General features: G+C 40.4%; 2 protein-coding genes across 3 annotated transcripts; one reads left to right on the forward strand and one right to left on the reverse strand.

The window, feature by feature from the left end:
• Positions 1-1,788: 1,788 nt before the first annotated feature.
• On the reverse strand, positions 1,789-14,600 carry LOC309641912 (uncharacterized protein; the record flags this gene model as incomplete). The annotated part of the gene is made up of 2 exons (XM_082422653.1): positions 1,789-13,102; positions 13,876-14,600. 2 exons carry the CDS (start codon positions 14,598-14,600, stop codon positions 12,970-12,972), a joined length of 858 nt encoding a protein of 285 aa, XP_082278779.1. The 3' UTR covers positions 1,789-12,969.
• On the forward strand, positions 14,053-83,474 carry SLC38A1 (solute carrier family 38 member 1). Of its 2 annotated transcripts, XM_082422592.1 has the most exons (17): positions 14,536-14,676; positions 26,516-26,630; positions 30,998-31,203; positions 41,252-41,327; positions 41,619-41,734; positions 62,958-63,031; positions 64,471-64,563; positions 64,870-64,951; positions 65,934-66,016; positions 67,403-67,461; positions 67,583-67,699; positions 68,946-69,025; positions 72,134-72,234; positions 74,719-74,837; positions 75,360-75,501; positions 75,604-75,701; positions 77,487-83,474. In XM_082422592.1, exons 3-17 carry the CDS (start codon positions 31,082-31,084, stop codon positions 77,586-77,588), a joined length of 1,464 nt encoding a protein of 487 aa, XP_082278718.1. In that variant the 5' UTR covers positions 14,536-14,676; positions 26,516-26,630; positions 30,998-31,081; the 3' UTR covers positions 77,589-83,474. The 2 variants fall into 2 exon arrangements, with proteins under 2 accessions (XP_082278719.1, XP_082278718.1); XM_082422593.1 differs by lacking the exon at positions 26,516-26,630 and having other exon boundaries at positions 14,053-14,676.
• Positions 83,475-144,179: the final 60,705 nt, after the last annotated feature.

A 144,179-nucleotide genomic window follows, 5' to 3' on the forward strand; every position in this document is an offset into this window, starting at 1 on the left:
ACTAAGTTTACCCCCTCTCTGCCCTTCACATCCTCTGAAAACTGGGGCTAATAGTGTCTACCTCAAATGTTGTTGTGAAGGCAAAACAGACAACATGCAAGCATGTGACTTAGAGGTGGGCACAAGTAGGGGTTTGGTCATTTTTCCTTCTGTTCCCTCCCCTGCAATCGTCCTCGGTCGGCACCTCTGCAACCCTCCCATTCTCCCCTGCATCTCTACCTGTCCCCTCATCCCCCAACCCCACTTCATAAAGGTCAGAAAAATGAGCTATCTTTCTTAATATGAATAGATTACTATCAACATTCCCTGTTCAAGAATATATGTGAACCTTGATCCCTTACTATTTCTCCCTGGCTTCTTTTTACTTTGCTGCTTCACTAAAGAAGACAATGAAAAGCAAAGGGAATGGAAAGCAAAATCCAAACTCTTCCATTATAGTTTTTCATGCCCAAGAGTCAGACAAGAGGACCTTAGAACCCTTTCTTTTTCTTCATTTTAAGAGTTTTTTTCTTTTTTGATGTAGACCATTTTTAAGTCTTTATTGAATTTGTTACAATATTGCTTCTGTTTTATGTTTTGTTTTTTTGGCCACGAGGCATGTGGGATCTTAGCACCCTGACCAGGGATTAAACCTGCACCCCCTGCATTGGAAGGCGAAGTCTTAACCACTGCACCGCCAGAGAAGTCCCTCTTTTCTATTTCTTATCTGTTTATGACATGGAGTACACTAGGCTGTGTGTTTTAAAAAATAATTCTCTCAAGAATTGTTTTCTACTGTTACAAATCTTATTGAATAGACATTGATAATTGATACACGATGTGGAAATGATGAGGACTACTTTAAGTTTATGCTACAGGGGACACCATAGGACACTGTCCCTCTCCCCCTTTAGGACTGCTGCTGTCAGAAGCCCTCACTTATCTGCCCTCTTGCAGAAGTATCTCCGTGAAAGAAAGCTGATTCGCCCGAGGTCACACTCTTTTCCCAAGGCAGCCTGCATCCCATGACTGGTCAATATGGAGGTAAATATATTCGGGCCCTGACCCTAACTCAAGACAACTCCGAAGGGCCACCACAGCCTTGAGCTCCCTGTGGGGTTGGCTGAGGCTTTCGCTGAGACTGTGTCATAGCCCAACTCCTCTCTTTTCCCTAATCTTACTTCCTTTCCTTCCCTTCCTCAAGTGTGGATCCCAAGAGCATCCCTAATAAACCTTATGCTCGTTAACCTCAGTCTCACACTGTTTCCCAGGGAACCCAACCTATAACAGATGTCTAATTGGTTGATTTTCAAACATTCTTGGTGACTTAGACCAAGATGCTATTTTACTCCATGTAACAAACACGAGTTGTGTCTACCATGTTTACCTATAGAATAAGAATGTCAACCAATATATTGTGGATGGCTAGAAACCGAGTACATGAAAAGTTCCTATTTATGCTTATCTGACAAAGAAATGTAATTTACTTGAAAATGGTGTCTTAGCTGTGCATGGTTAAGACAATTCATATTTCTTAAAATAAACTTATTTATTTACATATTTATTTTATTTATTTGGCTGCGTTGGGTCTTCATTGGTGCACGTGGGCTTTCTCTAGTTGCAGGGAGTGGGGGCTACTCTTCGTTGCGGTGCGTAGGTTTCTCATTGCAGTGGCTTCTCTTGTTGCAGAGCATGGGCTCTAGATGCACGGGCTTCAGTAGTTGTGGCTCGCTAGCTTAGTTGCTCCACGGCATGTGGGATCATCGCAGACCAGGGCTCGAACCCGTGTCCCCGGCATTGGCAGGCAGATTCTTTTTTTTTTTTTTTTGAAGGCTGCTGAGTTTTCCACTGTGCAGACATAATTGCTTTCACTAGCCCCCTCCGAATGAACATTTCGGATGTTTCTTTATCTTTCTGTAACCAGCAAGCCTTTTTTTTTGTTTTTTGTGGGTTTTTTTGCTCATTGCGTTGTGCTCAGAAAAGATGCTTGATATGATTTCAATTTTCTTAAATTTACTGAGGCTTGGTTTGTGATCCAAGATGTGATCTAGCCTGGAGAATGTTCAGCGTGCACTTGAGAAGAAAGTGTTAACCTGCTGTTCTTGGATGGAATGTCCTATAAATATCCATTAAATCTATCTGGTCTATTGTGCCATTGAAAGCTTGTGTTTCATTACTAATTTTCTGTTTGGATGATCTGTCCATTGGTGTAAGTGAGGTGTTAAAGTCCCCCGCTATTATTGTGTTACTGTTGATTTCCTCTTTTATAGCTGTTAGCAGTTGCCTTATGTATTGAGGTGCTCCTATGTTGGGTGCATATAAATTTATAATTGTTATATCTTCCTCTTGGATTGATCCCTTGATCGTTATGTAGTGTCCTTCCTTGTCTCTTGTAACATTCTTTATTTTAAAGTCTATTTTATCTGATATGAGTATAGCTACTCCAGCTTTCTTTTGATTTCCATTTGCATGGAATATCTTTTTCCATCCCCTCACTTTCAGTCTGTATGTGTCCCTAGGTCTGAAGTGGGTCTCTTGTAGACAGCATATATATGGGTCTTGTTTTTGTATCCATTCAGCGAGCCTGTGTCTTTTGGTTGGAGCATTTAATCCATTCACGTTTAAGGTAATTATCAATATGTATGTTCCTATGACCATTTTCTTAATTGTTATGGGTTTGTTTTTGTAGGTCCTTTTCTTCTCTTGTGTTTCCCACTTAGAGACGTTCCTTTAGCATTTGTTGTAGAGCTGGTTTGGTGATGCTGAATTCTCTTAGCTTTTGCTTGTCTGTAAAGCTTTTGATTTCTCCATCGAATCTGAATGAGATCCTTGCTGGGTAGAGTAATCTTGGTTGTAGGTTCTTCCCTTTCATCACTTTAAATATGTCATGCCACTCCCTTCTGGCTTGTAGAGTTTCTGCTGAGAAATCAGCTGTTAACCTTGTGGGAGTTCCCTTGTATGTTATTTGTCATTTTTCCCTTGCTGCTTTCAGTAATTTTTCTTTGTCTTTAATTTTTGTCAGTTTGATTACTATGTGTCTCGGCATGTTTCTCCTTGGGTTTATCCTGACTGAGACTCTCTGCGCTTCCTGGACTTGAGTCACTATTTCCTTTCCCATGTTAGAGAAGTTTTCGACTATAATCTCTTCAAATATTTTCTCGGGTCCTTTCTCTCTCTCTTCTCCTTCTGGGACCCCTATAATGCGAATGTTGTTGCGTTTAATGTTGTCCCAGTGGTCTCTTAGGCTGTCTTCATTTCTTTTCATTCTTTTTTCTTTATTCTGTTCCATGGTAGTGAATTCCACCATTCTGTCTTCCAAGTCATTTATCCGTTCTTCTGTCTAAGTTATTCTGCTATTGATTCCTTCTAGTGTATTTTTCATTTCAGTTATTGTATTGTTCATCTCTGTTTCTTTGTTCTTTAATTCTTCTAGGTCTTTGTTAACCATTTCTTGCATCTTCTCGATCTTTGCCTCCATTCTTTTTCCGAGGTCCTGGATCATCTTCACTATCATTAGTCTGAATTCTTTTTCTGGAAGGTTGCCTATCTCCACTTCACTTGGTTGTTTTTCTGGGGTTTTATCTTGTTCCTTCATCTGGTACATAGCCCTCTGCCTTTTCATCTTGTCTATCTTTCTGTGAATGTGGTTTTTGTTCCACAGGCTGCAGGATTGTACTTCTTCTTGCTTCTGCTGCCTGCCCTCTGGCGGACAATTCATATTTTTATTTTAAAAAATAAGATTTGATTGGCAAATTTCCTATTCTATAAATTAATTTAGGAAAAATTGCTATCTTCAGGCTGTTCAGGAGTGTGGTATATTTCTCATTGTACTCAGATCTTTATTTATACATTAGCAAAATTTTATACTTTGAAAAATATAAAAAGATAGCCTATACATTTTGTGTTAAGAGAATCCTTGGGTATTTTAGGTTTTCATTGTAAATATTTTATGTGTGTGTTTAAATTGAATTATAGGTGTGACAAAAGTTTAATTGTTTTCTTTTATTGACTTATTAATAATCCTAAATTCATCTGGAATAATAAACAGTAATAAATAATAGCATCTGATAAAAGAGACACCACAACTGAGGAGAGAAGAGAAGGCATTTTCACAACGGATAGTGGAATAATTGGTTAGTGATTTGGAACAAATCAGTTTAGATTCTTAACTCTCCCTAGATGGATTAAAGAATTAAATGGGTGGAAAAATATCTAAGTCATAAGAACTAAAGCCAAGTTCTGGTGTATATTATCTTCTCTCTGTATAAGAAATGAATTTGTAGGTCTAAGAAAAAAAACCTCAACAGTTCATTGACATAAAAATTTTGACGTCTGAACATAAAAAAAAATAAAAGGCAGACAAAAATGGAGAAACTGTAGCTACAATTATGACTTTTAAAATATAAAAAGCTTACACAAATGGATTTAAAAACACTAAAATATTAGGAGAAAATGAGTAAAGCACATGATACACAATTCAGAGAAGAAATAAAAGGTCTAATAAGCACATTTAAAACGTTCAATAAAACTGGTAACAAAAGAAATGCAAATTAAACCCAGAAACTCTTGTTCACTTACTAAATTAATTAAAGTGAGTAAAATTATAATACCCAAGAATGCTGAAGATTCAATGCCATGAGCAGTTTCATATACTATTGTTTTGATGCATACTTTCTTTCTAGAAAGTGATTTTAAATTTGTAGCAAGTATTTTAAAACATAGATACATTTTAACCCTGGAAATCCACTTCTAGAAATTTATCTATGGAAATAATCAGAGATGAGGGAAAAGTTTTATACACTTATATAAAAAAGTAAAAATCTGAAATCAATGAGAATGATTGCAAAACCGTATGAGGGAATACTTTGTAGTCTAAAAATTTTATGTTTTTGAAGAATTTTTAATGACATAGTAAAATGATCAAAATTTAATGTCACCAAAATACAAAAGTGGACATGATTCTGATTGTAATAATGGTATGCACATATACAAAATGAAGTAAATGTCAATAGTGGTTATCTAGAGTCTGTAAGCTTATGAATGATTTGGGTTTTCTTCTTTACATTTGACTGCATTTTCCAACTTTTCCACAGTGAGAATAAATTTTATAATTGTGTGTATGTGTGTGTGTGTGTGTGTATTTAAAAAGTAAATGGGAGGTAAAGAATTGGAAACATATTGTTAACTGTTCGAATCTTGGCCCTTAAATGGAAGAAAGACGAGAGCTATAGCCAGAGAGAAATGTAAAATCAAAGGAAATTTCCTCCCTCCACGCCACCACCACCCCACTTCTCCTCCATCCTCTCTTTCTTTATTTTTCATGATGGGAGAGGCTTGAATACTTTACAGGCAGTAGAGCAGAGGATGAAAATACCATAGTAGAAAAATAAATGCAGGAGTAAGTTTCCAAAGGAGAACAGAAAATCAGATAAAGAACACTGCCAAAGGAATTAACTTTGAACACATTTGTTGAACAAATGAATGAATGAACGAATGAACAAATGCCAAGCAATAAGACAATTTTCTTTCATTCTGTTCCTTTTCAAAATTTAAAAGGAAAGATCAGTGCATTTTTTTGATCAAAGTTACAATATTGAATATAGAGAAAGAACTATTGAATTCATTATAAAATTGATATTGCTAAGTGCTTTGTATCTTAACTATAGGATGATGTCTAAATACTAACTGTTATAAGAAGAACAAGGATGAACAACAGGACAATTAACTTATAACTGTTTTTCTAATTCACAAAATTTAATTAGACTCCATTTACAAATGTTAATTTCATACAGCAAATGTGACTTAGAGAATGCTGGCACTTATCCAGGTAAGTCTGGAAGTAAAAACCACACTTGCTATTAAGGAATGATCATTTTTAGGTGGTTGGGGCTCTGAATTTTCCAGATAATTCCCATAAACTAGAACCCTGTTAAACTAAATACATTACTTAAAAGTTTTTTGTAATTTTTAAAATTTTTATTTCTTCTTGAAGTATAGTTGATTTACAATGTTTCAGGTGTATAGCAAAGTGATTCAGGGATATATATATATATATATATATATATATATATATATATATATATATATATATATATATACATATATATATACACATATATATTCCTTTTCAGATTCTTTTCCATTATAGGTTAATACATTACTTTACTTTTTAAACACAGGTTGACGTTCCTTTTTTCCTTTTCCTTTGTCATTCAATAGACATTTACCCTTGATGTTTTAAAATGGTAATTTATTCATCACAAGATTCCAAAAATGGCTATTCATTTGATTTGTATATATAGGCTCTCAGACTTTAAAAACTTAGCTAAATGTACATTTGATAAATATTTTATATATATATTTTTAATATTCCTTGTCATTTTAAGGACCTGAAATTTAAATTCAATAGAAAAGAATTAGAGCTACTTAACTGTAAAGATATTCTATTTATTCATTCATACATTCATTAATTGGACAAATATTTATTGAGCTTCTATTATGTCTGAGGTGCTTGGAAACAGTTAAAAACATGTCATCTTCCTTTATGAAGCTTGCAGACTGGTGGGGAAGATAGTCTCTGAATAAATCATTTCAATGGGTTTCAGAAACTGCCAACTCAGGCAAGTGACTTCTAAACTGTTGTGGAGAGATTATGTGGCCAAGAGTGGCTGGAGGGAGACCAGCTAGGAGGCTCTTGTGGAAGGCTAAGGCGGGGTAACAAAGTGGGCTGCAGGGAGAAAATATTTTACCTCCTATGTAGATGAATAGATCAATGATGGCTCTCCCTCAGCCCACACATTAGATGGCCCCCGTCAACTGTAGCATCCCAGGTATCTTGGGGAAGGAGCACAGAAGGTGAGAGTGGTGCCTTAGTTAATTCGTCCCCTTTCAGTATATTGCAATGTATTGCATTTCTGTATGCTTGCTTGAGTGAATTTACAAATTATATTTTCTGTTTTATCTACTTTAACGTGTCCTCCAAAAATGGACAAAGTAGATTTAAAAGATTCCTCTAAAGAAACTTCAGATGAAAAATAATAATAATACAAGCATAAGGAAATAAGAAAAAGTAGAGCTGACACTTTCACTCCTAGAGAGAGCTCTTTGGTCAGCCACATTGCAAGGTAAAGCAATGACCAGCTAATCAAATGTGATAAGAAGTCCATCAAGACAAATTCAGAATTATCAAGTAGGGCCCATGGCTCACTTCCATAACCATGAATGATGACCTCCATCTAAGTGTACCTTTGTAGAGTAACAGTGAAAAAATAAATCTTTGTCAATTAGTGGATAGGATTAAGAACTGAACAGCTTGATTTGATAAGTACAGCCAACAGTACACTGCCTCCATTGGGTCCCCGTGTCTCTGTGAGGTCCTTTTTCCCTTAAATTCAAGAGTCAAAATTAACCAAATTTGGAACCAGACTCGTGAATTGCTGTATGACAGAGTGTTAAACTAAGATTTTAAAAATAAAGTATATTGAATTAAACTTATCTCACTAAAATGTTAATATTTTAATAATAATTAGAACTATATTTTAGTAATAAAAAATATTAACAAATAAGTGTAAAATCCTGCTATTTAATTTTAAGTTTTGTGAATGTTTTTAATGTACATAATAAACAGGACAGTAATACACGTGTATTACTGACAAGTATATACAAGTACATATTATGTTGCAGAAGTAAAATCAAGATGTTTTTAAGGATGAGGTACGTTATCAATGCCTTTTGAAGAGAACTTTTCCCAGAAGTGTGTTACTAGAGGCTCATACTAGTTATGGCTGTAAGGAGTTAGGAAAAGGAACAAATGCTAGGAGTATTTAGAAGGTGGAGTGATTATTCCTGGTGATTATTCCTTTGAAAATGCTCACTGGATCATGTCCATCACCCCCTCCCTATTAAAACCCTCAGCATAAAGAGGATAGAATCCAAGCAAGGCTCATGTCTTCTGAGAAGCCTCCTCTGATTCCCAGCCCAGTGCATGTGCCTCTGTTACCCTAGAGAGCCATACTGAGTCCTTTTCCTCACAGCACTTCTCTCCATCTATAAATCGTACATTCAATGGCGAGATCATTTGTGGAATGTTGATCTTTCCAAGCTCCATGAAAGACTAGCAGAATGCTTGGCACTTAGTAAATGTTTTTCAAAGAATGCATCAATTGGATGTGAAGGGTGAAGGAGACACTAAGATACTCCCCTACCTCTCGCCTGAGCAGTTGTGACCACGATGGTACGGTTTCCCAAGATGGGTTCTATGGGGGAGAGGAGAGTTTGGGTTGGGGGAAGAAAGGATGGGTTCAGTTTTGGACATGTCACATCTGAATCAAAAACCTTGAGTATTTTATCTTAGAAGTACATATATGTGTGTGTGTGTATAGTTAACTATAAATATATCAATAAATCTCTTATTAAAATTACCCCATTTGTGATTATGAATTAGCATTGGATGTCTAAAATACAACTGAATAAATAGTCCTTCAAAATCAAGCACACTGAAAATTACTGGGTTTTTCCTATTTTAAGAACAATTACTTTGAAAAGAAACATTTTAGTAAAGCGTGTTACTCTACTCAAGTAATGAATAGAGTTCTTCCCCTTTTATTGCTTCCCAGAAGGAATAGAAAAAACGAAGACAAAAACCAACCCTTCCTCCCCAAAGCTACCTTTTCAGCAGAGAAGACAAAAATTATATTTCTGACCAGCAAGATTTTAGCATCAAATAGCCCCCCTCCAACTTCCTGAGATGACCCTGCCCTCGTACTGGCCTGAACTAGCTCACGCTATGCATCTGTGGCTTGTTTCAGATTTTCCTGCCTTCTGATCTTGTCATTCACTTTCTCATTTTCTCATCTATATCCCCACTTCCCTTGATGCCTTTCATCACTTCCCTGCTATCGCTTTGATTTCTCTCACTCTTGGATGAAGATCTTTTCTCCGGCTATATTGCCTTCGGACACCCAAACTAGTAAGAAACTAAAAATAACCACATCGGATCAGGACTAAGGAACAGTCAGCCCTGTATTCTGTTTCCCAAAGTATCTCTAAGGGTTTACAGAGGGTTTATAGGTCTCCCCTAGCCTAGCCACCTGAGTATTTAATTTTGATCTGTCATTTATGAATTTATGTTATCCTTGCTTTGAATGAATACTCTCAAACATGCTTTTTACCTTTACTTGCCTGATTCCAAAGCCTGTGCCCTTACCTTCTGTGCTATTTGTGAACATCTCTGTGCATTATTTTTAGGATGCAGACTCCCAGAAGTGACACCAATGGGATCTAAGTTCTTCCTATTTATTGTCAAATTATTTTCTGGTAATTAGTATTATTATTTATTAAATACCTAAGATAAGTTGTGACTTATTTTAAGTGTTTACACATATTAACAAACATACGTCATATTAACTGTATAAGGTAGGTATTATTGTTTATTTCCATTTTAAAGATGAGGAAACTGAGGCACAGAGAAGTTAAGCAACTCACCAAAGGCCACAGACCTAGTAGGCTGTGGAGCCAGAATTAGAACTCAGAAAATTTGGCTTCAGAGCCCACATTCTTAATCACTAAATTGCTACCTCACATAAAGTTGTGCTAACTTACACTGGCACCATTAAAAAGTATAGATGTGATACTCGATTTGGGAACACTTCTACTTTTTAATTAATACATTCTTATGTAGAGCCTAAACTGCGCTTCCTCACTTTAACAGTAAGGTTTGGAGTTAACCTGAAGGACTAACTATTCTCTAATAAATACCTTGTCTCCTTAGTCCCGTAGTGGGAAGAATGGGAGTAGAGGTGTGGGCTTGACAGCTGTTTCAGTATGGAGTGAGCATTAGAGAATACTTTGTGCCTATAAACTTGGGCTTTGAATATTCATTGTCTTGTGCTTATTTCTGCAAAGTGTGCAGAATAGTAACAGATACCATTTACTGTGCACTTATTACATGCCAAGCACTGTGGTGAATACTCTGGAGACACAGAGTCATTCGATCATCAGATGGGTCTCATTACCTCATCTGGTAACATGCTAGGGAGATCCACTCAAGTTGAGCTGCATAACAATGCAAACATGTCGGGTAAATTAGACATTAAACTTCTGGGACAGATCACTGGCCCTGGTTCTCTAGTTGAGCTTAAATGAATGAAACTGTATTGCCATATAGTCGCAATACCTAACAAACCCTAGTCCCTGCTTCCCTAACTGTGACCCTACAAAGCTGACCTGGGCTGAAATCAGAAACAGTAGACATTTTTTAAGAAGCCTGCTCTGGGATTTTAATTTAAATTCAGTTTAGAATCAGTGGGAGCTGTTGACCTCCTGCCAGAGCCAGTTACAAATCTGATGAGGTAGAACGTCCATCGCAATGCTGGAAGAGGTGACAGCAGGCCCTGTCACAGTGCTACCAAGGGGGTAGGAAACATGGCACCACGTATCTGCAGAAGGATAGGCCAGACAACTGGGGGCTCTTTTAGTTGCAAATTTACTTTTTGCTGTGGCTGCTTTAACTAACTCTTATTGTCAAAATATTGTCATCTATGGATGAGATCCAAGGAACATCAAAGTTGGTAAAAAGGGTTAATCAGGCAAAGAAATGTGATTACATCAGTCAAAAGAAACACTAATAATTTTAAAGACCATCTGTTGTTTTAGGGCAGATCCTATCAATAGGACTGAAAGACTGATTTCAAAATAAATAACTTAGTTTCTAATGAGGTAAGATTTTTTTCAGATGGCTGTACTACTTCTGTTACAAATAGGAACTGCTCAGGACACTTATTCTGCAATAACCGCACCAATTGACATTTCTATTTTTCATCATTGTCAAAATTCAGACTGTCCTATAACCAATTGAAAAGGAAAAACAGCTATACATCTTCAGAAGGTAGTTTTGGTACTATTTCAAAATTCATGCACAAGAAGTCTACTGGTATCAGACCAGATACATTTGGACAGCTTTGAAAACCCATGGAGGAAAGCACCTTTTCTCTGTAAGCTCACAGCTGTCCTATTGGGCAACCCAGATGGAGAAGAGGTACAACCGGGTGAGTACAGGGTGAAGCTGGGATGAGAGCAGATGTGGCTCAAGTTCAGGCTGAATCTGCTTTGGGAAGTGATTGATCTTTCTTCACAAAGCTGCCCCTCCTTCCTGGAACCATCCAGAAAGGGCCTATGGAGCTACTAGAAAACTCCCAGGTGACCTGAGGTGATTCAGTTCTCCTTTCACACTAGAGCTTCCTGCTCCCACCTCACTTTCAGATACAGAATTTTTCTTTTCTCAGTTCCATAGGGCAGTCCACAGTAAAACCCATTAATGTGTCCTGACTACCTGAATATCTTTTGGGGAAATCTACTCAGTTGTAAAGGTCCACAGTAACATTAGATACGAACGACGATGCTCTTGGGGCTCAGAAACCTATTACAGAGCAAACTGACTCCTGAGCTCTCTGGCAATAGGGAAGTGGTCCCCATGTGAAGGCAGAGGGGCCTGGGACTTGTCCTACCTCTTGGTCCTCCAAAGGCGGCTGTTCCAGCCGCGGGGAACATTTTAGAGCCAGGCATAGAAAACTGGCTTTGGTGTCAGCTCTGGATGTAAGACTAGATATGCCAATCAGAGCTGGGTGGACTTGGCATAAATTTCTTAACCTCTGAATCAGGGGTTAGGATGGTCTGCAACCTCTTAGGAATGATGTGGGGATTAAACGAGAGACCGTCTGTAAGGTGCTTATCCTGTTGCTTGTCTCTCGGGAAGCACACAGTGAATAGCAGTCATCATCACGACATCCCTTTCCCCCATTTGAGACCACAGCAATTGGGTTTAACTGCTGGGCTACTGAAAGGACTGCTGAAAGGAAGTGTCACCTACCAGCAGTTTTGGAAGAAAGCCGCACTGCGATGACCAGGCACTCGTCCTGCCAACACCACCCACACTCTCCTTCCCCCCAATCCTCCCCACAGCAGCTTCTTCACTTCAGCCTCCATGTTGATGTCTACACTTCAGTTCCAGGTTGTCAGCTAAAATCCAGATAAGGGGTGAAGATCTTTGCGCACTCAAGGCCCAAGAGTGTCTATTTGCAAGTGGTCATAGCATCACGGTTAAGCCTGAGGGTGGACTTTGAATTCAGGCCTGAATGGGAACCACTTCCCTCACGTCCCCTTTCACCACTTACTGTCTTAAGTGAACGTGGCCAACTTAGCCTCTTCAAACCTGCTTTTTTGTTTATACAAACAGGATAATACCGAATTGAGTAGTTGAAAGGATTACATGTAATAATATTTATATGTAAAGTGCTTAGCACACTAGTTGGCAAGGAGTGAGGCCCAACTCATCACTATTGAATCCAGTTTTTAAAATGTTGTTTAACTGCAGTTTTTGGTGCACAGAAACTAGCAAATAAGTTAAAACTGTAATCAAAAGATAAGCTTTCGATCAGATGCTCTCCAAACACTGGTGAATACACATGATGATAAAAAAGGTAAACATTTCAACTGGCTTATGGAGCTATGCTCACAATCTACCTACTTTGCCTGTTCAGATTTCCTACCTTATTCATAAGAATTATCTCTGCCAGGCAAGGTGCACACTACTTATAATTAGTAATCTCATCCTAAATTAGCTTCCTCTAGGAAGGAAGGGGGAGAAGAACCAACTTTCTGGTGACCTGTAGAATATTACTATGACATGGGTCCTACTAACACTCTTTTTTACAAATCGGGAAACATGACTAAAGACAAAAGTTAAGCAGGGGAGGGATGCAGTGTTTGCGGCAGAATTTGATGGCAGGTCTGTCTGAACGAGGCTGCCCATTATCTTCCCTTCTGTTTGCACTGCCTTTCAGTTTCTCAGGTTTATTCAAGAGCTGGCCTTCAGAGTAGAGTTCTCAGATAGCCATTGTTGAACTAACGAAGACCGTTTTCTGCCACTGGACGGAACGAGGATTTTAGTCAGTTACGAGGAGTTTGGTTGTATTCTCGCGTTTCCAGCGGTGACTAAAAAGCCATAGCCACTCGGTGACAGAGGCTACTCGGTCTGCCCGCTTGAAATGCTCCAGGTAGATTAATTTTTGAAAGATGATTCACCTTCCCTTTCCTGTTTTGATGGAACACGGAGACGGAACCGTTCCTGTCAATAAAAGGCTCGAGTTTCCACCTCGCAAATTCGCGCTGTGCTGACAGTGTAATTGGCTGACGCGCAGGTGGGATTTCCTGTCGCCATTTTAAGGAAACACACTCCCCTGCAAGGAAGTGCCCAGTCAGTTCAAGGGGGCTGTGCCTGGAACAAAGAGTGAGCAAAAGAAAGGGAAACGGGCCCAGCTGTCCCAGGCCCCTCCGTCCTGCGCCCTCGCTCCCCGCTGGCCCCCGACTTGGAGCGCCGGGCTCCCTGAACCCCGACGCGCCGAGCCCGGAGCGGAATCACGTGGGGTCTCCCCGCCGGGCCAGAGTGCGCCCGCAGTTCAGCAAAACCACCCAACGCCCCAAACAGAGCCCCCCAGAACAGATCTCGGGGAGGGCTGGCGAGGTCTGCGGGTGCTGGATCCGGAAGAGAGGAGGTGCTTCCCACTGGGGGTTGCGGACAAAGGGTTTCCAGAGGTGCCGCGTTCCCCGCTGCCCCGGCCGCTTCGGCTCCCTCCCCGCCGACCCCAGCCATTTCGGCGCCGTCCCGGGGGGAGCCGACACGCTGCTCCCTAGATACCCGCGGCTCCCGCGCCGCTAGCGGCTCGCGGGGCTGCGCGCGGACCAGCCACTCCCACGGCCATCCTCACGCGGCGCCCTTCCCACAATGCAACTCCCCTCGCTCCCGCGCCCCGGCCCTGGCGCTGACCCCAAAAGCGCCCCCCCAGCCCCGCAGGCCGCAGCCCTCCTCTCCTCCTTCCGCGCCCTCCAAGCCGCCCCCACCTCCTCCATCCCCGAGGGCTCTCCAGCCGCCGCCGCAGCTGGGCTCTGGGCTCGCTGCCAGGCCCCAGGGGGGCGTGGGGCAGGTGTCCAGGCTGCGCGCAGCCCCTGCTCCCGGTGCCGCTGCCGGCGCGCCCCGCACACGCACGCCCCGCAACCCCTCCCTCACGCCTCCCTTCTTCCCGGATGCTCAGTCTCCGCCGGCCGCGGTCGCTGCATCCTCGGCGGGCGGCGACAAGGAGGCAGCAAGGGGCGGCCGCCGGCAGAGGCACCATGTGACGGGCACCGCTGAGTGACACGCAGCTTCGGTTACAGAGCGGGCGTGCAGGAGGGGAGGCGACGGCACGCTGGACGCGGAGGAATAGCCTGACTTTCCCAGCTAAACCGTCACGAGCCATGGATGCACAGGGGCGACGCGCCCCCCAATAGGAGAATGACTGCGATTCGAGACCCTCGGCGGCCGAGCATGTGGCTGTAAGTGCGACGCTGGCGAGCACCTTGTGGGTGGGGGTTGGTGGTGGGGGGAGATTCTGATGCAATCGGCCCCGAAAGGAGGAGGAGAGACAGGAGAGCGCGGGCTGGGGCAGCCACGCCGCTCCGCCTGAAGGTCGCCGCCCTTCACCTTCCTCGGAAATCCGCCACGCCACGCTGAGCCTCCCCGCCCAGCCCTCACTGACGGAGGCCACCTTTCCTCCGCTGAGGCAGCCAGACCTTGACACAAAGGACATCGCACGGCCGGGGGAAAATCCCGGAAGGGCGGATACCTTGACGTCTCCTTTTGCCGCTTTTCCTTTATGGCCCGAGGTAAGGTGATTTCGCGTTCCCGGGGAGAGCTGAGGGAGCGGCGGCGGGGAGGAAAGGGATATTTTAGATGGGAGAGGAGGCGGTAACGCAGAAGTCATCCATGCGGCGTGAAAGGAAGGAGTGCGCGGCTGTGCCGGATGCGTTCGGATTTTGCTTTTAGGAAAAGTCCAGATCCCCGGTTCTCCTGACCGCCCACGACAGTGTAAGGAGGTGCCGGAGCCCCTTATCTCACCTTTGCATGGGCTCTGGCTTACTTTTGGCGTCTGTTTTCTTAGTGGCAGCTTGTGGCACCTGATCTGGTTCAATCACACGAGGGTTAGGGACCACGAGGGTCTGGAGAGCCCAGCCGAGGTGAGGGCGCGACTGCATACCCGAGGAGTGTTTGAATGCCGGGCAGTTGTGGGGAATTTCCTGTGTCCGCAGGTCCCCGAGGAGGGCATGTGATGTCCTCGGGACTGTGTGTGCGGCCGGCTGGGTCTCGGGAACTGGCCGCGGGCCGGGGATGGGAGGCGCGGAGCCCGAGTAAACGAGAGCACGCTTGCCGGCCCTTCTCGAGCTCTGCCCCGCTCTCAGTATGAATAGGAGTGGGAGGATGCGGGCCGTGGGGTGGAGGTGGTGGTGGGGTGATTGCTAAAGGATGCTGGCAGTGACTCACTGCCCTTTCCCGCCCCAGAGAGGTTCTTTCCCAAATGAAGAAGGAGAGAAAGAGAGAAGTGCCGCTCGGAGAGCTGGGATCCGCTGGAGCTGGCGAACAAAAGGCCACCGCTTGCGCGGGGCGCGGGCGCGGAAGGTCCTCGCCTGCACTCCCACCTCCTCCCTCCACCCCCGCATCTCGCTCGCTTCCCTAAACGTTGCCACAAAAGGCCTTTAACCTCGCCGCGGCCGTGCCCGGAGGAAAGTGCTCCGTCGCCCTGGTGCGCGCCCCCGCCCCCCACCGTAATCCGCCTCCCGGAGCATCGGGCTCCTCAGCACCCACTGGGACCTCCAGGTTACAGGGCTGCCTGGGCGCCGCTTCCCTGCGGAATCGCCCGACCCTGGGTTTGGGCTGAACTGTAGTCAGAGAAGGTACAAGTGCATATGGCGGCAAAAGGAATTTCGCGGTAACCGCGTCACGGAGTTTCGGGTGCCTTTCACAGGCTGTCTTCGCCTTAGGAAGGTGGTGCTACAATTTTGAGAGTCCTTTGTGTCTCACTCTGCGGCGCGGACCCGGTTTTTATTGCACTGGTTCTACGGTGAAAAACTCACTGCCACCAGGATCACATACTTTCGCATACGAATCCCTGGTGATGTATTTCATGAGTGAAAAAAGACCCGAGAACTAGGAAACAGGATTTATTTGCATTTGGAAAGGAATCTGACATCTCTGCCGTGGGTTTAAAATTTTTTAATATAAGGGGGAGGAGAGAATAAATCTATGGTTTGCAGACTGCTGGGCCCAACAAGGCTGTAATTTGTCACCTTGATAGAAGAAACTGTGCAGCAACTCGTGCTTCTTCTGACGTCAGAAGGACAACTGAAAACCTGAGCCAGGCGGCTGGCTGGCCTCCTTGTTAAATATCTCTCGCTGGGTGGGTATTCCTGAAATCTATGCGAAACAGCCAAGTCAGGGCTCTGATCCATGGTGGGCCCCCTGGATTTCGGTTTGGACCCCAATCTCAAAATGGCTTTACTTTTCAGAGTTACTTCAGTTCTCAGTATGTCGCCTTAGGCATCGAGAAACTCACCTAGTTAGGCTCGAGGTCTTAACCTTGATGACGTTTATTCACTTTCTTTTTTCCCTCCAATATATGCAATGAGTTTTTCCTACTGAGGGTTTATGTGGCAGTTAGCAACTAACAAGGTAAAGTTCCTGCTTCTGTGAGACTTCCATTCTCCTGGGGGAAACAGACAATAAAGGTACCTATAAATGAATTTTGGAGATTTGTTCCAGCAATGAAGAAATAAAACAGGATCATGTGATGGGGGAGGGTGCTTGAGACAGATGACCCTCTAGGAGGGCCTGTGTGAGAGGGGACATTTGTCCTGAGACTAAGAGGCCAGGAACCTGGTTATTGCTAGGCTGTCTTTTCCTCCCTCTGGGTGATACTTGAGGGCAAAGACCAGTCTAATTCATTATTGTTCCCCTAATGCTCAGCACAGAGTAACTGCTTAATAAATGCCTTTTGGATTGAGACCTTGGCCAAAACATCTTGTTCAGCACTTTGTGCTACTGTTGACCATCCCTTGCTTTCTGTATCTCATTATTTGTTCCCCTGTTAAGTTGAAACGTCAGAGTCTTTTCCTACTCTGCTTCTCCTTCTCTCTTACCTTCTCTCCGCTTCTGAGCAGTTACCAGGTGCCTGCAAATGCTCCACAAATCTGTTTTTTCATCTGCATTCCCACTGCCCGGGTTCAGGTCTCTGTTATCTAACCTAGACAGGGCAATTGCAGCGGTCGGTTGGGATACAAGAACGGTGAAACGGACATGGAGGTGCCCCGAAGAAACCAGCGCTCAGGGGAGCAGATGCAAGCACAGCACAGCGTGGTAAAGAGTGAAGTAGCCGGCAAAGGAGGTGTGATGGGCTTCTAGTTGATCTCCTCCGTACCAAGCTCTGCTCCCCTAATTCAATCTCGACACTTCCATGTGATCTACATTTTTAAAACTTATTTTTAAAACTCATCTTGCTTCTGAAAACCTTCAGTGGGTTCCAGTTGCCTACAATTAAAGTCTAAATTCCTTAGCTGGGCGCTCGGGACCCTCCACAAGCCTCACCTCTTTCTCCCAGTTCACCCTATACCCTTCCTTTCACTTTTCTGCCTCAATATTGATGTTGATTCCAAACTGTAATGCCTACTGAAATGCTATATATTTGTGAAGGCTTAGCCCAAATGCCACTTTTCTACCTCATCAAATGTGTCCACTGACCACCTCACCTTTTCATAAAGATTTATCTTTCACTTTTTGCACCATCGTCAGTCCAGGTGATGGAAGGTGGAAGATAAGGACATACGCTTTGAATCAGTGCCGGGTCTCAACTTACCAGCCTGGGGACCTTGAGCAAGTTTTTTTTTTTTTTAGCATTTCTGAGCCTCATTTTTTTCCCCCCATTTGTTAAACGTGGTGGTAGTGGTATGGTGAGTTATTCAGAAGGTTTAATGAGGATAATGGATGTGCAGTGCTTGGCACAGTGTTAGTGGTCCGTATATATTGAATTAAAAGGGACTTCAGGTTTCTCATCTATCAGAGGAGATGGGGGAAGCTGATCAGGAAAGTTCCCCTTACCTCTAATATTCAATGAATATTTAATCATTTGAAAATACTTTTCTGAAAATAATACGTTAATGGAAACTACCTGAATGTTCTTAGTCCCTGGGAGAATGTGCATCTGTGAAAGGTGGTGTGCACGTTCGTGGAAGGAAGCACATTCCAAATAGCATCATAGACTTCAGAGAAGGACACCTTAGAACACTTACCCTAAATCGAGTCTTTTAAAAACACGGAGGCAGATGGACCTAGAGTCTGTCATACAGAGTGAAGTAAGTCAGAAAGAGAAAAACAAATACCGTATGCTAACACATATATATGGAATCTAAAAGAAAAAAAAAAGGTTCTGATGAACCTAGGGGCAGGACAGGAATAAAGACACAGACATAGAGAATGGACTTGAGGGCACAGGGAGGGGGAAGGGTAAGCTGGGACGAAGTGAAAGAGTGGCATGGACATATATACACTACCAAATGTAAAATAGATAGCTAGTAGGAAGCAGCTGCATAGCACAGGGAGATCAGCTCGGTGCTTTGTGACCACCTAGAGGGGTGGGATAGGGAGGGTGGGAGGGAGGCGCAAGAGGGAGGGGATATGGGAATATATGTATGCATATAGCTGATTCATTTTGTTATACAGCAAAAACTAACACAACACTGTAAAGCAATTATACTCCAATAAAGATGTTAAAAATAAATAAATAAATAAAATAAGGGAAGGGTTAAGTATGATAAGGAAAATAAAAACATTGTTACACTTACTTCTGGAAGTTGATCGCATTTTATTCATTGGTTTTTCTACTCACCTCCTGTGTGTTAGGGTTACTACTAAGCATAAAGGAATTCAGTGATAGGAAAGCACCATGGTTTGGGGAAACTTTGCAAGCAGCCACGTTGCAATCAAGGAACTCTGCCTCAGGTGAAGCTACAGGGTGTCTTTGCCAATAACTAGCTGGGTCCACTGGGGCAACTCAGTTAACATTTTTAATGTCTCGTTTTCTCATCTGTCCAATGCTAACGATAGTGTCCAAGCTGCCAAACTCACAGAGTTGTGAAGGTACAATGAGAACAGAGGTGAGAACATCCTTGAACACGTTAAAAGAACTCAAGATGATAGTCATCTGGAGTTAAACACACTGCTAATCTGCAGTTTTAGGAGATGGGTAGAGATTAACGATTCTCAACGTGAGCTTCACATCAGGCTCACCTAGAGTCTTTTAAAAGCTACCAATGCCCAGACTCCATTTCCAGAGATTCAGATTTAGTCATCCTGCGGCGGAGCCCAGACATAGGAATTAAAAAAAAAAAAAACAAAACCAAAAAAACAACACCAGGGATAATTCTCATACGCAGTGGTTTAGATTTAAAAACAAGCAAAACAAAAGCAGAAATTAAATGAAGACTTCCATAGATTGTTTGATAAAGTCTTGGTAATGTGAAATTATGAGCTTGACTGGCTTTTCCCCTGACTTGACAAAGCTCACCAGTTGTTGACATCTTGGAGTCACAGCCTCAGGTTACAATTTATAACCTGAATTTTCCCAGGCATAGAAGCCCATCCAGTGATGCAGCCAGGGCCAAATAAAGATTTAATGTGTAGGTCTCAGTTTCCATCTCTTAGGAGTGACGAAGATGATTGGAAAAGAAAGAGACAATGGAAAGGAAAAGGAAAGGGAAAGGTTATGGCCCAAGGTCTGGGAGTGGGAGGCTCTGAGTGGGAGAGCAGCAGGACAGAGCACAGAGGAAAAGCTGGGCTTGGTTTATTGAACCGGTTTTGTTTATGTTGCAAACTGGTGGCTATAGAACCAAATGAAACCTGTGGGTATATTTTGTGGGCCCTCCATGTTCTCTTAAAATTGTTTGGAATTAGTTGTCAACATTTAAGTACAGTATCAGAATTTCACTTAAAACCTGGATTTCTGGCATTTCTTGAAAAGAAATCAAAAGATCTGTCTTACTTTTACTGAAATAGATGAGACACATGTTCTGCAGTTTCTTGTGCCCAATCTGCTTTGCTCATTCAGCTTACCAACTTGGGCTCCTGCTGCATTTGTTTTTAACCCTTAGTGTTGGGCTGGCCAAAAAGTTCGTTCGGGTTTTCCCATACCATCTTACGGAAAAACCTGAATGAATTTTTTGGCCGACCCAATGTAATCTGTAGATCTTAATGTTGGCAGCACATTAGAATCCCTTACAGAGCATTTAAAATATCCATGCTTAGATTCCATCCTAGACCAATTGAATCAGAAACTGGTGTGCGTTAGGGGGGCAGATTATCACTGTTGTTTTTCTAAAGCTCCCAAGGTGATTCCTATGTGTAGTCAGAACTGAGTACTCCTAGTCTAAAAGTCACCTATTCAAAAGACTTGTCCACAAGCCCATCTTCTTATCTCTGAAATGAAAGTGATTCATTAAGAAACAGTCTACAGAATCATAAATTCAGGGGATTTTAGAACTGGGAGAGATCTTTGAGAGTGCATCAGTTAATCTGAACTTCAGATTCTGTCTAAGACAAAGGTCCAAAGAGAAGAAAAAACTTGTTCAAGGACTATAACGTCATTTGGTATTTAGTTATAGTGTGTTTTATTATACTTTCTCTTTTCAAATAAAGGCATATTTTTTAATGTTTATATTTATAAATGAACCTCCTTACATGCAGTTTGAAAGCACTTTGTGGTGCTTTCAAATTGCCATTATTTCTGTTTTTCCTAGAGTATTTTGTTGGGAGTTAGCTGTCATAACAGCTAGGGCTTAAAAAAAAAAACTCCTGTTCATTGTTTTTAGTTCAATAGTAATCCTTGATCAGAGATATTACTATAGCAAAAACATACATGTGCAAAGAAAAAGAATTTCTCAAAGGCTATCATATGCCAAGCTGTTTTTAAACTCTGTATGTAATTATTTAAATCCATGAATTTTCAGTTGATGAGAAAGATTTTTACTTTTGTGGTATTCACACTGCTCAAAGACACTCACTGTTTTAATTAAATTAAACTTTAGTTTTTGTAATGTAATATACAGTCAGTCCTCTTATATCCAGAGTTACAGATTAACTTCATTAACTTCTAGAGTTTATTAATATTTTCTGACTTTGAGAAATCAGAATAGTTTCAAAACATCTGAATATGGGTAGGTTAACTCCCCAACATCATAGGCTGGGCATGTTGATAACAGGCATTTAAAAGATAATCTGGGTGAGTCAAAGATTTTAATGTAAAAAATAAAACTGTAAAAGTTATAGAAGAAAACATGGGAGGGAACTTCTTGGGGGATAAGGAGTGAAGGAGGCTTTTTTCACTGTAGACTATTTCGTACTTTATGAATGTTGTACTATGTACATGTATTACCTAGTCAGATATTTTCCAATAAAATGAAATCGTTAAATAAAAAAATAAAAATTAAGAAAATAAAAGATCATCTGGGAAGCTGAACAGCGTTGTGGGGTGGTAGGAGCAGGTGCTGGGATACTGTAAACAAGATAGGACGCAGGGGGCAGTCTGTCCAAGGAAGTGAGCAGCTCACCTCTGCCCCATGCAGAAGTGCTCATTCGTTATCCTCTGGTGAGCTTCCTTTAACATGGGACTTCTCACCCTCGGCACTCTGGGCATTTGGGGCCAGATAAGGCTTTGTTGGGGACAGCCACCCTGTGTATGGTGTTTAGCAGCACCTCTCTCCACTAGAAGCCTGCGACACCCTCTCACTTGTGACAACGAAAAATGTCTCCAGGCATGGTCAGATGTCCCTTGGGGGGCGGGGGGCGCCAAAATGGTCCCCAGTTGAGAACCACTGCTCTAATACAACCCTTTCTCTGAACTTGTAGAAATCATGCCAAGAGTTCTCAAACATTCCAGGCATAGTGGCCAGGATGTTCATGATAAATACCTTCCATTCATATAGTCCTTTACAGTTTTAAATGCACTTTCACGTAATTCTCACATGCCCGGATCAAATGTAAAAGAAATTAAGTGGCAGACTTAATGAAAACTGTGCTGTGGGGCTGCATGTGTCGCTTCCTTTAACTTCCCATTTTTGTTATGTTTTCCTGTGAAATTGTGCTTGTGAGGATTGCTGCTGTATTGTCTATAGACAGATTATCATAGCTTGCTTTTTCAATCGAGTCATCACCATTATTGTTCACATATTTACTATCACCGTGTGCTAGGGCGCTAAGAGGGCTGTGGTCCCTGTCCTCGAGAAGTTGAAAATGTATAATAATTAGGGAACTGGCTAACTCCATAAGGAGATCATGAAAATATATAAGAACCCTTGCTATAAGCCAATGAGTAATCTATACAAAAGCGCCGTAAGAATTCATCACAGGTAAATAATCAATCACGAGCTGGTCATTGGAGGAAGACCTCACAGAGAAGGTTGGCTTGAAATTAAAAAAAAAAAAGCACGCAAGCCAGCAAGATGGGCTTTGAAAGAAATGTTGTACTTAAATGAGCATGAGCTTGATGGGAAAGGGGTTTGTGGGAAGTATGTTAGGACCAAGATGGTGGAAGCAAAGCAGGAAACTACTTATAAGTAGATCCATCGCAGGAATGCAAGGTTCAGAAGGAACATCGTGGGAGAGAAGTTTAAAGAGAGAGTTAAGAGCAATCTGGGCCTTGAATTTGAGGTTCCAGGGATTCAGCTATTAGGAACAGTTATGATTGGCAAGGGGGGGAAGAGGAATGTGCAAGACATGGATTTTCAGGAAGAACCTGCATCTTCCTGAAGTGGGTAGGGCTCAGGAGGCAGCACGGGGGGAAGCGACTGGCCAGGCTAGGACTGTGGAGCCGGGAGGAATGAGAGGAAGGAAGGGACGGTATGAAAGAATGTTGACAGGACCTGGGGACTGATTAGATATCCGGGTTCCATGTCTGAGTGAGGAGGGGAACGAACATTATCGTGAACAGAAATAGAAAAGCTGATGTGTGAGGTCGGGTGATGTGTTCAGTGAGGCACGTGGAGTTGGAGGTCATGGCAAACATCCACGTGGAGAGGTCCGGCGGGCAGCTGGGGTCTGAAAAGAATTTGTGGAAATTTTTCTGAGCAGGAGGGAACCTGAGAGATTGCCTCTCCCCTGCAGCCTTCTCAGTTTACAGATGAAGAAACACGTGCCGTGTTAAGTGACGTGATCATTAGCAAGTAGTATTTATGAGGAAGATCCTATTTCAAAACGCAGAGGATTTCTAGTTTTGTAAAATGAAAAGGCCTGGGGGGGAAAAAGATATGAAAGATGCCCTTGTGGGGGTGAAGCCTGACACTTCAGGCTTGAAACTTACAAAGGAAAGAGTTTGGAGTGTGCAGAGGGAAGAGTGGAGGGAGAAGGGCTGCCCTCACACTGAGGGTGGGAGGCAGGAAGCAGCGTGTAGGAGGGTGCGGTGAGGAGCAAGCCGGTGGAGGTCGGGAAACCGTGACCCTCCTGTGCAGGGAAGTGAAGGGATGAGGACGGAGAAAAGGCCACTTGCCTTGATTAGGAAGAGGTAGCAATAGTAGCAGCGACAGTCACCCTCGCTTACCAGAATCGGGCCGAGCATGGACCCAATCGTGGAATCTTTATAAGGACTCTGTAAGGTGGGTACCACTTTATCTCCATTTTACAGATGAGGACGCTGAGGTAAAGAGAAGTTAACCTACTTGCCCAGGGTCAACACAGCTCCTGAAGGGTGAAGCCCGGGTTTGCCAGTGGATCCTGGGTTCAGGGGAGTGATGAGGACAGGGGCAAGTTGTTCAGACTGTTGGCAGTAAAGACAGGAGGGAGGGGTGATAGTTCAAGGTTACTTTCCAGATATGAAGCTGAGCGTGATTGACAGAAGTCGGGGAAGCCAGTAGAGAGAAAGTGGGAGGCCAAGCCCTAGCAGAGCTGAGACATGAATGCTGGATAAGTCATGAGTTTTGAGTAAGAAGAGAGAAAACACCTTTTCTTCTGAGAATGCTTACTGGGTCCCAGCCTTTCACTACTGAAGGCCATTCCCCACCTCCCGAGGACCCCAGGTTTTCAAACACTATCAATTTTAAGCTTTTATTTTAGTTGAAGTATAACTGATATGGAATGCAACATCTGGTTCTTAAGTATACTGTTTAGTGAGTTTTGACTACAACTTGAAAATATTAATTCACTTCCCGCTTTTTTTACTCAAAGATATATAACATTGCCAGTCAGAATCTAGGATTATCACATCAAGTTAAGGCAATCTTGCCAAAAGCAAGGACTCTTGACATTTTAGTTAACCTGTTTAGCCTGTTTGAGGCCCTTTGAAATACAGTGAACAGCCCGGTGAGTCAAGGACCTCAAGTGTGTAAATAGGCTCAGTTGGTTATGGGAAGAGATGGCAGGAAGACCAGGACCGTCATTGGCCTTATGCCTAACACATTCTCAAAACCACTGACCTAGCTGTCATAATTGATCTTCAGGAGCTGAGCTGGGAGAGGTGTGATCTTATTCTTCAGAATAAAAAAAATAATAGTGATTCATAACAATTTTGAAATTAAGTGTATGTGACTGGATATTTAATGTCATAAAGGAATTCTTGTTACATTTTAGGTGTGATCATGATATGGTGATATTGTTTTAAAAATAGATCTGACCTTTTAGAGATATGTGCTGAAATAGTTACAAATGATAGGATATCTGGGATCTTTTGTTAAATAATTCTATGTGATGGTGGGGGTAAAACTTCAACAAGACTGGCCTGAAATGATCCTTGTTGAAGTTGCTACATGGATGTTCATTATTCTATTCTGTCCACTTTTATATATGTTTAAAATTTTCATAATAAAATATTTCAGAGGGAGGAAAAAATAAAATTAAGAATATCAGTCAGGGTTTAGCTGCATATTAACAGAGATCCTTCCATGTATGTTAAGCAAAAGGGATTGAATATGGGGAATTAAGGCCTGTAAAACTGTTAGGAAAGATGGCAGACCAGGCTTTAGGCTGGGTCTTCTAGGAAGAATCACCAGAACACCACCACTCAGCTGGCTTTAGGGGCTGCTTTTGTGCCTTGCATCAGGAAGCCAGGAAGCCAGTTTCTCATTGTTTGAACATATGCTCCAGGAGCACGTCACTTAGGCCAAATCTGATGATCGGGAATTCATAGCCACAGTTGTTGGCTCCAGTGCTGTGGCATCTGCTAGAATTGTACCAGCAAAATGGGTGCCTGGGCCCCACCACTTTGCTCTCTGATTGGTGGAATCTAAATCTTCTCTAGACCCCTAGCTGCAAAGGAATGTGGGAAATGTAGTTTTCAACTCTCCATCCTCTAGATGCAGAACTGGACTAGAAAGAAGTGGGAACAAATATTGAGTGGGCCAATCCATCACACAGTGTCTTAGCGATTGAAATTGTATTTTTGTTTATTTATCCCCAAAAGTAATTTTGGACAATGTTTGAGTTATAGTATATTTTTTGGTTTGGTTTTCTCTCTACAATTTTTTAATCAGCTTTTGCTAAACCAATATAACCTCTTATTGCTCAAGAACATGTACCTTGCTCCCTCTGCTGTAGCTAGATTCATCTGAGTGGGTGTTCTCTGCACATCTGGCCTCCATGTCTTTGCCTGTGCCGTTTCCAGTGCAAGGAATGCCTTCCCTACCCCAGTCTAAATCCTGCCTATTTTTAGACATAGTTCAACATAGTTCATAGTTCTTTGTAAAACCTTACCTGATTTCTCCAGGCTCCAATTTCCTTCCTCCCTCCCCCCACCCGCCTCCTTCCCTCCCTCCCTCCCTTCTTTCCTTCCCTCCTTCCTTCCTGTATGTACCTATGTATGTATGCATGTCTCTGAAATCTTTCTGGACTTATTCTTTGTTCTACTGTACAGTTTGGTCTCTATCATGCAAATGTTTTATGATATACTGTCACTTTATATGGGAAGGTCTTTCTTGTTTCAGTAGGTTGTAAGCAACGTAAGACCAACGTAAGACCAAACAAGATTTCTTTAACTATCCTCTCCTTTGATGCATATCACCATGAAGAGTAGAGAAGAAGTTTCTGTATTTTACATTGGTACTATTAGTAAAACGTACCAATAAGCATGGCAAGATAATAATGCATCTTAAGAATACCTCACAAGATTGCAGTAAAGGATCAGAAATATTCTGTGCTGAGTAAACCGTCATTTGTAACCTATTATAAATGTTGGGAGATAGTAATTGTGGTTGGGTTAATGTCAAGATGGTCACATGATGACCCCATTCGGTCTTTTAATTAACTGTATAGTCAGATAATTGCTTCAGTCTTTCAGTGAAACTATAATTCTTTTGTTTCTTAAACTCAACCTGCACTTCCTGTGTCTTTGTCGTTGGCCGTGTTCTCCTTCATTGAAAAGTCTCAGCTCAGGGCCCATCTCCACCTGTCAGTCTCCTGTCCACCAGGCAGTGTGACTGTGTAGCAGTAGTAGGTTGGATGTCAATTTATGGCACAGTCAAGCGGTAAGGAGCATTTGCCGTAATGGTGTAGACCCGTGTTTACGGACATAACTCAGGATAGGAGACCATATCTTGTTAAGTGAAAAAATATGTTTTAAAAACTCTATAGTATGATTTCCATTTTTGTAAATGTATACATATTTTTTAAAAATTTGTACTCATTCTTTTCATTTAACAGATATTTATCGAGTGCCTACTGTGTGTCAGGCACTATATCTATGTGCGTAGAAAAACCCTTGAAGGTTATACTCCAGTATATATACAGTGATCATCTCTGCTTGCTGAGATAACAGGTGACTTTTTTCTTTTTATTTGTTCTTTCTTTCATTTGCAAGCTTGTATTTTCTAATTTTTCTACAAAGACCTGTATTATTTATTAATAAGGAACTAATGTATTTTTAAAAAACACTTCTGTTCTTCAAAATTCATACTATGTAATATTACATGAAAAACAATAGACTGAAAACAGTCAGAATTTCCAATGTTAAATAAAAAAGAGAGAGGAGAGAGAGCTAGAGAGGAAGAAAGAAAGGAAAAGAAAAAAAGAAGAAAAGAAGGGAGGAAGCACATGAAACTCTAACAGTGGCCCATTTTGAGTGGTGGGGTTTCTTGTACAATGTTTGCTCTAAAGATTCTACAGTGGGCATATATTAGCTTTAGAACCAGAAAAATTTTTTTTTCTTTTTCAAGAGCCAGTTCAAATGTGATTTTTCTGTGAAACTGCCTCAGATCCTTTTCAGACTTTTAAAATCCTTTCGTCACCTAGCACTCAATAAATATATAATAAATTGAATGGATAGTACTTCCTAAGTGTGGCCTCAACCTTAGTGACAGATGTCACTAACTTTGTTAATTTTCCCCATTTTTCCAGTTTTTATTTTCAAGAATAAGTTAGATTTCAGATAGGTTATTTCACAACAATAAAAATTTATCCTAAATTAAAAAAAAAAAGAAAAGAAAAGGAGGTTACAATACAGAGAACATGCAGAGATACGAAAGACCATATGAGGACAGAGCAAGAAGACAGCTATCTGTAAGCCAAGGAGAGAGGCCTCAGAAGAAATAAAACTTGCCATTACCTTAATCTTGGACTTCTGGAACTGCGAAAAAAATAAATTTCTCTTTAAGCCAAAGGCAAAAATGTATCCTATGTGATTAACTTAGTACTGGCATTTGCCTAATACTGACATAATTTTAGTGGCCAGAACTTACTCTATTCTTTTTATTCTTTTCCTTTTTTGTCCATTGCACATGTGTGTGTGTGTGTGTGTGTGTAGTATATATTTGTATTCACACACATATATTGATATGAAAGTTTACATTCAAACAGTAGATTCCAGATCTGTTGTTAGTCAACTTTTCCTCTCCTCAGAAATTTTTTGTCTAGTGCCCTGTTTCCTACAAGTTTGTAGAGAGAAAAGGACTCCTTAACCCAGATTGGAAACGCCATCCACTGAGTGAACTTTTTTTTTAAGATTTATTTTATTATTTATTAATTTATTTAATTTATTTCTTTGGCTGTGTCAGATCTTAATTGCGGCACGCAGGATCTTTGTTGAGGCATGCAGGACTCTTCGTTGTGGTGCGCGGGCTTCTCTCTAGTTGTGGCGTGCAGGCTTTCTCTTCTCTAGTTGTGGAGCGCGGGTTCTAGAGCACGTGGGCTCTGTAGTTTGCGGCACGCAGGCTCTAGTTGAGGCACGCAAGCTCAGTAGTTGTGGCGTGCAGGCTTAGTTGCCCCGTGGCATGTGGGATCTTAGTTCCCTGACCAGGGATCGAACCCCCATCCCCTGCATTGTAAGGCGTATTCTTTACCACTGGACCACCAGGGAAGTCCCCACTGAGTGAGCTTTCTAGCAGCCCTACAGTATCACTTTAGTAGCCTCTGAGGGAGTCATACAGGCAAGAGCCGGTGTGGCAAGACTCCTAGGGGTTACCCAGCCCAGTCCATTTGTGCAGCTTTCTTCAGAGGTGGCCGAGGGGTGACAAGGGGGTTTAACCTTTCTAATGCACTTCCAACTTTTGCAAAGTAAAGACAGGCTGTAAATGCTGCTGCTGTGTGAAGACACTAAAAGCAATTAGTTATGGCCCAGGCTCCAGCACTACCACCCTAGCTGGAAGAATCAGCCCTGAGCTGCCAGGGTAGCCTTAGACCAGGAGTTCAGGGAGCTCCAATCTCCCATCCTGGCTTCCTGCTTTCCAGGAGAAGCCCTGCCCTGCAGGAAGGGTGAGGCTCCTGGAATCTGAGGTATTAGACAGTATTTATCTTGTGGAAGCTGTAAAGGATCCTGGAACCAGGGAAGATTCATTCTAGACAAGAGATGGTGTGAATGGAAAGGAGTAAGGTGGGACCTGGCTGTGGGGAAGAGAAGAAGGAAATTCTTTTTTGTTTTTTAACATCTTTATTGGAGTGTAATTGCTTTACAATGGTGTGTTAGTTTCTGCTGTATAACAAAGTGAATCAGCTATACGTATACATATATCCCCATATCCCCTCCCTCTTGCGCCTCCCTCCCACCCTCCCTATCCCACCTCTCTAGGTGGTCACAAAGCACTGAGCTGATCTCCCTGTGCTATACAGCTGCTTCCCACTAGCTATCTATTTTACATTTTGTAGTGTATATATGTCCATGCCACTCTCTCACTTCGTCCCAGCTTACCCTTCCCCCTCCCCATGTCCTCAAGTCCATTCTCTACATCTGCATCTTTATTCCCGTCTTGCCCCTAGGTTGAGAAGAAGGAAATTCTTAAAGAAGTGTCATTCTAGGGTACTTTCTAGGGGTCCTGAAAATATTATCAGTTAGCAAAATGCTTCTTCGGATATACTAGGATGCTTAGATGGGCACATTGGAGCTTTGACTGTTAACTAGGTTACAGTTATCTTATGGAATTCAGGATCAGACAAAATATCAAAACATCATCCAAGGCGGATCATCCATTGGAGGTAAAAAAAAAAAATCTCGCTGACATTCTGCTTCATTCCATGATCCCCGTCGCCTCACCGAGATTATTTTAGTGAGGCCCCTATACCTTTACAGGCCTTACTTTTGAAGTTTCATTTACCTCTTAAAAGGGTTCCTGGACCCATTTCCAAGGGGTGTATGTGTGTGTGTGTGTGTGTGTGTGTGTGTGTGTGTGTAGGCTTCCCCACACCATCAATTGTCAACTCAATTCTGACACTATCCACCGGTAGATAGAATGAGATTCTACGGGTCAAGGGCTCCATGCCACAAGCCCGCCCTTCACTTCAGACACCAGTCACAAGCCCAGGTTATTGCCTGTGCTCCTGACCGACTGGCCATAAATCAGAGGTTTCCATGACCCCCTCCTTGGGTTCCATTAATTTGCCAGAAGAGCTCACAGAACTCAGGAAAACCCGTTTGCTCACTAGGTTACCAGTTTATTCCAAAAGATATCAGAGGATACAAATCAACAGCCTTATGTAGAGATACATAGGACGAGGTCCTCAACATAGGCGCTTCTGTCCTTGTGGAGCTTGGTGCCCAGTACGTGGTGTTCTGGGTCCCTAGTATGGATATGCTTTGAATCTCCTCCTTTTTTTGCTTTTTATGGAGGCTTCATTACATAGGCATGATTGATGAACTCATTGGCCATTAGTGATTGATTCAAGCTCTGGCCTGTCTCCTCTCCCCGGAAATCACGGGCTGGGGCTGAAAATTCCAACCCTCTAATCACACGTTTGGCTCCACTGGCAGCCAGCCCCCATCCTTAGGTGCTTTCCCAAAGTCACCTCATTAATATACCAAAAGACATTTGTCACTCTCAACACTTAGGAAATTCTAAGGGTTTGGGGAGCTGTGAACCAGAAATAGGAACGAAGACCAAATATGTATTCTTTATAATAAATCACAGTACCACACCTCTGTTGCCACCTGCTTTTTGGTTTGTGATGCTGTGTGTCTGAAACTCTTTATCCCCTTATATATTATTGGTGACCACTCAGAAATTTAAATCACAGTCATCTATGTGGGAGAAAATGTGAACTCGGGAAGTCTTTCATTTCTGTGAGGAAATACAGTTTCAGGTGGATTAACCTAAATCCCCTGAGTATGAGTTTTTAATTCCCTAACTCCCTGACATGGAGTGATTTCATTGAAGAGACTGATTTAATCTCTTGCAGTTGATGGATAAACTGTTTGCTAAATTTCAAAACACAGATTTGTCCTTTGCTGCTTGACCTCCAGGTTGGGTGGTTGATCCTGCATGATGCCGTTGATTGAGGATTTGCATTTTTATTAAACTGGGATTGCTAAATCAGAGGTGCTTTTGTGTCTGTTCAGTCTGTACCCAGCTATATGTGTGCCCTGTGGTCTGACGCATTAAAATAACCTATTCGCTTTCCTTTTAAACGCACTGCTTCATAAAAGGGCATCTCTACTGCCTACAGATCACATGGTATTCCTATGAACGTGAGCATAAAGATTATGGGACATGACTCATTTTATAGTTAAAAATGCAGGAAGATTTATGAAAGACAGAAAATGTACAGCCTCTATAACTTGATGTACCAAGATTGCCTTAATGCTTTGAATAGCAAAATGTAAAAGTTATGTTATCAGCAAATCATTTGTGGGTAATAGCTTATGTGTAATCAGTGGTGATATTCATATGTTTAATTATTCTTCCTTGTCTTGTATTTTAGGGGTGTGAACCTTATATTTTTGCTGCTATCCATTTGTAAATACACTCAGAAAAGGAGGATTTGGACGACAGGTACTTTCTAAACATGATGCATTTCAAAAGTGGACTCGAATTAACTGAATTGCAAAACATGACAGTGCCCGAAGATGATAACATTAGCAATGATTCCAATGATTTCACCGAGGTAGAAAATGGTCAGATAAATAGGTGAGTATTTTTCCACGAACAGTTTCTCTCCAATGAAAGAAATGTCTCTAAAATATCATTCTGGTTTTCAGTTATTCTCTTGAATTATTCATTACTAAAGTTATGCTCCATTTGAAGATGTAATTTGAATTTCATATGTGACATCTGTTGGGCATCGTCTGCAATAGCAGATGAAGCAAATAGGAAAGTAATTTATTCATCCTTTCAAATCTTTCAATTGAGTCTAATAAAAATGTATAAATACATTGGACCCCAACCAGCCTTAACTTTTCAAAAGCTCTGTGTTTATGAATCAGACCAACTGTTGGAATTTCACCGCGTGCCATATCTGAATGTGTACTACAGTCATCTGGCCTTGCCCACATGTTAATCAAGGAATGGTCAAAGTCGCATTTGCCAACGTTCCCATGTTAAAACGACAAATACGTCACTACAAGCATCGTTTGTAACATGGATTTTAAGTAATAATAACACAGAGCCAAATGGCTCTATGAGAAATAGTAGATGAAAGAGTACATGAAATGGAGAAATAGTACATGAAACGGAGAAATAGTACATGAAAGAGAAAGAAAAGAAGAGATACAGTGAGTGAGGGAAGGTAGGGGGCGGGTAGGAAGAATGCTGGCCTGGCAGCTCTCACCCTTAGCATTCTCTGACCTTCTGATTTTATTTTTTTATTATTTTTAAAAATGTATTTTATTGAAATATAGTTGACTTACATTGTCATGTTATTTTCTGGTGTACAGCAAAGTGATTCAGTTATACATATATATATATTCTTTTTCATATTCTTTTCCATTATGGTTTATCACAGGATATATATATATATATATATTTTTTTAATAAATTTATTTATTTTATTTATTTTCATTTTTGGCTGCGTTGGGTCTTCGTTGCTGCGCGCGGGCTTTCTCTAGTTGCGGCGAGCGGGGGCTACTCTTTGTTGCGGTGCACGGGCTTCTCATTGCGGTGACTTCTCTTGCTGCCGAGCACGGGCTCTAGGTGTGCGGGATTCAGTAGCTGTGGCACGCGGGCTTCAGTAGTTGTGGCTCGCGGGCTCTAGAGTGCAGGCTCAGTAGTTGTGGCGCACGGGCTTAGTTGTTGCGCGGCATGTGGGATCTTCCCAGACCAGGGCTGGAACCCGTGTCCCCTGCATTGGCAGGTGGACTCCCAACCACTGCACCACCAGGGAAGCCCTATCACAGGATATTGAATATAGTTCCCTGTGCTATACAGTAGGACCTTGTTGTTTATCCATTCTATATATAATAGTTTGCATCTGCTAACCCCAAACTCCCAATCCATCCCTCCCAGACCCCCTTCCCACTGGCAACCACAAGTCTTTTCTGTGTGTCTGTAAGTCTGTTTCTGTTTCGTAGATAAGTTCATTTGTGTCATATTTTAGATTCCACATATAAGTGATATCTTATGGAATTTATCCTTCTCTTTCTGACTTACTTCACTTAGTGTGATAATCTCTCTAGGTCCATCCATGTTGCTGCAAATTCTGACCTTCTGATTTTACAGCCAGCTTATATGGATCCCTTAGCAGGAAGCTCTCCAGCTTGGGAGTTAGTGGTGAGGTTTGTTTGAAGCCCGAGGCCTCCTAAAAGGCTGGGAGGAGAGAGTGGACTCTACGGGGACTACTTACTAGAACACCAACCTACACTTGCGGGAGTGGGGGTCGAAAGGAAATTGGGAGGAAGATGAAAACATTATGTCAGCTAACCAGGCATCTTCACCGAAATCATTTCTGATAATCTGCTCTGCATTCTGATACAATGTGTAATTGACTGGGCTGCCATCATTTACAGACACTCAGAAGTTCCAGCCCCGCCTCTCCTCCTTGTTCTCTTCCTTACACATTCTCAGAGGTTAAGTCTCCAGCCCAAATACTTCCTCATTGCCATCCAAGTATCATTCACCATGTGATATTTCTTATTGTTGAACTCAAGTTTGCTTCTTTCACCTTTTCTGTGTAATTATTAAGAATAACTACCATTTCTTGAGTGCCAGGTGTGATTACATGTATTACCACTTATCCTTATAACATCATTCAATGTATTCTTTTGCAAATAAGGAAAATTTAAAAATTCAGTGTACCCTAAGAAAATGGAGGCTCAGAGAAATAAAATAACTTGCTCAAGGGCACACACAGGTCTGTCTGAAATCCCTATCTTTCCTCTGTGTCCTGCTGCCTCTGATTAAAATGCTCGGGCGTGAATGAAAAAGATAGTCTCTACTATCAATTAAACTCTGCTAAACTCTACCGGTGCTATTTTCTGCTCTGGGCCCCTGGGGTGTTCTGTAGTCACTGCTGACCTCCAGTTAACGGTGGTAGATGGGATTCCAGCTATTTCACAAGTAGCACATTTTAGGTTTATAACAAAGCTTCATTCCCAAAGCAGTGTAAACCTTGAGGACCTTAAAATGAGAGTCTTTTATAATATTCAGCTTAGGATCTGAACTTCATATTTAAAAGTTTTACTAAGAAAAAGTATTGTTTGGGAGGTGATAACCTCTTGGGGTAGGAAGAGGCACCCCTTCTCGCCCCTTGGGGTGCCTGCCAGGGGAGCTCACTTCCCCAGAGACCATGACTAAGACGTGGGCTGTACAGCCTCTTGTTTTTTGGAATTTGGTTCCACTGTCGCAAGTGTGATGTGATGCATTTATTGCTTTATTTTATCTCCTCTCTTTCATTGACATGGTTTATGAATTTTGCTTCATTTCTGGCTCTAGAACAATGAAAATTAAAAACAACATATTACAGCATGAAGCCAAAAAGGTAAATAAAAATAAAAAAAGACACACCCCCACCCCCCCTCCCCCCCCATGATTTCTGCAAAGCTACACCTAATATTTCTACCGATATAATTTTTTTAATTTTTATTTATTTATTTATTTTTATTTTTGACTGTGTTGGGTCTTCGTTTTCTGTGCGAGGGCTTTCTCTAGCTGCGGCAAGCGGGGGCCACTCTTCATCGCGGTGCGCGGACCTCTCACTGTCGTGGCCTCTCTTGTTGCGGAGCACAGGCTCCAGACGCGCAGGCTCAGTAGTTGTGGCTCACGGGCCTAGTTGCTCCGCAGCATGTGGGATCTTCCCAGACCAGGGCTCGAACCCGTGTCCCCTGCATTGGCAGGCAGATTCTCAACCACTGCGCCACCAGGGAAGCCCTACACCTAATATTTCTGACTCTTCTGTTAGCTTTTTCACATTGGTGGGAGGAAGGTAGGCCCAATTATATGAATCTAGGAGAACCATCTCCCAAAACAGTGAACTTCTAGGTAACAGTGCCTTTTTTTAGGAAGCTAGAGAAAATGTTGAAAACAAATGTTGACTTCTCATTAGCTGGCGTGTAACTGATAGCTTTGCCTGGAAACTCCCTTCTAGGATACCTTAAGAATCATTTTATTAAGTTTAGTTAAAAATAGAGTAGAGCCATTTGGGCATTAGGACACCTGCTCTTATTCCAGTTCAGTTGTTTTATTTCATGCCCTAATTCGTGGGTTATAGTCATAGAAACCTATACCTGGAACAGCAAAGCCTTTTTTTTTTTTTTTTAACATCTTTATTGGAGTATAATTGCTTTACAAAGCAAAGGTTTTGAAATGTCCACTGGACCAGTACTGCTGACATTTTAATGTGCATATGAAACACCTGGAAACCTTGTTAATGTGCAGATTCTGATTCAGTAACTCTGGTACTGGGCCTGAGATTCTAGTTTCTTACAAGCTTCCAGGTGATGCCCTTACAGCTGGTCCATGGACCACACTTTGAGTAATGAGCTCTAGACATTCCTCTAGATGTGAGCTTCTTGAGAGAAGGACCCATCTTAATCATTTTTATATCTCTTGTACCTTGTAATGATATGATAATAGTGCCTGGAACAGGGCAGACATTACAAAGTATTTGTTAAACGAAAGAGAGAGACAGAGACAGAGAGAGCAGTTAAGTGCGTGGTTTGGATTTCAACTTAAATTGAATCCTGGCTCCATCCATAGGTCTTGTGTGATCTTGTACTTTAAGCCTTAGTTCCATCCCTGTAACACAGGGATAAAAATAATACCTGACCTCCTGGGATTGTTGGGGAATATTAAATGCAATGCTGTTTGTAGGTTAAGGACTCAGGCTGTACCATCAGCCCGCTTAGGTTCAAATCATGGCTCAGCGGTTTAGGTATAATGTAACTTTGGTCAAGTTACTTAATTTCTCCAAAATGGAGCTAAAAATAGTACTGACCACATGCAATTATTGTGAAAAGAGATGAGAAAACTCATGTAAAGCACTTGACACGGTGTCTGGCAAGAGTAGGTCTTTTAGTACGAGGAAAGTCTCTAACAGTAAAAGTGCAACCCTCTTTCTTTGGCAAGCGCTTCTTTCTTCTCCACCCAAGGACTAATAATAACTGTTTTAGGTTTGGGATGATTGTTGGTTGTTGTTATCTTAAAGTCGTTGAAATAGTAATAGATTATCCTAACTGTAGCCAGGCAAATATTCACATATTTTAATATTTATCTACTGTTGCTCTAATCTCCATGAATAGTTACTGTTGTTATGACCCAGGAAGCTTCTAACAAAATTTGAGAGTCTTTCATTAAGGTATTTCTTAATGAGGAACTCTTGTCACTACACCTTACATCAGCCTTTTTTTCTCTTGGTCCCTGTATGTCTTCCGGAGTTCATGAACTACATTTGTATCATTGGGAGGACCCTTGAGAAGTTACCCCTTCTCTTCTTCTAATGTTTTCTCTATACCTTAGGGAAGAAGATACCATAACTTCTTCCCATATTCAGTTTTCATGTCAGAAAATTCTTCCCTGGCTTTAATGGCTCCCGCTACAACGAAGATCTGTTTTCTCCTATTTTGGGTAGAGTTTATCCACCAGATAAGGCCTTTCTCACCTCTCAGTCTTCTCTTTAAATGCCTGCTATTTCTTTAATTCTTTCATGCTTTCCAGTCTCTCGGTTACATGCTTCTTTCCTCCTTTTCTCTTTTCCTTTTTTATAGACTGTTAGACTTTCAGGGAAAGAGCTAGGAAAGGTCATTTAAGTTCAACCACTCATCTCTTTTGTGTTATAAATCCTCCAGTGAAACACTGTAATCTAGTAAGAACCTGATTGGTAGAGATTAAAATAGGAAGATTATCTTCCCCTTGTACAACCCATCCTTAACTGGGTTGTTGTTGTTGATTTACTTTTGGCTTTAAATAACTGCTGTATATTGCTTGTCTCCCTTCACACCACCTCAGTATAATGCCTACATCCTTTTTAAGGCTTTGTCTGTTGAAGGTCAGCATGACAGCCACTGTAGATTTTTGTTTTGTTTTGTTCACAGAACAATTGGCTACCTAAGAGTTGATCAGATTCTGCTTTATGGGTACAGAACGACCCACTGAAAAATGCTTTTTTAATAATACTTTTATCATTCCCAAGACCGCGTGTCAAAGGCACCTTCTCCAATAGCTCATTTTTAAGTCAATAAAGAGGTCTTTGCCAGAGGTCAGTGCTTTTTAACATGAAATTGCATTTTTAAAATGGTGAGATAACAGAAACTTGTGATAAGCTGCTTGACCTAGTTGTTATAAATGGACTTTTCCATTACAAAAAGCAAAGGTTGGTTTTATTTTGTTTTTTAAAAAAAAGTTTGCAGAAATACAAAGCGAGCGAGATTTCCCTGCAGCCTAAGCTACTCCCTGGTTCCTCAATGGAAGAGGCACATTTGGTTTATGGAGGGTTCCTCTGAGTTGCTAACACATGGGCAGGTACATAGAAGGAGGAGCTAAGGCAGTGAGAACATGACACCGCCACTCTGGGTGCAAGATGAGCTTAGTGCCACAGTCGGTGCTACAGAAAAATCGTAAATAGGTCAGAGTCAGAAAACTATGTTCAAACCAGAACATCAGCAGACTCATGGAGGATGAGGGTTGTGAACGGGCAGGAAGGCATTGGCAGAGAGGAGGACGGAGGGTCTCTTGAGGGGAGAGTGGATTCCTAGCGGTACTTGTTTTTCAGTCTCTATTCTCAGAATGCCCTGGTCTTATCTTGATCCTCCCTGCCTCTTGGGAAGACCATTTGGAAAAGCAGGGGGAGCTAAGATTGAACAGTGAGGCAAAATCAAATTCAGCATTACCTGGAATTTGCAGGGCGAGCAGTTTGGACTCGAAACTTTTTCAGTGGGAGCACCAGTGAAGATTTTTGGGAAAACCTGTCAAGTCTTGCTGTAGAAAGTAGACAGAAAGAGGCAGAATCGAGAAGCACTCAAAGCACAATGTGTTTTTTTGTTTGTTTGTTTTTTTAACATCTTTATTGGGGTATAATTGCTTTACAATGGTGTGTTAGTTTCTGCTTTATAACAAAGTGAATCAGTTATACATATACATATGTTCCCATATCTCTTCCCTCTTGCGTCTCCCTCCCTCCCACCCTCCCTATCCCACCTCTCTAGGTGGTCACAAAACACAGAGCTGAGCTCCCTGTGCTATGCGGTTGCTTCCCACTAGCTATCTATTTTACATTTGGTAGTGTCTATATGTCCATGCCACTCTCTCACTTTGTCACATCTTACCCTTCCCCCTCCCCATATCCTCAAGTCCATTCTCTAGTAGGTCTGTGTCTTTATTCCTGTTTTGCCACTAGGTTCTTCATGACCTTTTTTTTTTTTCCCTTAGATTCCATATATACGTGTTAGCATACTGTATTTGTTTTTCTCTTTCTGACTTACTTCACTCTGTATGACAGACTCTAACTCCATCCACCTCACTACAAATAACTCCATTTCGTTTCTTTTTATGGCTGAGTAATATTCCATTGTATATATGTGCCACATCTTCTTTATCCATTCATCCGATGATAAACAAGACCAAAAGACAACCCTCAGAATGGGAGAAAATATTTGCAAATGAAGCAACTGACAAAGGATTAATCTCCAAAATTTACAAGCAGCTCATTCAGCTCAATAACAAAAAAACAAACTACCCAAAGCACAATGTGTTTTAATGTGCTTTTTCATGGTTACTCATCACAACAGCTCTGCAAGTCACTTGCATTATTCTCATCCCGCAGAAGCGCTGCAGCAGAGAGCTGGAAAGCATGCAGGGGCCTCTTCTTCCTCCCCTTCCGTTGCAGTGTTTGACCCTGTTGAATGCCCCTGCATCCAGGTGCCTTGATCCGGTTCTTCTCTGTCCGTCTTCTGCCACAAGTCTGGGGAGCATTGGCAGGCCAGGAACTTAGATCTGCCATAATAGGAGGTTTACTGGTGTTTGGTTTAGTTTATTTGAAAATCTTCGGGCTTTCCCCTTAGTTTAAAAATAATGGAGATTCTCTTTGAAAAGCAAGTCTCTCTTTAAGAAAGGCAAACGGGACCTTCTGGGTAATGATTTGGTAGACTTGAGTTGATTGTTAAAATTAGCCTGATTACATACAGTCTTTCATTTAACAGCCACACTAAATATGAGTCGATTTCAGTTTGGAAAGTCCAGCACTCCCATTTCCGTGGGCCGCCTGGGTGAAAAGGAAGGCTGCTCTCCTGGTCCCTCTCCAGCCAGATCTGTAAACCTCAGTTCTTTGGAAAGATTTAAAATGTTAAGGGCAAAAGAAGAGCCAAGGCTAGAGAACTGCCAGATGGGTCTCCAAAGACACAGCTTTCATTGTGTCATTCTCTTGCGAAGACCCTGCAATGCTGTTTCTCAAGCCTCGGCCTTTTCGTTTCCTCTGGCTAATCCCACCCAATCATGGTTTTTCCTTCTCTGGCTTCCTTATCTCATCTCCATTTTGCATGGCCTGATGTTCCTATTCCGGTGTTAGCCGGTCTGGTCTCTCCTCAGCTGGAATGTCAGCTCCTGGGTTTCAGGAGACCAAGGTTTTCTTCACTTCCTTTTCATCTCTGACAGTCGCTGGACAGGTCCTAGGCAAAGGCAGATGCTGAAGGAAATAAACCGCAGGCTGTGCTGCTCGTACCAGGTGGAGGCCTCAGGGGAAGTTCATAGTGTCTATGTTGCCTGCCTTTGGTTTCTCCTGGCGAAATAATGCAAACCTGAAGAATATGGATTAAAGATGAAAACGGTAGACAAATAAAACCAACATTAATGATATATATCTTTCATTAAAACATGGTTTATGGTGAAATATAGCCTCATTAAAAAAAGCATATGAAAATATAATGTGGAGTTTAAAGATATATGCCTCTTTAAGATAGTCCAATTCAAGTGGCTTTATATTTATTAGTGGAAAACACACTGATTTTTTTTTTTTAAAGGAACTCCTTTATTTATTTATTTATGTATTTTTGGCTGTGTTGGGTCTTTGTTTCTGTGCGAGGGCTTTCTCTAGTTGCGGCAAGCGGGGGCCACTCTTCATCGCGGTGCGCGGGCCTCTCACTATCACGGCCTCTCTTGTTGCGGAGCACAGGCTCCAGACGCGCAGGCTCAGTAGTTGTGGCTCACGGGCCTAGTTGCTCCGCGGCATGTGGGATCTTCCCAGACCAGGACTCGAACCCGTGTCCCCTGCATCGGCAGGCAGATTCTCAACCACTGCGCCACCAGGGAAGCCCCACACTGATTATTTCTTACTTAGACCAGATAATAAAATTTCCAGAAGGAGAGCCAAAAAGCACCCCTAACATGTCTTAACTAATACATGTAGCAGTTTGCTTATGAATAGACTTTTCTTTGACAATAGCACTTAAAGTTCTGATATTAATCCCGAATATATTTGCTGGTTCTTAGAGCATTCTGAATTCCTCCTGTATATTTGTACATACTTTACTCCACTCACCCTGTCTGAATCTTTCCCATGTGTTGCTCTTACTCTGTGTCTGGAGCTGTACTGATGTTTTACATGTGCTCTCATTTAATTCTCCCAGTAACACTCTGAGATAATGTAATAGTGTCGTTCCCATTTCACAGATCAGGAAACTAGGGTAGCATACTCAGGCCTCAGAGCAAGTGAGAATTTGAACTCACGTTCTGAATCCCATGCTTGCTTTAAGCCCTACTAGCTCTGCCCCTAACCATGGACCATATGCCCTGCTTCCTCCACCATAATTTCCTGTGGGCCACTGCCGCATCACTTATTACACACCCCCATATCTCCCACATTGCCTGGTCTAGTGACTTGCATATAAGCAGGTGCTGAAAGAATGTGTGATGGGAAAAGAGTTGTTTTCCTTTTTGCCGGGGGGAGGGAATTCCTATGTAATAACTTTGTGCTCCAGGAATGTGAGCTCAGAAGGAATCCTGCCTCCAATATTCTTTTCAATGCCAGCTTTCTAGTATTCTTGACATTATCTCATTTTCCATTAGAGAACAATCTATGTAAAAGTTAACTTGCATTGCATATAGTGTTTTAATTTATTAGTATTAAAATGATTCAAAATCTATAGCTGTTTTTGACTTACGGTTGTCTTTCATTTCCTCTCAAGATGAGCACCTGCCATCTGCATTGTTTTGTGCTAAGTAGAGTGAGGGATATGAAAAGGAATGAGGCAAAGTGTCTGCCCTTGGAGCACGTTTAGTTTATTTGGTAAAACAAGAATGTGGACAACTAAAACTGGCAAAAAAAAACCCAAAACAAAACAAAAACGAGGTAGGGAGAGTGGTTGAATACGACTATAAACTCCTAAGTAGGGCTTCCCTGGTGGCGCAGTGGTTGAGAGTCTGCCTGCCAATGCAGGGGACACGAGTTCGAGCCCTGGTCTGGGAAGATCCCACATGCCGCGGAGCAACTAGGCCCGTGAGCCACAACTACTGAGCCTGCGCGTCTGGAGCCTGTGCTCCGCAACAAGAGAGGCCGCGATAGTGAGAGGCCCGCGCACCGCGATGAAGAGTGGCCCCCGCTTGCCGCAACTAGAGAAAGCCCTCGCACAGAAACAAAGACCCAACACAGCCAAAAATACATAAATAAATAATTAAAAAAAAAAAAACAAACTCCTAAGTAACTGGTTGATAACTTTTCATGCGTGATGTTTTGGTAAGTTAATAAATCATTTAGTCATGATGTTAAGTTTCAAGCCATTACCATGAAATTTAATCATGATACGTCTCTTTACAGCAAGTTTATTTCTGATCGTGAAAGTAGAAGGAGTCTCACGAACAGCCATTTGGAAAAAAAGAAATGTGATGACTATGTAAGTGCCGTCATAATAAAGTTTGCTTATGTTTTTAAATGACATAAATTGTGACAGATGTTTAATTCATCCAGCATAGCACCAAAAACATAGCTATTTATTCACCAGGTTATTCCTCGGAGCCTATGTATTTTCTCCTGAAACCCATTTAAACAAAAATAACTAGACCACTAAGAAAGGATTCCTTGAATTTCATTTCCCTGTTGGTTCCTGTTAGTGCTTTCTTTAAAGGCTTTGACGTGATGATCTGTCTTGAGGACTCTTTTGCTTAGTGTCACTGTCTCTGTTCAGATTCCAGGAACAACCTCCTTGGGCATGTCTGTTTTTAACCTAAGCAACGCCATTATGGGCAGTGGGATTTTGGGACTCGCCTTCGCCCTGGCAAATACCGGAATCCTACTTTTTCTGTGAGTGGTGACACTGCCGTACTTTTCATTTAAAAACCGTATTTTCTGTATGTTTCTGTTCATACACAGAGGACATTGGAAATATTTCGAAATAGTTCTTATTTCTTTTAATGTTTTACTAACTTGGCTAAGTTACAGTGCATCCTTTTATATTGTTTGTTTGAATGATTTTCCAAGAAGCACCTCATGTTTATAAGAAAGTGAAAGGAGAAAATCTTTTTATTAATCAAAAATACCAAAATAAGCTCTTGCAGAAAGGATAAACGATTTGAAAATAGCACTTTTTGTATTTTTGGACTCTTGACTTGTCACTTTAAATCTCAGCTATCAATAAATGGTGAAAATATTGAGGTGTTTAATCCATCCAGTCACCACTTTGGTATTGGATTGCTGTGGAACATGTACTATATCCAAAGGTAACTGCAGATTTGTTTGTAAGAAATATTCAAGAAACATAGAAGTTTTCAGTGTTTTAAAGATGAGAAATTATTCTGTACTTTCCCCCTGAGATGCAGTGAAAAGAAAATGGGCAATTTTCTTTTGAAATAAGTTCATCTCAAACTGTTGAATGAGACTTTCTGCAGATGTACAGAGGGCTTCATTTCAGTCGGAATGAGATGAAGACAGATCATACAATTTATACCAGGAAAATTCCCACCCAGCCTGATTTCTCTCTCAGACCTCAAAGGAGTACCAGTGGTGCTTTTCCTGATGAGACTAGGAGGAAATTCTCTTCTCCTGGGATCTTGCCTTTTCACCCCTGACGACACTCACACTCTTCATTGGGCTTGCGCAGTAGACCTCATTGCCAGATCCATCATTTCCTTGGAAGCAGTGACCAGAATGTCTACTAATCCTGCAAATTGTGTTTATTCCTTTAGAAGGACTTAGAAGACTGCGATAGAAGTGCATTGCTACCCATTCCACTACTCAGGCATCAGAAATGCCCAACCAGGCTGCACCATATTGGTCCACAGCACTAGAGATTAATATTCATACTTTTGTGTGTCAACCCACTAGAGGTATCCTTCCTAGAATCAAAACAACTCTGTGCCGGACAGTGAATCTAATACAGTACCTTCCCCTTGTCAACCTAACCGGTAAACCCAACTGTAGCCTCCTTGCTTTATTGCCCCAGCTGGATCTTTCTAGGTCGTCTTTCTATTTACGTATATCATGAGCCAAGTGGCAGGTTTTAGGGTAAAATGACAGGAGTTGGATAAAATATTTCTGTGGTGATACTTTTTTGTATGTGTGAAATTCTGACCCTGTGACGATACCATAGATGGAGTTTGAGTAGCTACCCTTGTGATTTTCAGTGCATTGACATGAAACGCCTGACTGCTGGTCTCAACTCCTCTTCTGAATGGTTGTATAGTCCAGCAAGTTACTTAGCAACTCTGAGCTTCAATTCCCTACCCTCTGAAACAAGGAAATTGCACTAGAAAAATCTCAGAACCCTGTTAACCTCCAAAACCCTATGGTTCTGTGACAATTTTCAGTCATTCCAAAGCTGGAAATATGTTTGGTTCGGACATGTGTTTTACACTGATTTCTTTCTTTTTAGTCATTGTGATATATCAAGTAGTTATATGTTAACGTAGGATAAAGAGTCATTTCTTTGATGATGGTAACGAGAACAACTCTTGTGGCTCTCACTGTATGACAGAAACTGCTCAGAGTGTTTTGTGCTGAATCCTGATAAGTCTATGAGGCAGGTACTACTGTCAGTTCTCAGTTCCCGTTTAAGGGAACTGAGGCAAGGAGAGTAAACTTTTATTCTGGAATCTCTCTTTGTCACCATCCTATGAATCCCCTCCACCTCTCTTCTCTGCTAGATCCCTTGTTCCCTGTATTTCATTTCTTCCTCTTTCTGGATTTACTTCCTTGCTTTTGCTGTTGAGAAAGGGTAAATAGAAATAAAATTTTTGAGGCCTTCATGGCTGGAGAATATTTTTATTTTACCTTCACCATTGATTGGTAGTTTGGCTGGATATAGAACTCTGTGTTGGCAATCATTTTCCTTCAGAATTTTGAAGGCATTGCTTCACTGCTTTCTAGTTGTTTCTGTTGTGAAGTCCCAAATGCTTCTGATTCCTCATCTTTTATATGTAGCCAGGGCTTTTTTGTTTTTATTTTGTCTTTTCTGGACACTTGCCAAATCTCTTTGTTCCCGATGTTTCACAATGCTGTGTCTTGCTGTGTGTCTTTTTTCATCCATTGTGTCAGGCAGCTGGTACATCTTTTCTTTTAGAAATTCATGGTCTTCAGTTCTGGGACATTTTCTTGCATTGTTGTGTTGATGTATTCCTTCCTTCTCTTTCTCTTTTCTCTCTTTCTGGAACTGTTACCAAGATTCTGGACCTTCTGGACTAGCCCTCTAACTTTTTTTTCTTTTCTTTATTTTCATTTCTAAAGTTTTTCACTGTACTCTCTGGAATATGCCATCGATTTTTTTCCAACTCTTTACTGAATGTTTTATTTCTCATTATTTTTTTATTTACAGGGGCTTTTAAACTTTCTTTGAATGTTCTCTTTTTATATTATTTTGTTTCTGTTTTACAATTTCATTGTTTTCTCTGAGGATTCTAATGATGGTTTTTCTCTGTTATGGAAAATTTCAAACATCAAGTAGAGAGTCTAAAAGATCCCTGTATTCCCTTCATCTCATGACCATGCTTGTTTAGTCAGCCCCTCACCCAGTTTGTCTTGAAGCAAATCCCAGCCATCATATCGTTTCATCCATAAATATTTCAGTGTATTTCTCTAATATATAAGGACTGTAAAAACATAACCATAATATGCCATACCCAAAAAATTAACCACAGTTCCTTATATCATCAAATACCCAAACAATATTTAAATTGCTCTGTTTACCTTATTTTTAAAAAGCAATTGGGTTGTTTAAATCAGTACTCAAATAAGGTCCATATACTACAATTGGTTGTTATGTGGTTTAAGTCTCTTTCACTCTGTAGGTTCCCCCATTTTCTTCTGTTCTTTTCTGCGCAATTTATTTGTTGAAGAAACTGGACCATTTGTCCTATAGTGTTTCCCATAATCTGAGTTCTGCTGATTGTATCCCTGTGATGCAAGTTGATTTTTCTGTTTGTTTTGGACTCTTTGATTTTAGAATCTTTCCTTAGATGTCAGGTTGTGCTTCTCTGTCTGCTGTATTCAAGAATTGCAGGGTGTGGACTGAAACAAAGCTAATTGGAGCCTGGTACACGTGAGTGGGGTTTGTTGGAAATAGCTTCACTAGAGGTGCTGTCAGTAGCCCTTTCCCCTTTCCTTGGGGAACCAGCCTTGTCAGTTTCTTCTTGGCTGTTCAGATCACCCAGAGAAGATCTTCCAGTCACCTGCCTGTAGGGTCTGGGCACTGCTGCCATCTTTCTGGGGACCAGGTTGGGGGAAAGGGCTTGGGTGAATATCTCTGTGCATGTGTCCACCCAATCCTAGTTTTCATTACAGAACCCCTCCCTCACAAGTTGTGCCGAGTCCCTCACTCGGAGACTTACATTTTATACTTTGCAGAGAATATATTTTCTGTATATTTGTGTATCTTTTGCCACAATGGGAGAGGAGCAGTCACCCTGCTTTACAGAGTAGGTGCCTGGTCTGGGGAATCTAGCTATTTCTTGAAAGAAGTTCAACAGATCCTCTTTATTTTAGCTCATCCTATCCATTGTTCCCTACTTCCAGTAATGCCACCAGGGCCTTTTGGGAATTCTGTGGTGTAAATTGGATTGGTCTTGGCTTTCTCCACTGCCAATTTAAGATTCAGCTCTGTCCACTTTCCAGCTTCTGAATTTTTTTTTTTTTTTTTAACTTTTTGTTAACTTTATTTTTTACACAGCAGGTTCTTATTAGTTATCTATTTTATACATATTAGTGCATATATGTCAATCCCAATCTCCCAATTCATCCCACCACCATCACTCCCCTGCTCTCGCTTTCCCCCATTGGTGTCCATATATTTGCTCTCTACATCTGTGTCTCTATTTCTGCCTTGCAAACCAGTTCATCTGTATCATTTTTCTAGATTCCATGTATATGCCAGCTTCTGAATTTTTGTTACTGTTGTCTCTTCTCTCCTGTTCTTACTATCCTAGCAGTTTTATGCCTTAAGAAATCCCTTTACTGGATTATTGGGGCGAGGGGAGCAGGAGTCAATTCTTGTATTAAACCGACCATTCCTGGAATTTAGTTGATTTTTAGTTATACTGGTTCAGGGATAAGTGATCTCTTATCTCATGACCCTTCAGTTTCTGATTGAGACAAAGAATTGGATAAAGGTGACTTTTATAGTTGCAGGAAGATTTCCTCTGGATAAAACTCTCATAGGTTGTTTGGTTCTTTGCAAGACGCATGAATAGCAAGCACAACACACCAGACCTTCAGGTTAAAGCTCATGAAGGTAGCTGTATAGAGACCCAAACTTACAAGTTTTTCACAGAATGCAGAACTCTCCTACCTCAGAACAGGGACTCACTCTGTGTTATAAAACCAGCTGCTCCCACAACTGCTCAAGCCAAGAAGCAGTTGGCAGGATGAAGAGAATTCCTCTGGTACAGGGCCCCGTTCCAGACTCATATTGGCCAACGCAGAGAAAGAGCCCAAGGCTGTCCAGGCTTCTTTAGAAAAGCAGCTGGGAAGGCTCCTCTGTGTCTCACTGAGGCTGGGTGCTGGGCTGTTGATTGGAGTCATCTGGAAACTTGCTGGGGTGATTTCTTTTTGCTGGATGAGTTTGGGGCTCATTTTTTGGACCTGACTATAGTGGCTGTCATTCCTGTTTAACACACATCTGATTCAGTTCGATTCAGTGAATTCAGCCCTATGATAAGAATGCTGTGAGGTTTTGTGTTATCCTAAATCCTGAGGATAATTTTATAATTGCATCTGAGGAACCGGAAGTATGCTAGTGGTGAATCTCAGTGTACAATTGTTCTGAAGGTATATGTTCTCTGTTGGAAGTAAAATGGGGCTGTTCCCTGAGGCAGCAGTTTGGGGATGTGCTGAGGCACAGGTAAGGGTAAAATGCACCTATTGAATTGAGTTTTCCTGAGTGGGATCCAAGGGAAAGGCAAAGAGTGCTGAAGAAATCTCTTTTCCACTGCATCCTCCTCTTCTATTGCTACTCTTTTTTCCAGATTCCCCATAACTCCATCATAGCAAAAGTAGGAATTAATAGTAAATATTAGCACAGAAGAATGACGGCTTTTGTTTTGTTTGTTATTTCACATTACCATCTCCCCAAATAGGAAAGTTACATTTTCTAAAGATTTCTATTAAACGCATACATTTTATAGAGAATTAATCTCTGAAGGGCATGTGATCTCCTCACTGTGCTAGGTAAATGAGAGGTTTATTACACTGTATGGAATCTGATAAAGTAACAAATGCTTTATATTTTCCCATAACTTCTTAGCATGTATCGTTATTATTTATTATTATTTTAATCATGTAACCTTTAAGTTTAAAACCGTGAAAAATGAGAATGTAATTCATGACATTGCTGGGAGCTCAAAGAGATGTCATAGTTTATCATAAACACTGAGTTTGTAAACAATCTGTTTGAAATGATAATTGTGAAACAACGTTACAGTCTGAATGAAACAATAGTTTAAATTTTATTTTGGTTGATTATAATTCCTGCCTTTTTTTGGTGTTTTCCATTTTCTTTCTCACTGCGGTAGTGGTTGTGAGAATAAAAAAGATAATGTATCTAAAAGCACACTTTGAAAAGTGGCACGCAAGAAGACATTTACTAGTTAGTACAACCCTGTAGGGCTGCTATAAAAAACTAATGAGTGAGCATGTGTATGTGTGTGTGTGTGTGTGTGTGTGTGTGTGTGAGAGAGAGAGAGAGACGGAGAGAGAGAGAGAGAGAGAGACGGAGATGGAGAGAGTACCAACAGTGCCTGGTACATAGTAACACTATGTACTAAGTGTTTGTTAAAGTATTAATTAGGTAGTTACCAAATAATAGTTAACATTTATTGAATGGTAACTATATATATCATGTTATCTCATCTAATCCCCACCAACAACATTATGAAGTAAATATTAGCCCCATTTTACAGATGAAGTAACTGAGGCTTAATAACAACTTAGAAAATAGGGGAGCCAGGGTTCCATGTTCCATCCAGGATTTCTTGAGTCTAGAACCTAAGTGATCTAAAACACTATACTGCCTTTTAGTGATGCCTTCAGAAGCCAAACTTACATTATTAATGTACTTCTTGAGACAAATTTTATTCTTATCAGTGGATACTTGCAAGTTAGTCCTTTAGCTCTTTAAAATCACCTTGTAAAATCAGTCAGTGTTCCTGAACTATTTTACTACTGTTCCACCAAGAACCGTCACCTTTATTGTAATGAAAATAGTTCAGCAATACCAAGGGTACGAAATTGTGTATCAGGGGTGGTCAAGTTCCTGGTCGCAGCAAGTACAATACATGCCTCAAGTATATTGTAAAACCAGTAAACTTTTTGAACTGCTTCATATTTGTCATATCTGTGCCTGACTTTGCCTCCTGTGCTATTTAAGATTTCCCGCTGCCCTTGAACTTAATTCCTTCCAGGGCTTTAACAAAACTTTTTGTAATTAAGAATTGAAAACCAAGAAATAGCAAAGTCAAATAACACCAAGTTCGTTATTAGGAAATTGGTTAAATAACCATAGTAGTTCCATAAAATGGAATATTAGACTACTATTTAAAGGAGTAAAATAGACTTACATGTACTGGTATTGAAAAATTAAAAACAAACAATATTGGGTGGAAGTGAGGATGGGGGTAGATTGCGTATATGTGCATATATTACACAGACTGTTTGGGAGGGTAAACAAGAAAACTGTTGACAGTGGCTACTTCTGGATGGTGACACAGGGTCTGGGGGTGGAGTGGGAGTAGAAAGTTTATACTCTTTAAAGTATCTTTTTACCATGTGCTTTAGGGGAAGACACTAGTTGAGAAAACTGTTTTTTAGAGAACTTAAAACCACTGTGATTAGATTTTTCCTCTTTCTCTTTCCTGCAGAAAAGTTGAGAAAAAAATATTTTCGGTGTCACTATTTAGACCACAAGAGCTAGAGTGAGCAATCAGTACAGTGCCGCCTGCTCCAAACTGCATTTTCACCACACCTCCCTGCAGACTGCCTCTGAATCAGCTACACCAGCCTCCCTCTCTTCTGTAGGGGCCGCCGGCACCGTGCCCATCACCTCGGCCTTTCTGCCACCCCCCTCCCGTGCTGTCCCCGTGCTTCTGAATCCTGACGGTCCCGTAAGACCCAGGTCAGATGCCATCTCCAAAAGTGTTTCTCCGATCCTCCCAGGTGGAAGGAAAGATCTCCCTTCCTTCTCTTTTTGGTGTAGCCTTTATCTTTCTAATAGCAAGTATTACTTCCATTATTTAGGTGTATATATTTTGTTTCCTGTTGAACACTGAGCCCTACAAGGGCAGGATTAATGTCTTCCTTGTCTCTCTCCCCACGACAGGATCTAGAACAGTGCTTGCCTATAGCTGATTCTCAATAAAGTTTCCCTGAAATGAAAGAATATGTAAAAATTAGCATAGTCGTCTTACAAGGCTTTAGGGCAAACAATGGCTCTCATAATTTTGCACAATTATCAGAGGGAAAACATCAACTATGAGGTTTAGTTCACCCTCAGATTTAAAGTAGGCTCTGGAGATGTAATGAAAATTATAGAAGTTTAGGAAGGGACTCGCCACCCATTGGTTACTTTCCTGGGAATGCCTCCTTCATTTGAAAATTCAAAATAGTTAGAGAATGTTAAGGAATACTGTACTACGAGGTTAGCACTGCATTGCTAAAAGGGTGTTTGTTGCTAAATTGCTGTTTGCAAAAAGGACAGTAATTGTCATTGTCAGTTTACAGCAATTACCTTCACTTTGTGGTGGATTGTTTGTTCCAATTGTAGGTGAATTCTTCTCTCTCTCTCAATATTTACCTTTGTGGACCATTATCACTTATCATTATCCTACCACCAAAAAGATGCAACATTGTGTTGTCCATAATCACAGTGTTTACAAACAAATCAGTAAATAGCCATGCCGGTAAAGATAAATCTATAAAATGAAGACTCTATAAACAAAGATCAGACTACCAGGTGCCTTCTCTCTTTAAATTCGGTGTTTTACAATTCAGCCTGCATAAGGGGTAGGCAGATATGGAATTAGAACAACAGAGCCATCAACACATTGCCCTAAGTCCTGTTCAGATATTATAGTTATTTGATCGTTACTGTCGTGTCACAAAAATGGGCTTCTTGTTCTTTCAAGAGGTTTGCAGTCTCAGATAACTGCCTCAGCATAGCTCTCTGGAGTTTCTAAATCATTTTCAGCAAATTCTACCAAATTGGAGTGAGATTGCAGTGTACCTTTGCAAATACTCTGCATGTTCTTGAACTGTCATTGCTCTGTTACTTTCCATATATTCCCAAAAGTTTGAATCACACCCACCAAGGTGATAATTTTGCTTTTAGCAGTAACAAAGATGGTTTGTGTGATATCTATCAAGTCATTCCTGGTAAATGTTAAGTTGTCTTCTCTGTGGGCTCCTAAGCAGGCAATTCTTTGCCTCCTAAGGAAAGACCAAATTGGATTTTGTGATACCAAAACAGGGCGATGAAGAGGAAGTCAATAGGAAACGCTGCCCTTCTGATGATCCGAGGAGGTCCCTGGGTAGAGGCGCACTCGTCTTACGTCTTATGTCGGTCACTTACTTGTTTTCAAAATTCTCTGAGTTATAGTCTCCGTTCCTTAGAAATGCTTTGAAGAGAAAATTGTTGTCCTTCAGCTGGCAGCAAAAATCATTGGCATCAGAGCCTCTTGTTTGGGAATAATAATACTGGAAGGGGAGCAATGGCACATTCAGGCTTGCCAGCATTAGAAATACATGTAGAAAGGACAGCGGCAGTGCCGTTGAACTCTATTGAAATTCACTGGATGAAGAACTTTTCAGAAATGGGCAAATAGGAAAGGGGGAAGGGGTGTTGTGCTAAAAAATGAGTGCCTGTTTTGTAAACAGAGTTGGCAAGTGTAGGCGATGGGTCCCACCCACTGTTTTTAAAAGTTGAGCAGTTATGCTTAGTTGATGAGTCATCTGATATGTGTCTGATAAGGGGGTTCCAAGAAATCGATTCTCTTGGCCCCAGAGACGTAGGAGTGTGGGGGGTGTGTGTGTGTGTGTACGAATGTGCAAGAGCGTGTCCACTGAGCTCACTCAGTCCTGCCTGTGCTGTGTTGCATCGGGTGCCCCGGTACTACCCAAGGACAGCAGCGTGGCCCCCGTTTTGGAGCCCCGTGTTTTTCTTAGTCTGCAAGAGGCAACTTAACTAAACTGTCTAAGGTTTTAACAGTACTGTTCACGGCCGTGATGTGTAGAATACCTTTAACATTTACTCTTCTGGGTTACGGTAGGACAGATGTGTATCTGCACAGTAGATCCAAATAGTCCAGAAATTTGGATTTTCAAGAGTAGCTCGAACTTTTCTTACTCATAGAGTGGTAGTTGGTTTAGTAGAGTAGAAAACTGCCCTGATGTGGGCCAATTAGTTTTTTTTTGGTTGTTGTTTTTTGTTTTTTTTTTAAATTATTTAATTATTTATTTATTTTTGGCTGTGCTGGGTCTTAGTTTCTGTGCGAGGGCTTTCTCTAGTTGTGGCTAGCGGGGGCCACTCTTCGTCGCGGTGCGCGGGCCTCTCACTGTCGCGGCCTCTCTTGTTGCGGAGCACAGGCTCCAGACGCGCAGGCTCAGTAGTTGTGGCGCATGTGCTTAGCTGCTCCACGGCATGTGGGATCTTCCCAGACCAGGGCTCGAACCCGTGTCCCCTGCATTGGCAGGCGGATTCTCAACCACTGCACCACCAGGGAAGCCCGGCCAGTTAGTTTTGCTCTGTTCTATGGCCACACGCTTCACCTTTCATCAGGCACATGGTATTAATGATCTACATCTGTATCAGGGTCGGCAGACTATAGCCCAAAAACCAAAGCCACTTGCAGTCTCTGTTTGTATGGCTTTTACTTTTTTAAAGGGTTAAAAAAAGAAGGTAGTTATAAAGTATACATTGTTTCATGGAATCTTTATAACAACCCTATTTATCATCCCCATTTTACAGATAAAGAAGCTATGATTCACAGAGGCTGAGTAACTTGCCCAGGTTGACACCAGTTGGGGGTGGGATGGGGGAAGGGAGGGCAACGAAGGTGTATTCCTCTTAACTCTCCCATCTCTCCTTAAATGTGCGTTGTTACCATGGAAACAGAGTTGGAAAGTGTGAATGGAGCCCGTAATCCATCATTCCTACTGGAATGGAAGTCCAAAATGCCCACCAAGTACAGCATGTTCCTTTACCTAATGGTTATATGGAATTCTTGTCACTCAGGAGTCACATCTTTAGAGTGTGATAAAGGGGGCATCGTTTTGAAAGGTAAGGATCTAGGTTTGAGGAGAAGGGAAACCAGTGATCCTTGTAGAATGGAAGAAGAGGAAGGAAGCCATGTCTAGAGTTATAAATGGAGTGCCCACAAAACCCACAGCCTTCTACCAAGGGCTGTAGGCAAAAACAGGAAGTGGTGGTGGCATCTGGCTTTCTTTCCTGCTGGTACAGCTTCCTCATTTAAACTCAGCCCTCCTCCTAACTTTCTTAACTTCTCAAGGCATCAACTAAACGTATAAATTCGATTTCTCTCCGCAAATCTCTTTTAAACACTTCTTTCTCTTTAGGATTATATTAGATATTATTTGGTTTGGTCACCAGCGATGCGTATTCCTTTCCTCAGACAAAACAAAATATCTAATCAATAGTGAGGCTAGTTCAAGAGAAACTTTGCAGCACAGAAGTTCCATTTGCCTACAAGGAAAGAAATGGAATTGTATACAAATAATTGATCCTCACCTGTTCCCTGCCCAGCCTTTAAAAACCATCCCTTTCATTCTCTAGTTCAATTTGTAAATATTACAAATAATCACATGCTACTAGATCCTAGTGTGCTGGTCCTCTGACCCTCAGAATGTTGAAATTTAATTAGGGTGTAGTGACTAAGAAGTCCGCTTTGGATCTGAATAATTAGATGTTTCTGCTCCTTTCCATAAGCATTTCTTGAGCTCCTTAAATGAAATAGGGACTATATTGATGAGCTTGGGGCTTAAACAAACGCACACACCCCAAAAAGGGTTTGGAATAATAATACTTTTCATTTGAAAGGTTCCTTTATTTTTCATTTTAATAGTGTTACTGTAAAAGTAAGATAATCATTAAAGACCGTTTTGAAAATGCATAAAATAAAGTATAAAGAAATCACCCAAAGTCTTACTGTTAAAACAAGCTCTGTTAACATTTTGATATATTTTACTCTAAGTTTTTTGTCTTCTGCTTGGGTGTTGCTTTTTACACTGGCATTCTCCCGTGGACATTTGACTTTGGCAGACAATAGAGCATGGTGGGTAAGGACTCGAGTCAGACTACCAGGGTTTGAGGGCTCTGATGCCCACTTTTTGACCTTGGACAAAATACTCAACCTCTCTGAACTTCAGTTTCCTTATCTGTAAGGTAGGTAGTAATAGTACTACTCATGAGTAAAATATTGTAAAAAGTGCTTAGTGTGGGCCCAACATAGTGAATACGCTTAAATTTATTATTAGTGGTGATCAATAAAGTGTTTTATTAATTGTACTGAATTCTCATTGAAGTAAATGAAAGCTCTAGGAGTACATTTGTATGTAAAAGATAATTTTGAATCTGTCAAAATATTTATAATTTCCCCCATGAATTAGAGTCTCAGAACAGCTTGTCCCCCTCTCCTAATTTTCAGGCACGTCTTCTTCCATCTAAGCTCTTGTTAAATGAACTTCCTCTGTGTGCCCTTTCCTCTCCACGTAAGCCTCTCCCACTGGCACCCCCCAGGAACAAGGCTGCACCACCTACCCGCACGTACCCTCCAAACACCCCGCTTCTGACTGCAGTCTCCTCTGCTTCCCTCCAAGGGCTCCCCCTTGGATACTCCCTCCTCGCCTGGCCTTAAATGTCACTGAGGACCTCTGTGCTTCCTCCCCTGTCCAGCTTAGATGCCACGGTCCTTCCCTTAAACCCCTTCAGGTCTTCCCCACACCTGAAATTCCCTTCCTCTACTGGTGCTCTGTCGCACGAGCCCGGAAAAGCCCTGAATCTGCGCTCTCTCATCATACAGATGGGTGACACTTTAACTTCATCCTCAGTGAGCTCTCCAGCCCTTCCTTCATCCCCCGCTGGCACTCTCTTCAGCAGTGTTTTTAAGTCTTTATTCGCTTCATAGAGATATTTCTCATAGGAAGAATAGGGGTGCAGTGGAAGAGCAGGAGGGTGAGTGGAGATAAGAGGTGAATGAGAAAGTGGGGAGGAAAGTGCAGGAGGGCAGAGACAGCCTGGAAATGTGGAAGAAAGGGAGGAGGAGAAGAGAGCTTGGGAGAGACCAGCACCCCCGGGAAGGACTGGAGAAAGATGATTGGCCGGAAAACAGAATGTTTCCTACCATTTGTCCAATTGCCTTGTCCTGGGGTTTTACATTTCCTTGCAGATGATGAGCATCTATGTCTGTGAGTTTGGGAGTGAGGGGCTGTGGTTTGGTGGGAGATGACGTTAGATAAAAGCAGGACGAGCAACAAAGACCACTTTTCCTCCAGCAAGGTAGTTTTTATGTGGGCTCTTCTAATCATGAGGATGGTAAAAGTTTTATATTTTTTAATCAAATAATTCATTCATTCATCAAATATTTATTGGTACATTTTATGTGCCAGACACTCTCCCAGGCACTGAGGATATCAAAGAATATAGAAACAAAGGTACTTGCATGATTAAATAGCATTAGAACGTTAGGATGCTTTTCAATTCAAGAAGGATTTTGCGGGCACTAAGGGGCGGAGCATGGGTGCTCTGGCCCTGCCTCGGGTGCCAGCACGCATCTGCAGAGCGCTATGGCTCAGAGACACCCGTGAGCGCAGGCTGAGCGCCGTGGGAGCCGTGGCCACGTGAAGCCTCGGTGTAGAGATGCTGCTGAGACCAGCCTTTCCTAAATGACTTGGTCTGTCTTGGTCTCAGAGAAAAACACCAGCTTGTCAGTCGGTTCTTGGGCAGGGGATCTCCAGAACTCAAAGGAAGCTTGTGTAATTTTCTGGTGAGAAAAAGAAGAGGAACTACGGTAATGATTCACGTAGTAATTGCTTACTTGGATGGAGTGCCTCCCATGTGATAAGAAAGAGTTGCTCATCCCTCCCTTCTAGCTCTTTCTTCTTTAATCTTTTCTTTTTAATTAATTTATTTATTTATGGCTGAGTTGGGTCTTTGTTGCTGCTGTGGGCTTTCTCTAATTGCGGTGAGTGGGGGCTACTCTTCGTTGCGGTGCGCAGGCTTCTTATTGCGGTGGCTTCTCTTGATTCGGAACACGGGCTCTAGGTGCGCGGGCTTCAGTAGTTGTGGCACATGGGCTCAGTAGTTGTGGCTCACAGGCTCTAGAGCGCAGGCTCAGTAGTTGTGGCGCACGGGCTTCGTTGCTCCGCGGCATGTGGGATCTTCCCGGACCAGGGCTCGAACCCGTGTCCCCTGCATTGGTAGGCAGATTCTTAACCACTGCGCCACCAGGGAAGCCCTCTTCTTTGATCTTGACCCTCTCCCAGTTTCTGCCTTCTCAGATGAACAGCCCCTACTAGCTTGGAATGTTATTAATGAATTCTTCCCCTTGGACCTTCTCCCAGGAGGATGCAGTGGCCCTGTGTTCCTAGAGGAGCACGCCTCACCAGCGTAGACCTGACTCACCCCTGCTGTGGGCTCCGGGGCCACTGGAGCTCTGCTGAGATGCCTGCGCCCACCCTTGGTTACCGATGTTCCATTTTCTTCTCAAAGCAGAACTAAAAAGAGACAAGAAATTACCAGAAGCCTAGCTTTTTCCTAAGAACCTGCAGAAAGAGCTGTGCCCTAAGGTTGGGAGTGCAGGTGGAGGACAGATCAGCTAAAAGTAGGCCCCAGATCCACTTTGCTAGGCCCAGCTCAGCTCCTTGTTTGGGCTGAACTGACCACAGAAAGGAAGATTATAGCTGTGCTCTTAGGATTTGGGATGGAGGGCTTGGCCTAGGGATTCACAGGGTTTCAGCCTATCTCAACCAGGTGTCAGGGTCTCCCAAACGATCTCAGGCCTTGCCCTTGGCTCCACTCACGGCACCCTGTCAACCAAGACCATTTATTTGGAAAACCCAGCCCCTCCCAGTTAGACGTTGACCCCATTGCTCCTTGCTGAGCTGTATTGTTGATTTGTAGTTCAGAGGTACAAAATTAGTTGATAATTAGACTGTTACTTGATGTCACCAGCCTGAAATGCAATCACCTGGTAAGAAATAAAACAAGCATCTCTGGACATTATTAAAAAAAAAAAACTTTTATACTTTCAACCAGGTTTAGAAGATGAAGGATTATATAGTGTGGTGAGCCTTTGGTCCCTTTTGGAAGGAAAGACATGGCGGTGTGGGGAAGGGTGTGGAGTTGAAAATAATTTAAAAATATATATCCTGGTGAGGTAAGTAATGCTCTACTACCCTTAGGAAGCAGACAGGACTCGCTCTCACACTGAGAGCCGGTCAGGGACTCACAGGAATGGTAATGGTTCAGCTGTAAATGCTTCCCTTCAGTGCAGTCTCACCTGGACAGCGGTGGGATCCATGTCGCAGGTATTCACGCTGAATACCTGCAGGCGGCTGGCAGGCGATGTGGTGGCGCTGGTTCGGAGGTTGTGAGAAACAGAAACACTGAGATGGATATGCCAGGGGACCAGAGCTGGCAGCTTCACATCCTGCCTGCTCCAGGTGCCGTCCATGTACCAGCAGCATCAGTACTACCTTCGAGCTTGGGAGGAATACAGAACCTCAGGTCCCATCCCAGACCTACGGGATGAGAATCTTCATTTTAACAAGATCCTAAGGAGATACGTATATACACGTTGAAATTTGAGAATAGCTGCTTTAAACTCTGGCAAAGGAGAGGACGGGGAGAGTCATGCTGGGAGGGTTGGTAAGGGTTCTCTCTTTTTTGAGAGGAGTGGGTCCTGGAAGAGTTGAAAGCCCTCACCTGCGTGGCAGCCTTGAACACCCCCATCTGAGCTATTTCTGGATCCGCAGCGGTGACGGCTGCTTCATCTTCATCTCTTTCAAGGGCTCTGACGCTCGGTTGAAGGATGTCGTGTGATTTCTCGTTATATAGCTGGGCTGTTAAAAGATAGTCTCATCTCCCTTACAGTGCTGTGAGGTTGGGTTTTTTTCTTTTTTCTTTTTTTTTTTTTGAGACATAATTTATAAAATTTCCCAATTTAAAGGATAGGATTTGATGAGTTTACCCAAATAGAGTTGTGGAATCACCACCACAACCATGGTATAGAACATTGCAATCACCTTAAGTGTGTTGGTTCCATTTATTGTCACAGCTTTCCATTTCATTAGCATAAAATACTTCAAAAAATGAAATTTTTTATAACATTATCCATATAATCTTTGGGTAAATTATAGAAGAACAAGAATCATAGTCCTATCAGTATGATTCAAAGCAATGACAGATAAATGTTTTTAAGATAGATGTTTAGATGTTCATTGTTTTTATGTGTGAGTCAAAATTTTCTTGCAGCAAATAGAGTAAAAATATCTAGGAATATTTAAGAAATCATGGAGGGACTTCCCTGGTGGTGCAGTGGTTGAGAATCTGCCTGCCAATGCAGGGGACACGGGTTCGAGCCCTGGTCCGGGAAGATCCCACATGCCGCGGAGCAACTAAGCCCGTGTGCTACAACTACTGAAGCCCGCGCGCCTAGAGCCCATGCTCCACAACAGGAGAAGCCACTGCAGTGAGAAACCCGCGCGTGGCAATGAAGACCCAAACGCAGCCAAAAGTAAATAAATAAATAATTTTTTTAAAATATGAATTAAAAAAAAAATCATGGAGTATTGCCAGAGGACTGGAAATGGGCAAATTTCATCCCAGCTTTCAAAAGTAGTAAAAAGTATATCCCAAGCATTATTCTAGAGCAGATTATTAAATAGCTTATTTACATGAAATTACTGCAGAAAATACTGCTCCATGGGGGCAAATAAGGTTTTCCTAAATAGTCGTGCTAACCTAACTTCATCTCTTGAGATAAGAGTGAACTGGTATAATAAGAACCTGCTGTATAAATAAATAAATTAAATTTAATTTAAAACTTCAAGAAAAATAAAAATAAAAATAAATTTTTTTCAGAAAAAAAAAAAAAAAGAGTGAACTGGTAGGTCACCAAACTGGCTTAAGCAGAGTGTACCTTGATTTTAGCAAGATATTTGGCAGTCTCACGTGGCTTACAAATGAGATTCTAATCTTTGTAAATTCACTTATACTTAGCTAAGAGTCCACTATGTGCTGTGTTTGGTATTGGAAGTAAACAGGTAAGTAGGACAGGCCATGACGGTGAATTAAACCATCGTGGCCTGTCCTACAGTCTAGTGGTGAAGAAACATAATAAAGTAATAGAACAAAAAGATACCTCTGGCTGCTGGATAGAGGATGGATGAGAGTGGTCAAGAAAAGGGAAACAGGTTATCACAGTTGCCCAGAAATTAAAGATGACAGTGGCTTGGATTAGAGTAGTGGCTGTGGAGATGGAAAAAAAAGAAGCGTATGGATTTGGGATATACTTTAGAGGCAGAAATGATAGGACACTTGCCAGTGAATTAGAGATGAGTGATGAGTGAGTAGATGAGAAGTCAGGGATGACCTCCAGGTGTCTGGCCGGAGCAGTTGGCTGGACAGTGGGCCATTTTCCAGATGATCTTGTTCCATTCAAAAAGAACCAGTGACTTGGATGAAGGCAGACTCAAGATAGGAAGCTGGATGAGGTAGTTGATACATAAGTAAAAAGGATCAACAATTTAAAAAATATCGCAAGACTGGAAAGATAAAAGGTAATGAAAATAAGTGCAGAGCCTTATACTTGGCTTAAAAAAAAAAAGAAGTACACAGGATGGAACCAGGAAGACTGACCTAACAGCAGTTCCCCCAGAAGCTCAACAAGAATGAAAAGTGTGACTTGCTTCCATAAAAATGAAAACCAAAATAGTTTGCCTTAAAAGAAGCAGGATGACTACTGGGCATATACCCAGAGAAAACCGTAATTCCAAAAGACACATGCGGGCTTCCCTGGTGGCGCAGTGGTTGAGAATCTGCCTGCCAATGCAGGGGACATGGGTTCGAGCCCTGGTCTGGGAGGATCCCACATGCCGCGGAGCAACTAGGCCCGTGAGCCACAACTACTGAGCCTGCGCATCTGGAGCTTGTGCTCCGCAACAAGAGAGGCCGTGATAGTGAGAGGCCCGGGCACCGCGATGAAGAGTGGCCCCCGCTCACCGTAACTAGAGAAAGCCCTCGCACAGAAACGAAGACCCAACACAGCCATAAATAAATAAATAAATAAATATTAAAAAAAAAAAAAACTAATGTGAGAGCATCGTGCTTTTCTTGGCACCCAGCCGTTAAAAAGGATGGTTGAGAAACTGGACCACGACTGAGCTGTAAACAGCTGAACACTCCATCACAGGATGAACAGCTGAAAGTACTGGGGAAGTTTAAGTTAAAGAGCACCATCTTAAAATGAGCACCATCAGATGGACCTTTAGGTGGAAGAGGGGTTAGATTTCAAGTAGATTCAAGTAGGTCCAGAGGGTAAAATAAGGACCCAAGATAAACATAGCAGCAGTAGTTTCAGCTCAGCCTCAGTTCCAGTGCACAGCACTTTCCAGAAGCAGGATGGGTTGCACATGTGCCCCCTGACAGAAGACTTTGCAGACCTGGATGCCTGTGTGTTGGCACAGAGCATAGAGGTTTCCCATCCTGCCTGAAAAGCTGGCCAGGGTAGTCTCTGAAGGTCTCTCCCCAGTCCAGGAGTCTAGAATTCTGTTTCCTAACCAGCCTCTTTCTTCTCAGGGGACACAAAATCTACTGGAATGTCCCTGCACCACGTTTTTCAAAGTATCGCTGACACATGAGGGTTCTCAGAATCCCTGAACACATTCTTTGCGAGACTAACTCTCCCGCCACTGCTTCCCCAGGGCCCGTGTTCAGTCATATGTTCTAGGTCCCCTTCTCTTCAAGGCTGAACATCAGTCTGAACTATTAATACCTTGACAACTCGGTTGCCTGTTGTTGAGGTTTGGTTCCCGTTGAAACATGCCTTTTTCAGTGAGCAGCTTTTGCCCCAACCATATGAAAACTTTTGGTCAATGGTTAGCAGTGTGAAAGCTTACGTGATACCCAGATGAAATGAAAAAAATGAATCACTTCTGTTCCTCTTAGCATAGGAATACCAGCTTATGTTTCTCCTCCAGGAAACCAAACTATATGTACAAATATTTACTTGGGTAAATAGGGGCACAGTCATGCTCAGAATAGAAGAAATGTTCAAATAAGTCCTTAGTCTCACGAGTCATTCTCCCTGCTCTTTCTTTTAGATGTCAGCTCCGACTGGATCCTCTTAAACTATTCTAGGATCTGTGATAACCAATTCGATATTTTATTGCTTCTTTCTAAGAATCTAAATAGGGAGATATACTTTTCTAAATTTCAATTCCATTAATGCTAGATTCTGTTATAGGCTAAAGCAGTCATAGAATTTTACATACAGAAGTTGCCTTTTAGTGACCTGATAGAAAAAGGTTTTTGCTTTATATTAGTTTTCAGTCTTGGAAGGGAAGGTCTGTATGTTGGGAGGGATGGAGAAAAGGGTCTTCAGGGATTGGCTGTCAGACTTACTATGGGTCGTTTGGCCGGGGGTGCGGCGTGATGTCTTTCAGACGTGGGAGCAAGGGGCTTGTTGTCATCTCTGTGGAAGGATCTCATTCTGCTGTTGTTAAGTGTGGGGAAGGAGATAGGTGAGCTCCCTGCTAAAATCTTCCCTGATCAACACTTTTCTCCCACTTGGAAAAGAAAAAGAGGTGAGACGAGTTTATGAAGAAATCCTTTCTCTTTTGCCAAGGGCCACAGGCCAGCTGAGTATCATCTACAGAGAAGCCCACCCAAAAGAATGGCTCAGAGCCGCTACGTGCAAGAACATGTGGTCCCAGGGCTACTAGCTGGGGGAACAGATGTTTCCATAGAATGTTTCTTTTGCTGCTGAGGACCCAGTTCTCCCGGGCTGAGGGCCTTTGGTTGCCCATTAGGTAGATGTTAGTAATTATCCCTCCTACAACGTACATATTTCGAAAGGTCATACTCTTCACTCATTAGCCTGGGGCCCAGTGGTGATATGTCCTCTCCTCCCCAGGTCAGTCCCAGGAGAGTCAATTCAACAGAGGACAGGGTCACTTCAGAAGAGCCCATGGCTAATCCTCTAATTGCATCCATTCTATCCCCAGTTGGTAGCCCAGGATCTTCTGTGCCACAGAAATCCCCTGTGGCCTGTCACAGGCACATGTGGAAGTTGCCACTTAGGGTTCAGTATCAACATGAGTGAACTCTGAGTGAAACTCAAGGCTTGCTTCCTTAACATAAATATTATAAGATGAAGGAAAAATCATACCACAGATGTGTCCTGTCTCTTACTCTCTGGCAGAGCATAGCAAATCATGTTCCATTACAGATCTCAAAACTGCTGGATTGCTTAGTAAATGCTGGCTCTCAGTTTTTCGTGTCCCTTAACCAGAATAGGTAATAAGGGACTTACCCTCTTATTCGCCCTCTTACTCAGGGATCTGAGTCAATATATGTCCGAATGTACTTCCTTACAATCATATCTTAACCTAAATTCCCCTTTATTAGCTGGTCAGTTGGACCTTCACCTGAAGAGTTAGATTTTCCATTCTTTCTCCCAGTGTTTGTTTTACCTCTGCCGAGCCCTGTCACTCTTATGGTTTCTGGCCAGTCTCTGGCGGTCTGTCTGCTCTGCCCTTGGCTGTCTGTACTCCCCCGTTTATTTCCCCATGGTTGAAACAGAGGAGAAACAAAATGCCGCGAGACAAGAGAAAGCTAAGAAGCAGTGTTTCTGCCTGGGTCAAGGGAAGGTACCTGAGGAGGTGACATCTGAGCAGTGGCTCAGCAGGTGTGCGGAGTGGGGGAAGGGCTGGGAAGAGGCCCATGCAGAGAGGATTGCACAAGGCGCCAAGCACCGCTCAGCAGTACTTGCTAGAAAAATAATTGCCTTAATTACTCAAACATGGAATCAATTGCAGTAATGCATTGTTCCTGGGACATATTTCCCTACATCAGGAAGTGAGCGGTCTCATCTAGGGGACTGGAATTTAGTTCTTTAAATAAATAAGCTTTATTTGCAATTCTTAAGTCTGTTTTAACCAAATGATTCAGAAATAATCTATGCCATCTCCCACATCATTTTAACTGTGCTTTTTCTCGAGGAAGGTTTGATAATGAGCCAGATGTACTAAAACAAAAACATGAGTTCGTGGTTCAACAAAGTCTTTTCATTCCGCTTGATTGTCAAACTTTTCCCATCCGTTAAGAGAGGGAAACTTATTATTATTTTAAGAGGAACCGGGTGCAAAAAAAAGTGAATTATCTCAGTGGTCTAATGTATAGATTCAAAGATAGCCATAGAGTAATTAGGTGGAAAGAACCTAGACACCGTTTGGCCTTCTGTTATAGGCGAGGGATGGGAGACATCAAGCAAGGTGCCCACAGTCACGTGGTCCTGGACCTAAGGGTCACTGCACACCTTTCCCTCAACATCCCCACTCACCCCACTCCCACCCTCACCCCCCCTTTCTCACACTTCCTCACGGGGGTGTCACAGCAAGTGTACCATAGACCACAAAAGCTTTCTTTCACAATGTTGTTTTAAAGTCACCTCAACTGAAATGATCCCAGAGAGCTATTTCTGTTTACGCTTAGGATTATGTAAAGCATTTGAATTCTTGGAGTTACATTCTAATGAGCACTTCTTTACTTGGTAGAACGTTTTTATTGAGGATGTTAAGGAGGGTGTGACTAATAGGTTCCAGTATCTGGATCCTGTCAATGAATAGTGTTAACCGTATAACATATAAATCAGCCTTGGCCTTTCTGTTGGTTTGGCCAAAAAGTTTATTTGGGTTTTTCCGTAACGTGTTAACACAAAACCTGAACGAACTTTTTGGCCAGCCCAATGCAACGTAAGGTCAGAGTCTGTGTTCTTTATAGTTATCACAAGACTTATTTTCTTTGCTTTAGGGTACTTTTGACTTCAGTAACACTGCTGTCTATATACTCAATCAACCTTCTGTTGATCTGTTCAAAGGAAACAGGTAAGCTGATAGCACGTGTAGTTTTGTAAAGCCAGGGTAGTTGATTCTCATGGTGATATTGTGAACAAATGATACTCTCCCTCTTCAGCAACTTGATTATTAAAGAAAAACAGTACTTTGACCTGTGGTCACTGGAAGACCTATAGCGGAATTTACCTAGAGAAATAGATAGAGCGACATATAAGTTAACTTGTTACGAACAATGAGCAAATAACGTTGCCATTTAAAGAGAACCCTCAATTATACCTGCTTTTCTAGTTTAAGATGACTTCATTTTAAAGGCCTCGGCTTTTTCCTTAGGTCTTTATAAAATCAGATCCCATGTTTTTATATTATAGCCTCCAAGGTTTCAAAAGTAAACAGAGCTTTCATTCTCTTTCGTGCATATTCCAAGGAGAAAATGTGATTCCCAATGCAATGTGGGAGTGAGTGTGCTGTGAAAAGACTTCAGGTTCTCTGGGCAGTGTAATACCTGAAGTGTTTATTTTCTGTTCCTGGGACACTGGATTACGTTTGTAATACTTTGACTTTTACTTTAGCTAAAACCACATTGGCCGACTATTATTGTATGTAGATGACTCCATTTAACTGGAACATTTTGTAATAAACTGCAGATCTAACCATTGTCTAGTTTAAACACCAGTCTTATGAGAGAATAAACAAAAGTTTAATTATAGTCTGACCCATATTGCTTCCTGTGAACCTTTTGAAAAACGTGAGCTGAACTGTTACAAAGAAATATAAACCCATTTTCTTAAATGAATGGTTTAACATTTTAGTATTTATTGACATGAGCCGGCTGAACACTGTAGAATTTTGCTATGGCCAAATTATTCTCTTGACAGAGTTACCTGCTTCCCTCTTTTGTGAGTTGCAAATCTCTGAACTAAATTTTATCAAAGGTCAGAATTCTGATGTCGTGGTTATTACATGTTTCTAAGCTTGTTACTATATTTAGGACCCATGAGGCATTGTTGGAATATTACTAAGATAATTCCTTGTTAGCCTAATCAGTTCAGGTAATTCATTCAAAAGGAACTTTTCTTCCCAAGCATCAGGATTTTTATTTTTAAATCAAATTTTTATTTTAATGATACACACCAGACCTGAGAATAAGATCAGAGTGGGAACTCCCCCCCCCAGTAAAGTAGGGAGACTTTTGAGACAGTAAAAAAAATAAGGCTTATGACCTCATCGTTTATTTGCAGTGCTTTTGTAGCCAACCTGAAAAAGAAAAAATGGTGGTCACGTCTGACATTTAAAAATGTCAAGGGGTTGTTTTGTAATGAGAATGCCTTAACCCTTGCAAAGCCAAGAAGGCTAATTGTGTGATTTTTGATAAAGACACAATAACTTGAGGAATCGTCAATAGAATGATGAAATCTTGGCTATTTTGAACGTAGGGAACTCTTCTGTTCTCAACTGTGGTTTTTAAACAGGCTGCATGGTTTATGAAAAGCTGGGAGAACAGGTCTTTGGCACCACAGGGAAACTTGTCATCTTCGGAGCCACCTCCCTACAGAACACTGGAGGTAAAAAGATCGTGTTTTTCTATACATTAAAGTTGTGAACACTATTATTTCTTTCTAATCCTGGTGGTTGGGTGGCTACGTGAATTTTAACATAATTCAAGCAGTATCATTCTCATTGCTAAAATGGCGCTTGGAAAGTCCAGCAGAGACAGTAGTCACTTAACACCCAAGGATACTGAGACAGTGTCTACAGCTGTCTTTGTGTCTTATTGAAGGTTAGTCTAGGAACAGGCTGGTGACCTTTTATATAGCTTGCAACGTGAGCCTCAGTATCCTCTTTCTAAAAATGTTCTCGTTTTCCTCTAGCAATGCTGAGCTACCTCTTCATAGTAAAAAACGAACTACCCTCTGCCATAAAGTTTCTAATGGGAAAGGAAGAGACATTTTCGTAAGTTGTAGACCGTTGTTTGTGAGATAACTAAAATGCTTTTAACTGAAATGTGGGCTAACCAACGTTTTTGTTTTATGAAGGCGGCAGAAACAGAGTTTTCCCTAGGCTGTTTTTTCTTGGTTTGTAGTTTCTGGGGGGTATATAAATGAAGGAAGCAGGCAGAGCCATTTGAATCTGAGCATTTAAAAGGTAGATTCATCGGTCATGCTGAAAACGCTAGGTGCTGCAATTTCCCAAGAGCCTGAAATCTACATCCAGTTTCTATGAAGTAGAACAGATACGGAGTATTTTTGACACAGAAGTGGAACAAGCAAGATTAAGACCCGAGTCTCTTCCTTAAAGAAGGGACAGAGCATCTGGGGAGCAGAATTGACATGAGCCAACCTCATTAAAGATGTAGCTAACCTTGGAAAATGTTGCAGCTGCGTTTGGTACATCCTGTGTTTTGACTACCTCTTGTTTAACAGTTCTTGTCAGTCTTAGTTTCTCTGTTTTCTTTCAAGGGAGAATCATAGAAACCAGAGTTCCTAGTGTTCTTTCATCAGGATTCAAGGTCAAATACAAGGGATTAGGGAGAAAGCAATGGCTACTTGTGGTGACTTGTTTTTCGATGATATTAGCCAAGCAAAACAGAAAGGAACTTGCTCTTTAAATAATTGATAAGAGAAGTTGTAATCTGACAGAACGTGATGTGTGCATTCAGCTTTGAAACGATGTAAATAATTCAGAGGAATGGCAGGCTTAGCCAGTGGGAGTGAGGGGGGAAGCAATATCTCTTCTTCTGCTGCATGGGGAGAGAGATGAGAGTAAGTGACTAGTGGTTGGGTCAGAGTGGTTGGATAAAACCTGAATAATGATAAAAGTTAATGGTGAACATTAATAATAGTTAACAAAGTTTAAATATTGTGAAATTTTACGTGTGAGGAAAGAAAAGTCACTTTCTAAGAAAATGTGACCTAACCGTTCACGTGCTTTTCAGAGCCTGGTACGTGGATGGCCGTCTTCTGGTGGTGGTAGTTACCTTTGGCATAATTCTCCCTCTGTGTCTCTTGAAGAACTTAGGTAAGAGCTTGCTTTTCTCATAGTCTCTACAATACCCAGATGAATCAGAAACCTAATAAAAACGAACAACTTTGCCCTCTGCTTTCACTTGTAGGGTAAAGATTAAATGAGTGATTACAAGTATTAATCAGGCTTGACTTTAATATGGGATAAAAACACTGGTTGGTATGTGACTTCCTAAGCAATCCCTCTACTAAGCCGTGGAGGGAAGAAGGGAGGTCCTGGGACCAGCAACAGACAGTGCTCTGTCCAAAAGCACAAAGTCCAGAAAATGGAATTCTGCTCATACAAGGTCTTACATACTCTGATTATTTAGACGAGCAGAATTTCACATCTGATATCAAGACAGAAAATTGCTTATATTTTTACCCCAAAGTATTATGAATCACTCTTAAATTATCAGAGGCTAAACCCGTCTCAATTATTTGCTTCATTAAAGGGAGAGAGAGAAGCAAAAAGTCAAAAGTGGTAGATAATCACTAAGTCATATCCATTTGGTTTTGACATTTTTGTGTGTGCGCCTATAGTTGGAGACCAGGGTCCCTGACGTTATGGACATTTCGTGTGTGGAATAATGCAGCCAGACTGCCGTCCAGTCCAAAGCCTCTGAAATGCATTTCCTTTAATTCTGGGCTCATTCAAGGCAGACGTTTAACGTTCTTCCCAAAATGATTGCTAACCATAATTTTTTGTTTTGTATGAAAAATACCAAGCCTCTGTAGCTGTTCTGTGAGACCTATAAGTAGATTTTTTTTAAGCTACTTAATTATCTGGTTTCTGAGTCTGTGTTTAAGCTTTTCTGTGTGTATACATGTAGCTCTTTTCAGTGCAAGTGGAGAAGGGCTCTTCTCCCCCAGGGGTGAGAATAGTGCAGCCCCCAGAGACCACTTAACTCTGCCTTTCTGGAGATTATGGTGTTCGGAGATCTCCCAGATATTCTAAGGGGAGCAAGGTGGAGATCCTCAGGTGTTCAGTTTCTCGCTGGAAACCACTTCCTCTCCTCTGTGTATATTCAGTATTTACACAATATGTGCATAATCAAGAATTATTGAATGGATCAAGGGGTAAATGGGAATTGGCCATAGGAATCCATCCGAGTACAGCAACAGAGACCTATGGCCAAATTTGGGAAGTTCTTTTCCCCTGGATTCTGGGAATCTGTGTTCTCTATCTAGTGTGTCAGGAAGAACTGGAATCAAAACACATAATGCTATAATGTTTTAATTTAAAGTCACCATTTTTGCCAAGTAAGGTAGCACTATCAAATAATCTTGTATTAATATTAGCATGTATGAATATTATTGGAACCCCAAACTATGCTTGAAATAATGCATTGAAAGAGGTGATGGATGAAATAATAAGAATTCTTTAAACTTTTTTTTTTAGGCTACCTTGGCTATACTAGTGGATTTTCCTTGAGCTGTATGGTTTTTTTCCTAATTGTGGTAAGTGCTGATTGAAATGGTTGGCTTGGTTTTGCCATAGTATGATGCTATGTAATAATTATGCATTATTTGGCTTTATTTGATAAAGTCTGATTGTTTCTCCTTTATTTTTTAATACTAGGTTATATACAAGAAATTTCAAATTCCCTGCATTGTTCCAGAGCTAAATTCAACAATAAGTGCTAATTCAACAAATGCTGACATGTGTACGCCAAAATATGTTACCTTCAATTCAAAGGTAAGTTTCTTATCCTTTAAGTATAAAAAGGAGTGTTTTTACTAGGGGCATTTGTATTTCTCAAACTTCTTTTGATTAAACTGTCTTGGATGTGATTGTTCTCAAAAGAACACTGTATCACTGCTTCCAACTGCCACAATCCATTTAGGGACCTTGGAGAAATATACAAATTGTATATTTCATTCTCCCTTTTACCCAGTTTATGTGTAGGACAGCCTTAAGTATTCCCTGTGAAAACCTCTTTCTGGATAATTGTCTCAGCTCTGTTATTCCTTGTAGATCTTTAAAAACAGATTAATAACTAACGTCCTTAGCCCACTGCTTCTTATCTTGTGGTGACAGAAAGGAACACCTCAGACTTCCCCAGCATGCACAGTTGAAATACAGACACCACCACAAATTAGCACTTAAGGAACGTTCATACGACATATTGGGAAATGATGGACTATGGAACCAGTCAGGCTTGGATTTGAATCCTCAGGCAAATTATCAACCCCATTTGTAAAATGACTATTCTATTCTGTATCTTACAGGGTTTTGTTAGAATGTGCCTGGTACAGTGCTTGGGCAAAATTAGAGCATGAGAAATGTTACTTTTCCCTCCGTCTCTGCCAACTTCTTTTTGCATAAGAAGTTACTATATTGAATTTGGGAGTTTTAAAAAACCTTATCTAAGAAAACTAATTTAGCTCGTTCTCTCTCTCGCTGTCTTTTAACTCTCAAGAATACAGCCAAAGCAGTGAAGTGATTTTCTTTTTAGAAAGTAACTTTCTTTTTAGATGCCATATTTAAGTCTGATTGATGCGCCCTATATAGTGCAAAGCACAGTAAAATGGAGGTGGAAGTTCTGGGCGTGTTGCCTAGCCTGTCTTGGAGGGAGTCAGGAGAACAGCCCTGGTCTGCCTCAGGGTTGCTGTGGGCATTCAGTGAAATAATGTAGGAAAGTGCTATGTAACCAGCTAGTGCCACATAAATACGGGGTGACGCAGTGCCTGGAGGTTGTAAAATACACTGTGGGTGAGCCCAGCTCTAGAACCCCTCTCTGCCAAGTGCCTAACGTCTCAAGCTAGATAAGCTCTCTTAGAGAAGCTGCTCCTATTTCGATACCAAAGCTCTCCTAATAACCAAATAATCCAGGGATTCTGAAGGGCTGTCAGATGAAAAGACAGCTCAGAAATACTGGAGCTGTACAGTTTTTATGGTAAAAATGCCTTTCCGTAACATTTATATTTTTTCTTTCAAATAGACCGTGTACGCTTTACCAACAATTGCATTTGCATTTGTCTGCCACCCGTCTGTCCTGCCAATTTACAGCGAGCTTAAAGAGTAAGAGATTTGTTTAATTTTTTTGCAAACTGAATCATTTTAGGGCCTCTCATTAATAAGCAAGTACTGTGTTTAAAATAAATGGATTCATATGATGAACCCCCCCTGACTCATCACCCAGCTTCAACATTTGCTTTCTGCCATTCTTGAGCAAGAAAAATCACAAACCTGCAGTATATTTTGGCCATAAATGTATAAAGTGGCTCACTCTGTGGGCTTTTTTTTGTTAATTTGGTTTTTCAAATTCTATATTACTCAAGAGAGTTCAAGTATTTGTGTTGCTTTATGTTACTTTATGATTATTCTGCAAGTGGATAATAATAATCTTCAGACCCATCTGTGAACCACTAAATACACTGCATCTGATTTGCCTTTTGGTTTACTTGGAAAAGGCTGCTAAATCAGGCAGGAAGAAATTAATGTTAAGACCACAAACTGGACAAAAGAATATTGTTGTTCATTTCAAACTATTACAATGATTGTATGGATTTGTTTTTGATTGCTGTTCTAGAGAAAACGAAAGCCCTGCTTATAAATTCCCTCATGGGTTCTCTTTTTAGCCTATTGTTATCAGACTTTCCACATAAAAACAGTCATCATGGCATAGTGTCTTTTTTTGAGGTAACTGGTTTACAACTTATATAGGTTTCAGGTGTACAACCTAATATTTCTCCTTCTATATACATTACATCCTGCTCACCACCAAAAATTTAGTTTCCATCCATCACCCTACAGTTGATCCCCTTTACCCGTTTTGTCCTCCCCCAACCCCTTCCCCTCTGGTAACCACTACTCTATTCTCTGTAGCTACCTCCTTGGTTAGATTTATTCCTAGGTATTTTATTCTTTTTGTTGCAACTGTAAATGGATTGTTTTCTTAATTTCTCTTTCTGCTAGCTCATCATTAGCATACAGAAACATGGCAGATTTTTGTGTGTTGATTTTGTACCCTGCAACTTTACTGTACTTGTTTATTATTTCTAATAGTTTTTTGGTGGAGTCTTCAGGGTTTTCAATACATAAAATCATGTCACCTGCAAGTAGGGACAGTTTTCCAATTTGGATGCCTTTTATTTCGTTTTCTTCCCTAATTGCTCTGGCTAGGACTTTCGATACTAGGTGGAATAAGAGTGGTGAGAGTGGGCATACTTGTCCTCTTCCTCATTTTAGAGAGATAACTTCCAGTTTTTCATCATTGAGAATGATGTTAGCTGTGGGTTTGTCATATATGGCCTTTATTATGTTGAGGTATGTTCCTTCTGTACCCGCTTCACTGAGTTTTTATCGTAAGTGGGTATTTTGTTAATGTGGTATGTCACATTGATTGATTTGTGAATGTTGACCTATCCTTGCATCCCTGGAATAAATTCCACTTGATCACAGTGTATGATCCTTTTGATGTATTGTTGTATTCAGTTTGCTAGTATTTTGTTGAGGATTTTTTGCATCTATGTTCATCAGAGATATTGGCCAGCAATTTTTTTTGTGTCGTCTTTGTCTGGTTTTGGTATCATGGTGATGTTGACCTCATAAAATGTTAGGAGGCATTCCCTCCTCTTCAAAATTTTGGAAGAGTTTGAGAAGGATAGGTATTAAATCTTCTTTGAATGTTTGGTAGAATTCACCAGTGAAGCCCTCTGGTCCTGGAGACTTTTGTTTTTTGGGAGGTTTTTGATTACTGTTTTAATCTCTGTACTAGTGATCAGTCTATTCAGATTTTCTATTTCTTCATGATTCAATCTTGGAAGGTTATATGATTCTAAGCATTTGTCCATTTCTTCTAGGTTACCCAATTTGTTGGTGTATAGCTTTCATAATATTCTCTTGTAATCCTTTGTATTTCTGTGGTATCCATTGTTATTTATCCTCTTTTGTTTCTGATTTTATTTATCAGGGCCTTCTGTCTTTTTTTCTTAGTGAGTCTAGCTAAAGGCTTGTCATTTTTGTTTATCCTTTCAAAGAATCGGCTCTTAGTTTCATTGATCTTTTCTATTGTCTTTTTAGTTTCTATTTCATTTATTTCCACTCTGATCTTTGTTTCCTTCCTTTGGACTTTGTTTGTTCTTCTTTTTCTAGTTCCTCTAGGTGTCAGGTTAGATTGTTTATTTGAGATTTTTCTTGTTTCTTGAAGTAGGGATCAGGGTATAGTCTTAAACTCAGAAAGATATACAATATAGCTATCTGTTTCCATTTTGAAACAAAAATAAAGATGATGTTATTTAGCATTGAATTCACTCATTATTCTTCCTCTTTCATATTTAATTGATATATGAGTAAACTTTGAAGTATCAGTATTTACATCTACCTATCTATGTGTTCATCAGGCTTACTTTATGACCTTATATTTAGGGTGTTTAAATACGTCTTTGGCATCTTTTAAATTTAATAGTTCAGCTTTTAGTTTGTAATTTCCTCACGTGGGTACTTCTCAGTTTTTCTCGTTTTCCATACTCCCTTTTATGACACAATCAAATGTTGTGACTGTTGGTGGTCGACTGTTGAGTACAAGTCTTGTAGACTAATTGTTTGGGCAGTTAAACTTCGAGGTTCATGCAAATTCCCAGAGTAAACTTGACCTAAGAGAGAAAGAGAGAGCCCTCCATTATCCCAGCTGTGAGCTCTTAGGCACTCATTGCTCTGGAGACATACAGGCTTCCCTGGGGCTATTCAGTGGGAAAACTGGAACTTAAATAGCAGCTTTAGCAACTGAACACCGAGGTCAAGTTGTAGCTCTGCCCCCGATCTCTGAGCTGAGAGAACAGCTTTGGAATTTATTCTGCCTTTTTCCTGTGCATGCTGAGTGTAGAGATAGTATCAAACAAATGTTAAAAAATACTCTTTGCTCTTCAGATGAGAACTCGATATTCTTTCAAAAGAATGGGGAAGAACATTCAAGGGATTGTTTGTTACATGGCTCTCTCTCACACAATACCCATTTGGTGTAAAAGAAGTTATTATAAACTGGCATATTTGCTGAGGGTAATTTCAGCTGGTCAGGTCAGCCCCAGCCTGATAGAAAGTTAAGTTCCATTCTTCAGTGTTAACACCGGTGCTTACATTCAGTAATGTGGTTTTTAATTTTTCAAATTCCTTTATCTTTGTTTTTAGTCGATCACAGAAAAAGATGCAGATGGTTTCAAATATCTCCTTTTTCGCCATGTTTGTTATGTATTTCTTGACTGCCATTTTTGGCTACTTGACATTCTATGGTAAGTACCTTCTGTCAGTACCTAAATGTAGGTATTAGTAAGTAAATTAGTAAAAATCAATATCAAAATAACTTTTAATACGATAGCCCAAAAAGCAACAAATCTGTCCATTGACTTTGCTGATCTTTTCTTCTACTTAAAGCAAATGGCAGTGGTTCCTTTACATATTCATGCAGACTGCACAATAGAATAATTACTGAAACAATATACTGTCATTTTTTCTCCTAATACCGTCCTTAAAAGAAATTGCATTTTATAAGCACGCCACCTTTACTGAGGAAAGTTTAAAACTATAATCAGAGAAGGCTTTCCTAATTGCTGCTGAGAACTGGGTCAGATTCCATTAATAGAAAAGAGAGACAGAGACAGATTTTGAAAGTGAGAAACAGCAGAGTGCTACACTCATGACACTCTGCATTAATTAAAAATAAAGCACCTGATTGTTCAGCGGCAGGTGGAGCCTTGCAACGATTTGAAGCAGTGACATAGAAAGTTGAAAGAAATGACAAGGTTTCATTTGTAACTTTTATTGACCCTGTATGAATAGTTTACCTTCTTTTACTACCTCTTCATCCTCCTCTATTCCAATCATCCTGCAGCTTTATTTAACATCTTTCATTATCATTATAATTTGGGACCTAATTTAAATTTAAATACATAAATTTCACATTCTCTATTAAATAATATTTCTTGGGGGCATTTTTTCATAAACACAAATGTCTCAAAATTTAAACACATTTAGAGATGATCAATTCATCCTGGAAAGGAAGGCTACCCTGATTATACAGTTGTATTATTACCATTTTTTTTTTTTTTTTTTTGGCCACACGGCATGGTTTGTGGGATCTTAGTTCCCCAACCAGGGATTGAACCCAGGCCCTCAGTAGTGGAAGCACCAAGTCCTAACCACTGGACCGCCAGGGAATTCCCTTATTACCATTTTCACAAGCGATGGAGAATAGCATTGTCTAATGAGTCCATAAATACCACATTTAATTTCTGCATAAAGATGGTGTTCTTGGGCTTCCCTGGTGGCGCAGTGGTTGAGAATCTGCCTGCCAGTGCAGGGGACACAGGTTCAAGCCCTGGTCTGGGAAGATCCCACATGCCGCGGAGCAACTAGGCCCGTGAGCCACAACTACTGAGCCTGCGCGTCTGGAGCCTGTGCTCCACAACAAGAGAGGCCGTGATAGTGAGAGGCCCGCGCACCGCGATGAAGAGTGGCCCCCGCTCGCTGCAACTAGAGAAAGCCCTCGCACAGAAACGAAGACCCAACACAGCCATAAATAAATAAATAAATAAACAAAATGATATGAGAGTTTTAAAAAAAAAAAAGATGATGTTCTTAAGTTTCCTGCAGAGTTGCAGGGATTAGGGTGGGTAAAGGGAGGGAGAGAGAGAGAGAGAGAGCACCTAATGTTAGTTGAATGGTCTCACTGCAACCTTGTGCAAGCTATGATTTTTCTTGGCAAATCCATTTTTTTCCCACATAGAATAGAATACCAAACCCTTTCATACTCTTAGGTCGAAGAAAAAACTCAGCTATTTTTAGATGGTTATGAATTTTGAATCAAGGAAGTTAGAACTAAGGAGATTTTTATTATAACCTAGGGCCCTTTTTCTAAAATTGAGACCAATCTCTGGCCCAGACTAGAATTGGAATTCCACACCCTGAACCTTGAGAAGGGAGGGAAACTATCTTTTGTCAAAGGAGTGAGCATTTTCGAGTTGGAGATAAGACGGCAGAGTAGAAGGACCTTGAGCTCACCTCTTCTCACGAGCACACCCAAATCACAACTAACTGCTCAAAAGTCATTGATGAAAAAGACACGAGTGAGCATTCTTGCTCTCAGTGGCTGCCATTCTAGCTTTGGTTGTCTTTGAAATGACACTTTCTGAAGTTCGGAGTTGAGAAAAAGTTCAAAGTGGTGTATAAGCTAAGTACTTTTTTTACGAGGAAAACATACCTCAAATAGAAGAATGATGAACTTCACCATGGTGAAGTTCCATGGGTACCTCTGCCGCTTGGACATTGAGTTATAAGAGGAGAGTTTGAAAGTGGCCCCGGGGGGCCTGCAGTCCACTTAGCGAGAGTGAGGCTATTCGGTGTTGTTTGATGAGTGGCATCAAGTCGGGGAGAACCTAGATGAAGAAGGGCTTTGTGCTTCAACCGTATGGTGTTTCTGCCCCCAACTTACTCTTAGGTTTAGTGTAGTGTAAATTAAGCTCCCCACTTGGTGTAACTTCTTCTAGTGATTACTGTACATTCCTTTTTGCTGCAGGTACGTGCGGACAGGTGGTGCCCATCTCACACAGGGGATTGTTCTTTTCAACTTTATGAATTGTTGAATAGACACTTCGATACCCAGAACATTGCTTTCCCTTGCCCTTTAGTTTACAAATTCTTTGTGGCTCAGAAAACCCGTCCTTCCGTGATGTGCTTTTGTCTTGTTTTAACACCCTCTTACTTTTCCCTCGTTTTAGAAAATGTGCATTCGGACCTCCTGCACAAGTATCAGAGTAAAGACGACATCCTCATCCTGACCGTGCGGCTGGCTGTCATTGTCGCTGTCATCCTCACGGTGCCGGTGTTATTCTTCACGGTGAGTAAAAGGCCTCAGTGCAACTTGAGGAAAGCTGAGGCCTCCTTGCAGAGCAAACCTGCTGCAGGGAACTCTTCTGCATCATTGAAACTGCATCAAGGAAGGATCCCAAGGCTCTTTGGAAAAAAAGTGGGATCAGTGAGTTAGGGTAACCGTCTGATGGAATGAATCTTCGTTCTAATTTATCTGTCCCTCTTCTTTACAGAGAAATGTAGATAGACTGCTTGAATTCCAGTCATCCATGACAGGGAAATATAGAAGGACCAGAAGAGAACACTCGGTCATAGATAAAACAGAAATTATCCCCCTGCAAAAGAAAACTACCTATTCGTAAAGAAAAAAGATTTTCCATCTTAAGTCAAGCCCCCCTGCTTCCCAAACGGTTAAAGCTATCTATAAACTCACTAGGTGTGACAAAACGTGTCCCAAATGCCTGTGCACCAGTCTTTCAGTCACTGCTGAGAAATGTGAAAGGCGGCATGCTGTGGGCATTACGGAATTTTTTGTTTTCTTATCCTGCAGGTTCGTTCTTCTTTATTTGAACTGGCTAAGAAAACAAAGTTTAATTTATGTCGTCATGTCTTGGTGACCTTCATACTCCTGGTTATTATCAACTTGTTGGTGATCTTCATACCCTCCATGAAGGATATTTTTGGAGTCGTAGGTATGGCTTTCTGACTTTCTGCTTATTGTATTTACAGTAGCTGTTTAGAAACCTGAAGTTTCACAATAACAACCTCAAACTTTTTTTTTTCTTATTTTTCAGGAGTTACGTCTGCTAATATGCTTATTTTCATTCTTCCTTCATCTCTTTATTTAAAAATCACAAGCCAAGATGGAGATAAAGGAACTCAACAAATTTGGGTATGTCTCATGCCAACCACTCTCATTTTTCTGCTTAGTTTTTCACTGAAATATATCAAATAAATAGTCCATCTCCACCAACTAATACTACTTTTAGTGATCTCCAAAGTAGGCAGCAGTCCTAGTGTTTGCCCATTTGGGAAATTTAAAATATCATATCAGAATCTTCTCCATTCCCTCAAAATATTTTCAAGTTTTGCTCTTATTGTGCCTTAGCTCTTGCTCTGCGAGGGCAGGACCAGCTGAGAGATTAGACGTTTATCATCCTGTATCTCTGTAGGGTAATGCCTTGTCTTTAGCAAGACCTGAAGTGGAAAGGGGCTCAAAGATTTTATGCAGTCTGCTGTTTCAGTACAATTCCTAGTCCTGTAACTCCATGCTACAGCCCAGGGAACCTGCAATGCCTTAATTTAAATGGCTGAGTTAGCGTAAAGAGTCTTTTTATGATTTGACAGAAATGCTTTGGAGCAACAGACCTGGATTCAGAAACTACCTTTCTACATTGGGATTCTTGTTTCCAGGTCTGGTGAAGTTCAAGGGCATCTTGAAGGTGGTGCACTTGGAGACAGTGAGGGAAGCAGGCCTGAAGTGGCTGCTACATGAGTACCTTCTGGAGCATCATTATGTTTGGCTTCGGAGAAGGCTTCTCAGCCGCCCTCCCAGATAGTGTAAGCACTCCAGTCCACACGTTACCTGAGCCAACAGACCCGGATGAGAGACATAGGCATGGGGGATCATCGCCGTGCATTTAGGAGACGCAGCGTTGATGCTGGTAGAGCATCTCCTTCCCCAACAGGATTAGCCCTAAAGCCATAAATCCCCAATCCTTCTAGATCTGACCAGCGGGGACTTCATGGGGACAGAGAGGAAGGAGCAGTCGCTCTGGCACAGCAGTAAAGTAAACTAAGATTAAATCTGACAGTGATGGAGACCTATTGCCTGTGAATTCTCTGGGCCTCTCCAACCCTGCTCCCGTTTTAAAACTGCTAGGAGGATCTACCAAATAGCATTAGACAAGGGATCCAGGCCATGTGGGGACCCAGTGGGAGTTACACCAGACCGGTGCTGGTGAGCCTGTGTGCAGCCCTCCCAATGCCACCCTTCACCTCCTCCCCTTCCCTTACCTCTGTCTCCTCATCCAGAGTCTAGTCCAGCCCCCCTGGCTCTCATGATGCTTCATCCTTCTCCCTGAATTTCAGCTCTCATGGGAAACTCTCAAGGCCAAGCAGTTTATAATCTCGGCTTCTCCAGATTCTAGAGTTAGTAACCCGCCCCCTGTGGCCTTCATCAACCCTTGAAATAACTTCGTTTTGGACACCCATTTCCTATTTCACTCGATCAAATCTACTTTGCTTTTTGATATCCTTTTAACACTTTTTCAAACAGAAATGTTTGCCTGCCAGCGATAACCTAGGTTGGTTGGTAAAGAGTAATGAAGTGACCTGTATGTTTTCTAAGCCCATTCTTTTTTTCGGTTGTCGTCTTAGTCTGAAAGAAGCTGTGAGGATACCATCAGCTGTAGAACAGATTCACTCTGAGGTGACTGTGAAGTCAAAGAACAGAATGTAGAGGATGGTTCTGCATAGCTGGTTTTTCTTAGTTTCCCATCCTTGGAGAATCAGACGCACACAGTTTTAGAAAGATTCTCACAGTTAGCAATAGTTGTAACAAACTCTAAATACGGAGGGACTCAAAAAGAGAGGGAAAGCATATCTGTTTTTTCCCAGGTATGTGTGGGAAATGTTTGCTTCCCTGAAAATAACCCTTGCCTTTCTGTCACTCTAGGCTGCCCTTTTCTTGGGTCTGGGGGTGTTGTTTTCCCTGGTCAGCATTCCCTTGGTTATCTACGACTGGGCCTGCTCATCAGGTGGTGATGAAGGCCACTGAGACCAGATGGAAAAGGAAACAGTCAAGTTACCACTCATCAGCAAGCCCTCATCACATCCTTTGCAAGTTTACAGAAGCAAACAGAAATTTACAAGATACACAATGGAATAACACTTTGGTAACAAAACAGAGACCTGTTTCTATCATGGTTCACGTCCCTCCAAGATTGGGGATCAATTTTAAGGATTATGGATTTCTTTTGTTCCAAATTTCACGCAATCATATTTTCCAGTACTTTCCACAGTCAGTCAGTTATTTTTCACTCTCCTAACTCTGTTTTTTGTGATTTCATCATCTCTTAGAACTTGGAAGACATGATCATCCATCATGTTTATTTATTACACATCCAGATTCTGACATAATTTTCCTACTGATGTTCAGCTTATAATATCTGTACCTTTTTAGAAGAGAAAAGAATCTTGAATTGTATATATTTATTTTGCTTTACAGAAAAAAAAAATGGTTTCGTAAATAATTTGCCTATTTTGGTTAACATAGCACATAGGGATAATCATATGAGAGTCACAGGGCGCGCACCCTTGCTGGATCAGAGGATGCCCAATATTTGAGGCAGCTCTGATCACCTGGCAGCTGAGCTTCAGCAGCCCATGGCCTCACTGGCACTGCATCCCACTCTGTGCAGAGATATTGTCTGGCGACTGTTCTCAGCTGGGAAAGGGATGGGAATGATTCTTACCTTGGTAAACGTGCTAATCTACACATCTGGGTAATCTAGCAAATGAAGTTTTGTTTCCCCCTTGACAATTTCTGTCAGAGTTACTCTAATCTGAGTCAACTTCTATCGGGGAAGACCCGTGATACCTTTGTAACAAACTGAGAAGCAAGAGTCCTGCAAAAAGATTGTCCAAAATGCCTAAGGAAATATTCCTCGGATGCAGATAGCCTTCAGCCCTACATCGGTATTGTTGAAGGGGGAAAAACATTTTCTTAAATTACAAACCCAGCAGCTTTTACTCATGTCCACCAGCTTTTTGCACAGAGAATCATGTGTATCTAACCAAGGATGATCTAGGATAAGTAATTCCTGTTTTATATTGGGTACTTTAGGGGGGTCTTTAAAAGACTTGTTTTATATCTATAAATTTAGGTTATTACAAATATAAGATTTTTGTACCTTAAATAAGCCTCATTCCTATTTCTTCTCCATTAACCATCCATCCAGTCTTGAAAAAAGAAAACGAACCCTCAGAGATGGTCTTTGAGAAGAACACGTGATGAAATCACTGTGTACCTTTCTTCCCCCAGTTGGGAACTTTGGCATCTGTGCTATCTCTCTTCTCGCCCCTAGTCAAGGGTGGGCCGTTACCGCCCGCCTGACATGACCCACCCAGGAGGACAGAGTTGCCTCACACTCTTACCCCAGCCCCTCTCCTAAAGCAAGTGAAGGAAACTACAGAGAGGCTGAAAAAGAAGAGAGTTTGGGACAAGGTAGCTTGGAAAGGCATAGGAGACAGTATAGAAACCCAGCACCGCATTCCGCCTAAGCTGGGCCATCAGCTATGATTGGATTGTCCGTATCACACAGTGAGAAGTGTTTTGTACCCTGTGAAACAGGGCTTGTGTTTTATCTGCATCCTGGTTGAATTCCGCAGACACGTAAGTTCACCAAGCACAGATTTCTCATCCAGAGATAAGTGGCCTCTAACCGCAGACTCTTGGCAGAGTTTCCAGGCACTTAGCTCTGGGCTCTGTTCCTCCCCCACTGAGACCCCCCAGAGGCCTCCACACTTACCGGGAGTAACACGGAGATGTCCCCTCCCCTTTACAGACTAATGTCCCATAGAGAAAGCAGGCATCAGAGCACTTTCTCGTGATCCTCTTGGGGGAAAAGGAGAAGTTATTGCCTGCATTTCTTAGTGGGATCATCATAGCTTTCACCATAATGCTCCAGAATTAACATGCACATTAGGTCAGAGTTCAGGTGCTTAGATAGGAGTACCTACCTATATATGAATTCCTAACCTAGTAAAATCCACAGCCATCTCTGTCCTTCTCAGCAGTGTCTTCCATGTTAGATGAGCAGGAGAGAAACTCAACAAAGCAAGTTGGCTGGCCCTTTGATCTGTCCAGGGCACCAAATAATGAAACAGCCAGATAGTAGATGACCCTCCATTAAAAAAACTACAAATTTTAGCCTGCAAGCTACATTATGCTGCTTTCTATTTTCTTCATTAATTTATAACACTTCATTTTATGCCCACAGAGTCCATTTAGAAGATGATCATTAGCTCTTGGGATGTGTAGTGATATTTTTGAATCTCTGGATTTTGTGTGTCAGGACAAGGAATTTTTATTATTATTTAAAATACACTTATTTAGAGGAGGCACATTGTTGTGAATGTCTGTGATACTACAGGTTTTTAAAATCTTCTTTGTAATGTTTATCTAAGTTTACTGTTGACTGAATACAATAGATCCTACTGTAATTTGGCAAGTATCACTGACTAATTACATCATTTGTGTGGGATTAGCTGTAAAGTGTACTGCTCTTTTTCTTCTTATTCAGAACAGTGAACCGGTAGCCAAAAATATATGTACCACAGATGTTAGGTAGAATTTAAGTAACACAGTCAAGTGCTGTAGAAGTTTTTCTGCTAAATGAGTAGACTAACGAATATTATACCTTAGCCTTTGGGAGCGGCACGTTTTCCTTTGGTAGGTAGGATCTCAGCACTAGTGAACAGTGCCAGCTTCGTACTTTGGATTATGAACTGTTCTCTAGTTATAATAACACAGCACACTGTAAATCCCTAGTTTCCTTCATGTTACTCACTGGAAGTGGGGTTGCAGAGTATATACGGGAAAGAAGTCCAGTCTTGTTTAGCACGGGCAACCCCCAGTTTGTAAGCAGACCACGTTGTAAAACTGTCAGTTGTTTGCAACCTAGAATGCATTTTCCTTTAGAAACCAGGTTATATATGATGGTTAGGCCCCCCCAGACCAGCTGGAGAAAATGATCTAAGCCCATAGTTTAGCTGAAATAGGATAATATAACAAGATTACTAAAGAACCTATGCACTAAATATAATATTGTTTCTAGGGGGTATTTGTTCAGAGTTGCCAAGAATCCCTCACTCGTTGTTAGTGGAATCTGGATTGCCCACTCCAGTCACACGCTGCCAATTAGAGGTGCCCAGAGCGGCCTGAAGCTAGGTCTCCAGCAAAGGAGGGGGACCAAGTTCAGGGCCACCAGAGACCTCGTGGTAGGAGGAGGGTTACGGAGGATGAAGGGTCCTGCTGTGGGCCGTAAACCGCCAGGGACGTTCTCTGCTGCTACCCTTTCTTTTCTCTGGAGTCTCAGGCCTGGCCTGCCTGCTTCTATTTGTAGGACCTCTTGCTCCTGGAGTTCGTCTCCTTCCCTCCCACTACCAAAAAGGATGCCAGTGCATAGCTTCTCCCACATGCCAGTCATGGAAGCCAGCGCACAGCACTTTTCATGGGTTTAGTGCTAGTAAACCATGGTTTAACTGCCCAGTAATCGAATGGGGGTAAGAAAGCTCTCTACCCACTTTTCCTTTTTTACATTTGCAGACCCTGTTGAGAAGGGCATCCATGGGTCATGGCCGTGGGGCTTGGGGTGGACAAAGGGCTGTGGTAAGGTGTCACGGTATTTCAGAGGACATCTCAGACAGTTACCCCAGAATTGGCTTCTTTCTGGCGTTGGAGTCAAGCCTCCAAGCCAGTGGTTCTCCAAGTGAGGATCCCCGGACCAGAAGCATCACCTGGGAACTCATTGGAATGCACATTCTCAGGCCCCACCCCAGACCCAGTAAAATCAGAAACCCTCAGGGTGGAGACCCAGCAAACCGTGTTTTTAAAAGCCCTGCCAGTGAGCCAATTTGTCTCTCCTTTTCCTCTTCATTAGTCCTGCCCGTAATTCTCTGAGGGTGGTTCCTAGGACTCACGGACAAGAAGTGGGAAGCAGGACTTAGGGGTGGGAGGAAGGGGCCTCGTCTCAGCCCCCTTCCCACTGGAAATGCTGGTACAGGTGCATCATTGTAAACGGGGCTCGCGCGGGCTGACACACCGTAAGATTACAGTTATGGCAGCTGTGAAGAAATAAAAGTGAGGTGTTTGGGGGTTGGGTTTTTTTTTTTTTTCTTTCTTTTTTGAAAGGAATTAAATGATATACCATTTGTAAATGCAACCTCAGAGGAAGTACTGAATTCATGTCAGGAGTAAGTTCTCCAGAATGTTTGGGTTCAGTGTGTGGCCATCAATCCTGTCCTCCCTTTAAAGTGAATTCTCTACTGAAAGTGCTGCACTGCGTGAGGGGCTACAAACTGCTCCGAAAAGGTTAGTGCTCAGCTCGGTTTCAGTGAATCAGCGTGCTGGACAGCACGTCTTGTTGGGGTGGGAGTGGTGCGGAGGTCGGTGAAATGATCAGATACATGATTTTATGCCTTAGTGCAAAAGCCGTCAGTCAGTTTCCCTCTGTTTATCAGTGTAAGTGGCATGAGGCTTAGGGTGTAAACTTTAAGAATGTAATTCCTCCATTCCAGTTCACAGTAAACTTCTAGCCCCTTTCAAAATAAAGACGATTGAGACTGCATCATTTAACGATGTTAATGAATGTTTCCTTCGAGATGGCAGATCTGAGAATCTTTTAGCAGCAGAATACACTTCCTCTAAAATACACTCGGTGAATTATTTATAGTTATCTAAGGCTTTCAGGTACAAATTGGGGATGGGGTAGCTGACAACTGAAAAATACCACTAAATCTTAAAGGGAAAGTTCTTGAAAAACATGTAAAATTCACAAGGCTCAGATCTTCTTGAGGATTTTCTTGGAGGAAGGACTGTGAAACTGGGCCCATGTGCATACAGGCTTGAATCCGTGCTTTTAAAAGGAAGAATCTATGCAGTTGAGGCTTATTGTAGGAAATACTTCATTTGTATGTAAATATATTGTAAATAAATAGGAGGCTGTATATTTTTGCAGTTGTTGATCCACATTGAAATAGAAGTCGCTAGTATCTGCGTATCAAGAATGTTTTCATAGATATTAGCGGTTTTGTTTGGGAATTAGAAAAATTTACCTTCTCTCCCAGGTAACATAGTTCTCTCAATGTAAACTTGGAACCTACAAATCTTACTTAATTGTTTAGAGAGAGAAATGTCTGAGAAATAGTTTCATTGATTTCTTATTACTGGTATTAAAATCAATTATTTCAAAGCTAGTCCTCTGAGATACAAATAAGGAACATTTTAGACCCAAATTATTGCCATATAGAAATAGATATACCCAAAGTAACAAGTTGTTTCTTCATAATGCTGTTTCACCGTTAACACTGATACCACTACACAGCATTTATGAAAACAGAAGTTGGGGAGGAGAACGGTTTTCTGGGGTTTTTTTTTCAAAATTGAATTGCTGCATTTCCCAAACTTTGGGATCTCTGAAAGGGGGGAAAGACCTGAATATTAACTATGAGCACAAATATGAAAGAAAGAAAAAAAAACCCGTTATTTTATCAAGCTTTTGCAAGTCTTGCATGTTTGCCTTTTCTTTTCAGTGTCAACGCCAACATAGACTGTGTTAAGTCATTTTTTCCCAAAACACTTGAATCTTGATCATTGGTATGTAATCCGCTCACTAGAGTTCAGTGTATTTTAAACTTCGTCTAAGTCCAGTGCGTGTAGCACACCACTGTTTTATTAATGTAAAAACCTTGTAAATGAATTTCAGATGGATGATTTAAGTGAGTCACAAGTCACAAAACTTTGCCATTCATGGTTGATCAAACACATAGTTTTTTTTTTTCTCCCCCAGGATGTGGTGTAAATAAAGACATGTAAGAAGTTCTGTTCTATAACTGCTCTGTTAACATAGTTTTTAAACATTAAAAATGTGGAATAAAAGTATTTATGAATTTTTGTCTTCATTCTTCTGGGGTGCAGTACTAAAAAGGGAGGTATTTAGGTACTTACACACTATTTGGGATTGTTGGAGACAGATTTGACACGTTTGTCAGTGTTCTGGGACACCGAGAGTTCACGGAAGATTATATTCAGGTGCCCAAACTTTAAAAATTACTTCCGATAGAAATCTATCTGAACTGAAGCACATTACATCTTTTCCGTCCTTCGCCATCAGAGTAGGCTGAACATAATATTTTCTTCTTAAACTCAGGTTCATCTTTATGAATATCAATTTCTGTGCCATCTTGTGGGAGGGACTCTAGTCTTCCTCTACCCACACTGCGACCACCCATAAAATAGGAAATCCTATCGACGCTTCCATTTCTCCAGGAACTATTGAGGGGAAATCTGCAGCCTGATTTCCATGTCCATCACTGGCTCCTCCCCATGATCTTGGGAAAGTTTTATCAGACCAAGACGGCAAGATGGCCACAGTCTGATATCCAAATTCCTCTGTGGACACAGGGTTAGTGCATGAACGACCTGGGCCTTCATGGTATGACTGGCTGTGAGGCTGTCTCGACTCTCCCTGGGCTGCCCAGGAGACAGCCCATTCTGCAGGGCCACCTTGGCACCCGTGTGGGTCTCATGGTGGAAATTTGGGGCCCAGGAGTCCAAGCTGTGGACTCCAATCTGACTTCGTTAGCAATAAGGCTGATACTTTTATCCTTCTGTGCCTCCTGTTTCTATTTCTTAATTAATCAAAACCCCAGGGACAAAGGGTGTGCGTCGCCATCACTTTCCAACCCAAGCAGTTGTACAAGTGCCTACATGCAAAAGGCTTGAGAATATGAGCAGGTTTTGTTATAAATCAGAAGGTCTGGTCCTGCTGTGGTTCTGATGGTTCTGACTTCTTCCACTACAGTCCCATGAGTGTCTGCTAATACTGTTCTCTTCTGCCCTATTTTACACATAATTGTCTGGGTGTGGGTTTTTCTACCCCTCCAAAATGGAATAAACTATGGACTTACTGGTTACTTTGCAATTCAGAAAACCTGCTTGCTTACCTTCTAGACTTATAATTCGGTTCTGTCTGGTTAGCCCAGTCTGGAAGGGGTTGATGAGGTCCAAATAACGGAGCCAATTTTTGGTATGCCAGTGTTTTATCTTTCATTAGTTTAAATTTTAGACTAATCCAAATTGGCAGGATACTCTGTTCTTTGGTAGGGTTAGTGCAACATCAGAATAACCTGCCAAATTATCAAAATGTATTATAAAGCAATAACACTTAAAACAGATTTATACTGAAATGAATAGCTCATAATAGAGAACACAAATAACGTGAGAAAAGTGGCCTTTCAAATTAATGGGGAAAATAAGGGTTACTCAATAAATGGTGAAAAAATGACTAGCTTTTTGAAGATAATAAAGCTATATCCTTGTATTGCCCCTTATATCTAAAAAAAGTTCATATACATTAAAGACTTTAAAACACACAGGTAAATATGTCTATTTTTTTACAAATGTAGAAATATGACATACAAAGTGTGTCAAAATATTTATCTAGTTCATTATTTTTTGTTTTGTTTTAAATTTATTTTATTTATTTATTTTTGGCTGCATTGGGTCTTAGTTGCTGCGCACGGGCTTTCTCTAGTTGCGGTGAGCTGGGGCTACTCTTCATTGCGGTGTGCAGGCTTCTCATTGCAGTGGCTTCTCTTGTTGCGGAGCACAGGCTCTAGGTGCACGGTCTTCAGTAGTTGTGGCTCGCAGGCTCTAGAGCGCAGGCTCAGTAGTTGTAGCGCACGGGCTTAGTTGCTTTGCAGCATGTGGGATCTTCACGGACCAGGGCTCGAACCCGTGTCCCCTGCATTGGCAGGTGGGTTCTTAACCACTGCACCACCAGGGAAGCCCTAGTTCATTATTGATAAAGGAACAATTAAGATGTTTTAAAATGGCTCAAAGGAGAATTCAAAGAACAGACACATATATGAGCAATCAGGGATGCTGAAATGAATTTGCTAATAGATGCAAAACTGGCCTTCACAGAGGGAAATCAATTACATCTCCCTCAGACAGAATTCATTTGCTTCTCTGGGCAATAATCATTTCTGTCTCTATCAGTTTTCTACAATTTACCGTGTTATAAAATAGCTCAAAGGCCAAAAAAAAAAAAAAAAGAAAGCAATATTCATTTAGAATCAGATAACTCAGAAGGGACATCTAGTATTACATAGGTAGTAAACCCAGTAATTTTTTTTGCTCCTTTCAAATTTTCAAATGCTTTCCAATTTTCCTAATAACTTCCTGCTTTTCGACCATAAAAATCTCAAAGATTATTCTTGGTTATTAAAAAAAAAAGCTGGCCTCATTAGGTTTGGCCTGATAATTTGCATAGGTGCAGCAAGAGTTAATTAACCACATAGGCTTTCTTGGGTTTGCTTTGCAAATCCGGAAGCATGCAGTATTGAACAGCTATTGGAGCACAGAACTGCACTTTTAAAAGTCTCTATTATTTGCCAGCTCAAGGCTAGGAAAGCAAGCCCAAGAAACTCCACCATATTTCACCTGCACTGTCTAGAAATTTGGATGAATTCCTCTCTATTTGAGTTCCCCCCAAATTTTCCAAGGATCCTGCCCTTCCAGGAAGTGCCCTTTCTTACCATCTATAAGGATGGTACTAGGCCAGCTTTCCTGGGATGGTTTTGTAGGCATTGGCTTTATAAGTAAAATCAACCTTTGTTCATCAGAGGTGTTTGATTAAATGAGCATCATTCACAAATATGATATTACAAGGAATTGATGCAATTCCAACTATATACTGGTAGAAAGGAAACTATGCAAATAACTCTCTTGCTGTGAAAAAGTAAAGGAACTCAGAGCTTTTTAATTTGGAGGCAGAGGGAAGTTGAATGAGTTTAACTTCACTTTACAAAGGCAGAGTCCACTGAGTTGTAGATTAAAGACAGCTTAAGAAGAAAGAGAAATGGCCTCCTTATATATCCAGAAAATAAGAGTATTAAAACAGCCTCAACACAGCCACAGTAAGATTTCCCTCATCATCTCCTTCCATTCCTTGTAATTTTGCTCTGCTGGATCTTGGGTTAATGTTCTACTTTCATAAAGTTGTCTGCTTCTGGACTAAAAGCGGTCGTGTAAATCCACACTCACTCCACAGGTACAGCTTGAAAGTTGTCTAAGTAATGTCAGCTCAGAAGCTCGTACCCAGGAGTCGATTCTTTGAAGTGTTAATGGTTTAATGCACTTGGCACACTCCTTTTTCACGAGTCGCTGGGCCTGTGTGTCTTTGCTAAAGAACCAGATTTGGGCCTGTAGCTTATAACAGGGCCTCAGGCAAGTTTCAAGGAGAAATAGAAGAGGCTATTTGATAATGAGATGGAAAGGCTGTGGTTCATTTACTAGGTAACTAATGGTTTCCACTCTATCATAGGTATCCTTCCAGGTAACCTTGAAGAGCTGTGTAGTATTCCACTGAAAGGACACCCAGTAATCATTTTTACCTATTTCAAAGGCTTTCACAGTTTTCCTATCACTGTCTGTAGATTTGTATCTCATATATATAATATCTTGGAGAGGGGAAGGCCTTTCTTAGTACAAAAATACAGAAGTCACAAGGGAAGTAATTGATCTATAAAATTGTTCAACTCTCTATGACTTACAAAAGTGCCAAAGGGCAAAAAACCCAAAAATCCAAACGAGAGACAAAACTAACATTTGCTACACATGGGATGCAACTGGTATGACCTGACTCTCAAATTTGAGGTCGAAATTATTCAAAGTATTCCCTTGGTCATATTACCGGGATGTCCCATGTCTCTTTCTTGATACTCCCTCCCCTCCAAATTGTCCAAGAACCCTCGAGGCATTTGGCTCCAGAAGTGCTTGCTTCCAAACTCCAGGCAAAAGAGAAACTTACCGGTGAATTTAATCAGTTCATAGCAGGCTTCCTTCCCACTGCAGTGCAGTTTCTGTTGCTACCACACGGTGTCACTATTGAACACTGGCTCTGCACAGTTTGTTAATCTGTGTCTACTGTTAACAATGGTGCCCTCACGGGTCCACAACTCCACCAGGGCTGAAGCCATGGAGGAAGGGTAACTAGTCCACACAGTACTATGGTGACCGCCACCTTGGGAACCCAAGCAAGGTAGAGCTGTTTGCCACAAGCTTGTTCCCAACTCATGCCCTCCAGGCTGTCTGGCTTAGGCAGGGCTCCAATTACAGCTGCACACTGTATCAGAGCCAACGCTCTCCCTTTCCCCCACCCATGGGCACTGAAACCTGATATTGATCCACTCTGGATGTCCCTCATGGTGAGTTTCCCTTTGGGGAATCTATGGGAGAGGTTCTAAAAGTAGTAAAATTCAAAACGGAAGGTATTGGGTAGGAGAATTAATACTATCTTTGTGGTGCCTCTGCAAATTTGCCTGACTCTTTCCAACAGTCATTGTTTCAATACCCCAAGCGATGTCTGGCTTTGGACAGTCACATTAAACCACAAAAATGTTTCTGGTACAGTCTTCCCTTGAGGTAATGCCTGTCTGTTTGACTCCTATTTAGAACTTTAGAGAGGCCATTCCACTGACTTTTTCTTGTTCGAAAGTTACTAAACTGTATTCACAAAGAAGCATCTAGAAGTATCTTAAAGTTCTGCCTACCCAGTCCTTGGCTACATAGCATAGAGCTCGTGTCCTTAAATAGTCAAAAGCTTTTAAAAATCACTAAGAAAAATATTTAAATCCCAACAGAAAAATGGGCTACAAATATGTAAAAAGGAGCTACCAGAAAGAGAAATAAAATAAACACTTGAAACGATGTTCAATCTAATAATCTAACTCATAAGTAAATAAATCTAATGTAGAACATTTATATACCTTTTAAAATTTTACTTTCATATCAGAAATGATTAAAACAGTTGCTATTATAGTTCTGGTAAGGATGTAAGAAACAGCCAGTTTCATATGCAGCTGGTGAGAGTATAAACTGTTGCAATTTTTTTGGCAATATCTATTAATATTGTAAATGCTCTTCACTTTTGCCCATTAATTCCATGCCTGTGGATTTTTCTAACCCACAAGAAGTAACAGAAATAAATGAACAACATACTGCCAGATTCTCATCATGTCTCTTCATCTGAATTCATATCCCTGTCTCTCTTTTTTTACTGTTTCTTCTGTCCTTTGGGCTGTTTCTTCATCTCTTCTCTTTTCTTAATAAACTCTTGCACAGTCCTTATGTTAACACCAACCCCCCAAGTAAACCCAGCCCCAATCCCTATTTTCCATATTCAGGCTCCCAGTTAGCCTAGCTCCAATCACACATAGAAATTAGAGACATTTCTCGATCTTATGCATCAGAACATTTTAATTGGTAGATTCTTGTTCAACCACAGCTTGGTTCTTCATAGCCAGTTCCAAAATGGTGATGGGTAGGTTTTATATATTTTATGAATTTAGGACAGCTTTAAAAAAAATTATGCCAGAGTATTTATTCAGGCCAATTCCATCATAATCTCTAGTGGCACAGCCAGAGATATTTTTTAAATTATCCAAAACTTAGAAATAAGACAGAGAGAAGACACAATATTGAACTGGGACATTATTTAGCAGTGCCACCCATGGATTATTTAATCATCTAGAGGAAGTACTTCTGTTTGATATGCTGTGTACTACTGACTAAAGTCCCAGATTTTGTGATAAATCTGTAAGTTATAATATTACAACATACATAATTACATATTGTAATAGTTAAACGTAATGTGTAATTATATATTTATATATGTAATTTGTAATATGTATTGATAATTGCATAATTACATATGAAATATGTAATATTTATATACAATATGTAAATAGTACAAATTATAATTTTTAAATATCACACGTTTAATGTTAATTTATAGATTTTTGTCTGTTAGAGATGCAAATGATTTCTTCCCAGTAGAAATATAACCTCAAAAGCTGTGTATTTAACTTAGCAAACTTATTCTATCATTCCTTTTTAAATGCTGATAAACATCCAATTCCTCAAAATGCCCTTTAAACTGGTTTTACTAACTCAGTCCAGATTGGCTGTGTATTACCTTCAGCTTATTATTTTTATTAAGAAAACTCTAGGATGTGAAATTCCTATCCCTTTTATGATATTTTATGTTACCACATTCACTGTTCTCCTAAGCATAGATTATTTTCTATCTTTGATTCTCAGCCTCTTATTCATAATATGAACACTCTGGACACATGTTAATTTTTGATACTTTTTTTGTGGGCAAAATTTTTGATGCTTTTTTTTGCAGACAAATATTGCAAGTCCAATTTTTAAACTTATTATGCAGGCCAAACAAAACACATCTGAGAGCAGGATGGGTCCCTGACCACTAGCTGGCGCCTTTTTCCTTAGGCAGTTGGAAACACACTAGGTCTGTATGACAAAAATAAACTCAAAATGGATTAAAGACCTAAATGTAAAGCCAGACACCATAAAACTCTTAGAGGAAAACATAGGCAGAACACTCTTTGATATAAATCTCAGCAATATCTTTTTTTGACCCACCTCCTAGAGTAATGAGAATAAAAACAAAAATAAACAAATGGGACCTAATTAAACTTAAAAGCTTTTGCACAGCAAAGGAAACCCTAAACAAGATGAAAAGACAACCCTCAGAATGGGAGAAAATATTTGCCAATGAAGCAACTGACAAAGGATTAATCTCCAAAACATACAAACAGCTCATGCAGCTCAATATCAAAAAAACAAGTAACCCAATCAAAAATGGGCAGAAGACCTAAATAGACATTTCTCCAAAGAAGACATACAGATGGCCAACAAACACATGGAAAGGTGCTCAACATCACTAATTATTAGAGAAATGCAAATCAAAACTACAATGAGGTATCACCTCACTCTGTTCAGAATGGCCATCATCAAAATATCTACAAACAATAAATGCTGGAAACGATGTGGAGAAAAGGGAACCCTCATGCATTGTTGGTGAGAATGTAAATTGATACAGCCACTATGGAGAACAGTGTGGAGATTCCTTAAAAAACTAAAAATAGAACTACCATACGACCCAGCAATCCCACTACTAGCCATATACCTTGAGAAAACCATAATTCAAAAAGATACATGCACCCCAATGTTCATTTACAATAGCCAGGTCATGGAAGCAACCTAAATGTCCATCAACACAGGAATGGATAAAGAAGATATAGTACATATATACAATGGACTATTACTCAGCCATAGAAAGGAACAAAATTAGGTCATTTGTAGGGACATGGATGGACCTAGAGACTGTCATACAGAGTGAAGTAAGTCAAAAAGAGAAAAACAAATATCATATATTAACGCATATATGTGGAATCTGAAAAAACTGGTATAGACGATCTTATTTACAAAGCAGAAATAGAGACACAGACGTAGAGAACAAATGAGTGGATACCAAGGGGGAAGGGGGGGGGATAGGATGAATTGGGAGATTGGGATTGACATATATACATTATTGATACTACGTATAAAATAGATAACTAATGAGAACCTACTGTATAGCACAGGGAACTCAGTGCACTGTGGTGACCTAAATGAGAAGGAAATCCAAAAAGAGGGGATATATGTATACATATAGCTGATTCACTTTGCTGTACAGTATAAATTAACACAATACTGTAAAGCAACTATACTCCAATTAAAAACAAAAAAACAAACAAAAAAAACCTAGGTCTGTACGACTAGCACAGGGCTTGGAAATTGGGCATCAGAGGAAGTAGTATGTACTGTCCCTACCTGTGAAAAGATGGCTCTTCTAAGTTGTTTAGAAGCAGTCTTTTCCACCTGGGGAAGCAGGGAAAGCACTTTTACCTGCTTACCTGGGAAAGCACTTTTCAAACATGGAAGTTTATATTTGTAGTAAAGGTGTATTTTCCTGTTGAAAAGCATGATGGTTTGGAAGAGCATGAAGGAAAGTGTGAAATCCACTTTTCATTCGTAGTTTTCGAAGACCCCTTTGGCAAACAATGTCCTTACTCCTGGATCTTTTCTCTTAGAGATTTTCGGTGGAGTCCACTGTAATCCACGTGCCTGAGAATTTAGCATTGCTCCCCTTCACACAGCACGTGACCAGTGACTGACAGGGGTGACGTATAACAGCTTGGTAACCTTGCGGGATGAGATGCGTGGCGTGGAGGTGTGCCTGCTGTCTGCAGAGCTCCCATGGGGGATGGAGCAGTTTTCCTTCAGACATCCGTGATCTGATCCTGCCCAATTCCTTGCCTGGCTCCTTCCCTTCCCAGTCCCACTCCCTGACCCCCTGAGGGTTCTTCATAGGAACACTTCTTTTTATTTTATTTTATTTTTGGCTGTGTTGGGTCTTCGTTTCTGTGTGAGGGCTTTCTCCAGTTGCGGCGAGCGGGGGCCACTCTTCATCGCGGCGTGCGGGCCTCTCACTATCGCGGCCTCTCTTGTTGAGGAGCACAGGCTCCAGACGCGCAGGCTCAGTAGTTGTGGCTCACGGGCCCAGTTGCTCCGCGGCATGTGGGATCTTCCCAGACCAGGGCTCGAACCCGTGTCCCCTGCATTAGCAGGCGGATTCTCAACCACTGCGCCACCAGGGAAGCCATATAGGAACACTTCTTAATAAAGCGCTTTTACACAAATTCTGTCTCAGAATTTGCTTCTGGGGAACCCGACCTTCAACACTGCGTTTGCCTCAGGCCACACTGTGTAAAATAAATGATCTGAGCTTCTTGAGCTTCCCGACAAATCACAGTCCTGGGGGTTTTGTTTTGTTTTTTGTTCTTTGTGGGGGAAGGGCGTCAGGCCTTAGCTAAGTCCTGGGGACATTTTCCCCCTCACTCAAAATCAAAACACAATACTCCTGGAATAAAATGTCTGATTTTCCAAGGTTTCTTTTCTTTGAATAGGGTAGCCACAAAACAAACCACACGGAACAGCACATTTTGTCAGCAGGGTCCAAGCAAATGAGGACAGGATTTCCAAGCACTCTCAACAATTCCACTCAGTCGCCCTCTCAGACTTCTCTGGAAACTCTCCAGACCACATCCTCTTTTCAAATAATGCTCTCAAGGGACACACTGCAGTGTTTGCGTGTGTTATGTGGAGTGAATGGTAAATACTGTACTACCTTCAAATTGAAATGGCCAACTAAATATTCTTCAAGTCATAAATCCTATCATGTCACTGTTCAGAATCCTCCAATGGCTTCCCATATTACTCTCAGAAAAAGCTAAAGTCCTTCTCTACGTGATCTTCTCATGATCTTTTTGTCCCTCCACCTTCACCCCAATCTGGCCTTCTTGTTCTTTAAACATATCAAGCATGCTCTGACCTCAGGGCCTTTGCACTTGCTATTCCTTCTGTTATTGCACTCTTCCCATAGTTATCCACATGGCAGTTATCCTCTTTGCCTTCAGGTCTCTTCTCAAGGGTCACCTTATCCCTAAGACATTCTCTGACCATTCTATTAAAAAAATAGCAACTCACCTAACACTCATAGCTCACTCCCTATATCCCTTATCTTACTTTGATTTTGTTGCTAGAACTCTTGTCTCCATCTGAAATGCTTTACTTTGCTTGTTTATTTGTTTATGATCTATCTATCCCTATCTGGAATGTAATTCCATGAGGTGAGGGTCTATGTCTATTTCATTCACCGCTGTATCCCCAGCAATTGGAACAGCATAGGTGTTCAATAAATATTTGTTGAATGAGTGAATGAATAAATTAATGTGTTTACATTAAGTCATTTTCTTCCTTAAAGTGTAATAATCAGATGCAGCATTCAATATCATGTTCCCAGATTTGTTTTTCTCCCGCTTTGCAAATTTTTTTAATTTAATTTAAAATATTTTTCTTTATAGATATTTTAAAAATTATAAGCCCCTCCTCACAAGTCAAACATGATAGAGATGTATGAAGAAGTGATTAATAATCTTCTCTTATAATCCCACTCCCTGAGGCAGCCAAAATTAAAACCTTTTTTCCTTATGCTCATACAGATCTGTATAGGTGTAGGGCTGACTTGTCTTTAGACTACTGGACTAATACTAAACATCAGAAATATAACTTTCAGTGGTGGTTATATGCAGGAATTCTAAAATCAGATTGTCTGGATTCAAATGTATTGGCTTTGCAAACTCAGACATGTTACTTAATATCTTGATGCTTGGCTTTGCCCTTATAAAATCGAGGTAATAACAGAACCACTCCATAGACTTGCTGGGGGATTAAATGACTTAATTAAAACACAACCAAAACTTAGAATAGTATACATTGTACTGTGAGCACAATGTATATTACCTATTTTTTTTCCCACTTAACAGTAGATCTTGGATATCCCTCCAACAAAGTACTTATAGATTTAACTCATTCTATGAATAATTGTGTAGCATTTTCTGGTATGGATAAGCCAGGGAAATAATTTTGTTCAGTCTTTCCCCTATTGATAGACATACAGATGTTTTACAGTTTTTACCAGTACATACAGTGCTACAATAAATATGTAAGACTGCAGGTCTTTGAAAATCGGTGTATTATTTCTCTAGGATAAAAATCTCAAAAGTGAGATTGCTGGGCCAAAAGGTCTATGGTTATTTAATTTTAACAGAAATTACCAAATTACTTTCTAAATTATTGGTAATAATCCATGCACCCACAAATAATATATATCTGCCCCTTTTCTGCATCTTTACTGGAACTGGATACTGGGACTCTTTTAAAGTTTTGCCAAATGGTAATCAAGAAATAGGATCTTGTTTTTATTTTAAATTTCTAAACTATTAATAAAATTGATCATTTTTTCATATATTTATTAGCAGTTTTCATTTCCTTTCCTATAAAATACCTGTTCATATTCTTTATTCCTTGTTCAATAGGATTTTTTAAAAATCAGTTTGTATAAAAAGGACAAAAGAACATTTTATTACATGTGTTATAAAATATTTACTTTCCCCCAGTCTCTCATGTTTGTTTTGGGACTTTGGGATATATTGAATCCTTTTATTTTCTGCTTTCATATAGTCAAATATAGTTCTTTTTACTGTATGGTTTTAGGTTGTTCTGTATTTCTAGTCTTTATAAAGAAATTCTCTCTTCGTACCAAGTAATGAAAATATCTTCTTAAATTTCATTGAATGTGTTTATTATTTTATTTAGAATATTTAAGGTCTTCAATCCATGTGAAGTATATTTGTGTGTATATGGGAGGTAGGGGTACAACTTTTCTTAAAGATGAATGGTTAATTAAGTCAGCACCATTTATTATACAAACCATTCTTTGTCCATTTATTTATTAAGTTCTCAAGTATATCTTGATCTGCTTCTGGGCTTTCTATTCTTCCTGTCAATTTTTCTAATCCTGTGCTAAAACCATCTGAATTACAGTTGTCTTATTTTTTTATTGTTATTTTTTGTCTTCAAAATGTTTTCAACTTACTGCATTTTCTTTTTTCAGCTTTTTTTAAATTTATTTATTTATTTATGGCTGTGCTGGGTCTTGGTTTCTGTGTGAGGGCTTTCTCTAGTTGCGGCGAGTGGGGGCCACTCTTCATCGCGGTGCGCAGGCCTCTCACTATCGCGGCCTCTCTTGCTGCGGAGCACAGGAGCGCAGGCTCAGTAATTGTGGCTCACGGGCCCAGTTGCTCCGCGGCATGTGGGATCTTCCCGGACCAGGGCTCGAACCCGCGTCCCCTGCATTGGCAGGCAGATTCTCAACCACTGTGCCACCAGGGAAGCCCTCTTTTTTCAGCTTTATTGAGGTATAATTGACAAATAAAATCGTAAGATAAAGTGTAATATCATGATGAGTTGACATACATTGTGACATTGTGAAAGGATACCTCCCATCTAGTTAATGAACACCCCGTCACCTCACATATTTATCCTTTTGTGTATGTGAGAGAGAACAGTTAAATTCTACTCTCTTAGCAAATTTCAGTTACACAACATAGTGCTAACGACTATTAGCACAGTCATTTCATGCTTTCATAATTGGTAAGGCAAGCCCCTCTCAATCCTTCTTTTAAAAATTTTAGTTACTTTCAGATATTTAATCTTGTATCTTGATTCTAAAATAAATTTTCCCAGGTTTTTCCTGCTGGAAGTCAGGTTGGAATGGCAGTACATTAATCTTATTTATTTGGGAATAATAGACTTTAAAATATTGAGTCTTTCTCCCATCCCAAACAAAAATATCTCTCAATTTATGTAGATTTTATTTTACATCTTTCAGAAAGATTTTACAGTCACTTCATATAGGTTTTATACCTTCCTTTTAAAATTTATTCCTAAGAATTTTATAGTTTTTGTCACTATTATAAACTGAGTATTTTTCTTAGTCTCCATTCTTAACTGATTCTTAGCAGACTACAGATTCCTTATTTCATTATGTCAGGTAGAAGAAGCACCTCATTCTCAGCATTGTCAAAGTATCAAAGTATCACTGACATTCTTTTTTCGTTTAAAATTTAGCTCTAAAAGAGCTAATAATTCTAGCTCTAAAAGAATTACAGTATGTTTTGAAAGCTATTTCTGCTTTATATCATGTGCTTTATATTTAACTCATGATTTTCCTTTGCCAGAAAAGTTAACAAAGTGCTTAGTCTTTAGCTATGAATCAAAAAGAAAATATTTATGAAGGAAACTCTAGATATGCAAATTTGGAGTTGGACATACGATTACTTTTGAAAAGGCTGCTTATGTGACTAGTACCTGTCACTTTTACTGTATCCATCTATAGATCTTCCCTTCAGTAGTGTTGATACTTTCATAACTGGGTCCTCTGACTCAGGCATAATGACAGGTAGGGAGGTAGAGAGAATTCTACTTGAGGATAGGCTCTTGGGGGAATCCACCCAGCTGCCAAGGCTGACTCTGAAGATGTGGAGAAGGGAGGGAGGTCCAGAGGGAGTGTCACACCAGCTTCAGTCATGATCAGCCATCTGTCAAAGCTACAGGGTCCAAGGGGAAAGTGGCCAGGGACCTTCTAGTGATGAAACTCTGCAACAGGTAATTAGAAGTGATTCCCAGGGCTTCCCTGGTGGCGCAGCGGTTGAGAATCTGCCTGCCAATGTGGGGGACACGGGTTCGAGCCCTGGTCTGGGAAGATCCCACATGCCGCGGAGCAACTAGGCCTGTGAGCCACAACTACTGAGCCTGCGCGTCTGGAGCCTGTGCTCCGCAACGGGAGAGGCCGCGACAGTGAGAGGCCCGCGCACCGCGATGAAGAGTGGCCCCCGCTTGCCGCAACTAGAGAAAGCCCTGGCACAGAAACGAAGACCCAACACAGCCAAAAATAAATAAATAAATAAATTTTTAAAAATTAAAAATAAAAAAATAAAATAAAATAAAATACAATTTATAAAAAAAAAGAAGTGATTCCCAAGTCAGGACAACCATAGGCATCAGCCAGGAAACTTCTCCAAAGACAGTAGTGCCTGGACTAGTGTACTGGACTCTAGGGCAAGTCTCTAGTTCTAGAGGGGACCAGAGTAGTAAACAGGGTACTGACTGGAACTTAGGAACCAGGATGAGGCATAAGCCAGTGCCATCAATTGAGGCTCAAGTGGGCGGAGCAACAGGAGGCCCAGCTTAGTGATAACACTAAGTGGTAGTCTGGGAAGAGCTCCTGAGCCCAGGGGATCTGGCCTCTTAGTCACTTGACCTCCCCACCTTCACTGATTTTGTTTTTCACCCTACCCCAGCCACCCACTCACATCCTAATAGCTAGACCTTGTCATTATCAATAACTGCAACTCCTCCAGAATCTCAACTCCATGCATCCCACTATTTGACCACCGCCTCCTACCTTTCCCTCCTATCATCACTCCTTCTGTTACCTGAGTGGCAGGTATCTTTCACCCTCACCAGATGGCGATTCCCTTGTATTCTCACTGTCCCTCATGCCCTGCATGTCCTCTCTTCCTTCTTTACCCATTTGAGTCCCACAGGCAACAATTACAATGACTCTCTTGTGTATTGGTTTGACTTACTTGCTCTTTCTCACTTCAGTGTACTCATCTAGCAAACGCACAATTCTGGTCTGGCCGCATATCCTTCTCTGATCTACTCTCCATCCTTCTTCCCTCTGCTCTGTGCGCTAGGAGCTGCCCTTTATAGATGCTTCAGCATGGCTTCCTTACCCTTTAGCTACCAGTTAGCAATGAGAGGCAACTGGTAAGAGAGTGGAGGGCAGGAGAAAGAGAGGTAGGGGTATCAATTCCCTTCTCCCTTCCTGTCAGTCTGCAGCTCAGCATTGGCTGAGTTTCTCTAAGGCCACAGCTCCAGATCGACAAGCTCTTTTCCTGCAGCCGTACCACTCATGGGGTTCTGATGACCACGCCTCCTCTTGCCCTTTCAGCCTTGGGGGAGCAATGGCTCCCTGCTGCTGCTAACCCTAGGGTGCCTCATCATCCTTGTTGGTTCCCTTAACGTTGTCCACACCTTTGAAGACTGTCCCTCCGTTAAACTGTCTTCAATCAACTCCTCTTGAGAGTCACTTCACTTTTCTCCCTAGGTTAAATCCAACTGAAAACCTACTCTGTGCCTGCACCTGTGTATGTAGCTCAATATGACTGGAGAAAAACCACAAACTCTTGACAAGTTGCACTTTAAATTTATGACCAGGAACCACAACTGGGCCCCTACTGGCTACAGATGAGCGCACCATTTATAACAAGTTCACTCATTCTCCCACTCTCAGACAACTTTTTCACACATTTTCTCTTCTGAAACCCCAAAACCCCATCTTCCTCTCTAATTTCAAGAGATGATTTTATTTCCTGCTTCACTGAGAAAATTGAAGCATCAGAAGAGAACTTCCCTAAACTTCATCACACCATCTCATGTACCCACCAATCAGCATCACCTCCCATATTCTCAGCTTTCCTGCCTGTTACCACAGGTGAACTATCTGAACTCCCTACAAAGCCAGTCTCTGTACTTGTGGACGGGACCTAGACTCTCTCATCTAATCAAGGACATTGCTCTAGCAGTTTTCCTTTGTCTCTCCCATAGTATTGATCCTCTTTCTCTTTGTTGGGTCATTCTCATTAGTCATACAGGCATGTTTATATTTCTACCATTTAAAAATCAGCCATAAAAACACCTCTCTTATGGAGGTTCCTTAAAAAAACTAAAAATAGAACTACCATATGACCCAGCAATCCCACTCCTGGGCATATACCCAGAGAAAAACATCATTTGAAAAGATACATGCGGGGCTTCCCTGGTGGCGCAATGGTTAAGAATCTGCCTGCCAATGAAGGGGACACAGGTTCGAGCCCTGGCCCAGGAAGATCCCACATGCCGCCGAGCAACTAAGCCCGTGTGCCACAACTACTGAGCCTCCGCTCTAGAGCTCGTTTGCCACAACTACTGAGCCTGCGTGCCTAGAGCCTGTGCTCCACAATAAGAGAAGCCACTGCAGTGAGAAGCCCACACACCGCAATGAAGAGTAGCCCCTGCTCGCCGCAACCAGAGGAAGCCCCATGCACAGCAACAAAGACCCAATGTAGCCAAAAATTAAAAAAATAAAATAAAATAAAAAATTTTTAAAAAAAGAAAAGATACATGCACCCCATTGTTCATTGCAGCAATATTTACAGTAGCCAGGACATGGAAGCAACCTAAATGTCCATCAGCAGAGGAATGGATAAAGAAGATGTGGTACATATATACAATGGAATACTACTCAGCCATAAAAAGGAATGAAATAATGCCATTTGCAGCAATATGGATGGATATAAAGATTGTCATACTGAGTGAAGTAAGTCAGACACAGAAAGGCAAATATCATATGATGTTGCTTTTATATGGAATCTAAAAAAAAAAGGTACAAATTACAAAACAGAAGTAGAGTCATGAATGTAGAAAACAAACTTATGGTCCCCAGGGGATAAGGGGGTGGAGGGATAAATTGGGAGATTGGGACTGACTTATACACACTACTATATATAAAATAGATAACTAATAAGAACCTGCTGTATGGCACAGGGAACTCTACTTGATACTCTGTAATGGCCTATATGGGAAAAGAATCTTAAAAAAATAGGAGTGGATATATGTATATGCACAACTGATTCACTTTGCTATACATCTGAAGCTAACACAACATTGTAAATCAACTATATTCCAATAAAAATTTAAACAAAACAAAACACCTCTCTTAACTCCTCATTAGCAACTGCCATTTTTCCTTTCCATTTGTATCAAGAGTCTTAGAAATAATTGTCTATATTTACTGTCCCCAATTACTTTCCTTTTATTCCACTTGAACCTGCTTCAGTCAGGCTTTACCTCCATTACTCCACCAAAATTGCTTTTGTCAGGGTCACCAATATTAATTCCAATGGTAAAACTTCAGACCTTAACCTGTCAGCAACCTGACTTGTCTCCTTCTCCCTAATACTCTCCAGCGTAACACATTCTCTTAGTTTTCATACTACCTCTCTCATTGTTTCTTCTCAGTTTCTTTTGCTATTTGCTTCTCTTAACTTATCCTCTTGATTTTGGAGCACCCCAGGGATCATAGTTTGAACCTCTTCTTCATTTACATCTTGATAACCTCAAGCAGTCCCATATCTTTAAATAAAATCTATATGTTGATGGTTCCCATATTTTATATCTCTCTTGAATTCCAAGCTCATATACTCAAGTGCCTACCCAACATCTCTACTTGGATGTCTGGCATTTACAAAACAAACTGCTTGATTTCCCCTTATTCCCTAAACTTGTTCCATCCACAGCCCGCCCTCCCTCCCTCAGTTGATATCAACTCCCATCTCCTAGTAGATCAGACAAAAATGTTGAAGTTATTCCTGACTTTCCCCATTATTACCTCTTATTTTATCTCCTTCTATTATACTGCTTGTTCAATCTGCTCCAGCTACACTGGCTTCCTGACTGCTCTTTGAGCATGCAAGTCACATCTCTGTCATAGGGTCTTTGCTCTTTGTAGCTCTTCCCACAAATATCCTCTGGCTAACTCACTCCCATCCTTTCAATCCTTGCACAATTCTCACTTTCTTAATAAGGCTTACCCTGATCACTCTGTAATACCGCAACTTACACACACACACACACACACACACATCCCTTGCTCTACTTTTTCATTTTCTCATAGCAATTACTGCCTTAATAATGTTTATTGTTTGTTGACTGTCTCCCCTGCTGGAAAATAAGCTTTGCAAGGTCAGGGATCTTTCTAGTGTGTTCACTGATGTATCCCAAGTGCTTAGAACAATACCTGGTACATAGTAGGCGCTCAAATATCGAGTGGCACTCAAATGTTATTGAATGAATGGAAGGTGATTTAAATATTAAATTCTGCTGGTTGGAGGTAGGAATCTAAATCTGTTTGCACCCTGCTAATCTCAAAAAAATGGGGTCATGAACTGGGCCAGGTCAGAGATTATAGATGGAGTCTACCTCAAAGCACCTGGATAGGGGAGTCTTGTCAAAGCAGAGAGATAGGTGTAGAGAAAGGGAAAAAAGCCAGCAGCTTCTCTCAATCTTGGAGCAGTGTAAGGCTCAACTGAAGGTCCTTTGTCAGTGCTGGTTGGAGTTTGGAGTGTTCTACGCAATCTGGATGTGAAGAAAGTAAGAAAGGTCAAAGGTTTATTCATGGACATGACTAAAGAAAGGCTTTACTAATGATGAAATAAGCATCTCAGAATATATTTGTAGAAGATAATAAGTCTAGAAACCATAGATGTGTGTGTGTGTGTAGAGTGTTGTTGTTGCTCCCTACCTTTTCCTGAATGTAGTTTTTATAACCCAGAAGGAATGAAACAATATGCAAGCCCCAGCCCAAAAATGGGTTCCAAAGTTTCTCTGTTCAGGCTTGTCTGCCCATCCACGATGAAGTTTCACTACCTGAAGAAATGCTGTATTAGCATCTGCCAACATTAATCTCTCCTTGTATGGCTTCATTGTCTTTCAAAGTATGATCTCTGGACTACCTGAATGAGAATAGTTGGGTGTCTTTTAAAAATGTAAATTTCTGAGTCCTCCCAAGATCTATTAAGCCATGTGTATGGTCAGGAATCTGCATACTCACTAAGCTCCCTAGAGAATTCTGATGCATACTAAAGTTTGAAAACCACTACCATAGGTGAAGGGACTTACTTTGCCCTAGTTATTTTGTCTATACTATTTCATTTTTTATTGTGTCTCTTCCTTTAAATTTCACTCTTTAGAAACATAAAAAGAAGATTTTTTTCTGAAAATAATACATACTCAGGACTGATTAAGAAGTCATGGATGGAATTTACTTGGTTCAACAATTTCTGTGACCCGTTTTATTCTACTTCACTTACTTTTAGGTATGGGATAAGAATCACCAATCCATATCCTAACCAGGCATACAAATTGCCCTTTTCTCCTGGTTAAGCCTTTGCTGAACTTTTAAGCTGCCTGCTTCCAACTCCAGACCAATAATTCCTTCAAATTTAAGGATTGCCTCTGGAGATAATGGACAGTTTCACACCAATATAGGAACACAGCAGAACTTAAAGGTAAAATATGACTCAATGTCAATTAACTCAAGAGCAAATCATGTTAGGCAGACTATTATCTATAACATCATCCATTATTTAATGGAACAATGCATTAATGAACTGTACTCCTTGGCTATGCTTCCCTCTGTCGACCAACAAACACAGAAGGCTACAAATAAGAAAACAGTTTATTTGGGATCTTAAGAATTGCAAATTGGGAGACACAGATTTGGATAAAACCTAAAGCATATTCTAAGGAAGAGTAAGAGTGAGGGGCTTATAAAGGTAAAAGCCATGAGGCTTTACTCTGACACAGAAAGGAAATATTTCTCCTTAAGGGATAGACTATTATGCGTTATTTAGGGTAAGGGTCTGATAAGTATCTTGAGTTTCTGGAACATTGTTTTGGATGCCTATGTTAAGACAATAAGTGTTCAAAAATCAGGTTCCACCCAGGCTAAGATATGCATAAGTCACATGTCCTCTGTGGCCTCCCAGCCACATATTAGAGAGCTCTCTTAGCAATACTGACTCCATTTTTATTTTCCTTTCACATTTCCCCCTTTTGATTAAGATCTTTCTTTAGAAAGCATTGATGATCAACCATTTGGTTATTTGGCATAGGCATCTACTTCCCAGCACTGAGAAGTCTCATTCCCAGAGAGTCATATCCCATGGAGGAGAGAAAAAGGTGGTTGTGTGAGAGGTATGCTGTTAGAGACTTTATGGCCACATTTGAACAAGGAGTCATCTAGGAAGTGAGTCTTAGACAGCATTCAAAATAGGAGAAGTTCATGATTCTTCATTAGGAGGAATCTTATAGGAGTGGTTAACCATCTCCAGACATTGAGCTATCATTATTCCTGTGGAAGGTATCATAGTACAACAAGAAATACAAAGTATCAACATTTTTTTTTTCAAACTATCAACATTTTAAAAACAACAAGGAGTGAACAAGTTAGAATTATGATCAGTATAATTAGTTGCAATCCAGATCTCTATAAGGCACCAAGTCCAGAGGGGAGCCAACTGAAAAAGATCTCTAAATGTCAGGTTCAAAGCATCTTTTGCAGTTTGAAATGTCTCTGATGATGTCATCGGGTGTTTAGGTAAACTCTCTGAATTTCTCATACAACAACGGTCATGAGGATTGTCTATACATGAGCAGTTACAGTGATTTCTCTGAGGTTTTTATCAAGTTGTCCAATTTTAGCTTGCATCGCTTCAGAAAAAGGGCAATTTTAGTTCTCAATGATTCCAAGGAGAAAAACTGGAAACATTAGTATGGAGAGTCATAGCCACATATTGGAGGAAACTAGAAGGATTTAGGACCTGGTTCAGTTTACAGGTAAATACCAAAACCTCAAAGACAATTAACAGCACTAAAATCTAATACCCACAAATGTGTATTACTGAAACATAAGTTTTCTCTCAAAACTAACCCTAATTTCTACCAAAAGTAGTCAAATTAAGACTTATTTGCTTACAAAATTAGTTTGTTTTCAATAAACTTGGCCTGATTATTTACATAAGTGTAATAAGAACAGCGATTGATCATATAGGCTCTTTTAAATCTGCTTTGTTGGAACTTTTCTTAAAGAATCTTAGCTTGAATTTTTGATAGTCTCTTGAGGCCAGGAAAGCCAGTCCAAGTACTTTCCATCAGACTTTGTCTGCAATACCTATAGACTTGGGTGAATTACTCTCTTCTTGAGGTACGCCAAATATCTTGAGGTTCCTGTACCTGCCAGGAAGTGACCATCCTTATTCACCTGGTTAGGATGCTGGGAATCTTGCAAGCAAGGTACCAGGCTGCTTCTCCAAGGGGCTTTATTGGCTCCATAAAGTCAATCTTAGTTCCTTCAAGCTGCATGATCATATCTGAGTTTATGTATACTCAAAGTCAAAGCCTTGGTAATATAGCCAATGTTTCTAATCATGTCCTGTTATAAGGAGAATGGATTCCTATTGAACTTATGGAAATAACTATATTGCCGTGAAAATAAGAATACTTACTAAGAGTTTCTGAATTCTGGAGGGATCAGGTAGGGAGAAAGAGATAAATGTTTCATCTTCATTTACAAAGGTATACGTTATCAAATTGCTGCAAATCATAGATAGTTTGAGAGAAAAAGTTTCCTTAAATCTGGAAAAGCAAAACATAAAAGAACCAGCAATGTTTAAAACAAAAAGTCATTATAATTATAATTAGTTCTTGACCTTGACCTTTTGTTAGCAGTTTTATGAAGCCATTAGTTTTTCTATTAAGCATCTGTAATTTTTTACCCATTTCAGTGGTATGATCCAAAAGTTATCAGAAACCTGTATTTGTCAAAAAATCCTTTCTATGAATTTTCTTGAAGATGAAGCATTTTTGCAAAAACATCAGAGTAAAGCAATAACTGCCTACAAATGCTAAAAGACATAAAATGGCATGGTTAAAGATCTGGTTACAATGCAATTGACAAGAAAATTTAATTATTTCTATGGCATACAACATTTAAAACTAATAACTAGAATTATGACTGATATTATACCAGGACATATCAGATTTTCAGGAATTTCACATAGTTTATGGAACACTTATAACATATACCTTTACAGACACAACATAAAGAAGGCTTAGTATCATTTCTTATTTGACAATGCTTCCCATGTAATTTAACATATCAAATAAGCCTAATTAGCTTAAAATCTCCCTTTCCATAATATCTTTGAGATATTTCAAGAGCCCTCTGAAACATCTCATATCTCAAAGTTAGTTCTAAGTCAAAAAGACTTCATTTAGAATTTGATTTGGGGACATTTGTCAAAAATATCAAAAGTTTTTTAAACACTTGGTCAAATAGGATCATAGATCACTGTGAAACAATGCTTAGTAATCCGTTTAACCAAAATAACAATTAAAGACCTCATAGGCAAATACAGAAAGTTCAAAATACAATTCTGAGGAAATCTTAGCTCTTTTAATATCCAGAGGACAAGGTTTACTTAAGTATTCAAAGACCTGATAAAGAACATAGAACATAAGAGATTAACTTGACAAGACAGAAAACCTCTGTTGTTTCTTTTTTTTTTTTTAAGGTGGATTACTTGAAGGCAAAACAAAACAAAAGACAACACAAACAAACAAACAAAACCTTTCATAACCTTTTATTATCAAAAGCAGGCCAATAGAAAAAAAACAGAGAGAAAAACCAAATTTAAATTTTGTACCAGCTTACTTTTGATTTTAAAACTCCTTTGCTTAATTAAATTTATTCCAATTTTAGCAAGTTCTGACCACACATAAAATTCCTTTCTAAAGATTCCTTTTTTTTTTTTTAACAAACCTTTTACAACTTCTATGGCCATTTTATTTGCCCCTTGTTTTCTTTCCCATTTAGAAATTACCAGCTTTGGGACAAATTCACTTTCTTTTCCCTTAACAAAGTACATTTCCATTCCTTATACCTTTAAAAAAATTTCCTTGCATGGAAGGTTTTTCTTATTAATTCTAGTAGTTTTAATTACATATATTAATTTGGATTCTTAATTCTTTGAAATCTTAATTTTTTAGTGAAAATAAAGGAGTAAACAGTTGTGAACTGTATTAACATTTTGGGGCTCGGCGAATTTACAAATGTATTTTATAATTTTTAGAACCATATGCTACCTCATAATACAATCTTTCAATAACACACAAGGTATACATATTAACTAATAGACCCAGGCACATTTAGTCTTTCTGTAAGAAGAGGTCAAAAGTAGGTAAACTTAGACTTGTTTAGCAATTAATATTTCAGTATTTTATCTTATTTGGAAATGACCTAGGCATTCAATGAATTCCCATCATTTAACTTAACAAAACTCTGAAGTTTCAAGTTACCAAAAAGATTTGGGGAAACTATTTTTAAGTAGACATACAATAAAATATAATTATTGTTAAAGAGCTCACCTAAAACTCTTATCCCATTTACATTTAATTTGCCTATGATAATTCATCATCCCAAATTATTTTTCTTGCAGACAAATTTTATTACAGATAATGTAAACTTATTTGACTTTTAGTAAACCTAGGTACAATAAAAGTATTATACTTAATGTTGATAATTCTAAAGGCATATTTGTATTAATTAAACCAACAAACTTAAACTGGCTTTAACACCAAATATTTTCCCAGATGACATGAATCTGAAATTCATTTGGGTTAGTTTCTATTACATTTCTGAGAGTTTTATATAGGCACTTGCTTTTTTAAGCCAATTAAATAAAGCTCTTTCACAAATTAATTTTGGCAACACCATCCAGAGGTTAAAAATACCCTATCTATAATGTACATACATAGACATACATGCATACAGGTAGGCATAAAGATCTCATAGTTTTCATTTTAAAACTTGCGTCATGAATCAGGTATCATATAAAACTCATCAGCTTATAATAACAATGGGAATAAATTAAGTCTACTGACTCAGGTAGCTAAAGTCTTTTACTATTTGTGGAGAAGACTTTTAAGATCTGTATTGGCCCTTGACAAGAAATTTAAGGAAGCTGTTTGGGCAAGAGAGTCCTTTTAGCATTTTGTGTTTAAAAAGGCTTCTTTTCCTCCCCTTTTTTTTTTTTTTTCTTTCAGTCTTAGGAATTGAAGATGGTCTAGATAATAGTTCCCCGAGAGGTTACAATAGTTTTGAAATAAATAAGGGCGGTCTGGGGATGGATGAAAAGGAATGGGTGGAATTTGAACTGCCTGTAGGGCTGGATTTCCAGTTTTGCAAAGATTTGTGAGATACAACTTCAATGCCATCATAGGCTAATCCACCCATCCAACTACATCACACATGGTTTTAAAAGAGGCTGTCATTACGAGGGGTGGGAGGTGGAGGCAGCATGACTAACCTTCTACAGGAGCTCAAGCTCCATTTTATAAAAAGGAGGTTCAGAGAAAGATGGAGAGCAAGAAGGAGAGCGTTACGGTGGACATTCAGAGGAGCAGGAAGGAACAGAGGGAGCTGGAGAGAGAGAGAGAGAGCTCTCAGAAGCCTCAGAGGATTTTTCCAGTTTGGAAATCCTTTGAGATAATTGTAAATTAGTTTCTCTAAGGAAGCAATAGTGGATTAATTATTATGTTTGGAGGCCTCAAAATACCCATTGACATAGGCCTCCCATTCTTGTTTTCTTGCAACCTTTTGCTAATTGACTACACAAATAGACTAATTTTGGAATTTCAAAGGAGTCCCAAGTTGCCAATTTAACTGTAAATCATTCCAGGTAATCATAATCCAGCAAGACAAATATTTGCAGGAGGAGGGCCCATAGTTCTTGTACATAAAACCATCAGAAGTTCCAGAAAGATGCTGCTCTGTAACCTTACCCTTAAAGAGTAAACCTCCCATTATTCTAAGAGTAATTACTCAACCAGAACAGAAGCTTGCAATAGAGGCACTCCAATAAACTAGAACCTCTACCAACACAGGCGGTTTGGGTACAGCAGGACTCACCGCCTTGACCTGGGACCACGCTGGGGGACAATAGAGTACGATGGACTCTTGTAGGTACCTTACTTGAATCTGTGATGGTGCTGGAGGGGATGGGGTAGGTCACTCTGTATCCCATTTGTCTGACACTATTTAATGTTGACCAAGAAACATAAAGTCTGCAAATAAGAAAAGGGTTTATTTGGGTCTTAATAACTGCAATTTGGGAGACATTGATTCAGGTAAAACTGAAAGAGTATTCTGAAGAGAAAGAGTCAGGGGCTTATAAAGAAAAAAGCCATGGAGGTGGTTTTTTGCCACAAGAAAGGAAATATTTGTCCTTAATGGATAGACTGTCATGAGTTATTTTAGGGTAAGGGTCTGATAAGTATCTTGAGTTTCTGGAACATTGGGTAGATGTTCTGGATGCCTGCATTAAGACAATAAGTGGTCAAAATGTCAGATTCCACTTGTACTGAGATGTGCATAAGTCACACTTCCTCAATGGCCTGCAATCTCCACTTTAGAGGGCTCTCTTAGCAATACTGACTCCATTCTGATTTTCTGTTCACACCTTACAACCCACTGACTAAGCAGTAAATAGGTGTAAGGTCATATCATAAGGAAGTTCCTCCAAAAGTTATAAATAAATTTGATTTTAACAAATAATTAGATAATCTTAATATTTTCCAGAATATGTCTTAAAGAGAGGTTCAATAGAGGAAATTTAGGTAATAGAATTCCTATCATTCCAGCTCCTCTCTAAAATAAAGTGATTCAGCTTTCAAGAAAGGGGCCTTCGAAGGAAGCTCTTTTTGCCAAGTTCACCTCTCTTATCATTGAAGCTAAAGAGAATTCAGCAGACACTGAGATAATTCTAAACAGACCCTTTTTTGGTACTGGATTATCTCACTTTCTAAATAATATCCCAGTTACCTCTGACAATCAAGCAGAATTCCAAAACCCTTCCAGAGAACAGGAACATTTCAACGCACCCTGTGTCTTCAGAACTCATTTGCTTTTAGAAGAAAGAGCTCTCTTTAACATCATTTTAGAAAGGCATGCTGAAATGTTTGTCATTTTGGAATTTCTATTTATTCTGTATTAGACTTCTAGTTTTGAGTTCTCAAAATAGTTTTGTAAAAATGGCTACTTGTCCAATTTTCCTGACTTTGGGTGGGGGAGTGACTACTTTGGAAATGTATTAAATCTAGACTAGAACCTCACAACACCATTTACTACAGAGAGGAATTTGGTAAGGAGGGTCCATCTTATATGTCAAGTGGGTGAAGGGAAGCATTTACTGACAAAGGAGGCTGTCCTCTTAAGGAAGTTTCACCTACACACCAGTGCCACGGCACCGCCTGTAAGCAAAACCTTAGATCAAACCCCCACATAAAAGAAGAAGAAGATGGGAAATATGTCTTCCATCCTGTCCAAAGAGGCATCCAGCATGCCCTGCCTTTTAGGGAACTGCCTTGGCCTCCCTTTTGGAGAGTGGTCCTTAGGTGGTTGGGATAGAGGCAAAGTTCCTTTCTTGTGGTGGAGAATTGGCCTGAGCAAAACTGCTCATTAGTGCCGCCCACCACCAGGTGAGGCATCAAGAAAAGGCTGTCTCTTGGAGATACTTGGTGCCCTAAGCAGAGCAAAGACGCCCTTACAAGCACTGATACCATGTCTGAGTGGGAGCAAAGCTACACTACGGTATGTGTGTGTGTGTGTGTGTGTGTGTGTGTGCACACACACATAATGCCTGGTCCTCTCTTCCAGGATTCTCCCACATGACCCAAGGACAAATGGCTTGTCTAGGAGAAAGTATAATCTTTCTCAGTCTCAGTTTTCTTGACCATAAAATGGGAATAATAATAGCCACCCCATAGAGTGGTTGTGGAGGAATAAATGGGACACCACATTATAAATCGTTTAGCACAGTAAGCCTGGAATACAGGTTATCAATTATCATGATGATGATCTTACTTGTGGGCCCATATCCCATGTTTCCTCTGAGTTGACAACAGAAACAGACAAGAAAACTCTACTCAGCAAGTACAGAATCACTGTTTATACCAGGTTTGAGGCCAGTGTAAAAGCCAAAAGAATGTTGTGGTTAAAGAGAGTCCAAATGTAACCATAGCTCTTCTGAATTCCCAAAGGGTATACTCAAGGTGGAGCCGTCACAGAGAGTTTGTGACTAGGCCATTGTATAAAAGCCAAACAAACTGCGTGCTTTAGAAAGGAGTTCTTTTTACAAGAGCAATTGGCAGAGACTGATACAGTCAAGAGGCAAAGCTGGGTAGATTCTCACCAGGGAAGTGTGCCGGGACATGGAGCGTTATGCTGTGACGTCAGATTTGTGGGCTGCTGGGCCACATAAGTAGGGCCAGCAGGGCAAAAGCTCACCAGGAAAAATTAATGACAGTGGAAGTATAAGAACGCCTGTTCCCAAGAAGCATGAAAAATCACGTGTGCTGTGGGACAGCTGGTTCCTTCAGTGTCTGAGATCATCGTCAGATTCAATCTTTTTCTGTAATAATATATCACCTTTATTAATTTGCAGATTCCAGGGTTAGATACTATGGAAAGTACTAGATGCTGCGCAAATGGCCCCTTATATATAACTAGAAGTTAGGCGTATGGTAATTAGTTTGCTGCAACTACAACTGTGAGCCGCATCAACATCACGTCAGTCTTGTACCTCATGGCATTAGACGCCTGAGCTGTTTTATTTTATTAACTGTCTTTGGAAGCTACCCAATAATACCTAGAATGAAGCAGTCCCTTGCCCCCCACCCAGCCCCCGCCCTGCTCCCACGTAGCCTATTAAGCTTGTTGGGCAATAAGGGCAGGAACAGGGAAAACTTCCTCAACTTCAGTCAACCTTTCCTTAATTGGGCAATCTCTTTGCGTATTTCCAGTCTTGACAAAAGAGAAATGCCGTTTTGGCTTTTCCGGAGCACGCCCTAAGACTGCAATTCATTTATCTGAGTTCTTGCTTCTTAGTTACACATACTACGTAACAGCAAAGAAATAGGCACACCTAGGTGTACGTGTGCTCTTCTTCCTACTTCATCTTTCTTGCCTTTTCAGCAAACAGAGGTTTCTAATCAGCTTGAATAAGAAAACACTCGATGCTGAAATGTTTACCCTTTTATCCACCTCAGGGTCATTCAGACTTATGATTGAAACAATAGCCAAAAATAGCTTTATGAGTGATTATATCTGCACAAAGACATCCTTTATTTAAAAGAATATTATTTAGTCATAAAAAGAATGAAATAATGCCATTTGCAGCAACATGGATGGACTTAGAGATTATCATGTTAAGTGAAGTAAGTCATACACAGAAAGACAAATATCATATGATATCATTTATATGTGGAATCTAAAAAGGGATACAAATGAACTTATTTACAAAACAGAAATAAACTCACAGACATAGAAAACAAATTTATGGTTACCCAAGGGGAAGGGGGAGGGTGGGATAAATTAGGAGCTTGGGATGAACAGATACACACAACTATATATAAAATAGATAGACCACAAGGGTTTACTGTACAGCACAGGGAACTATATTCACTATCTTGTGATAACATATAATGGAAAAGAATCTGAAATATATATGTGTGTGTGTGTGTGTGTGTGTGTGTGTGTGTGTAACTGAATTACTTTCCTGTACACCTGAAACTAACACAACATTGTAAATCAACTATACTTCAATAAAAAAATTTAAAAATTAAAAAATAAAAAGAATTCAAGTAAGACATTATTGGTGAAGTGATCTGAATAATTAGTTACACAAGTATGTTTACAATGGAGAATTTTTTTCACCTTTTGTTCCCACATGGTAGGTGCTCTTTAAAGATTTGAAGTAGATTTGCAGGACTAGGGGCAGTTGGTTCTCAAACATCTATGTATGTGTTGACCCAGGATCTAATTTTCATTGGTCAGGGAAAAAAATGAGAAAATTAAGGATATTATAGTGAGTTTTTCATATATTTGAAATTATTCCATTTAAAGGACTGACCTTTGTTCTAACATTTTTGGTCTTCTTTGTATTTCCATACTTCTTTTATTTTTAATTGTACTTGTTCATGAAATTCACATTCTGGGAACCACTGCTGGAATGTCCAACAATATGAGAACCTGCCTCTGAGAACTGGCTGAGCTCACTATATTCATATTGTACCGGCTACAGAAAAGCTGCCAGCTTTGGGTCAATAACAATCTAGCTGATCTAGTTGAAAATAGCCCCAGATGGTGTCTAGTCTCTCCTGGTCTATTAAATCTACTCCCTCCCCAAATCGTGACGATCACTAGGTGCCTCCATTTTAAAATATGGGAAACCTTAGCCCAAACGCATCCTTTATTTGAACCTAAGAAGAGTGAGTGAGTGCTGGGTAAACCATGCTGAATCCTGTATGACAGAATAATCCCTGAAGAATAAAAATGGAGGGAAACACACATTCTCTCCTCTCTAAAAAACAACAATGATCACACACATAAGAAACGCATGGGCAGGTGGCACCATTTTGATTCGGCTAGACAATTTCACACTCGTGAAGAAAACATTGTGGCAAAAAATTATTTTCATCAAGAAGTAAAATACAGACTTCCAATCTTAGCTGAGGCCACCTGTTATAACCTACATCAAAGTGCGCCGGAAGGAAATCTCTCTATCCATTGCATTGTAGTATTTTCGATACTCATTGGACCTCTTGACATTAAGCCTCAACGTGAGCACCTGTAACTGCAGCACATCTCGGGCTGAACTGGCTGGGAAAATGCATTCCCTAGAGAAAGGAAGAGCATGAGAATCCTCGGAGGAGAAAGACCCTGTTGGGGACTCTGACCGGGGCTCCAGCCCACATGGATTTCAGATCCTTTGAAGTGTTTATGTTTCTACCCCTTCTGTATCATTGAGGGGAAAAAAAAAACCCTCTCTCTTTATAGAAGATATTTCCAGATTGAAACTTTAGATAACTCCAAGTTCTTTTACACTGAGGACAAGATACATATAAAACTGTCACTTTGATGAAGTCCTAGGAGAAAGTTAATATAATTTTATAATCTTATCTGAGTATCAACAGTCATCCCTTATGTCCTCTCTTCCATAACCAGTTATCAGCTCTAGATAAATGGTAATCTTCTCAGTGATTCTTTTGGCTAGGTTTTATACCATAAGGGAAGCAGTGCTTCTGAATTTGACACACAGAAAATCTTGGTGGTAGGAATTCTAAGGAATTGAAAGCAGTGATTGTGAAACAGAAGTCCGGGGCAAGAGCTTGTGTCAGTCCCCTCTTCCTCCACCTTATGTTCTCCTATTTCCTACTACCCTCCTCCATACACACCTAAGGTCTGAGGAGGCATCATTTAATGTGATGAATAATGGATTTTGATTAGCTCTTTGATGCTCACAAAGTATGTTCACTTTCCTGATATATTTTATCATCACAGAACATATGCTGCAGATATTCTTACTATCCTTAACTTATTGATGAAGAAACTGAGGTTCAAAAATGGATCACAACACCAAGAAATGTGGCAGAACTGGAAGTCAAATATCAATTTTCTTAACTTCATATCCTGTGTTTTAAGTAGCACTTGAGGCTAAAGAAGTAACTGTATAGGGTCAGAGGAAAGAATCTCAACATTTTGGTTAAACATTCTTTTTTTTCCTCAAGATTTGTAGTTCCCCAAGTTCCTAAAACATGGTTAAAAACAAAAAAACTGAAAACAAAGAATACAACCTGAGAATAGCAGAGACCTCCCATCCAATTCTCCCCTTCTCTAGGGAAATTACAGTGAAGAGCAGGAAGGAGACAGTGGACAAGCCAGTAAGACTTTGAAAGATACAGGGAGATATAGAAAAGCAGTGGTATTAACCCACAATCTAAATCAGTGAAGCTGTGCCCTGGGCCTGGAGAAGCAGGCCAAGAAACCAAGAAGAGTGCCCTCTAAGGGTTAGAGAAGCTACATGAGGAAAAAACCCAATGACCAGTACCAACCTGCATCCCTGTACATCTTGCCACTCCCACATAGATAGTGTTTGAACAAAACAGACAAACTTACTGATTCTCAAAAGATGAAACAACTAAGACTCTGCAAACATTTGGGGAAAACTAACACTTGAAACAAAGACCAAATTTAACAAATAAAATATCTTGAACAGAGTTAAAAGAGCTTACAAGTTTTTAGAATACGCATAAAAATATCTCTGGAAAGATGTAAGCTATTATAACTAAAGCATTAACTGAATATTGTAGAAATTAAAAATTTGATCATCAAAATTAAAAGGTCAATTTGGGAGCTAAATAGTAGAATGAACACACATGAACAGCATTTTGAAATACCAAGCTGACGAATTCTCTCAAAACATAGTGGGAGGGACTTCCTTGGTGGCACAGTGGTTAAGAATCCGCCTGCCAGTGCAGGGGACACAGGTTTAATCCCTGGTCCAGGAAGATCCCACATGCCACAGAGCAACCAAGTCCGTGTGCCACAACTACTGAGCCTGTGCCCTAGGGCCCGTGTGCCGCAACTACTGAGCCCATGTGCCACAACTACTGAAGCCCATGCTCCTAGAGCCTGTGCTCCACAGCAAGAGAATCCACCGCGATGAGAAGCCCGTGCACCACAACGAAGAGTAGCCCCTGCTCACCACAACTAGAGAAAGCCCACACAGAGCAACGAAGACCCAACACAGCCAAAACAAACAAAGAAAAACCCAAAAAACAGAAAACAAAACAAAAAAAAAACAAAAGAAAAAACAAAGAAAAACATAGTGTGAAAAGACAAAGAGAATATGAAAGAAAAATTAAGAAACAAGAAGGACCGACTCAGCGATTCCCAGAGCCATTTGATAGGGGTTCTGGAAAGAGAGAACAGAGAGAATGTAAAAGAGGAGATAAATGAGGAATTAGCAAAACAAAGTTTCTCAGAGAAAGAAGATATTCATGTTGGTATCCACCAGGTTCCAAGTAGGACAAATGAAAAACAGAATTTACATCTAGATCCATCCTTTTGAAATTTCAGAATGAAAAGAATAAAGAGGGAAATCTAAAGGCTTCTAGAGCGTAAAACACAGATGATCTACAGAAGAACAATGATCATATTAACATCACACCTCATCAATCATACTGAAATCAAGAAGAAATTGGAACAACATCTTCAAAGTTCTGAGGAAGAAATTTGACCCTTAAATTTTAACCTAGCCAAACTATAACTCAAGTGTGAAAGCAAAGACATTTTTGTAAATGTAAGGACTCAAAAAGTTTATCAAGCATGAATCATCTTGGAAAAAATTAGTGAAGAATGTACTTTCAAATAATGAAAAATAAACCCCAAAAGAAGACACAGGTCAGAATGGCCATCATTAAAAAGTCTACAAATAACAAATGCTGGATGCTGGAGAGGGTGTGGAGAAAAAGGAACTTTCCAACACTGTCGGTGGGAATGTAAATTGGTGCAGCTGCCGTGGAAATCAGTATGGAGGTTCCTTAAAAAACTAAAAATAGAGTTGTCATATGATCCTGCAATCCCACTCCTGAGCATATAGTTGGAGAAAACCTAATTCAAAAAGATACATGCACCCCAATATTCATAGCAGCACTATTTACAATAGCCAAGACATGGAAGCTATCTAAATGCCCATCGACAGATGAATGGATAAAGGAGTGGTATATCTATACAATGGACTATTATTCACCATAAAAAGAATGAAATAATGCCATTTGTAGCAACATGGATGGACCTAGAGATTATCATACTAAGTGAAGTAAGTCAGACAAAGACAAATATCATATGACATCACTTATATGTGGAATCTAAAAAATGATGCAAATTAACTTATTTACAAAACAGAAATGGACTCACAGATACAGAAAACAAACTTATGGTTACCAAAGTGGATAGCAGGGGCGGGGGGTGGAGAGATGAATTAGGAGTTTGGGATTAACACATACACACTACTACATATAAAATAGACAAACAACAATTTTCTCTTTTATCACTTGTACTTTTGATATTGTATCTAAGAAATCATCACCTAACCCAAAGTCATGAAGATGTACTCCTGTTTCCTTCTAAAAGTTTTATAATTTTGGCTTTTACATTTAGATCTATGATCCACTAGGGTTTATATTCTAAGTGTTGTCACACAAACAGGTTGGGAATTGAGGAGGGTGCCAGTTAGGTCTTGGTAGGGTAGGGTCATGTGATGCCATTCAGCCATGGCACATTTGCTTTCTTCCAGCTCTGGTTGGAAAAGATTTGGAAGCTGTGAAAGAAAGTTATGTAGTGACCCATGGACTCAACCTTATTGTAGTGATTCTTTAATACAGTGTCTCACTACAAAAGTCATAATACCTTGGGATTTGGGGGACAAGCTCAGTTATAATTCCATAACCCAAGTTTTATTGATTCTTTGCTACAGATCAGTCAGTTTTCTAACTGATTAAAATTTCTTCTGTAATGTATTGATCTTCAAAGAAAATTAGTTTTCCTTCTGTGTACACACAGAATGAACAAATCATTCTGTACTCCAAAGCAAAACTTTCCTTGGACTCTGAGAGGTAAGTGTGGTGTTTATTCTCTTCTTTCCCTCTAGAACTCTGTTGCTAACCAGGAGCCTGTTCCTTTGTAGGTTTTTTACTGCCAGATTCTTGGCCTTGATGCTCCCATATTTGACCAGGTTGACACCCTTCTATAAAACTCAAGATTGGACACTCCTGAGGAGAATTTCACATTGTCAGAATTCTGCCTTATTTTTGACATACCTCAGATGATGAATTTTTTTCTCTGAACTCTTGAAATCTGTTTTTCTCAAGCCTCATGTGTATTTTATCTATGCCCCACAATCACTTTTTTGATAATCAGAACTTTGAGATGATGTAACTCGTTTTTCACAAGGTTCCTGCTATATCACCTTAACAAATAGGTTGCTTTTTTGCTGGTCAAAATTCAAGCCGGGATAGCCTTCAGAGCCTCCCAAGAGACAAAACTGGTGAGCAAAGGAAGTAAAAAGTACATCCTGGTGGCGCAGTGGTTAGGAATCGGCCTGCCAATGCAGGGGCCATGGGTTCAATCCCTGGTCCAGGAAGATCCCACATGCCGTGGAGCAACTAAGCCCGTGCACCACCACTACTGAGTCTGTGCTCTAGAGCCCACGAGCCACAACTACTGAGCCCATGTGCCACAGCTACTGAAGCCCATGTGCCTAGAGCCGGTGCTCCACAAGAGAAGCCACTGTAATGAGAAGCCCGCGCACCACAACAAAGAGTAGCCCCCACTCACCACAACTAGAGAAGGCCCGCGCACAGCAATGAAGACCCAACGAAGCCAAAAATTAGTTAATTAATTAATTGATTAATTAATTAATTTAGAAAAAAAAAGTACATCCTATTCTCTTCAATTCCGTAATAGCATGCCTTCATTTTGGTTTTGTAATCCACAGTAAGAAAGCACTATCTATTCCTTCCATCTGGCTGGTAATTCCTTGGTCTTCTGCCACAATAATTCTACTCCTGTTTCTTTTGATTTGATGCTCACCAAATGTTTTTCATTGTGCTCTACCCTAAAATTCAATGTTCTTCAACAAATATTTACTGAGAATCTACTGTATGCAAAGTACTTCCTGGAAAAAAAAAAACTCCATATAGATACATTACTTATATTTTTTTGCCAGGTAATAATTTTCCTTTATTGGTTAATGATTGTTTTATCATCCTATAATAGCTCAAATAGCTCAAAAGTAAAACAGATATATTTTGGTTTATATCATTTTACCAGCTTAATTATTTCATGAGTATAACAGTACGTATCAATTGCAAATAAATATTTAGTCTATATTCATTTTTTCATAAAAGCATATTGCTACAGTCTACAAAAGGGACTTAGTTGTAGTTGCTTGATCTGCAATCTAATTTGTACAAGTATATGAAAAAGAAAATCAGATAATCCAAAATTTAACTTCTTTTCAGAAAGTCATAAGGTATTGGTTATGAACTTGCGTTGTAGTAATTGATTTAGAAGAATTATGACATTGCTGTGTAAGCAGAGGATGCATTACTCCTTCACAATATTGTTGATGCTAAAATCATCTTGAATGGTAACTCTATCCATGGGCCTGCTATCCTATTGACTGTACTTCAAATTCTAGAACTTAGATATATTACTTCTCAACATACCTTTAATTTTTACCATTCTAACTAGGTCCTTCTCTTTTTTTTTTTTTTAAAGTTTAATTTTATTTATTTATTTATGGCTGTGTTGGGTCTTCGTTTCTGTGCGAGGGCTGTCTCCAGTTGCGGCAAGTGGGGGCCACTCCTCATCGCGGCGCGCGGGCCTCTCACTGTCGTGGCCTCTCTTGTTGCGGAGCACAGGCTCCAGACGCGTAGGCTCAGTAGTTGTGGCTCACGGGCCCAGTTGCTCCGCGGCATGTGGGATCTTCCCAGACCAGGGCTCGAACCCGTGTCCCCTGCATTGGCAGGCAGACTCTCAACCACTGCGCCACCAGGGAAGCCCCCTAGGTCCTTCCCTTTTGAACAAGGCATGTCACAATCTGCTCAAAGAAGAGAATCAAATATACTTTATTCTTTTCTTGCTAATCAGTTTTGTGTCTTATGAAGCTCATAAATTCTGACCAAAAAGGGATAGAATATATATATCATGAATATGGTCACAATTCATGAGCAACAGCTTTATTTAAAAAAAAAAAAACAAACTTTAGGTACAAAATTATATTAAAACTTTATGGATTGTCTACAATCAAGGCTTTCTCTAAGTGTATAAACATATAATGCATGTCATATATTATATGTATGTTTATAATATAAATATATATTTAAAATATAATATAAATAATACATATTTTTACAGCATCATTTCTGCGACACTTCTGCTAAAAATGCATTACCTGAATGTAATCATGAGGGAACATCAGACAAAGCCAAACTGAGAAATACTCACCAAAATAATTGGCCCATAACCTTCAGAAGTGTCACGGTCATGAGAGTCAAGGAAAGACTGAGGAATACTGTTCTGGATTGAAGTCCACAACTAAATGTAACACACACAATCTTGAACTGGATCCTATAACTATAAAGAATGTTACGGGAACAATAGGTAAACTTAGTTCTAATTCTTAGAAACAAAAGTTTCTGCGAATTAGGTGAAAGTAATGTACCAGTGTTAATATCTTGATTTTGATGGATGTATTGTAGTTCTGTAGGAGAATATCCATGTTTGTAGGAATTATACTCTAAAGTATTTGTGAGTAATGGTGCATCGTGTTGGCAATTTAAGCCCAAATTGGGGGGAGGGGGGGTGGAGGTGGACTTATTTGTATTATTATTATGCAATATATTTCTGATCCTAGCGTATGGGCATGGTGACAGCAGAAAGTCACTATTTAGCAGCGTGGCTAGCCCTGTTGGTAGCCTACCCAGCTGTCATTTCTTTCTCCCATTCTTTCTTGCTAGTAGAACCCCAATTTCATTGAGATATGAGTCCTTTCTACCTGCAGGAGGTGAATTTTTATTGATCTAAGCCAGTCATGGTTTAAACATGAGCATGTGATATGTAATTCTGGCTAATAATACATGATACATGAAAGCAGGTCCGTTGGGGTGGGGATAATGGTGCTTCAAGGAAAGATTTTCCTTACAAGTAACAAAAGACCCACCAAATAGAAGTGGCTCTTCTTCTTCTAACTGATGAGGTCATGTCTATATGTAACACCTAGAATTACAGCAGTTGTCCTGCAACCATGAGGAGACAAGCCTAAGGAGAAAGCCAAGACAGTAGAGATGACAGAGCAAAAAGAGAAAACAATCTACATCCTTGATAATGCCATTGACTGCTAAATTAAGCACCCTGTAATCACCCTATCCCCTTGCTTGTTATGTGAGATAATAGCTTTTTGCTTATTTTATATATATATTTGATATATATATAATTATTTATATTCATATTAACATATAATGTATATAATATATATTTATATCTTTATTAATATCTTTGATTTTAAATCATAGTTATAGATTTAGAAGTGGCCTTAGAGGTCATCTATATTCTAGTCCAACCCTCTCATCTATTTATAAGGAACAGCTTAGACAAGTGAGGCATCTTGCCCAAGGTCAAAGTTAGTAGCTGATGAGATTCTAGATTCCAAGTCTTTGGATTCCTTTCTGAGTACATCATTGTGTCTACTCCTCTAAAAAAAATGAAGATAGGTCAAAAACTTTCAGGTCATTTTGACTGAGGGGAGGGACATTGGGTATCAAATTTCCTGACAGGGAATGACTGATTTTCATACAGTGGAAGATTAATTCTGTCATTTTAATATGGACTTCTGCCAGGGACAGACAATTTCCACACCAGAAACAATTTTCTGCCCAGATTCACAGAACTGCTGTAGACTTTTGCAAGAAACATTGGCTTTTATCTAATTTAAGTAAATATGTGGTGACTGTTTTCCCCTAAGTAACCACAGGTATTCAGAGAACCACATACAGATACTTAGACATTATTTCATATAGAAAACTTTAGAGAAAGAAAGAAATTTTCATCTCTTGGGAAGTGACTTTTGAAAACAAAAATATGTAAGCATTTACTTTTCTCTCTTTATGACTTTCACACCAAGGAGGCTAAACTGAGAAAAACAACAAACAACGACAAAGCATTATCTAAAGTAAAAGCAGTGCTGCTAGGAGTTATATATTTTGTGGCTTTAACAGTCTGCTTCCTTGTTTGGATTTGAGTAGTGTTGCCATTTTAACCACCTTAAATTTTGCACCTTTTCTGCAGGTTTTTATATCTTCGTAAATACAGCACTGTGGTTTGCAAAGATAAGGGCATTCTCTGGACATTTTGCTTTTCAGATACAAAGAATGATGATGCACATTTTTATGTTACTACCCATCATAAATAAATATACTGCTATTTTTTTGCTAAGCACATTGCTGATTAATCACTATAGATTAAAATAATCCCAAATTGAAAACAGTAGTTTTTTAAAGGTTAATAGAAATCGTATCCATATGGTATTGTTGCTTTAACAGCTCAATTTGCAAATAAAAGAGCAATAATAATAATTTATCTCTAAAAAAAATAAAACAGATTTATAGAATGTTTTCTTTCGTGAAAACAGCACCACCATCTGGAATCCTACAGCTTGTGCAATGAAAGAATTAAATTACAAGGTTTGGTTTTGTTTTGTTTTAGTTGGTAGAAAAGTAATTTGTCTCTTCCTGAGAGGTTTTACAGGTAAAAATAATGCAGAAATAGCATTTTGTTACCAAGTTAGAAATAGCTGTATTCCTCCCCACCACCACAAGGCATCCATGTCATTTGTGTCCTAAGAAATCAACTGATTTTAATGGTATCAGACTCTCACATGATTTCTTTTATAGCTAATGTTATTATAAAATTAACATTTCAACAAGCATTAATTTTATATGCTTTCCTGACTATGCATTTTCTCCACAATAGAAAAATAACTTTTTTTCTTTAACCTAATATTAAAGAAGCTGAATGTCCCAATTTCTTTGTTTTTTTAAATTTTATTTATTTATTTATTTATTTGGCTGCGCTGGGTCTTAGCTGCTGCGCTCCGGCCTTCTCCAGTTGCGGCGAGCGGGGGCCACTCTTCACTGCAGTGTGTGGGCCTCTCACCGCAGTGGCCTCTCTTTGTTGCGGAGCACGGGCTCCAGGCTCACGGGCTTCAGTAGTTGTGGCTCGCGGACTCAGTAGCTGCGGCTCGTGGGCTCCAGAGTGCAGGCTCAGTAGCTGTGGCGCACGGGTTTAGCTGCTCCGCGGCATGTGGGATCTTCCCGGCCCAGGGCTCAAACCCATGTCCCCAGTATTGGCAGGCGGATTCCCAACCACTGCGCCACCAGGGAAGCCCTGATGTCCCAATTTCTTACTTTTTTTTCAAGAGTAGAGGTTAATCGGGGCACATGATGAAAAAAAAAAATGGAACCAGTCCTCAAAAATTGAAAAATTTGTAAAATATTTTTAAACACTATACAAGTGTACAGAATTTATTGTTATCATTATTACATAAATTCAAGGGACCAATAATAGCATGGCATTTATAAGTATACACATGTGGATCAAATATATCTGTTTAATAGTTTTACTCAACAGTATATAAAATTATGCGAACTTTAAGTTCTTTAAAAATGAAAAACAGGGCTTCCCTGGTGGCGCAGTGGTTGAGAATCTGCCTGCCAATGCAGGGGACACGGGTTTGAGCCCTGGTCTGGGAAGATCCCACATGCCGCGGAGCAACTAGGCCCGTGAGCCACAACTACTGAGCCTGCGCGTCTGGAGCTTGTGCTCGGCAACAAGGGAGGCCACGACGGTGAGAGGCCCGCGCACCGCGATGAAGAGTGGCCCCCCGCGCGCCCCAACTAGGGAAAGCCCTCGCACAGAAACGAAGACCCAACACAGCCAAAAATACATATAAATAAATAAATAAATAAAATTTAAAAAAAAAAAAAAAAAAAAAATGAAAAACACTTTGTAATGTTTGTTAAAATCCCTGCTATTCTCATGAATGGAACAGAGCAATTGATTCAAGGGTCAAAAATCACATCCAACACTCTAAACAATCATTTTCTTGTATTGTTGTATGGGGATGTTTTAATCAATGGCTTAATTGGCATTGTTTTTTCGTAAATCAGCCTTAAAACTGAACACTCCAGTGTTCCATTCAGTTGCCAAAGTCAGTCTCATCCTGCACTGAGCCATGTGCATCCTCTAAAGTGGAGCCAAGACCAATTGTGTTTCCTGGAAAACAAAGGCAGAGATTCTCCAGCTATGTCAAATGAACACCACAGATAAACATGCTTTTATTTATTTATTTTTTAACATCTTTATTCGAGTGTAATTGCTTTACAATGTTGTCTTAGTTTCTGCTGTATAACAAAGTGAATCAGCTATATGTATACATATAACCCCATATCCCCTCCCTCTTGCATCTCCCTCCCTCCCACCCTCCCTATCCCACCCCTCTAGGTGGACACAAAGCACCGAGCTGATCTCCCTGTGCTATGCAGCTGCTTCCCACTACCTAGCTATTTTACATTTGGTAGTTAAACATGCTTTTATATCTATTCCCAGTCTCACTCTTGCATTTCAATTCTCTAGTCTGTGAATATGTTACCAATCAGCTCATTTGACACTCTTTTCTCCTTTACCACTATTATTTTAATGACACTTAACCTAGTGCCTAACAGTTACTGAGCACTTACAGTGTACCAGCCTTGCTCTAAGCGTTTCATATGTATTCTTCCATTCTCATTACAATCCTATGAAGCAGGCACTATTACTTCCCCCATTTTTGAAGATGAGGAAGCTGAGGCCCAGAGAAGTTAAGTAAATTTGCCCAAAGTCACACAACTAAGAAGCGGCATACCATGGATTCCAACACAGGAAGTCAGGTTTCCAATGCCCTGATTTTAACCCTCGAATGCTGTTTTTCAACCAGTGTATGATCATATCAGTGCTCTTTGACTTTGGCTACCACTTTACATTTTATTAATTTTAATCCACGCTTATCTTATTCAGAGTAAATATCAAATCAATTTGAAAGCCTTTTTCCATACTTATTAGTATTATTTTTGTCTTCACATGTTTAGATTGCTCTCTCTTCAAAAGTCATTCAGTATTCAATAACTCTTTAAAGTCAGTTATGTAATTTCTAAAATATTATCTACTTTTAGATATTATCTAACTTTTATCTATGGTTCAATTAGCATTATATATCAAATTTTATGATGCATATACACCTTGAACAATTCCTCTGCTATAATTTTATCTTACATATATTCTCCCATATGTCCTTAAAGACAAATGTACAGTATGTTCATTTCATCATTGTAAAAGCAAAAGTTTGGAAACAATTTAAATGCCTACCCATAGGGGACTGGTTAAGTAAATTATGGCCCATACTTGCAATGGAATACTATAAAGTCATTAAAAAGAATGAGCTAGATCTATATGTATTCATATGGAACTAGGTTCAAGATACATGAATATTAAAAAAGGTGTAGAAGAGATACTTAGGATATTCCTATTTATGTAAAACAAAAAAAAATATATATATATATATACCTATATATAAATAGAAAATTTCCAGTAAATGAATCTGGAAGGAGATTGTAGGAACAGACATATCTCAGTGTTCACTCTTGTGCTATATAAATGCTTACTATATTCATATATTATTTTTAAATTAAAACGGAAACTAATGATAGAGAAAGGAAGACTCCATGCGTCTATGAGCAAAGCACTGCATCTGGAGAAAACATTCTTAATTCCTGTCCCTGCCACCAAAGAAATTGGCATTTGTTTCGGAAGAGGGCCATGCACACACACAGTCTTCCTGCCAACCAGGAATTTAAGCACTGTGAATACACAGGTTTCAAGTAAAAGGAAGGAAAGCACGTCTCACTGGGGTGAATAGAGAAGGTGTAGGGGGTAAGCAGGTTAGAAATGGACCTTGAGGAGTTTCACTGAGGCAGTATAGGGCTTAGGAGAGTGGATTCTGGACCCGAACTCCCTGGATTCCAGTTTGGCTCAAGCAATGATTTACCACGTGACCTTGGGCAAGTTACTTAGCTTCTCTGTCTTCAATTTCCTTATTAATAAATTGGGGATAATAATAGTACCTGTTTCATAGTGTGGTGATAAAATTCAAATGAGTTCATATACATAAAGCAAGTGGAACTGTACATGTTGTACAAATCACTATTCAAGTATTTGCTATTACTATTTAGTTAAACAGAAGAAAGGTAAATTATTTTCAAAAGGAAGTAAGATAACCAATTAAAAATAGGGGGAAATTAAGCTAGAACTTTATTTCATACCTTATGCAAAAATAATTGGCAGGCAGATGAAAGATTTAAATATTAAAAAACAAAATGATAAAGGTAGAATAGAAAACATAGGTGCATTAATTTATTATCTTAGTCATGAAAGACACCTTTCTAAATGTGATTCCAAAAGCGAATACTTCAAAAAAATCATAGATTGAACACATTAAAAATTAAAAACTTCTTTAACACACACACATACACACAAACTGCTGTAATCAAAGTTCCAAGAAAAACAATGAGGAAATATTTGACCTCCCTAATGATCAAAGAAATGCAAATTAACAACAATGATCAATGTTCATCGATGCTGCCGATAAATGTGGCAAAACAGGCACTTGTCTACAGTGTCAACCAGAGTAGAAATTGGAAAGTGTCTTCTGGAAAAAAAATTTGGCACTATGTTTCCAAAACTTTAAAATGCATATATCTTTTGGCCTAGCAATTCCACAACTAGGAATTTATCCTAGGAAAATAATGACATGTGCAGAATCCAAGACAGCAATTCCAAGACACGTTTTTATACCAGTGAAAAATTAGAAGCAACTTAAAAAGTCCATCAATAGGAAATTGGGTCAATAACTCATGATACATCCAGATAAGAAATACCATAAAATTAAATATTTATTACTATGGAAAATGACCAGATTTATTTTAGGTGAAAAAGTCAGGGCAAAAAGTAGTATGATTAATATGATCTTTTTTTGTAAAAAAATATTTTTGGGCATGGGCACAGAAAAAAAGCCTGAAAAAATATACATTGCTAAAATGCTAACTGTAAAAATTACTAGATAATAAGTTTCCAGGTGATTTTCACTTTTCTTCTTTATAAATCTCTTCATTGGATGTATTTTTTTACAATGACAAGGTATTACCTTTATAGCAATTTTTTTTTTAAACAGTACTTTCCCTTGGGGAAATCAAAACAGAAGTAGACATTGAAAGGTGAGTATGACATACCTCTTCCCTACTGCTGCCTTTGGGTCTGTCAGCGATGTTCGTGTGTATTTGGTGGGCAGAAGAGTGAGTGCAGACTAGGGGGAAAAAATCTATTTTTATTACAAGGGGAAATACTTGATATGAGGACTTAACCTCTCAAGGCTAATTTAAATATAATCATCCTAAGGATTTTTTTTCCCCGCTAAGATTCAGCAGGAGAGGGTTTATAATTTCCTTAATCATCAGGTTTTTTTAAAGGTTGCTGACTTGAACAATGATATTTTTGAACAACACCATAAATAGGCTCATGAACTACACCAGACAAGGTAAGTTTTTCCTTCAAAGACTTAGCCTCTCCACTCAACAAGCAGTTATTAAGCCCTGACTCTGGGCAGAGCACAGAAGATACTAAGTAAGCAAATGAAACATTTGCTTATATTTGCTTATAAGATTTGCTTTCTAGCAAAGGGCAGACAGACAAGTAAACATATAACACAGTTAACTCTGATAGATGCTACAGTAAGGGTAACAAACATAGGGGTACAAAGAAAGTCTACCTGGGGAGTGAGTGAAAAAAGCTTCATAATGGGGTAACTCTTGAGCTGGGTCTGGGAGAGATAACAATATCTGTCTTCAGTGGGGAAGGGGCTCTTGAAGTTAAAGGTCTGGATTTAGATCAAACTCCACCAACTTTGTGATCTTGGGCAAGGTACATCAGTATTTCCATCTATAAAAGGGGATAATAAGAGTACCTAACTCATGGGGCTGTTATGAGGATTAAATGGCTAACGCATGTAAAGAGTTCAGAGCAGTACCTAGCACAAGGTAAGTGGTCAGTAAGTATTAGCTGTGATTATTATAACAACTGGTAAGGCAGTCATTGATGGGGTTCAGGACACACTACCACAAAATATGGCACCTTGGCATATTGAATATTTCAAGCTGAAGAAGTCTGAGAAAACAGCAGAAACAAGAATGTCACTCTAAACACCCCCCACTCTGTCCTTCTCCCCTGAAACAATCATAAAACCCTCATGTGAGAGGTGCCCTCCCTAAACTTGGAAGAAAAGAGCATCCTTTATCTCTGAAACAAGACAAAAGGACCCTGAGAAGGCTCCTAACACACAGGCCTTGCTAAATTTCCCCAGTTTACTATATGTACCTCATACCCCTTGCCCTATTATATTTCTCTATGACTGTCCACACTTCATCAAACCCAGTATTAAAATACTCAGATTGAATTGTTTTTTTTTCTGGTCTTCATTTCCTTATGAAGACTCCTGTGTCACGTGAAACTTGTATTAAATAATTTGTATGCTTTTGTCTTGTTAATCTGTCTTTGTCAATTTAATTTTCAGACCCAGCCAAGGACCCTAAGAGGGTTGAGGAGAACTTTTTCCTCCCCTGCATCATCTTTTACTATCCTTATTCATAGTTTTCTTTCTACATATTTTTTCAAATGAACCTAAAATAATTCTGTCCACAGAATCCTTGATTCCCACTCATACATGCGTAGCGTATGTATGTGGAAGAGATTACAACACACTTGTAACCATAGTTTCCTCTATAGAAGGAAGTAATCTGGAACTTTATACAACTGAATTTTTAACATGTGCATATATTATTTTAAAAAAATAAAAATCTCTTCTGAGTTTTTTTTTTAATAACACCTTAGTATTCTAATTTGAATTGCATTCATGTATATTGTAGACTGATTTTGCGTCTTTATTATAAGAATCTGGGGGCTACTGAGCCATTGAAAGGGGGCTAGTGTGGCTGAGGAGTGGAGAACTTCACAAGGGAAGAACATCTGGTCTAGACCTTGAAAGAGGAATGGGTGTTTTTCTGATGAAGGGGAGTGGTGAGGACATTCCAGAGTTTGGGAATGGACATTCCAGAGTTTGTTTGGGAAAGGCAAAGACATTTGAACAAGCACCGCATGTGAGTGACGGAGCCCCAGGTGTTGGGAATGGGTGGGGTAGAAGAGAGAAGTACTGACTGCGGGCAGAAGGAAGAGGTGAGTCCTGGGATGTAAGACAGAATGTGATGGGATGAAAAACTATGCTTTTTTTTTTCCCACCCAGGGAATTTCAAGATGGACAGAGGGAAAGGCAGAACCAGGACAGCCAAAACAAAGCTAAAGCATAGCCTCTGTGAAGACAAGGACCCTACCCATCCCATTCAGCGCTCTATCCCAAGTTCCTAGGACAGTGCATGAAGGGGCCCCAACAAGTATTTACTGAATAAATGAATGAATGAATGGAAAGCACACCCGAAACAACAGTAAATATTTCGAGTAAGAAATAAAAGCAGGGACTTCCCTGGTGGTCCAGTGGTTAAGACTCCACGCTCCCAATGCTGGGGGCCCGGGTTTGATCCCTGGTTAGGGAACTAGATCCCACCGGCACAGCCAAATAAATAAATAAATAAATATTTTTAAAAAAGAAAAGAAATAAAATCAAATGATGATTTTGAGTATCTTAAAAAGAAATTAATAATAGCATGATAAATAGGAAAAAGACCACACAGCAGTCTGTTGCAGTACTAATGATAAATATGTGATGAATACCTACTGAATCAAAGAATGCATTTAATGTGGGTCTGAGAGCATTAAGAAAACTTTTCTGAGGGAGACACACCCCCTATCAAGTTTGTACTTGAAAACTAATACTTGAAAATGAGTTATTAAAATGGTGTAACCACAATAATTGAGATGGGGTGGGAAAGCAAAACTGAGGGACTTTAACAATGATCAAAGATGCAAAACTGGCTAGAGAGAGATCTGTGGAGCAGCTGCTTGAGGTATCGTATCACCATTGCCAGGATGGAGATAACGGGTAAATGAATGACACGAGGTTGTTTAGTTTGGTGGAAGCAGCTAGGGCGCAGAGTCAGGACACCTGGGCTCCTGTCCCAGCTCTCACACTCACTAGGCAGCCCCTGTTCCCACTCCTCCATCTGTAAATGATCCCTAAGTTCCCAGCCAGCTCTGATATTCCGTGATTCTAAATTCACGAAGAGAAAGGAAAAAGTTCCGCAGGCTGGCAGTTTAAGGCCAGGACATCATGCATTGGCTGTTGCAGTCATTTTAAGGAAGAACTCTCCATTTAGTCACAAATATTTATCTGTCTTGCAAGGCAGCGTGCACTGTCCAATGATAGAAAATTAATGCAGCATAACCCCTGCTCTCAAGAAGCTTACGATTTAGTAAAATAGAGGAAAATAAATATGTAGAAATAACAATTCAAGGCAGAATGCGGCAAGCGCCATGGAAGAAATACAAACAAAATGTTACTGAGCATCTGAGAGCAATTGGGTGAGGCTTGCCCGCAGCGCAGAGCGCAGTATGGAGGTGAGAGCGACGCAGAAAAAAGGGCTGATGAAGCTGGCCCAGCCGCCCTTTCTGGAGCCACGCCCACTCAGTTTGCAGACAGCACTGGCCTGCGGAGCTGAGTTCATTCCCAGAGCTACAGTTGCTTTCAATATAGACAGTTCCCAACCAACAGACAGCTGGACTCCAGAAATTCACTCACTGCTTAGGCGTTGGGTACTCAGAACGCAGACATCATTCCATATTGGTGATGAGGTCCTCAGACCAGCCCATAAAGGCCAACCTGAGTCATAAGGTAACTGAGATATAGTCCGGAGACTATTTTGACATCATTTAACCCCTTATATTCAAAATTGTACAAAATGCAATTCTGAATTTTAAAAACAAGAACACATAATTTCAGAACACAACAGATTTCCCAAAAAGCAGCTCCTAAGGAAATTGTTCCACTTATATATTGATGGGTGACAAAGTACCCCCCCCTCAAAATGCTGGCTCAAGCCAACAACCATTGTTATATCATGATTTTGTGGATTTGAACAGATTTAAAAGAGAGATTTTCTCCACTTACAAAGTTCCTAATTGAAAACTTTTAATTAAAAATGAGATTTTAAAATTATATGAGCCATAATAATTGAGATCAGAGGGAAAAGCAAGACTTTGGAGGGCTTTTGGGTGACTCATCTGTCTCTTGCGGTGTCAATGGAGGTCACTCAGTGGTTAGCTGGCAGATGGTGGATTTGGAGGTTACAAGATGGTTCATTCACATGTCCGGCACTTTGGCAGGGATGTCTGGAAGGCTGGACTCAGCTGGGGCTGTCCACCAGAGCACCAGTGTACTGCCTCTCCGGACGGTGGTCCCAGGAAGTGGGGTTTCTTGTATGGCACTCAGGCCTCAAGAGGCACAAGAGGCCTTAGCCTAAAAAGTCACACAACACCACTTAGACACGTTTACACCCTATCCTATTGGTTGAGGACTCACGCATCTCCCTAGATTCAGGAGGGAATGTAGATGTTGCCTCTTAATGGAAAGTGGGCCAAATAATTTGACACCTTGTTTTAAAACTGCCAAAGGGACGGAATTCATTGGAGGGTAGAGGCACATATACCAGAGAACAAGAATGGGACTGGAAAAGAAAGGTAACAAAAACAAGGATTTGATTCAGGCTTGAAGAGCTTCTTCCCAGTTTTGGAATAAAAGTTTTATTAATATTCATGCCACATCTTGACTGTGCTAAGCCCCCACCCAGTTCATAAAGAAACTTCCCTGTGAGGTCATTTGGGAGCACATAGGAGTTCCCAAGGAGGGTCTTGCATGCACTTAAGAATCAGTCTGTGTTACCAATTGCACTGGTCTCTGACACCATTTCATGCAATATTTTTGAGAGACCTTCGAAAATGTTCAAAGGTGCAAACCACTTAGAGAGATACCACAGAAAATGTATATTTTCACTATTGCTACGTCTGTTGGCTACTGACAATCCAAGCCAAGGAGCACCGCTGGTCTCAGCCACTCCAAGCTCTGCATGGTGCCTACTGAGATGCAGATTACCGCTCATTGCATTGACTACTTCAATAGCCAGCTTCTGAAGATAGCCATCTTCACCATGCTCTGACATCTCTGCAATCTCTTGTAAAGTGAAGAAGATGCACTTTATTCTCTGTTGTAGATCATTTAGAGACTCCCACCATAGAAGGTTGCTTGAACTTCAAAGCAGGAGGAATTTTTATTCACACACAGAGATCCAGGATGCTGGAAAAGATAGGATGAGTTCGGAGGCCAAGGCCACAGCACATATGAAGGAATAACATCCCTCCATCCCTCGGTCAGTCCTTTTGCTAAGTTTGGCTCAGCATACCAGAGTCTGCCTTCTCACAATATGGCTTCTTTCCTGTCCCTTGACACATTTCAAATGTGGCACACAATCTCACACCAAATATGCTCAAATACGTCTACATTAAATTTTAAACACACTTTCAAGCTCTTTTCCATTCTTTTGTGTGGGGAGAGTAGGTTCTTAAGGAAAGAATGTTACTTTCTTTCACATTTTAATGTAGCCAAGCCTCAGTTTCAGTCTAATGAGGACGGCTACTCTACCCCTAATTATTATCCTTACAGATCAGTGTTATAGCTCCTCCTTCACTTGTCTGTCTCAACATCTAGACTGTGAACTGCAATAAGGGAGGAGGCTAAGCCAAGTCTCTTGGTCACCAGTACCACCTTATATCCCAGTACCCAGCATGGTCCTGGGCACATGGCGGGTGTCCATAAAATATTTGTTGAAAAACTGACAAAGGAGAATTCAAAACAATGCCGTGGGTCTATAAAGTAACAAAAGAGTCTCAGCTATTTAAATAACTGTCAACAATCTGTCTTCAATAATAATCATCATTTAAGAATTCCTTAATAAAAAGACAATGTATCTTACTTAATAAGCATGCAATAAAAGATGACACTATCAGCTGGAACTCCAAACACAACCTCACCAAAATGTAGGGTTTCAATAGTCTGTTCATCTGTGTTTCATCTGTGAAATGTCACTGTTTTATACATATAATCAGAGCCCTTCTTGCAAATGTTATTTTTTTTTAATTTGAAGTGAAGAAGACAGAGAAACTAATGAAGATCAAGTTTGTTTTTTTTTAATATTAATTTATTTGTTTGGTGGTACCAGGTCTTCGTTGTGGCTCGCAAGGTCCTTAGTTGTGGCATGTGAACTCTTAGTTGCGGCATGCATGTGGGATCTAGTTCCCTGACCAGATATCAAACCCGGGTCCCCTGCATTGGGAGCGAGGAGTCTTATCCACTGCACCACCAGGGAAGTCTCAGGAAGATTAAGTTTTTAAAAAGAGGTGTTCAGAAGCAGCCGCATAGCACAGGGAGATCAGCTCGGTGCTTTGTGACCACCAGAGGGTTGGGATATATGTATACGTATAGCTGATTCACTTTGTTATACAGCAGAAACTAACACAACAATGTAAAGCAATTATACTCCAATAAAGATTTTTTTTTTTAATTAACTGAGGCAAACAAAGGATTAAAGAAAGAGAAAAGAGAAAAAAAAAAAAAAAAAAAAGAGGTGTTCAAGGTCTCCAGAGGGGAAGGAACATTTAGGGTGTGAAGAGACATCTATGATTTTTTACTGTAAATGAACAACATGCAAATTTAATGCAAGTTATATGCAAACCAGAGTCTACTATTTCCAGTAAACAGCCTGTATTCCCAGTAAGCAGTAATTCTTTTCTATAACAGGACAGTTGTAGCAAAATAACAACAATAGTAATATTAATCTCTGCCAAAATTATAATCAATATGATACTTTTTCAATGGGACTAGGGGACTGAGACAGTCCCTAAAATGAAGTCTATCAAACAAACGAAAGACAAAATGCATTGATTTTTCTAAGTGATGTATGGGCTTGAGTTTGTGAACAGGACAGGCAGTTCACACCAGAGCCGAGGTGCCCTGGTTCTGTTCATTTGGGGCCACATGTGCAGGACAAGCCTTCTCACAATGGTGTGCCAGTGTTTCCTCACCCGGGCACAGAGATAGAGTGTAGAGATGTCTACCCTGTCCCTGGCCTTCTGCTGGGCTTGTCAACAATGGTGCCACTTGGTACCAGCTCTGAGGCCCCATGGCGCTGAGAAAGGACCACCTCATTTCCTGTGCATGAGAAAATAGTCTGCAGATGTCCACAGACAAGTCACCACCAACCTAGACTGGATTTTGACATGAGCTAGAGATCCCCAAAGTCAGCCTTTCAAAGAGTGCATGCTGCTTAGATAAGAGCCATTCTTTGAAGGACATATTTGTTAGACGAGTCCAATATAAATGTCTTCCATTGGTATTTGACCTGATTGAACCTGAAGGGAAAGCCAGGAGACACACAAAAGCCTAAAATTATCTTAGGCCCCCAGAAGAAAATACAACGCTCCATACAAGGGATATTGTATCATACATACAATTATTTTAAAATATTTGGATTGTGCATTCTTTTAAACATTTCCACATGAAACTGGAAATATAGACAAAATTTTATTATGCTGTGAGTTGACAGAGAAAGAGAGGCTGTCTATTCTGCAAGGCAGCTGGATCAACAACCCAGACAGAACTGATGTCAATTCTTTTAAGCCAGCTAGTCAATTCAGCTAAACAATAAGTCATTTAAATAAATGTTTGGTCTGTTTCTCTCTTTTTCAATGAATTAACTGGTTGCTTGATGAAAATGTTCAAAGGGGTTTGATATTTTAACACTAGTAGATGTAAGTCAGACTCTTTGTTAACAGGTTTTTGAAAAGGAGAGAAAGAAATCAAAACTGCCTAGCATATATTTTAGGTGCCTCTGTAGGTAAAATACACCACCACCATTTCCCATAAAAAGGTTTGAAAACATCCCCACACTTTCACCTCAACTGTTCAATTCAGCAGCATTACAGAACAAAATGTCTGGTGCTTATGAACAATGTCTCATTTCAGTAAGTGGTAAGAAAGGGGATTCAAATAAAACATATTGCAGGGCAAACCTTTCTTTTCCACAACCAAGTTCCTACCTTGGCCCATAAAGTAGGAGCTTCCTCCCTCCCTCCCCCTTTGCTGTCATCATCCCTGCCCAAGGGAAGAGAAGTGACCTACCCAATTAGGGTGACTGGGATACCTAGGAAGCAGGAACTGAGTGTGCAGGGTGCAGCCTCCATCTCTTTGCCTTTTTCTCTCAGTCTCTCCATCCCTCAGAATGGACTGACCTTAAGACAAGCACATTCTCTGCTCCAACATGCAGAAAGTGGTCTGCCCCTTGGAGAGAGATTCACAGCCTGGTATGGTCCAGCCCTGCCAGCAATGGGGTGGGTGAACTCAGGTCAGGGGCAAGGAATTAGGAAGCCCACTTGGCCACAGAGCTATGCTGTGATCCCTAATCAAGTTTGTTAACAATTTAGTTGAGATACTGATCTTTTATCTTACCCTTGATTCCAAACTCAGGAGGGGAAGAAAAGGATGCTATTTATTGCACCTCCTAGAAAATTCAACACATTTAAATTCTAATTGTCTATTGTAATTAATATTTTGGTTCTTCATTTGACTTTCTAATTCTGGCATCAGATTAATGCTGAATACAGGAATGGGAAAGCCTGGAATGCCTATCTACAAATATTGATGTGCTGGTAAACATTCACCAACCAGCTTTCTGGGAAGAAAAAGTCCTGGTTTTGATCATTTCTGTGGTGTGAATAATGCTATCATGGCCTATTTCAAGCCTTCAATATCAGTGACATCACTGCCTCAATGTGGAGAAGAGAGGCTCACAATGGGCTCTCACAAGCTGGAACTAACAGGCTATTGCACACCACTATCTATAAAGTACACTGAACTTCTGTTATTTCCCGAAAATTAAATTCCAAGGATTACTGTGCCACTTTTATAAACAAACTACTACTTTATCATCTATTGGAACTAGTAAGTGACTACAATACTTACTATCCAGCTAACTATTAAAGAAGAATCACCCACTTCAACATGCAATTCAAGTAAAATGTCTTTAGTTGAACCATCCTTCTTTTCTTTCCCATATTGTTTTTTTTTTTCCTTCTCTCTTCTTTCCTCTACACACCAGACTGTTAGGCTCTCAGTAGTAGCAGCAGAAACAACCCTGTGAAGGACTATTCACAGCAGTTTGAGAGATGTTGATGACAATGTTCACTAAAATTAAAAGTCAAGACATATTAAGAGGTATTAATACTTGTGGAATTCCCTAGCTAGGCCCTCCTGAAGTTTGGGGAGAATATGGTATATTGGAAAGAATGGACTTGCAAGTGAGACAGAGCTGGATGTGAAAGCTACTACTGATGTTTACTGGCTCTGCCACCCTGGAAACGTGAGCAGCAGCAGGCCTGTAACATTGTCTCCCTTTATTGAGAAAATGCCCTTGGGAAAGAGAGAAGGAAGATAATCTGGTCAATTTCCTTGCAAATATGTAATGAAAGACCTCCAGGCAAACACACTCCCACTGTTTGCAATGGGAGAATATTTATCTATGAAATGCTTTGGACAGGATGAACCAGATCTGCCTAGGGCTGATTACTATAGTAATCAAATCTGCAATTTGTGGATTTATGGAATTTTGTCCTCTAAAAATGTCATGTAATCTGTGTAACTATTGGAGTATAAAATGGACATATTTCATGAAAGAAACGGCTCTCTTCTTCATAAGTGATGTGACTGCACACATCACTTAGAGATCCTTTTTGTTAATGAGGGACAGAACTAGTCCCAGTGTAGCAAGAAACGACCTGGGAGCTGTGTTGGTTGGTCCCAGACTTCTCTCTGCTTCATCTGTATCTTGAAGCTATTCATATCTGTTGACCTAAAACAAATAGACTACCAGTTATTTCTCCAGCAAGGATGGGTTTGTTCAGGATCAGCAGAGAATTGCAATTCGGGGTCTGCATCCATGGTGTGCTGCATGCAAGTCCCCACAGGGAAGGGGAAGGAGACTAGTTTTATAGAAGGGAAAAAGAAGTTGGGAGGGCTATAGTAAACAAAGAGTCCATGGCTTTTCATTGGCTGAGTCTTTGCCAGGAAAGGAAAGGAGTCTTTCTTTTTCCTGTTGGGCTATGCTATCATCACAAGGCATGAGAGCTCTGCCTTCTGGTCTCCCAACTCTATTTAATTGAGGTTTCTGTTTATTAATTTTTTTCATTTCCCCCTTTTGATCAAGATCTTTCTCTGAAAGCACCACTGATCAAGAGTCAGTTTCACGAGTTTCAGTAGCTTTTTGTCTCTCAGTGCCAGGAAGGACCTTTCCTGGGTATAGTGTCTCATGTTGAAGGGAAAATGCAGATTGGCAACCTATTGAGGTCACATATGAGTAACAAGGAGGGTAAGAGGGAGAACTCTCAGTCACTTTTAATCTAAAGTTCATATGTTGTAAAGATCACAGACACTGGTGATCATCTAATGATGACACAGCCTTCATTAATGATGACATTATGTCATCATCAAAGATTTATTGACAAACTTCCAACAGGCCTGGTCTGGATATCTTGGGAAAGCTGTCTCATCAGATAGATGTCATCTGTTTCAATTCTGGGAAATCTTTACTTTCATGTCACCAGATGATATGCAAGGTTCAAGAAGGATTTTGTGCTTTCTTTAGGTATGTCGCGTGAATCCAAGAGTCTATTCCCTGGAGTTTGGTGGCACTAGGGTTGGTTAGCAGTACCTGATAAGGGCCTTTTCAGTAAGGTTGAAGAGAGTCTTTCTGGAGGTGTCTTTTCTAAAAGACAAAGTCTTCAGGTTTCAAGGTGTGATGCATAAGGTCTTTGTCTCCCAGAGTGCACTGTGAAAATATTTCTCTATCAAAACATGGTTATTTTGAATAGAAGCAATTTGCCCTTTGCAATATTGGATTATCTCTCCCTTTATCACTTGTGGATCAAAAGAGACAGGAGCCAAGTGCATTGCATATTCTGTGACTGTCTCAAAGGGTGAGAGTTAGTGATTTACAAAAGTGGTGGATCTGAGATTTAGAAGGATCAATACCAATGCTTTTGGCCATGGTTTTGGAGGGCTTCTACAAATTTTGCCAACTGAGTCTTAATAATATTGTTAGTGTGTTCAGCTAAGCCAGAGGACTGAAAGTAATAAGTGCAGTGAAAGTGCCGTAAAACCAGCCAAACAAATCAGTCTTCTCAAAATACCTGACCAGTAAGATAGGTTTCTTGATCACCATGAAGTTCAAGAGGAGTTCCCCAGGTAGAGATAATCTTTCCAAAAGGACTTTTGCCACAGAAGAGGCCTGTGTGCAAGGGAAGACTCCAGTCCAGTGTGAAAATATACAGACCATGACTAAAACATATTTATATCCATTAGATGGAGGAAGTTGTATGAAATCCATTTGCCAGACTTCAAATAGTCCAGTAGATAGTTTAAAATGTCTGGGCGTACAAACAGGCTTCCCTGGGTTGTACTTCAGACAATTTGGACAAGTGACGTAGGCACTTTTTGCAACATTTTACCATTTCCCCATCAATATTGACTTATAAAGGCTATCATTTTGCTGGTGGTTTAATGCATGTACAGTGATGAGGAGTGGGAATTTCAGAGTTTCCAGTAGGACTGGTTTTCTATTTGGTCCAAACCAGAGCTTTTGCTTTTTATCAAACCAACAATTGTTAGATTTCCAATCTTGTTTTTCCGTTCATGAGGCCAGTTATTAGGCTTCTCTAGATAGTTATTCTAAGTTATCATTTGAGGAAATATGCCTTTGGACTGACAGAGGGCTGGCTGCTCTTGGTTCCTTTAAGGGCAGCGTTCCTTGTGGACACGTCAGCAAGGTGACTTCCCTTAGCTTCCAGAGACTCAAGTTTCGAAGCCGCAGAATCTTAATTTTTTAATTGACGTATAGTTGATTTACAATTTTGTATTAGTTTATGGTGTACAGCAAAGTGATTCAGATATATATATACTTTTTCAGATTCTTTTCCATTACAGTTTATTACAAATATTGAATAGAGTTCTCTGTGAAGCCCCAGAACCTTAATAATAGCTTTCAGCAGGTAAAAGTATTGCATCCAATAATTCCTATAAACTATCTGATGAAAAAGAGAGAGAAATGTGTGCCACTTATGCAAATAAGTGGAATATGTCCACTCTTTTCTGCATATTCTCTATCCCCCCAGTTATGCACAAACAATGGAGTGCCAACTGTAAACACACTTTTTTTTCCTCTATACGAAAAATCCCTGCTCTATATGTCTCTGGTCACTGCAGGAGATGCCTCGATGTCCACATGCCTGCAATAGATGGTTATGGGGAACCACTTCAGTTTTCAGATCAAGAGAAATAGCGATGTGCAGCACAGAACCTAATAATCAGAAGGACATTAATTCCTTTCGCTGTAATGGGCTGATTCACCACCAGCCAGCAGCCGAAGGCAAAGGTGTTGGTGGTGGTCATGTAGCTGAGATCCAGCAGTGAAAGCTGGCCACCTCCTCCAGGGAAACCACTATCAACAAGAACATGCCAGCCATTCTCAGCAGCATCGGGCACATGATCCACGAGAACAAGTGAGACAGGAAGACAAGAGTATTGCCATTTTGGAAAAGGATCAGGGAACAGCCTTGGGCAAAACAGGCCTTGCAAGCTAAAGGACAAAGGCCCTGAGGGCCTGAGTCCAGGGGGAGATGGGAACAGGCTTGCAGGAATAAAAGATTAACTTTATTTCTGTTACACTAACAAGTATACTTAATTGTCACAAGAGAAGAAGCTCAACTATAAATTTAAACCTTATCTGTTCCTGTGTTTCTTTCAGAAAATTCTCATGCATTTCCTTCCCCCCACAGAAGCACTCCCTATTTCTGATAGCGACCATGGAGCCGCGTGCTTCTGATCAAAGAAGTTTGACAATTTCTGGAAATTATCAGTGATCATGAGACAAACTCTCCCTTTTGTTATAAAAGCAACTTGCCCCTTCTACTTGGAGAGCGGGCACTTTTTTTCCTGACTTCTTCCTTGTGCACAAGCTATCTCTTTTAATAAAAAGCTTTGCTTGCCTAAGAATCTTGTGGAAGTGATATTCATTTCTATGGTATTGCTGCCCAAGAATCTGGAAAGGGCCTGGCAACACAAGTACTGTTCTCCATCTGCCATGGCTGCCATCTGTAGAATGGGCACCATCTTTGCAGCCAGAAGCCAGTGATGGGGGAGAGGAGAGGACCCGCCCCACAGAGAGCTCCTGAGACCACTTCCCACCTCCCAAAGCAATAAAGATGTCAGCCAACTTTTCTCAAAAAGAAACAAAGAAAGAACCCTGAAACATATCAAACAGTTTAAAAACTTTTAAACTATTAAAGCGGAAGATTTCTAGATTAAAATTCTTTCTAGTGTGACTAAAATTTTCTGATAATATAGATGGCCTGGTAAAAGTCAAATAAACTTGTTTGCTAAACATGAAGTCAACAAGTATTTATTAAGAACCTCGTACGTGCCTGATACCTGCAAGGCCCTGAGAATAGACAGGCGAACAAAATAACATGGTCCCTGCTCCTTCATAGAGAGGATGCAGTCTGGTAGAAAAACTGCCTTTAGACAAATATCACATAAATAAATTTATTATCACACATCCTATTTAGTGCCGAGAAGAGAAAGTACAGATAGTACGAGAGAGTAGACAGGAGGACTATTCTTATATTGGGGTCAGACCTTTAAGCCAAACTCTAAGGACTGAGAGTGTTAACCAAGAGGTAAGTGAGGAAGATGTGAAGAGGCAGAGAAAAGAGATTTCAAACAGAAGGAACAGGCATCAGTAATTTTTTTAAGCTCCCCAGTTAATTCTAATGTTCAGACAGGCTGAGAACCACTACATAGATAGTTTCCTCCTCCTTGATTTCCTCTTCTCTTGGTCTCTGTGCCGCCGTGTTCTGTTTTCCTTCAACTTCACTGGATACTTCTTTTCACTGTTTCTTTTTGCTGGTTCTACCTTCTCTATTGATCTCTACATGATAGAGCCCTACAGGATTTGTCTGTGTTCCCTCCTCTCTCTCTCTCTCTCTTCTCTCCATCAATAATTTCATCCACCCATGGCCTTATATACAATCTATAAGCTGTTAAAAAACAAAACTCAACTGAGTAAATTTTAAAGGTCTTATTGACTTTATGCAATGGTTCACAAATTGGGCAGCATCTAGTCTAGCAGATAAAAAGGAGCTCTGAGGAGATGTACAAAATTAAAGACTTTTATAGGCAGGAGGGAGCAGGAACAAGGAAGTCATACTAGGCAAAATGTGGGCTGGTTACTGCAAGGTTACTTTCCTTTAGGGCAAGGTAGGGGTCAATTGGGCAGATTACTTCACTAGTGCTGATCAGATCATTCCCGATTGACTGGTTTAAGATTCCATTTCTGGGAGAGGCAAAATTGTAATTAAGTTAAATCTCAGCTTGGTGACGTGGGGCTTAGCAAAAGCAACTCCATTTGGGGCTCGTTGTCTTGTTTTTAACAATGCTGCCAACTTCTGATTCCGTTCTGAGCTCCAGATCCAAATATTCAACCATGTTTCAATCTCTACTTGGGTAGAGATAGGCACAAACACACCTGACTTAACATGGCAACGCCAAGCTCTCCATCTCCATCTGCCATTCCCTCCTATCTGCTCCCTTCCCAAGGAGGGAGCATCTGCATCCCAGTAAATGGTCCCACCAACCACTCAGTCACTCATGCCAAAAAACTGTGAATCGTCCTTGACACCTGTCTCTCTCTCCCCTGCCCTCTGCCTGTATCCAATCAATCACTGGATCCTATTGAATTCATTCTCAGATGCACCTGCTTCTCTCCATCTCCAGTGCTATAATCCTAGTTCAAGTCACCATAATCAAGCTATGTTACTATCTTACTTAAAGCCCCTGAGTACTGCCCATTATGCTAATAAAGAAGTCCCACCCTAGACCAATTACACCACAATCTCTGGGGACTGAGCCCAGGCCTCGATATGTTTTTGAATGCTCCCTGGGTGATTCCAATATGCAGCCATCATTGAGAAATATTGGCTACCTTGTCGAAAGCTGCTGAAAGTTCAAGTAAAATTCCCATCACCAGTGGAAGGTCTTTGGTGGCCCAAGCACCAGCACTTCCACTGGTTGGTGGGGATTAAGCCCAATGGAAGTGAGTTGAAGAGTGAATGAAAGTGAGGAAATGGAGACCAAATGCGGAGGTAATTCTTGCCAGAAATTTAGCTGAGGAGATCAGAGATACCGAATGGTAACTAGAGGTGGATTTGGTTTTTCACCTTTGCCTGTTTATAAAATGTGTAGGATTTGCACCAATTCATCCATGAGATAAATTTTTTCATTAAATATAAGATTCTGGCAAACACTAGCTGCCCAAGAGAAGACGGTGTAGTGCAGTGGGAAAGCCCTGGATTGGTGTTCAGAGGCTCTCCAATCACATCCCGGCTCTGCCACCCTCTGACTATGTGCTCTTGGACAGATTACTTAAATTATCCGAGCCTCAGCTTTTTTCTCTTTAAAATAGTGATAACAACACTCAGCTTACAGGAGGTTGTAAGATTTAACAAAATAACATATGCGAAGAATGTGTAAAACTGCACAAATCAACTCTCAAGTTCTCCCGATCCTCTAGTGCCCTCAAGTGGCTTCCTAGATGGCCTAAGACCACACACTAGTGTGCCCCACCATGGGCAGCTGAATGTATTTCTGTCATTTCCTGAGCCTCACTTCGACCCCCAAACTTCATTATCGTTTATCCATCCCTTTATCCCCCAGTCTTAAAGCTGGACATACTTGGGCTAGACTAGCTGATGCTGAAAAGGAGATGCATCAGCATCTCGGATAACATAAATGCATTGCATATGGGATATTCCAAACCTTAACATAAGCGTTGATTAACATGTAAATTTCAGACACCAAAGCCGGAAGGCGTGGCTATTAAACCGAGACAAGTGTTTAGCATCCCCAAAATTGCACCATGAAGTGGCATCCCAGGCTCCTAGTTTATCTCATATTTCTTGACTCAGTATCTTTTCCCCTATTTAACTCAATTCCCCCAGGGTTGTTCTTTCTGTGACATGGCTCTAAACACATTGCATCACTCCTTGGCTCAAAATCATTTAGAGGCTCTTTTCCTGCACCCTCCTTCAGCTGGCAGAACTCCCCTTGCCTGGGCCCGCATCCACACCACTGGGGTGGATGGGAAGTAATTAGGGCCAAAGAAAATAATATCACCGTCACTTCTTCCATTTCTATGCAGAGATGACAGAAGAATTCTCTGCCTGAGAATCTGTTGAAGCTCCAAAAATAGAGAAAGACATTTACTTTTTTTGTGTGTGCAGGGATGGCACGGGGAGGTTGGGGCAAGCTTTCTCTCACTCATTTTTTAATTGAAATTTTTATTGAGATAATTGTAGCTTCACATGCAGTTGGAAGAAATAATACAGAGAAATCCTTGATTGTACAGTTTCCACCAATGGTAACATTTTGCAAAACTTTAAAATAACATCCCAACCAATATATTGACTTTGATACCATCCAGCTTTCTTATTCAGATTAGGTTTACTCAGTTTTATTCGTATTCATTTGTGTTTGTGTGTGTGTGTGTGTGTGTATTAAGTGCTACACAATCATCTGTATGGATTTTTAAATCCATCATCACAGTCAAGATAGTGAATAGTTCCAACACAAGAATCCCTCATGCTGTCCTTTTATAATCACATCTACCTTCCTTCCCTCAGACCGCAATCCCTATGACCTAGCAATCACTGACCTGTTCTCCATTTGTAAATGTTTGCTTTCATAAACGTTACATAAGTGGATGGTACAGCGTGTAACCTTTTGGGTTTGGCTTTTTTGCCTCAGCATAATTCCCTGCAGATTCATCCAAGTTGTTGCACGTATCAAAAGTTTAACCTTTTTATTGCTTAGAGTTATTCCATGATATGCATGTGCCTCAATTTGTTTAACCAGATATCTGTTAAAGGGCATCTGGGTTGATTCCAGTTTTTAGTTATTACAAATAAAATTGCTATGAACATTTGTGTACAAGTTTTTGTGTAAACATCAGTGTTCATTTTTCTGGGGTAAATGCCCAAGAGTGCAATTGCTACGTTGCATGGTAATTGCATGTCTAGCTTTTTGAGAAACTTCCAAACTGCTTTCCAGAGTGACTGTATTATTTGCATTCCCACCATCAATGTACGTGTGATCCACATTTTTACTTTTAGTTTTCCTTTTAGTCTTTCTTTAGTGCTATCAGAAGGTAGATAGCTCTTTAATGGACCTCACCCATGAAGGTTTCTGATCAAAGTCCAAAAGCAAGGGGATGAACAAAAGGAAACTACTGCTCGTCTGGATAATATAATAATAATAGCCGTCATTTATTGAGTGGTCACTGTATGCCAGGCGCTGTGCTAAAGGCTTCCTATGTACAAATCTTTTTATTACTCACAACAGTTATATGGGTAGGTTCTATTATCATCCCTAATCTGGAAGCTGAGGCTTAGAAATAGAAGTACTTAATTCATGGTTACACAGCCAGTTAAGTGGCAAAGCTAAGATTTGAAACCAGGGGGCTGTGCTCTCAAGTACTACATTATACTGCCTCCAGTATAATAATGAAAGAAACATCTTTGTGTTCCCAGAAGCAGCTGTGCAGCTTTCATTGTAGTGAAGACAATGTTTTTCTTTTTAAACATAAATGTAGATTTTACCGTCTCTGGGAATTAAAGTACATCCTTGGTGTGTGTGTGTGTGTGTGTGTGTGTGTGTGTGTGTGTGTGTGTGTGTGTGTGTGTGTGTGAGAGAGAGAGAGAGAGAGAGAGAGAGAGAGAGAGAGGGAGATTCAACAGGTATGTGTTGATTTTTCCTCAAAGGCTGCATGCATCCCCAGCTGATGTCTAGCCTCATCCTCTCCCCCATTCACACACCTCAGGCAATGGGAGAATTAAATACAGCACCCTGGTCCTCATCTGCAACTTAGAGGGGACAATTTAGGTCATATGGGAAGAGAATCAAGAAGAATTTACCCATAATATCTCAAAGTAAGTAGAAGGTCCTGGCAAGTGTTTTCCCGGCTAAGCATGAGCAAGAGGAAAATAAGTAGTACAACGATCATGCAAATATACTAGAGCAAAAAAAAATTAAGAGGAGGGCAGATAAGAACAAGCATACAAAAGACAGGTGAAGGACCCAGTCTAAAAGAATATACTACTTAAAAATTAGAAAAAATTCACTGCCAGTGTTTACACTGTAGAAAAACATAATAAGATCTTAAAGACAAAATGATAAAACAACAGAGGTGAAAAGGGAAGCAGCTGAGACTGTAACTTGAGGACAAAAACAACACCAAGAGAAAACTAATAAATGAGAAAGATCAAAGATCAAATAGGCTGAAAATGGAATTACAATACTGACAGAGAGGGGAGACTTAGTACAGTCATTGCACATTCAGAAAAAAGGGTAAAGGATTTGACAATTAGAGAGGAAGAAACAGATGTGAAAGAGAGATAGTGATGATCTTACACAAGGATAATTTGTGTCTTTGGAGTAGAGAAACAAACAAAAAAATGAAACAAAAAAATTATTTTAAAAAGAAAATTTCCCTGCAATTAATGAAGAAGTCATTTTGGATATGAAATAGTCAGTTTATGTTCCAGGAAAAACTATATAGAATAATTAAAACAGATACATAGGCTGGCTGAGTTAATTACCTTTGGGGATTAAAAGGAAGAGTTAGAGGAATCAAGTTAGAAAAAACAAGTCACCTACATGGGAGAACAAAGTTCTCATCAATGCCAGATGAGAATGGGGCTTTGTCTGTAAAGTTCTGAGGGGAAAAAAAGGGTGCCTTAAGAATATCCAGACAGTTTTGTTGTTTGAGAATAAAGGCACATGTACACAGTCTCAAACATGAAACACCTGAGCAGATACAGCCCTTCTTGGGAAAAACTACCAGAGATGAAATCCAGCTATACAAGGAGTGGACATGCTGGGGGAAAGCACTGGTATTATATAGAGCATTTAAAGGAGGCGGCGTATGTAGTGGGTAGTTCAGGAGTCAGACCACTTG

This window comes from Balaenoptera physalus (genome assembly GCF_965194825.1).
Source record: "Balaenoptera physalus genome assembly, chromosome: 13".
Lineage (NCBI taxonomy): Eukaryota > Metazoa > Chordata > Mammalia > Artiodactyla > Balaenopteridae > Balaenoptera > Balaenoptera physalus.

Bases quoted from the DNA above. Each gene is read 5' to 3' on its own strand.
- SLC38A1 (XM_082422593.1), top strand. From the start codon at position 31,082: ATGATGCATTTCAAAAGTGGACTCGAATTAACTGAATTGCAAAACATG. The intron at 64,564-64,869 runs GTAAAAAGATCG...GTTTTCCTCTAG, and splicing joins CTCCCTACAGAACACTGGAG to CAATGCTGAGCTACCTCTTC. The intron at 66,017-67,402 runs GTAAGAGCTTGC...TTTTTTTTTTAG, and splicing joins GTGTCTCTTGAAGAACTTAG to GCTACCTTGGCTATACTAGT.